Genomic DNA, 144,179 nt, shown 5'->3' with positions numbered 1-144,179 from the left:
AGACTACATCAGTCAGGGTTCTCCAGAGAAATATAATCAATAGGATATACATATAGGAAACACACACACAAAGAAAGAGAGAGAGATGTATTTATGGTAAGGAATTGCGGAGGCTGGCAGGTCCAAAATCTGCAGGGTAGGTCTGCAGGCCGGAGATCCAGGGAAGAGTTGATGCTGTGGTTTGAGTCCAAAGGCCATCTGCCACTGCCTGGAGAATTCTCTCTTCCTCAGAATAGGTCAGTATTTTTCTTAAAATACTCAGCTGATGAGATGAGACCCAGCTACACACGACAAGATCAGCCCTTGACATTTATGAGCTCCAAGCTATTAGAGTCATGAAGGACCCTTCAGCACACATCCAAATCCTGAGCACAGTTCAGGATGACGCCTCTAAAAGCTGGGTATGATCTTGCCTTGCTCAGCTCAGAAGACTCCAGAGGCTTCATGGCCAGACAACTTCAGCACTGGCATCTCTTACCCTCACATCACGGCCCTAACTTTCCTTTCTGGCTTTATCTACCACTCTGCCCCTGCCCATGTCCAGCACTCCAGCCAAACCTTCCTAGACTGGCTGCCTGAATCTTTTCAATGTTTGCCTGCCTCTGTGTTTCCCTTGTGATGCGTCCTCAGCCTTGGAATTCTTCGTCCCAGCCCTCAGTCTATCACAGAACTCTTCAAATGCAGTCTCAGGCTGCCTTCACCAAGAAGTCCTTTCTTTTTCATTCTAATTTGCAAGAAGAATGATTTTTTTTTTTTTTGTAAAAATATTTCTTCATGCCAGCAGAGTACAAAGTAAAAGATTTCTCTGTGCCATACCTCCCATCGCCACTACCAGGAACCTGTCTGGTGCCAGGTGTGAGAGTTGTGATGAGTTTGGTGAACACGTAAAGCTCTCCTACCCCCAATTAGATAAGTGGAGAAGATCTTGCCAGCCTCTAAAGTGCCCTGGCACCTGCTCTCCCTCTTCTGATACTTTATCTTGTTCTGCATTGTGTCATATGTGAACTTATCTTTATTGATCTCCACACTTGTCTTTCTTCACTTAAATGTAATTTAGGTGAGGGTCATCTATAGGTATATTAACCTATATTTCCCTACCACAGAGATTAAAACTATTGCTTCCCTATTTGGTTTAATTCATCAAATGTCTATGTGCACTTCTCCCGGGCCTTATTCAGCTAGGGACCGAGGAGGAAACAAACAAACAAACAAACAAAGAAAAGCCACACAAGCCAGCCTTTAAGAAACCTGCAGTTTAAGTGACTTCTCTCTCCCACCAAAAAAACAAATCAAAAAATGTTCGCTGAGAATTGTTACTGTCCACTCAGATACTAACTACACAGAAGCAATAGATCCCAGCTCTGTGGAGGTGATACTCATTTGATCTGAAATTGCTTACCTGAAAGTATTTAAGAGGACTTAACAAAGCAGTCATTAAATCTGAACAAATGGCAGTGACTTCAAAATAGGGAAGGGGGCAGGGAATGAGAAGACGAATCGGTGGGGAGGGGGTTAACATTGCAAAGCTCTCTAGAGGAGTGTGACTGGAGCTGGTAGTTGGAGCACCTGGGATGTTATTTATGATGCATTGAAGGCTGTCAACAGCATTCTTCTGGAGAATTCCGCCTGCAAGGGGGAAGTCATTAAAAGAGGAGGCCTTGCTGCCACACCGGAATGGATAGAGCCTTCCAGCTTCTAGTTTAATCCCTCTGACTCTGGAGATGAATTTCTTTTTCTGTTGATCTTCCCTGATCCGCAGTCATCGACCCTTATTTATATTTTCAGCCAGTGTAGCATATATAGTGAAGAGGCTCTGGTACCAGAAAGACCAGGGTTCAAAGGCCAACACTGACAGATCCTCATGGGGGGACAGCTAGAGCAACTGAGAACCCACATTTCTTCATCTGCAAAATGGGAATAACAGCATCTAACACATCGGGCTTTTGTGAGGGTGAAATTTAATTGCATTTGTGAAATGATCTAGTGCAAATGATTGGAGGCAAAACACATGCTCGATGAACAGGAGCTATTTTTGTTGTTTGGCCCATAACCTCTCACTAGAGCATGATCATTTTCAAGAGAGGGAGAGTCCATCTTCTGCTCCTCTGTGTTCTAGAGCTTAGCCAGGTACCCATACACTAAGAGCATTCATTAAATTCTGCCCAGTTTCCTACCCGGGCTTGAAGAACTGGGCTCCCGGAGGAGATGCAAATACACAAGCTTCCACACCAGCCGTGAAGCCAGCAAGGGGGGTGGTGGGCAAAAAGTATGCCATGCAGATCTACAAGATGGTTTAAAAGCCCAGATAAGGATGAAAATAGGGTATCAGTACAAGCCAGAGTGTGAATGCCCACAGGACGTTTCCCATTAGGCTATGCGGGAGCTTGAAATGCCTTGTCCAAGACTTAGCTTTTTTCAGGTTTTGTTTTGTTTTTGTTTTTGTTTTTTCAAGACAAGGTTAAATATGTAAAGAGAGAGTTTACATTTTGTTCTGCGGAAAGAAGATATTTTTGTGAAATATGACATCTTGTGCAAGAGGCCAAAGCTATAGCTCATGAGAAAACATGGCTTTGAGGCAATGATCTGAAATTTTGAGAGAACAAATCTCAAATCCATGTACTGATCCCAAGGAAAGCAAAATGCCCCCAAAGAAGAGATGAATATGGATGATTTGTTCCACTTTCCTTGGGCCTCATGAACACATATTTTCTTACCGAATCTCACTCTATGTACTGTACACAAGATCAAACTTGGAGTAGATGAGATCAATATTGAAGCTCTGTCTGAGATTTCATCTCTTTAATACCCTTCTCATTTCCTTTAGTGGTAGAAATAGAGCTAATCTCTGTCTTTCAAATAGTTGGTTTGTATTTTTTGATTGGGGAGAATTAAATTGAATTAGATGGGTATGGGTTGGTTTTTAGAACCATTAAGTCTGGCATAATGGACATACCTAGAGAAAACATTTACATAAGAAAAATCAAAGCTGGACTCATTTTTTTATCCAGTGCTCTGACCTCTATTGGAGCTCTGACAAGCGGAATTTAGCTGAATATTTCTTAAGATGGTACATATAACAGAAAATGCATCCATCCCCTAAGATACCTACATAAATCAACATTTCCTTTGCTAAAAGGAAAAAAACTACCGAGAAAAAGAGAGAGAGTGTGTGAAAGAGAGAGAGAGAGAGATCTTTTCAAATATTTATGGGCATATTTTCCATTTGGGTCCTTATTTGAATTTTACTCTCATTTAGAATACAATTCTGACAACTCCATCACTTATGCCAGCCCTGGCAATATTCCATGAAAAAACACCAATATAACACAAAATCTAGATGCGAAGAGGATTATGATGTCATATTAAAAGAAGGGAAAGGAGCATTAAAATCAGAGACCTATCTGAAATGATCAGAAATGAAATTCTCTTTAGGATAAAATGGTCTTCCAGCAATGCAGCCGTTTAAAATAAGATTAAAGTGATATTTTATAAGAACGAAAGCAGAATGCAAACTGTCTTTCCCTGAATGAACTTAAATTTGCATACAATGAAGGGTAAATGAAAAAGAGAGCATTTTTTAGACTATTAGACTCAAGCTTCTCCACTCTGTTCAGCGATTTCTCCACACAGGCTCCTGCATCACTGACATTCAGGGTCCCTGGTAGTGATGCAAACTCTAGGGCCCCATCACATCAGACTCAGAATGTGTAAGAGGGAGAGGGGTCGTCTACATTTTGAACAAGCCCCCAGGTAATTCTAAAACCCACTGGTGTTGGAGAACCTCTGGTTTGGCAAGTCTCCAGAAAGTACGGGTGGACCAGGACAGAATTCCGAACATGCTTTATATCCCAAAACTGTTCCTTCAACAGTCCTGAGTTTGAACCCTTCTCATCTCTATCCAATCGAGTGACATTAAACCAGTCCCTTAATCTCTTTAGGCCTCAGTCTCCTCATTGGTAAATAGGAAAATGTGTTTCAAAGGTTACCTTGAGCACTGGGGAGGTGAGAGTCTTCTATAAAAGCACTGCATCATAAAAGTCATTCCTTATTACCGTTATTACTACTATATGGCCAAGAGTCTGATCATAAAAGATCATTCTGCCTAACTAGCGGCATTGCCACTGCTAAGAGAAGGCATATAAAGACCATAAACTAAGGAGGCCAGAAAATAACTAGCTGGTAAAGCTCTGTGTGATCATCAAATGCTTGTCTAGAGTAAATATGAGTCAGTTGGCTGGCATATCCTGGGATGCAAAAATATTGATGGGAACGACAAAGGAGGATTGCGTCGGGACGCAGCCACGGTGATGTGCGCATGACCAGAGGATGGGGAGCATGTGGTTTTGCTTCTCAGAAGCGTCTGGACCATGGGGATTACAGACAGGTGACTGTCTTCGTGGAAGATCTGGGGACTGAAGTCAGAGAGGAAAAAGGCAGTTTCCAGAGACTCGTGTCCGAGATAAAGCGTGTCTGGATGGAGGAGGGTGAGGCAGAAATGGCATTTAGAAATCACAGCAAGGAAACAAGGAGGCAGCCTGAGATTAAAGTTGATTTCCAACTCTGCAGCAAATCATCAGAATGCCAAAACGGATGGAATTTTAAGATATTCCCCTGATTATGAAGGATGCCAGTTTAGCTACTGAAAACCAGAGGCCTGCCCTCCTGGTAGGTTTGCTGCACCTGTGGTTGGGGAAGGGAGGAGGGAGGGGAAGGGGGAAGGAGGGAGCTGTGCTTCTGGAATGGGAACTGGTACAGCAGGATCAAAAGCATCTGCATTCCAAAGAGGCAGAGCTCTGGCTTTTCTTTGTGTCAAACTCTTGGAGTTAGTTAAACTTCGGAGGGTCCCTTCTCTTGAAGCTCAGATAAATTGATGGTCTTCCTGGAAGTTCTAGGCTGTGCCCAGCTTTTACTCATTCTGTTCCCTTGTCTGGAAATGCCCTTCCTTGCCCCTGTCTCTGACCTTTGAAGGCGTAATTACTCCAAGTGTGGTAAAGACTGAGTCAAAGTATCAACTCATCCACCACCACCACCACCATCCCTTCATTATATCCATCCCTCCCTTCTCTCGGACCTGTGCCTATGGGCCCATGTTGAGGAGATTCCGTGAGGTCAAAGACTACATCTAATTCACTACGTGTCTCTCTAGATGCCTTCTTCCGTATGGTAAGGATGCTCAACACACATACATGAATAATACCACTTGATCCTCTACCTTTACTGGGCTTTGGGATGTTGTTCACCCTGAACTGATAAAACACCATCCAGCAGACCCAACAGAGCCATGGGATTCTCTGTTGATTACAGGGAGGATTTAAAAAAAGCTGCTTCCATGTCAGCAAGCCAGAGGATCACAGTAAAGGGCTGCCTTTAACCAAAACCCCGTGTAAGGAGAGATCATGTATTATTGAAGGCTAAGGCCCTGGGACCCCAGTCTGCCCTTTCTCTGCCATCAGACCTGCCCTTCCTCACACGGTTGCATATGGCCAGGGTGCCTCAGCTCAGCGCATGTTGTGAGATCTGACGTCTCCATAGAACTCTCTCTATTGGTTGCCTGGCTCCCTACTGATTAAAGCCATAGCACAGACCAAATCAAGGAGACTAAAGATGTCAAGTCTCTGAACGTGGCTTCTTTGGACTCCTGGAGGAAGCAGCCAGGTGGAACTCCAGTTCATATGCTGGAGTTTTTACCTCGGCCTTGGCTTTGAACATCCTAGTGAGCAAGTCCATATTAATAGGACATTCTCAAGCAGGGAAATGCAACTCCAGCTTCTGTTCTCAAAGGGCTCAGAGACTGTCTGCCCTGGAAAGGAATTTAAGATCACGCGATCCTACATCCTTATTTCAGGAAGAAACTGAAGTCAGACTGGAGAAGGGACTTCCCCGAAGGTACATGTTCCTGGCAAAAGTGGGGTCACAGGGGTATAGGTTTTCAACCTCTCCTGCAAGGCCTTCTACTCTAAGGAAAGCGACACTTCAGTTTCCCTTAATAAAGCATCCCAGATCTTCATAGTCCTCCCAGCCTGAGTACAACTTCCCACTTGGTTTACAAAAGGGTCAAGAAAATCCCCTCAGGGAGAATGCAGAGAAGGGACAGCTCACTTGAACGAGCTAAACTTGGCCTGCTGAGGTGCTGTACCTTCTCTGCTTCTTCTGCACACAGCATCCCCCGCTGCATGCCACCCTCCCCCATCACCCACCGCCCGCCTGTCTTCACACAGCACCTTCTCAGGCAGCACTTCTCTGGTCTCCGTCTCCAAATCGACACTGTCATCTGCTGTCATCTCTCTCGGGTTTTCAGTCTCCATGGTAATTATCATGACCTGAGATTATGGTGTTTATTTATTTATTTTGTTTATTGTTTGTCTTCTCATCCCAGAATGCAATCCTCAAAAGGTTAGAGACCTTCTTTGTCCTGTTCTCTTTGGCATCCTCAGCACCTAGAAGACTCCCTATTTTGTTTTTGTTTTTTGTTTTTGTTTTTGTTTTTTGTTTTTTAAGACTCCCTATTTTGTAAGTGACTAAATGAATGAACGGAAGAGCAGATGAACTCTGGCCGTCCCTGACCAGAAAACAGAAGTAGTGTGCACCCAGAGGGGAGGGAGGAAAGGATCTTTGATACCAGCTGGTGAAGTCTAGAATGTTCACACTTAATGGCCACATTCTCTTAGTTAACTACAAGTCAAGAGGAGAGAGAAGATAATGTTGAGCTGACTGTTTGGAGCAAATTGTCTGATTTATTCAAAGAGCTGGTGTGGCATTTTAATGCAGCGGTGATACACCATCATTGGCACTACACACATGCACGTAGGGAACGTGGGTGCCCACATATGCTCGCTCACACCCTCCTATTTCCTCCTATTAGATACCCCAAGAAAAACTCTCAAACTAAAAATGGCATAATGTTGACAAATTGCTCAAGGGAATCTACCTCTCCATGGAATCAAAGACAGAAGAGAGGCTGGTCTATTGGGAAAAATAAAACAAAGTCCAGAAATAATTATATTTGTCAGTTTTCGCTGGAAATACTTATTTAGCCCAGGAACTAGCAAAGGAGTCTTGAAAAAACAGACTTTTTGACAGCATTTATCTGTTTTTTCATACAGATATAGCCCCTCTGCATTAGAGGCACATCCAATACTAAGATGTGAATATCTTACAACTTAAAAAAAAAAAAGGAAAAATTTGTTTTTTAATAAAGAAATGCCCACAGTGCAATTTGTTTCTCATTAAGTGGTGTACTTGTCCAACCATAGCAGGGAATTTAGAAGGAAACAAATTCAAACTCCAGTTCAATTTACTTTTTCCTGTTTAGCTGCAAGCTCAGTAGGTGATCTTATAAGTTGACAGGGGTAACATTGCACCTATTAGCACTCGTCAACCAAAAGTAGATTGTTCGGGTTTCAATAAATGTTTTTTTGAATTGGTTTGGGTTGGTGAGAAAATAAATTAAGTCAGAAACTCTTTGAGGCAAATCACATATTGAAATGAGCAGTTTGATGCACAACTCCCCATCCCCCCTCCTCAAGAAAAAAAGGAAGAAAGCATAAGCCCTGCTTTTCTAAGCTGTGAGAATTTCTACTCGTGTTACATCTGTGAACACTTCATAAGGCAATGTCTACGGTTTGATTTTTATAGCCCGTGTTTGATTGGAGTTTGCATGACATCTGGGGCTGTATTTTTAGAGAAATTTTGAAGCTAGTGATTTCCAGTGTTTAATCACCAGAGTATTTATTTTCTACTATAGCGTAATTGTCCATGGCTCCACATTTATCTTTTACGGGAGGAGTGCAAAATGAAAATCAGAGTGAATTAGCAACTTGCTCTTGTATCTGTCAAGGCTCAATGGCTCTTACCTGCTCTAGAGGCTAAAAGCCAATGTGCTGACCTCACCATGTTGGAAAAATTGAACACATGGCTGTTGTCAAGGACAAGACACTGTCAGTCACAAGAACAAAGGGAGCAGAAAAGGCTAATGAGGGAAGAGGCTACACACCCCAGACAGGTACATGGCACCCCGCCCCCTCTGCTCAAAACCTGGGGTCAGGGTGGTGGCCCTGCACAAGAGAAGCCTGCGCAGAAACCGTGTGCACCCCCTTTCCACCTAGAAGGAAAGCACCACAAACCAGCAGCCTGCTCCTCCAGTGAGGGAGTGAATAAACACTTGCTTTTCCTTTCCAGTCTAACAGCCTGGTGTGCACACAAGTAAGAACCACAACGAAGGCCGCTCACCTGCGCACTCACCAGGGCTTCTCCTACCCAGCATTATGGTGTTTGGGGGGCCGATTTCTTTTGTTCGGTTGGTTGGGTGTTATTGTTGACCTCTTTTCTTCTGCTTTCGATTAAGCTACCGCAAGTCAAGAGATAGTGGCCCCCTAGACCAAAATCTAAGAAGTGATTTGCCCAGGATCATGCAGTAGGTTAGGGAAAGAGCCAATCTTTGCAAGATTCCTTCACATAAACCAAAACAGGTAAGGTGGGGTGAAGGAGAGAGAGGGCACGGAGAGGGCTGACATTTATAAGAGCTGCATGTAAAGGGAAGGTTTTAAGAGAGAATTGATGGATGGGGTTTCAGCAGCCCAGCCGTCCCCTCCCACTTCTGGCTTCTACTCCCCCACCCCGCCCTGAACCCCCCTGTACACTGAGTTCCGTCTGGGCAAGTCCTGAGCTTCTGGAATGTGTCTTCGCCTTCCTTATCTGGGAGCTAATCACTAAATAGCAGGTGGCGGAGATTCGGTTTTTCATCTCTCTTGTTCTCTCCTCTCTTTCGCTCATTTCCTCCGGGCTGTGAATTTCTGAATCCCAAGCAGGAAACCTCCCTGATGTGTTCCCACCTGGAACATCACTCTCCTTTTCTTTGTTTGGAGAGGACAGAAAGATGCAGGGAGAAGCAAGAGAAGAGGCTGCTTTAACTGAAGAGGGGAAGAAAGACGTCAGTATTTAAGTAATAACCCACACACTCTCTGACGACGGATGCACACACATTTTTTGGAAATCCAAGCGTTCCTTCTTTCAACTCCTAGATTTCCCTACTCATCTCCCCTCCAGCCTTGTCAGTCTTACAAGACAAAGGGTGTTTACTGGGTGTCACTTCAGTTATCAACACTCGGCGCAAATAGGTTGACAGAGGAAATAGGCAAAGTACCCTTGCAAGCCTGTTTGGGGTTGAAATAACAACTAGAGGATCTAGAGGCTCACAGAGATCAGCTTACCTTTTGCTCCTACAAATGTTAGAAACTGGCTCTTGAAAGAAGCCATCATCAATGTCCCTGTCTCAGCGGGTATTGGGAAGTTCCAGGCCTTCTAAGCTGCGCACTCTGTCCTCTTCATGGATCTATCATTTAGGGAGGGAGTTCGAGAGGTCAACTGGGGCTGGCTCCCACTTTTAGCTATCATGTGCCTCTAAACCCAGAGGCCAGTGTTTGTGGTCTACTGAACATTAGGCTCCCTGTGGGGGAAAATGGAACAAAATAGGGGATGTAAATCTAAATCCATGATGTCCAGTCTGTGGGCTCCCATTGATGGGGGCACCGTATTTGCATGAATCAGTACCTGCAGACGGACTAAAGAGGATGACTCACGTACATATACTCTGACACTTCTTTTTTTAAGAAAGATTTTATTTATTTATTTGAGAGAAAAAGCAAGAGAGCACAAGCAACAGGAGTAGCAGAGGGAGAGGGAGAAGCAGGTGCTGCGGAGCCCTACAGGACCCCGGGACCCCAGGATCAAGACCTGAGCTGAAGGCAGATGCTTAACCCACTGAGCCACCCAGGCATCCCTACTCTGACACTTCTAGTGTATTAATTTATTCATTCTACAAATAAGGCACAGAGGGTGCCTACTTTGTGCCAGGAACCAGACTGCATGCAGAGTATATAATAGATAGTAAACAAGTCAGACCAACTCTGTCCTCGTGGTGCTTCCAAGTCCAGTGGTGAAGACAGGCACAGAGAGTCACAGAAATGCAGGGTGACAGCAGGAAGTCAGCTTCAGGATCGCATATAGAAAAGACTGTGGACATTGCTGCTAGAAACATCGGGGTGCAAGTATCCCCGTGTTTCACTGCATCTGTATCTTTGGGGTAAATCCCCAACAGTGCAATTGCTGGGTCGTAGGGCAGATCTATTTTTAACTCTTCGAGGAACCTCCACACAGTTTTCCAGAGTGGCTGCACCAGCTCACATTCCCACCAACAGTGTAAGAGGGTTCCCCTTTCTCCACATCCTCTCTAATATTTGTGGTTTCCTGCCTTGTTAATTTGCCCCATTCTCACTGGTGTGAGGTGGTATCTCATTGTGGTTTTGATTTGTATTTCCCTGATGGCAAGTGATGCAGAGCATTTTCTCATGTGCATGTTGGCCATGTCTATGTCTTCCTCTGTGAGATTTCTCTTCATGCCTTTTGCCCATTTCATGATTGGATTGTTTGTTTCTTTGGTGTTGAGTTTAATAAGTTCTTTATAGATCTTGGAAACTAGCCCTTTATCTGATATGTCATTTGCAAATATCTTCTCCCATTCTGTAGGTTGTCTTTTAGTTTTGTTGATTGTATCCTTTGCTGTCCAAAAGCTTCTTATCTTGATGAAGTCCCAATAGTTCATTTTTGCTTTTGTTTCTTTTGCCTTCGTGGATGTATCTTGCAAGAAGTTACTGTGGCCGAGTTCAAAAAGGGTGTTGCCTGTGTTCTTCTCTAGGATTTTGATGGTTTATGTATACAATGGAATATTACTCAGCCATTAGAAATGACAAATACCCACCATTTGCTTCGACGTGGATGGAACTGGAGGGTATTATGCTGAGTGAAATAAGTCAGTCGGAGAAGGACAAACATTATATGGTCTCATTCATTTGGGGAATATAAATAATAGTGAAAGGGAATAGAGGGGAAAGGAGAAGAAATGGGTGGGAAATATCAGAAAGGGAGACGGAATATGGAAGACTCCTAACTCTGGGAAATGAACTTAGGGGTGGTGGAAGGGGAGGAGGACGGGGGATGGGGGTGAATGTGTGGCGGGCACTGAGGGGGGCACTTGACGGGATGAGCACTGGGTGTTGTTCTGTATGTTGGCAAATTGAACACCAATAAAAAAATAAATTTATTATTAAAAAAAAAAAAAACAAGAAAAGACTGTGATTACCAGCCTTCAAATTCCTTCAAAGGTGATAGCCTCTACTATTAAGCATTTGCTCCACCCATGCATTTCTCAAATGTAAGTATCTTTATCTGCAGGTCTATAAATTTTTTGAGATTAAAATGCGCTCCCCATCCTGAAAGCGGTTGGACACCGCTGACCTAAATCATCCCCAAGAGATGCCTTTTCTATCCCAGATGAATGAATTAATCGCAAGAAGGGATATTCCGCCAATATTCCGACAACTCCCAGCTGGACCATTCTTTCTTAGATTTGAGCTTATGTTGCTTCATGGAAAAGTGAATTTCAGAGCTCTCTGTACCCCGTCATCCAGGAATGCCACCTCTCTGGGGAACCCCGGAGAAATCAAGAAAGAACATACCCATTTGGTCATAGATTCCAGCTCCCCCGAGGACAGAGAGCAGCCCCACCTCCACGCTTGACTTGGGTGAGGTTGGAGGCAAGGGCTTTGTGGTTGATTCTGGTATGCTGTAGAAGAGCCGACCTGGAGCCACGGGACGTGACTTGTTGCTCTATTAGACACGCTAGATAATCTCCTGAAACAAAGAAATAAAGCAATGATTCGATGGGAGGATTTTCCTGTCAAGAATTATGATTGCAAAAATAACCCAGAAAATATAGCTTTATTTGAACAGGGCCAGGCAAGATAATAGACCGGAAGACCTGTTAAATGTGAGGTCCCATTTAAATCAAAATGATCCACCAAATCTCAGCTCCCAGTGGGGTCTCTGTTTGTGCATTCAAGAGTAGAAATACGATAGGAACAAACACTTTTAGCGTCAATTCTGTCTTAGACAATGTGATGGGCAAAGAGCAAGGAAATGTGGCCTTTCAAGTGGCTTCTCTTAGTAAAGAAAAGGTAAATAAACAGCAATGCTCATCTAAAAGATAATTAAAGAGTATTTGAGGCTTCGTGACATGGGCACAGCAGCAAGATTGCAGGGGTAGGGGGGTGCTGGGGGAGGGTGAGGGGGGACTGCGCAAGCCAACATGTGCAAGAAGCACTAAGCTTTGAGTTCTGTGTCTAATCTGAGTCTTAAAACCTTTGGCGAGTCACTCCCTTCTTAGCTTCAACTCAGTTTCCTGACCCATCAAATGCCAAAGTTTACTCCCAGCTCCTGGCGCTAGGATTCCAGGCCCCACACCAAAAGGAGCTTCATAGAAAGGTCACCCTAACCCATCAGCCACCGTGGTGCTTCCTGTGAACTTCTCACAGCAGGACAGGAACTCCGCCTATCTGCATGAGGCCTGCCTTGCAGGAGAAGGTATTCTCTGACTGAACCGAAAAGTCTGTATCCTCAGGTCCTCGCCCCATGAGAAAGGATATCAAAAAGCCACGTGGTGAGGATGATCTGGGGTCAGCCTGTGGAAATAGGATCTGTCCAAGCAGGGGCTGGAAATGTAAATGCATGTATCGTAGGTCTCCCTCCCTTACCTCCCCCCCCACTCCTACCGTGGCTATCCCCCCTAAAAAAAAAAAAAGAGAGAAAGAAAGAAAGAAAGAAAGAAAGAAAGAAAGAAAGAAAGAAAGAAAGAAAGAACACAGCAGATCTTTGGCACACTTAGACCTTGCCCATTTTCAGCCCTTGTCTTTCTTTCACTGAGGTAATATCTTTACCTGCTGCCAACTGGACCTGTCGGTGTATGCAACTGTTGCTTCATTCTGACTCATCACAGCTCGCTTTGTGGCACTGAACCCAGGAGCCACTGTTCCCTGGTGATCTTTGGCCTACTTCTAAGACGCTGCAGGGCAGTCAGGAAGCTTGGGGCGGTGCACTGACTTTCCCTCGGTGAAGTCAAAAGCCTTGGGCACAGCTACCTCCTGGTCCCCTTTAAGCCCTGCTGAGAAGCCACAATGGAGAAGTGCCAGGAACCCGTCCTACATCCTGTTAATGCCATAGGAAGGGACTTCCAAAAGTAAAAACTGGACATCCAAAGCCCCCAGAAGGCAACGCGCTTGCCATGACCTCCAGAATCAACTAGTTCGGGAAGTCAGGCACAGTGGAAGAGTGCTTGCATTTCGAGATCAGATAAACCCCAGTTGGACCAACTGGGGGTGCAACACAGTGCAACACAGAACTGGTCATGGTTCCACATGCTCTGCTGTTTTTTTTAATTCCATCCTTGATTGTCCTACCTCCTCTTTCTGGAATTCTCTACCCCATCCCATGGCCTCTCTTCACTGAAGTAACTCCTGCTTATCCTACTCAGTTCAAACATCACCTCCTTCAGGAAGCCCTCCCTGACCCACCCCAGCTGCATTAGATGCCCCTCTTGGTGCTTAGCCTAATGCTCAATGTATGGCTCTGTCATTGCATTTACCGTATTATTGGGTAATTGCTGTCTTCTTCTCCTGCCCCGAATTTCTTGTTGGCCAGAACCAACACATTTTAGTCATCCTTTTTTCTCCAGTGCTTAATGCATCACCTAGTATGTTCATTAAGTGAATAAATAATCTGTCTCATTCACTTATTAGCAGTGTGTTCTGGGCAATTGAGTTCACTTCTCTGAACCTCTGTTTTTTCATCTGTAGATTGGAAGTAAGAATCCACCTCTCGTTGAGATGTTGTTCAGATTAGAAGTAGCGTATAGAAAAGTCTACTGCATTGGGGATGCCCACGCATGGCAAATTCCTGTGCACGGAGCTGTGGATCTGCACGGGGTATGAAAAAGAAAGAAAAAGAAGCAAGCTCATTTATGTGCAATGAAGACTCCTGCTGTCAGCATGCAGTCCTTTCTCCCTGGAGATACCATCCCAGCCAATAGCTCTCTCACTGCAGGAAGCCTGGAAGTCTCTTTCTTTGTTTGTTGTTGTTGATTTTTGGTTTTCTTTTTCTGTAAATGAGAAACACATAGCAGATTGTTCCTAAAAGTTTTCTCGGGACTGCAGGTCTCTAGCTGGGTTGACTGATTAGCAGAGTTACTCTTGTCATTTCTCCCATTGACATAAGGCCCTACAAGTCTAGACACCCTTTCCCCCATTCGCACATCTATCCTAAATAGGTCCTTTCAAGTGAGGTCAGGCTTACCCAGAGAGCTTCTGGTGATTTATCCACACACTTCAGGAAGGAAAAGAAGAAGCAGCTTCTGGTGATTTATCCACACACTTTGGGAGGGAAAAGAAAAAGCAGCAGGGATCTGAGCCCCTAGAAACTTGACAAGTAGCCTGGCATTTGGAGGGTTTGCTCAACGTGACCAGAAAAGTTTCCAAGCAATGGAGATTATAAAGGGCAGATTTTCAGAAGCCAGGTAATCCTGTGGTGTCAAGTGCTGGCCGCAGCCTGTAATATCATGCCACAGGACCATCACTACCCATTCCCAGTCCCTCCAAGACATACGTGCACAGCGGCACCCCCCCCCCACTCACATGGGCGCGTGCACGCACGCGCGCGCGCACACACACATGCTATACTACCTCCCTTCTGGGAATATGCAAGGCCCTCCATTGCTCAAATCCCCACCCATCCTCTGGTGAGTCAGGCTGAATCAGATCCCTTGAGTTATCCACAGCATATGCAAATCAGGGTTCATTTATTCATCAATCTTTTATTAAGCAAGTTCCCAGTGCCGGCTCTGTGCTAGGTACTGCAGGCCAATGCCTTCTGGAACTGCAGGCCAAGCCACTCCATAGGGGAGAAACAATTGTGGTCAGAAAGTATGGTAAGGCAAGGGCTTGGCATGAAGGTATGGCCTGAGGAGAGATCTGTGCTGAGCCAGGCACAGATCATTGGTGTTGAATTCATTCTGCAAGGATATGCAAGAGGGTGCCAGACTACTCCTGGGGACCTGCGACACAGCCATCAAAGCAGGGGCTGGGTGCAGTGGTAAGATAGCAGGGCAGGGCCACGGATCGGAGGAAGAGTAAATCGGAGGGCTTCCCACAGAATTTCTACCACTTTTAAACTCAACTAAGGCCAAAGAACCAAGAAACACTTAAGCCACTTCCCCATGGTTGCCTCCAAAGCATCCTAGGATCCAAGAAGTAAAGAGAAAGGGGCTCCTTACAGAGAAAGTGACTGAGTGACACGAGGCCTAGCTTGGATCTGGCAACATAGGCTACTCTGGAGGGTTTTAAACATGTTAGCAAATGCACACAATCATCCCTGGGATACCCCTTCCCTTGAATCTGGGCAGGTTTCTGACTTGCTTGCAATCAGTTGAATGTGTCAGAAGTGATGTTCTGTGACTTCCAAAGCTACAGGGCAAAAGGCCTGGCAGTTCCTTTTTCCCTGGAGCACTTACAGTCAGAGCCCTGGACTCTGAGCCACACATCAGACAGGCCACCTCGCTGTAAGGCAGCTCAAGCCTGTGGAGTGGCCACGTGTGGGTGTCCTGGCTGCCAACCCACTGAGATCCCAGCCCACAACGAGTGCCACCTGCCAGACCTGTGAATGGATGAGATTCCTGATGACCCCAGCCCCATGCTTCCCCAACTGAGGGCCCAGACATTGTGAAGGAGAGATAAGCAGTCCCTGCCATCTCCTGTTTGAACCCCTGGCCCACAAAGTCTGTGAGCAGAACGAGACAGTTTTGTCTTACGCATCTGAGTTTGGGTGATGTGTAGTGAGTGGCAGGGCCTCAGTGATCCAATGATCCCAGAGGTGAGGCTGAATGGTGTTTGGAGAAGGAGAGGGGGACGCACAAATAGAGGATGACCCTGTGGGACAATGGGAGAAGGACAATGTTCTGAATGATGCTGTTTATACTCTGTTTCCTTTTGTGAAGTGAGAAAGGAACCGAGGGCAACCCCATTTCACATGGGATGACTGGTCTTGCCTCTGTTGGCCCAGCCTTGCAGTGAGTGCTGGGCACTCACGCCATGGTGGCATGGCCTGCCCCTACTGCCTCTCTGGTCTAGGACAGGGGCTTCCTGCCCCTCAGAGGGCCTCCTCTGGTGAGAAGCCAATCAATGGGACGTCAGTGCTATGATGGATATGATTTGAAAACCTGCAGTCAAGAATTCATCATCAGCCAGAGAGGGAGGTCACTTCCGATGACTTAGATCTAAGCAGGAGCTTCTGCTTTTTGTCCCTGACTGTCTCCCAGGGGTGCTTCAGGAGGTGATGAGGATTATGTCTCCCCAAAGGTGTCCCAGAAATCATCCAGTTATCTCTGAGATGGTTTGTAGTCATCTATTAGAAACCCCTCCAATAGCCTTGCTTTAGGAGGAAAGGGAGGAGGTCCTCAGTGGACCAGGTTAGGGGTCTGGGAGCTGGCCCAGCAAGAGGACGACAGATTGGGGAGCATCCAGGACCTATGGAGTCCATGAGGACCATCTGGCCCCTCCACATTCAGTGGGGAACCCAAATCTGCAGGGTCCACCTACTGACCTCTGTTTGGATTTTCTGAGCAGCTCCATCTTCCAAGGATCCACGTGTGTTGTCAGAAGGGCTTTTCAGTTTGCTCTTATCTCAATTTCCTCCTTTAACTTAATGGGTGACTGAGACCTGAAGCTGTAGACTCTGAACTAGAAGGGACCTTAGAAATCACCTCGGGCAATCCCCAGGAAGGGAAAGTGACTTGTCCATGGTCACACAGCAAAGATTCATAAGGGTCAGAACTGGAACTAAAACTAGGGTCCCTGGCTCCCAAACCAAGGCTCTTCACACAGTGCCATCAGACCACCCAGATGGCCTTCTCCCTAGAGAGCATGAATTCAGAGAATAGAGCTCAGCCAAACTCCTGCGTATCAAAGGTCCCATCTGCAAAACCCCACTCCTTCTCTCTCTCCTCCCTACGCTAATCCTAGCCCCCAAAACCTCTAGAATATTTTGGAGTAAGCAGAAAGACAATCTGCCAAGGCAGTGTTCTACTCCTTAGGCATCCTTAGAATCAAAGCTCCTGGTCATTCTAGGAATTAAGATTTTCCCACCTACCCTTTCTCCCCACCTGCCTCTGACCTCATGTCTGCTTTTTTCATTTCTTTGGCCACATGAAGCATGTCACATGGCCACACTTCTGTATAGATCATTTCCTATAAATGCAAACAACACTATATCTGAACATACGAATAAAACTTAATTTTGGCCATGTGCTTGTTTTGTTTGTTTTGTTATGTTTTTTTTTCAATAAACCACATCCCTTGAACACATTTTCAAACCAAGTAAATACCACGAAAAGAACATGATTATTTGCCGACAATGGAAAAATCACTTAGACATAAATGTTGTAATAGGAGGGCAGCCTGACTTATACTTGTTTGTGTGTCTATTTTTCCCACAGGAACTGGCTTCTAAAGAGTTCACATCAGGTCTTTTGCAATTCTGCATCCCTTACAACCTCACATATCTATGTTTGTTAAATTATCTCTCTATAACTCTCTATAACTCTATAACTCTATCAATGTTTGTTAAATTGAATTTTGTTTAATTTAGTGAGCGCTCGCTATGTGATAGGCAGAGTGCCAGATGTTTTCACAGCTTTTTAAAAAGTGACTCCCATGACTATCCTGTATCAGGTATTTACTGCCACTGTAAGATGTTTTACAAACCACCCTAAAAGTCTAGTAGTTTAAAGCAAGACTGTCTTATCTTGCGTGGGTCTCCACGTTGGTCAGCCAATGCTGCTGATCTAGCCTGGGCTCCACCCATCTCAGGGAAGCACATTCATGCACCTGTGGTTCCCTGGAGGGCAGCTGGGGGAAGCTGATCTAAGATGACATAAGCCTGGGTGACAAGAATGATTGGGGCCTCTCCCCACATGAATTTTCACTCTCCAGCGGGCTTCCCCAACCTTACGTTCGGGGTGGACATAGTAGGATTCCAAGAGGGCAGAAGCTTGCAAGTGCTTTAGAGCTCTAGGCTCAGCACGGACATGCACTCATTTGACCACACTTTGTTGGTTAAAGCGAGTCACAAGGCAGCCCAGACGCAAGGGCTGAAGAAATCAATTCTCCCTCTTGAGGGAAGAACCAACAAAGTCCCATTGCAACGCATTGAAGGATTACGCTCATTTTCACAGTCAATCCCCACCACGTAAGTCCAATTTTAAGATGAAGAAAGAAAATGGATGGAGTTTAAAGATTTATTTAAAATGTTATACAATTGCATTGTGGCGAGGGTTGCACAACTCTATAAATTTACTAAAAATCATTGAACTGTATACTTTCGATGGCTGGCTTTTATGGTATGTAAATTTTCCTCAGTAAAGCTGTTTTAAAAAAGCTGAAAAAAATTAAATCTGTTGAAGATCATTCAACTCATAATCCAAATCTGCATTTAAACTCAGGTATTCTAGTATGAAATTCAGCAGTCTTTCCAGTGAACTATATTTATCAGACCTAAAGTATCTGATTTTCAGAATCAGAGGGTCTAAGGGTGAAAGAGATCTTCTACAGATTATTTTGTTCGTCCCTCTTTCTTCAAGCAGTCGAATGTGTAAGCCTTCTGGTGCAGGTGCAGACTTCTCTTCTTAGGCTGAAAAATAGAAACAGCACTACGAGAAACCTGAGCCAGGTGAAAAAAAACAGGTCTCGTCTTCTCAAATGCTTTTAGGATCCAGGATGATCGGTACTGATAAAGAACTCGGACCCATTGTTTTTGGAACCAGAAGCTGCAGATGGTTCTTTCCATTTTAGCTCCTCTCATCTTACACTGACCATATCCTTTTGCCAGAGTACCTAGTGGGCTTAGATTCTGGTATCAAGAGCAAGAGCATTTATCTTCTTATTTTATTACCCAGTGTCCAAATCGAAGTGTCCTCCTTGGAGCTGAAAGTGGTTGCAGTCAAATTAAAGCTCACCTAAGGAACTTCTTTTGGGATTGAAAACCTCCAACAGGAAGACACTGGGAATAACGACAGTTTGTAAATGGTGGGTTTGTATAATCGGGGTCATTCTCTTGTGCGCATGAAGGGATCCATTAGAATAACAAACAAATGGGAAGTGCCATGGTTTCCTCTTCTAGGTTGGTCTTGTTTCTGGAGGGGAAAAAGTGAAATCCTGAGGAGATGCATCCCAGCTCACCATCAACAGCTTTGAAGAGCAAATTGAGTAGCTCTCATCAATCATGCACAGACAGCATCAAAAGCTGCCAGAGGAGAATCATTCACCCGATGTCAGGCCTAGTCAGGCAAATGTTATCAAACGCTCCTGCTCGATATCATAAAGCAGCATCACCCAGAGAAAAGTACATAAAGAAATCGGATCATGTGAAGAAGAGAGGCAAGTAAGGCAGAGAATAGGATGGAGTGGCAACGAGGGGAGGAGGGAAGAGAAAGAGAGGAAGCAAGAGGGAGAGGATGGGAAGCAGGAGGATAGATAAATAGACAGCAAGAGATAGCCAGCAAAAGCTGGAGCAGACAGCAAGCCCTGGGGAAACAGGAGAAAAACCAATCAATGGCTAAAGAGAGGCTAAACAGAAAGGAAAGCTTTATAGGGGCGAAGGCCATGCTGGCGGCCATCTGGCCTGAGGACTCACAGGCCACAGAGACTTCAATTGGAAGTGAGAACAGTTCCCTTTCTGCATCTGGAGGAGCACCATCGAATCTCCGTAAAAGGCACTGAATGGAAAGCAAAGCAAAAATACACACTCCCTCCTCCTTGTTCTCCAGCTCCCCAGATTATCCCTCACCTACCATGAAGGGCTATTTGATCATCCTGGCCGGCTTTACTCAGGCTCTGAAAATCAGAGGGAACAGTCATTAGGAAGCCAGCCCGATGTCCACCTAAGCCTCCCACTGGAGTGATTTCATCTTTTATTACAACAAAGCTAAGGCAGTCATGTATCAGCTCAGGCTGTAAATCTGCCTTCTTCATAGATCAAGTTCGATTTTCCAACTAATTGGAGGGAAACAAATCCACTTCTGGGTCGAACCAAGCAAATTTCCCCTTTCTTGCGAAGCACCTGGCTCTGTCTTAATCAAGAGGTAAGGAGCCGGGTGCCTGTGTGTTCTAATGTGAAGCTTTGGGGAGCCCAGTGTCAGTGAGGGGTCGGCAGGTCTGAGAGAGGGGAGTCCGTGCAACATGGGAACAATATGAGGAGTGGGGAGATGGAGGGGCTTTCTCCAAAGCAAACTTTGCTCTTTATACCTTTTCACCACATAAAGAGATACTGGAAATAGCGATGCATTGAGAAACAGGGCCCTGAGACAGCCTGGCTCCTGGCACCCTACACACATTTGCTAAACTAAAGCAAAGATACTGGGAACCGTTTGAGAGTGGTTCCCAACACTTAACTGCAGGGCTTACATAGGAGCTGAGAGACTAAGTGATAAAATGTACGAGCCAGCCACTGACATGCATCATTACATATAATCCTCACAACGACCCTACGAGAGAGACATCTGTCTTATTACTATTCCCGTTTTACGGATGAGGAAACAGATGCCAGAGAGGTCAAATGACGGGCCCCAAGTCATAGAGTGAGAGCTCGGAGCTAAGCCTCACCCAGGGCTGGTCTTCCACAGCCACCATGGGTTGAGCAGCGTGATGGAAGGGCAGCGTGTCTCCTGTCCACCTGGAGCACTGCACGGGATGGAGAGGAAGGGGACAGGTCAGAGCCTCAGTCCAGTTGGGCAGGGGCAGGGCTCTGAGTAAGATGCTAATGATTCGTGTCATAAAGAAGATGCCAAATTTACCATATGAAATTTTTCTGAGCTTGGGGAAAATGGTGCAGCCATAAGCCAAGACAGAAGGCGGCATTATTATGGGCAGCAACAAGTTTAGGGAGCTCTCTAAACTCTTCTATTTCCCTTTATGAAAGCAAAAGACCAGAAAATTATCCATAATTACAGAGCCATCAGCAGCGAATTGCGACATCTCTTGCATGGGCCAAGGTGGCAAAGGACTCCTCAGCATTCATCAGTGTCCTAAATTCCTCCTCCCGCCCCTGCTTGGCCTTGGCCGCCCCGGCTCTAGGCAGCCCACCCCCCACAGCAGTGGGGGCTGGAGCACAGGCTGTGGGGGCAGACAGACCTGTGTTCAGATCTTGTCTCTTGATCCCTTACTACCTGAGTGACTTCAGACACTTGGCTCGGTGCCCGGGAGCCACTTGCCTCATCCGTAAAATGGGACGCTACAAGTTGCCTTAGACCCAAGTGACGTTGGGATAAAACAAAAAGATGAATGATGAATGCATGAGGTCGAGAACAATATCTAGCATATAATAAGCACTCTTTCCCCAAAGCTATCATTATTGTATTTTTTTCCATCCCCTTCATCTTCCTTATTTGAAGCTAAAAGAGGAAGAGGCAAACCAAGTGCAATTGCTTACATAAAAGCCAGATAGAGCCTGGCTATTCCACCGGAGGCAATAATTACAAAGCTGCTTCGGAGCACAGAGAGTTCCAAGAACAGAATACACATTTGGAACAAGTTCATTAAAAAATTGCTTACTCATAAAAGCTGCTATCGTTAGAGCCTGACAAATGGAAGACACAGCGCCGATAAATAAGAGGCTGGTGGTAAACAAGCCGACTACACCAAGAGGTCGCTTGATTTCTCTCTTCCCATCCGTCAACCGTTTCCTAACCTTTTATGGGGTTATAATAACAAGTTCAGGTAGGTTTTATGTGCCTGTTTAGTCTGAGTTTTCCCCCAACTCCAAATAGAGGGAAGAAGTTTCCAGATGTCTCTGCCAGGACCCGGAATGGAAGGGGAATGAGGCGGCCCTGCTCCCAGGGCTCTGGCCCAGGGTGGGCTGCAGGCTCCTCCCACCCCTCGGCCCTTCTAGAGACCTGGAGCCCTGGGCACCCCCGCTCCAGCACCCCCTCAGCAGGCCACTCCAAGAAGAATTGTCTCCCCACCAGCCTGTACCCCACTGCCTTGCTCCAGCCCAAGCAGGTCACCCCCGTGGTGCTGGAGGGAGTCCCAGCTGGGAAGTCAGGAGATCGGGGTGGTAGCGCAGCGCAGCCACTTGGGAGCCAGACATTGTCACCGAACTGCTGCGAGCCTCGGGTTTTGTGCTCTGTAAAATGGGGTTGACACCGCCCCCCTCTCAGCATTTCTGGGAAGCTTAGAGAAGGTTACACCCGAGAACTTTTGCTTGGAGAGTCTGGCACGTGTGGCCACTGCTGCAGTCAGCCAATCACGGTGATTAAGCGCCCCCAATCCAGGCTGTGTCCTGTGAACTTGAGGGGAAAGGGCAGTGGGAAGTGAGGGGAGGACCCCCAACTATCTGCCCTCAGAGATTTGAGTCACAAAGAGGTAGAGACCACTGAGACTTCAAATTGCTTTTGAAGAGTTTCTAAGTGCAAATACGACCAAAGGAAATGGGACAAAGAAAGGTGGGTCCTGTCACCCCTCCCCTGCACCACCCCCCAGCCTACTCCATCCCTGCCTGGCTGGACTTGTGCCCTTGCCCAAGAAGACCAGCAACATCAGAAAGGAAGCAGCACAGTGCTTTTAACAGGGCCTCGGGCCAAATAAACTTGCCAGCATTTACCAGAAACCATGGCAAATCGTAAATTCTTATGTAATGAAAGCCAGTAATTTCCACGCGCTCCTTTCTCACCCAAACCCCACCTCCCTGACTACTGTTTTTCTGGAGGTTAAAACAAAAAGGACGTGTCACTTAGTTACACAAATCAACAGCCAGTTCAAGCTTTGAAACCTTTATTTATTTTGTAAAAAGGGGACTAAATACTAAGTGATACCTTTCGGGAGCCAAATAGCTTCCAAAACAAAGTTTCCAGAATCCCAGGCTGGCTTTCCGTGTGTGGGTGCTTGGAGACAGGAAATGGCTGGCTTGGGTTCCAGTATGCAAAAGCTAGGCTTTGAGGATCCGCTGTATTATTCTAGAAATCTTTATCAAATCCCCGTTATGTGCAAAGCGCTGTGCTAGGCCCTAGGGTATAAAGACACGTCCTACACGTGCTTATTTCTTGCTCAACAGAATCACCTGGGGTGGCAGGGATGGTATATAATGCAGAGGCCTGGGTCCCACCATTAGATAATCAAATTTAATTGAAATGGGATAAGGCCCAGATCTGTCATTTCTTTTTTTTTTTTTCCACAGGTGAATCTCATGCTCAGTCAGGGTGGACAATGAACGCACAACGAACAATGCAGGTGGGGTGGGTATAGGAGTCCGGGCTGGAAAGGAGCAGGGCCAGTCCTGGCAAGCTTGATTCATTCCCTCCACAAAGAGCTACAGACCAAGGACTGTGTTAGGTGCTGGGAATACGAACGAGCCTAAGACCTGGCTCCCGTTATCAAGAAGTGGGCAGAGTAATGAGACAAGTACAATTATTCCGTGTGTAGGTTCTGGGATGAACTTGAGCACACAGGCAGCTCCTGGCTCACTCTGACAAGCCAGAAAAGACTTCTCAGAAGAGAGGATGCCCAAACCACATCCTGACAGAAGAGAAAGAGCTAAGCAAACATAGGGACAGATAGAGCAAGCATTCTACCCTCCCAAAAGCCCAGAGGCTAGAGAGAGCTCCTTGAGTTCTGGGAAGTGCTGCAGGTGTACAGAGCCACCAAGCTGACAGTGGAGGGCCGGCTGCTCAGTGGGGCAGGATCAGAGCATGATGGGCTTCCTCCCATCCCAGGCCACTTGGCCACTTGGCCACTGCTCCTTTGTCTCAATCCTCAGCGGAAAGCTCGGGACCCGACACATGATCAACATGTAATAACTATTTTTTGGACAAATGAATAGAAGGCAGAAAACAGAGCTCTGGGGCAAAACACTTAAGAGCTGAAGAAGAGAACCTGCAAAGAGAAGGTGTAGTCAGAGGGACAGGAGAAAATGAGATTAGTGGAGATTAGTGGTCCAGAAACCCAGGGAGGACAGAACTTCCAGAAGCAGGGAGCCAGTGTCAAAGGCTGGAAAGAACCCAAGGGAACACAAACAAAAAGCCAGCTGTTGGGGAGCGACAAGGTGGTCATGCGCAGTTGACCTGAGGGCCACTGCACCCTGGTGCTAAACAAGAAGCACGGTGGTGGCAAACTCAGGGCAGAGGGGATGGCTAAGGGAAGGAAGGGACTGTCCAAGCAGACTCGTCTGTCACGAGGCTGACCCACGAAAGGGCACATGAGAGGTGAGAAGGTGGTGAGAGAGGTCAATGAGCCTAAAAGAGGGTTTGATTTTTTTTTTCTTCTCGAGATGAGTTTTTGTAACATGTTCAACTGGAAGTTCCTGTAAAAAAATGTCAGACACGTAGGACAATGTGCCAGAATGAAAAGAGCAGACCTGCCAGTACTGTATGACTCCAGGACCGTTCTGTAACCTCTCTGAGAGCCCCAGTTCTCAGCAATAAAACAAAGGACAATAACGCTCAAATTGAATGGATATTGTAATAAGTAACTCAAATATGCCTAGTGCATGATTGGCTCCTGTAGGTTTTTATGGTAGTTGTGGGTTTTTTTTTAAACTTTTGATTGAAAAAGGAGGCCCACTTGAAAGTTGGTGGGGGATGGGGTGCCTGGGTGGCTCAGTAGGTTAAGCATCTGCCTTCAGCTCAGGTCATGATCCCAGGGTCCTGGGACTGAGCCCCACATGGTGTGGGGTGGGGGAGGAGTGGGAGGGGAGGTCCCTGCTCAGTGGGGAGTCTATTTCTCATTCTGCCCCTCCCCCTGCTCGTTTTCTCTCTCTCAAATAAATAAAATATTTTTTAAAAGTTGGTGGGGGAGAGACTTGTGTTCTCTCTCTTCTCTTAGGAATTCAGTCCATAAACATCGTACCTACAGTTCATTTTCCTCAATCAAGTAAGGACCCTGTTCCCTGCCTCATAAAGCTGGGGCTTTTAGATTTACTAAGAACATAACAGTAGAAGACACTTGCAAAAGTTGGAAGTGTCGCTGATGTGATATGATTACTATCCAGGCGATACAAAACGGAGAACCTTGAGAGGAGTGACCAATATTTCCTTAGAGTCAGGTTGAATCATGGGTTCATCCTTAAAAGCTATGAGACCTTTGGGAAGCTGAACAGAGTTTCTGCATCTTGATTTCTAAAAGTACCAAAAAATTTTTTAAGTGTATGAGGTTCTCTGAATATAGTGAATGTCAATAAATGTTACTCTCTTCTCTGATCTGGACATTTTAAAAACAGTATTATCTTCCATCTGCATAGAGTAATAAGAGTGGGATTTGGCTTGGTTACAAAGGAAAGATAAGGTGCAGATTTAAGTATATGCAATGATCATTAGAAAGCTAAGGAAGAAAAGCAGGCTATTTTTAAACCAGGCTAGTCTGGGGAACCTTCGTGACAATTTTTTAGCTTTAATAACAGGCCACATATTTAACAGAAGTCTTGATTCAGTCAACTCTTGTGCCAAACTAGCACCTTGATCAGAAAATAAAGATCGGTCTCTCTTGGGGCACCTGAGTGGCTCATTTCCTTAAGCATCTGCCTTTAGCTCAGGTCATGATCCCCGGGGTCCTGGGATGGAGCCCTCAGTGTTGCACTGTACTCCCTGCTCAGCGGGGCCTCTACTTCCCCCTCTCCTCTTACCCCTTCCCTTCCCCCTGCTCATTCTCTTCCTCTCTCAAATAAATAAATAAAACCTTTAAAAATAAATAAATAATAATTTTTAAAAATAAAAACCAAAAAAAAAAAAAAAAAGTTCAGGCCCTCGGACTCGATTCTAAGCTCCTTGAGGGGACAAAAACAGGCCTTACTTACAATTTCCCTCCAGCTCTAGGTTCAGTGCCCGCTGAATCCTTAGGAGTTACTCTACAGTGGAGCTGGGGAGACCAGGGCTCCAATCACTGTAGCATTCTACGAAGGTGCCGTGGACAAAGCAATGCACCCTGCTTAAGCAAGTGTCCTCATCTGTAAAATGGGGATGCTTCAAGGCAAAAGTTGGAGGAAGGAACAGAGGGAGGGTCTGTAAGGAGCTGGGCTGGTGACCATCAGCACATCATGGGAGCTCTGCTTGTTGATAAGGCTAGAACCACCCAGCGTCCCATACAAGGGAGCCCAGTGAAATCAGGGTGCGGACAGAGGAAGTAGAAAATGAGCAGTCAGATCTTACAGCTAAAAAAAAGAGAGAGAGAAAAGAAAGTTCAAGTGGATTTTTTCTCCATTTCACTAAAATAATATGCTCCAAGCCTGAAACCTTTTTCCTCCTGTCTACTGCCCAAAACTCATTTCTCCAACAGAGATCTAAGCTACCATAAATCCCAGCAGGGGTCAAAATGGCTGACACAATTTTAACTACAAGAGAGCACAGCATAAATGGCATCATTATTATCCCCAAGGGCTGCTCTCTGCCTTTTCGAGGGGACAAAAGAAAAAGTCATATTTTTTAACAGGGAAATATACAGTATTTCAGAATTTTTGAGGGACAGATTCAAGAACTCAGAAGCTCAAAGGCTGTTAAAAGAAAATATGACCAGACTTAAAGGGAACAATCTTTCTGCTTTTTAAAAGACTCCTTACTGTTGTTCTACCCAAAAAACCTAGAGATACTGTTTTTAAATAAAGTCTAAATAATGTCCTATGATTGCATGGTCCTCTCTGTTCCTCTGTGCTTTATAACCAGATCTCTTCTAGTAGCAGGCACTCACTCCTTCACTGGGTCCACATGCTTTCTCCTGGGGAGCTTACCGTGCAGTGCGATTCGGACACTAACTACCCAGAGCTACCTCAGGCTTCATGAGTTAAGGGCACAGTCACCAGACAAAGGCCACAAGTTCAGGGGTCCTCGGGAAACTGCACTTGTGAGCAGCTGGCCAAAACGCAGGGGTTCCCATAGCTCCCTCAGGCTCACTAATTCAGAATGATTCACAGAACTCAGGAAAGTGCCGTACTTACATGAGAGTTTTGTCATAAAGGATATAAATCCCCAGGCTGGCCAAACAAACATACATGGGACAAAACCAGGGAGGGTCCTGAATGTGACACTTTTGTGTCCTCTCCCAGTGGAATCAGGATGCACCACCCTCCTGGCACATGGATGCATTCACCAACCCAGAAGCTCAAGCAAGCTTCAGTGTCAGAGTTCTCATTGGGGTTTCATTATTCAGGCATCATTAATTGAATCATTGGCTGCGTGGTTAAATTCTTTTCCCTCTATTCCTGTAGACTGGGCCACAGTCACATAGTTCAAAGCTCCAATACTCTAATCATATAATGAGTCTTTCCGGCATGGCCATCCCCCATGATGAAACTATCTAGGGGCTCATTATGAGTCATTTCATTATCATAAATTCAAATGAGGTCCCAAAGGCCCACCATGAATAACAAAGACATTCCCATCTTTTTGGAAATACCAACAGTTTAGAAGCTCTACCCCCAGGAACCCAGGACAAAGACAAGAAAAATACTTTATTGTACAACACAAGGGAAGGTTCTAAAAAACTTAGAAGTTAGAAGGTTCTAACTTCTAAAAAAGTCACTACTAATGCTCTAGATCCAATGATTGTTTACCTGTTGACACTTTTAACGATTAAAAAGTTCCTTGCTGGCATTTCAATCTCAACTTCTGGCACCATCATGCCTGGCCAACCTCATTTCCAATATTCCCTATCACAAAGTCTGCACCCAACCCCTCCTGCTGTGCCTCAATTTCTCCCAGAGAAGTCATGGAATGTTGAGATAACCTCAGCAGCATGGATGAATGAGACCAGAAGAGGACCTGAGACAGAACCCACTCTGATATTTAAGAATAGGCAGAGGAAGAGCAGCCTATAGAAGAGCCTGAAGAGGTAGTGGGGGGAATTTAGCTGCTGCATGTGGTCCCAGAGACCCAGGAAACAAGCTTCAACACGCAGAGAAGGACCAACTACGTAGTGTCAGCTACGATGGGGAGGTCAGAAGAATAATGGCTAAACATTTCCAATAGATTCAGCAGTAAAACAGTCATCGCTGACCTTGCTGAGAGCAATTTCAGTAGAGTAATAAGGGCAGAAGCCAGATTACAGTGGGTAGAATAGAGAAGGGAGAGGAAAGAAGTAGAGCAGCAGATATATATGTCTCTTTAAACAGAAAGCAGTCCCTGCAAGGTGCCATGGGACCTGACAGGAGCTGGATCTTCAGGATGGAAGATGTAAATGTGTTCAGGTGTCGATAGGGAGAGGCCAAAACGGAAATGGATGGGGTGGACTGTAGAGGGAAGAGAGAGGGAGCATCTATCAAGCCAGGCTACCAAGACCTGGGAAGAAGAGCTCCAGAGGACAAGTGGAGGGATCTGCCCAGATGGGGATGCTCCTCTTCCATGACAGTGGGAGTCAAGGAGGGAGGCACGGAGGTAACTGTCACACTAATTTATAGGTTTGGGGACAGTTAAGTGGCAGAAAGGGAGTGTTCCCATCATTGGCTTCTTCTACTTTCTCTGTGAAGTAGGAAGCAATGCCATATGTTTAACCTATGAAAGTCAAACATCTGAGCGAAGGAGGCACGAAAAAGCTAGCGGAGGGAACTAGACAGAGAACGGGCTAAGGTACCATGCAACCATCACAGGGCTCCAGTGTTGATCCAGGAGCATCCCAGACCTGCAAAGCTGCAGTGAAATTCATCCGTAGATATGGGTTTCTCTACAACAGGAAGCAAAACTGGTAACAAAGGCTGACAGTTCATCAGAGCCAGGGTTAGGGTTTCACCAACCGTGTAGAAAAGGAAGCCAATGGCACAACAAGATTGGCTGGACAGAGGCTGAAATAACATGAAGCTGGACAGGGGGTGAGGAAAGGGCTTATAGTTATGAAGAAGGCAACTAAAGGGAGACCCAGGGCCTGAGAGTCCCCAGTTTGAGAGATACAGATAGTGTAGACTATGGAGTGAAAGCAGAAAGATCAAAGAGATTAGGATACGACTTAGAAGATGGCCAGGTCCAGGGTGGAGCCATGCATGTGTGGGGCTCAACCAGAGAAGAAGTGAAGGTCACGGTCCATGAGAAGCCCCCAGAATGAGGAAGTCAGAGCGGTGCTGAGGCACCCTCATGACCCCTGAGCTAACCCAACATGAGGCAAGGGGTTCAGATGCAGGAAAAGACTGCGAGCCACGTGCCACTACATTTAGTGAAAGGGAGGAGGATGAAGAGATTGTTACATGATGATCAAGAAATACAGCAGAGACATCACAAATGAGAGGTGTAAGGGCCAAATCAGACCAAGAGCCAGGCTCTCTCTGGCTGGTTGGGGTTTTTTTTTGCCTATTTGTTTTATGATAAATGACTTCCCACCATTTAAATATCAGGAGAGTGCATCTAAAACTCTGTATTCTTTGGACGCCTGGTTGGCTCAGCAGTTAAGCATCTGCCTTTGGCTTAGGGCATGACCCCAAGGTCCCAGGATCAAGCCCTGCATGGAGCCCACTTCTCCCTCTGCCTCTCTGTGTGTGTGTGCCCCATGAATAAATAAATTAAACACACACACACACACACACACACACACACACACTGGATTCTTTGGAAGGCTGCTCCTAAGAACTATCAACATCTAGCAATGTGGGGCTCATTTCCCTCCACCATGATCTCCAGAGCAGAGGAGCAATTGTGACCTTTGAGACCTTTGAGACCAGTTGTGACCTTGCTGTCTCTGGTTCAATTGAGCCCCCTTCGGTGCTCACCCAGGGCCCTGGCAGGCCCTTGCAGGCATTTCATTAGTGATCTCTAGGAGAGGGCAGGAAATGCCATTGAGCATGAGCCTTAAGTGGGCAGAAGGGTTTCCATGAGTCATTCTGGGGAGTCAGAGTAGGGAGCAGAGCCAATGCCAGCTACTGACCCTGAGTAATGGGAGAGCACGCAGCTCCCCTTGAGAAGGGAGAGGCGGGTTCAAACAAGAAGATGGAGGGAGTGGTCAGTGAGAAGTCAGAGATAATGACTGAATCTCTTGCTCATGGAAACTCCAGAGGACAGACATAAATTTGTGGTAGGAGCAGGGCCAGGGAGAAGAAGCACAGGGCAATGGTAAAGGACAAGGGGAAGCAAGTGCCTGGAAGTCCCTTGGGCAAACGGATATTTGAGATGTGAGGCATCTCATGTTAAACCTCAAAATTTTCTGATTAATACTTCTTGGGAGCAACTTGGTAGTCGGGGGGTGACGTCACCGAGCTGGACCCTGGGTTCCCGAGGCAGAGGGACTGCCAGGACAGCTCAGGAACCCCTAAGAAACACTCTGAGCCTGAATCACAGAAAGCAAATTAGACTGAACTTCTCACCTTCTTTATCCTCCACTCGGGCCCACTGATCCCAGGATCTCGGTAGGAAGAGCCTCAGCCTGGCACCTGCCCGTTATCCAAGGTAAGAACCCTCCCGACGTCCTTCCCAACAACATCACCCTTAGTGACCGTGGGGGTGGCGCAGAGCCCCGACAACCAGGGCACGAAGGAGCGGTGAGAGCACAAGCCAAACACGCGCTGTGTCTACTTCAAGATTTCACCAGAACTTGGCTAAAGGTCCCGGAAAAAGGCATGCAACTCTTCTCTTTCCTCATCCCTCACCACATGAGCTCCCGTCTCCATCCCAGTAAACCTCCCAGAAATACATCTCAGCCAAAATCGTATGTCTTAAATGGACTTCACTGAGCAGGCCGAGAAACCTGCCCACCCTGTTAGAGGACCATGTCCGGGGAAATCATAGTCTGGTGTTTAGACACCCAACTCGTAAACCTCAGGCACACAGCTCGTCAGCACGGCGAAGAAGGCCTACGTATGAAACCAGATTAGAGAAAGCATACGTGTTTCAACCTGCTTTGCTCAAGGAGCCTGTCAATGGAAGAAAGCATGGTGGCTTACCCCTCTGACAATAGGCAGGGAGTCATCAAAAGCTCCCTTCTCTTTGCAAGCAGCAGAGCCTCTTCCCCTGCTGTTGGCTCATCTTACAAAAAGCTGCTCGCCCATCCCTTCCTGGACTCGGTCCAGCCTCCTCCTGACAGGGCCTGGCAGGTGTCAGGACCCCATGGACCCAGGGGCCCTGGGAGCTTCCTGCAAACTCTGGTGCGGCACCGCGGGGCATTGGGGGACATAGCATGAACTCAAGAACCAACGCGGAGACAAGGCTGGTCCTTTATGTCCCTCGCTCTCCAACAGCGTAGAGCATCCCAGCCCCTCTCTAAGGCCTTGCTATTAAATCTTAAACAAACTCCGATTGATCTTTGATCTTGGAATAGCTTTCCACTTGGATTTCTGGTGGTAGATTTCCTCCTCCTTTTGCCTTCCTGCTGTTCTCTCCTCATCAAGAAAAGAAAGAAAGAAAGAAAGAAAGAAAGAAAGAAAGAAAGAAAGAAAGAAAGAAAGAAAACAAGAAAGCAAGCAAGCAATAAAAGGAATTAGAGAAGAACTCACAGCTTCTCACCTTGTCTCGCTTCAGTCTAAACAAGAAAATGTCTTATTAAAAAAAAAAAGTGGGGGTGGGCTGGGCAGGAGAAAGGTGATATTTAATTTTATTGGGGAGAACGAATCATTGCTGGAGAATGCCTGTGGCTAAATGAGACCATCAAGCCGAGAGCAGAGCAGCGAACCGCGTGCACAAATATGAAGTAATATCTTTCTACTCGGAGGGAAACTGACACTCAATTTCAGAAGCTTCTGGCAGGCGGCTCTGAGTTTGGAGAAATCACAGCCACCTCCTTGGAACCATTTACCACTGCTTCTACTCTCTGCAGTGAAAGCTTAAAAATGCAAATGAAATGGGGCCATTTAAAGAAAAATATCCCTGCTAACTGTGCTCTGGGAAAAAAAAAAAAAAAGCCTATAGCTCAGAGGGCAATCTTAAAGTCAATGAAACTCGGCAGCGCTGGATGATGCTTCATTCTGATGGATAATATGTGCTGTGCTTCCCTCTCATGAGTTTAGAAGTATTTAAAGAAAAGGGTAAAATCACCCTGTTTAGGAGATTAATTTCTTTTCTGGGGGAAAAAAAATGTCTGTTTTTGCTGTCACTTCTGGTCTGGTGAAAAGTAAAAACCAGAGCTTATTCTAAATGTTTGCTGCCGAACATTACCAAGGGTAGGGAGCTGGGGGGAGAAAATCCCAACCCTGAAAAGGTCAAGTCCTGCTCCATCTCTCCGGGGCAAAATCACGCTTTATATTATACAGGAAGCCATCGTCAATGTAGTTCTGGAGGGAAACTGATAATTTGTGCCACATTTATGGGACACTACATGTCAGGGACAGAGCTTAGCACTTCCCATGACTTCTGACCTCTCCCCATGCTGGCACAGGCAGTAGGTCTTACCACTCTACCCATTTCACAGGTGAGGTAACCAAATTTAAGGAGATCAACTAAAAAAAAAAAAAAAAAAATGGAGATCAACTAACCTGCTCCAGGTTGCTGGAAAGTGGCTGAGCTCTGAGCTAGACCGAGTTTTAAGTTCAGGCTGTCAGCGCTGGAGCCAAAAGCTACAATGCTGTGTGGCCAACATCCTCTCAAAGCCACTTCATTTCATTTCAATTCTATTCAGGAAGCCTCACCACACCGTAACATTGACACCATTCAGTAAATTATATCTCGCTCTGAAATGTCTTTCTTTGAAGACTGCACTTTGAACACAAGGTCGTCAGGATTTGATGAGCAGGGGCTATCAACCTAGATCTGAGGGACCAGGTGGGAATGGGCCAGCCAACCAAAGGATATGTGGCACTTCCTGCCCTTCGTGTGCTTAGGATCATCTCTATTAAAGCCATTTTATTCAAAAGAAAAACCTAACATTGATTTGGAGCCGACATTCATCTTAAGGCAACTCGACTACATTTTCCCACTTTATGGCAAGATCTTAGAGCCAGGCTGCCAACATCACCACCTTCTCTAGTTCTCAGGTAAAAAGTGCAATCTGAATCTGACAAGTACTGCTGACCCTTGAACAACATGGGGGTTAGGGGCACTTGCCCCCCACCCCTCAACACAATCGAAAATCTGCATAGAACTTCTGATCCCCCCAAAGCATTGATAACAGCCTACTGTTGACCAGATACCTTACCAATAACAAAAAATAATTGGTTAACACAGATTTTGCATGTTACCGGTATTATATGCTGTCATGGTATCATAATAAAGTAGGCTAGAGAAAAGATAATGTTATTAAGAAAATCAAAGGAAAAGAAAAGACATTTAGAGTACTTTACTATAAAAAAAATATATTACTGGGGAAAAAAATAGCGACGGTGTAAATTAAGACTATCATTAAAAAAGCAGTTGGCATTATCTTGAACATTTAGCAATGTGTATCCTACAACACCAAATTTCTACCCCCAGGTACATTCGCTAGAGAAATTCTTGTACCTGAGGACCAGAGGTCATGCCCATGAATGTTCCTAGCTGCAGCGTCTGTAAAAACCAAAAGCTGGAAACCATCCAAACGTCCAACAGTAGAAACAATAAATAAATTGTGGCATATATACACGAGGGAACACTCTGATCTATTGAAAATGAATTAATTACACTTTCAATGCATGTATCAATGCCAATGAATCTTGTAAGCCTAATGAGCTAAAGAGAGAAGTAACAAATGAAAACATATTATATGATATACAGGCCTTTCAAAACAGGCAAAACCGAACTATGTTGTTTAGGGATGCATGATAGATCATAAGGCTATTTCTGAAAAGGCAAGGAAGCGGTCATCACGAAAATCCGGAGACGGGTCATTTCAGGGAGGAAGGAGGGGATCTTGATGGGAAAAGGTGCAAGGCAGGAGTGAGGAGCTTCTAATGTAATGGCCATGTTTCAATATTAGACCCAGATGGGGGCTAAATGGGTATGTATTTTTTTAATATTCATTAGACCATATATATCGCAACCCGTATTTGTCATGAAACATGGTCTTATGTTTGTATGATATATGGTATATGAATACACTCTTGCGTAGATGATACGCTATCAAGAAAGGATGCTGCCTGGCTCAGTCCGTAGCATGGAGGAAGCCTCCGTTTTCATGCAATTATAGAAGTTTTGAAGTCACTGACACAGTCTCCTCTAATCCTGAAATTCCCTCCAGGACGTGCCACCATAAGGCTGTCCAGCTCCTGCTTGGATACCTATAGTTATGGGAAACTCAGGACCTCTCATAGCAGCTCATTTCTTCTGTGGGTTTTTTTTTTTTTAAGTTTGATTCTGGAGGCAATGGAGTCCCGGATTTATTAATTTTTTTTAGCTGCAGTAGGACGTCAATGGTATAAAATATCGCCCTCTTCACGGTTTTTAAGTGGACCGTCCTGTGGCAACTAAGTACATTACAGTGTTCTGCAACCATCACCACCACCCATCTCCAGAACTTTTTCATCTTTCCAAACTGAAATTCTGTCCCCGCTAAATGACAACTCCTTATTTCTTGGCAACCACCATTGTACTGTCCGTCTCTATGAAATTTGACAGCTCTAGGAACCTCACATAGGTGGAATCCTACAGTACTGATCCGTTCATGACCGGCTTATTTCCCTAAGCCTGATGTCCTCAAGGTTCATCCATGTTATAGCATGTGTCAGAATCTCTTTCCTTTTTAAGGCTAATTTTCCAGTGTATGTATATATCCCATTTTGTTTGTCAATTCATCCATCTGTAGACGGACACTTGAGTCGCCTCTACCTACTAGCCATGTGACTATGATCACGAGTGTAAGCCCATTTCTTCTTGACTACTACTGAGTTTTTCCTTATACTCAACTAAAACCTGTCTCCTTGTAACTTCTGCCTGTTGTCTTCACTGTATTGCCTTAAGTTCTTGCAAGGCAAATCCTCCGCCTTTTCCTCACAAGGACACCTCAAGTATTAGAAGACGACCTTGACATTTTAGTTACCTCTACTTTAGTCCAGATATTACAAGGTCTTTTGTTATTTCAATCATTCCTCATATGATGTATTCTCCAGTCTTCCATTAACCCAACAGGCTTCTTTAGATACAGTTCAGATTTCATTAACTTTTATGAAAACCACATCCTGCTACATTTTCATCTTCTGCTTATCCTCCAATAGAAAGTTCTTCCCCTGGAAAGCCCTCTTTCTTTCAGTATTAACATCTGAAAAACCAGGTCTCCTGATTTCAATGCCTGTGTGATTGATTTTTTGAGTTTCAGTGCAACAGATTAACATTTTAGATGTGTTAAATCTCATCTTCTTGAATTTGGTCCAGACTTCCAGTCTACTGAGATCACTTTTAACGTTATTCCATATGACTCTTTGTCATACAAAGAAATTGAAAATCCTATTTGTTACTGTGTCCCTTCGGAGTATTGATGCAGTAGTGATAGAACACAACATGGTTAAGGTGAAGGTAAATTTCACTGACCTCTCCTTCCAGATTATCATTTATTAACATTCTTTAACTGCATTAATTCAACAACAGGAAGCCCACTGAACTACAACATCGCTTAATACACCTATTGGAGTTTTATCCACTAAGATATCACAAAAGACTTTGTCGAACATGTTGCAGAAATCAAGACATGCTAGGTTTGTGGACCTTCCCAGATTTGCCAATGTGGTTGATCCATAATAGGTCCATTTATGGCAGCAGTATCCATGCTGGCTGCCAGACATCACTTCAATCTTTTCTAAGCATGCCTAAAGCATGAGTCTCACATCCTGCTGAAGAGTTTTATCAGATCTGATGTCAAGTTTTCTTGGAGTTGGCTTCTAAAACTTCCTTTTTGCTCTCTCTGAAAATTAGAAGACTATTTTCCTATTTCCTGTATTCTGGAAAACTTTCCATTCTTCATGATTGCTGAAAATAAGAGTTTTGTGATTTTCATCTGCCAGTGTATTGAATACATGGGGATGTAAGCTCCTGAACTTGGACACCGTGAACTGATCAAAATGACTGCATATTAATATCTCTTACCCACTCCTAATGCACATATTCCAACTTTTCTCATTTGACTTCTCTCTTCCTGATGAAGAGTGAATTTAAACCCCCATTGATCTTCCATCTTCTCTAGTTTATCCATTACCTTCACAATTTCCTCAAAGCAACTGGCTTCTTCTGTTCTTGGTCATTTTAATTTTCACTGTTCTTCTTGCACTATTAAGCCCTTCCGTTGGTTGGGAAAACAAGACTTGCAGTCCCCACAAATAGACAAGGAGGAAAAAATAGATATCCAGGTACCAAGACGCACAGGCTTTGATTGGTTCTCTCACTGTATGGTGGAGAAGGTCTCTTCACACCAGCTGTGCAACTACTATTAAAATTGGCATAAGAGGACAACAGAAAAAAAAACTGGATTATTTCAAAGACATGTAAATCAGACCCACTCACTGCCAGCTTATTAACCTGGGGAATATCAGGCCTCGATGTTTTTATAATTCAAATGATGAGCTGGACTCCATCTCCTAAACATGGGCACAATTGCCCCTCTGGACGGGGAAATTCTCAGCTGTGTGAAACTACACCAAAACATGTGGTGCGGAAGCATGTAGAATGCTTAGCATCCATCATTTCAGAACAGTAAACTCAATTGCGTCCTCAGTCACTGTGACATTCTAGAACAGCCATATGCATTTCCAAGTGCCCCTGGTTGAGACCCACTGACAGAGGATCTTTAAAGTCCCTTTTAGCTTTGAATTTCTGGGTCTATAATTCTTTGCAGACAGAAGCTTTGAAGTTTTAAATCATTAATAACTCTATGTTAAGTTTTAGTCAATAACATATTACATTATTGAAAGTCATTTTCTGGATGAAATAGAAGTCTGCTTTTTTTCGGCAGGCACACAAAATTTTTCTCCATTTTTTTAAAATTAGCAGGAGTAACTAATTACAAATCTAGACATTCAGAAAAACTAGTACACAATTAATCACTTCAGCCAATCGGCTGAAAACACTAGATGAATAAAAAATGTTGACAAATTCTTATCACAGTTCACAATATAGGAAAGCACGTTGCTAAATCTATATGTCCTTTCCCTTTGTTTTAAAGGAGTGGAAGCTAAACGAGTCTCTTATTCTCAACTGTACCTGGAAATTCTCCTGCAGATCAAAGGAATTTCCCCAAATCCAGGAGAATTATCATCCTGCTCAGAACTGTATATTTGCCTTGTCTCTGAGCAAATAATTTGGTTCATTAACACTCCGCCTTCCAAAGAGGCTTATTCTTTATCCTTCCCCTTCCCAGTACCTTCCTGTCCCCACCTCCCTCACACACACACCCCAGTCCCTTCCCTCACCCCCATCACCACCACCACTGGCATGGCGTACACCACCACCCAAGGAGAGCAGAGCCATGGCCGACTGGCTTCCCCTCTGCAGAAATTGACACAACTACTCCTAGTGCAATGCAGGGGTGTCTGCAGCCAACAAGCGCAGAAAGTGTTTTCCCTCACAGCAGAAGGCTAACCTCCTACAAAGATACCTGGCCCCTTCCAAGTCTTCGGAGGTAGCCCAGACAGAGAGACAGGGTTGTGAAACTGAGGACGCCTCTTTTCTTTGCTTTTTTCCCCCCCTTTTCTTGGTAAGAGAGTAAAAATGGAGACCAAGTGATTTTAAAACAATGCATTCTCTCTGGCTTCCTTTCCCTTCCCATCAGCTCAAGGATCTAGCATCAGCAAAACATGTCATGTCATGTCCTGGTCTGGAGACAAAGAGAGGAGAGAATTCAAGCACTTTGCAATGGGTGAGGCTTTGAGGCTCTTCATTTTTCCCATTGCTCTTTTCTTCCTGGTTTGGGGGCAGGGAGAAAGAGTGCAAAAGCTTCAGGGGCTGCACAGATAAGAGATGGGACAAGGGAAGTATGTCCCTAGCTACTCAGAAGACATTGGAAGTTGGGCCCAAACCTCAAATTCATTTTTAGTTTTGTGCTGATTATTCAGCAGAGACAGCCAGCCAGGGGCAGCTCTTCTCCCAGCAGATGGATTCAGATCGCCAGCCTGGATGGGCACCAGACTTTGGACAAAGGCTGTGGAATCCCTATGGCTTCTGCCACATAAAGAAGAAATATGATTCGTTATACTTCCTTGATGACAAAGCCAGTGAAAACGGGCTTACACTGTAGCTGTTGGGATCTAGGTTAGATAAGGAAGTCACTGGCAAGAAGCCCTGAAGCAAAGGAATGTTATGAAGACTTCCAGCCAGAGCTCTTAACATCTGAAGAGCTTCTCATCTCTCTCCTAGGTCTGGTGTGGTCTCTCCAAGAGGTGGTCATTGGTAATAGCTTCGTTTGTCTTTCCTTCCTTTCTCCATTTCTCCCTTTAGCAGACTCACCTTCAACATCTATCATGTCCCTGTGCTTGGAACTCGCAAGAGGGAAAGCGAAACCTTCTCATTTTGCTCCTAATCCAGGCAGTTGAGATTTGTGGTCTGCACCCATCTAGTAGCTATGGGGATGGACCAAAAGTGGTGGGTTTCAAGACCTGTTAAGGGTCTTGAACCTGATGGGATTTGCAGACGAAGAGGTTGTGGAGAGTAAAGGATAGAAAAGAATCAAAGGTGACTCCTAAATTGCTGGCATGAGTAACTGGGTGAAAGTTGATACCATTTACAAAAACAAAACAAAACAAAACAAAACAGCGGGGGACTATTTAGGGAGGGGGACACAGGTTTGAGGGACAAGGTTGGGGGAAATCTGATTAATCCAATTTTAGACAGGTGGAGTTTGAATTGCATGAGAGATATCCAAGTGGGGATGTTCAACAGAAAGTTGGGCAAATGGGCCTTAGACTTAGAACAAAGACTGAATTTCAGAGGCACGCACTCAGGGAATTTGTTAAGTGGGAAGAAAGGAAGTGTTGGTGAAGATCCGTATATCTTTCCAGCCCCCAAAGAGATAAGAAGCGCCACATGAATATCCCCTGGTGCTTTGGGAATTGATCACCGGCCTAGATTTCAAAGAAAGATGCTTAATTAATGAACACTCCATGAAATCACAAAAGGCAGCCTTGGTTGGGCCCAGGGGATCAGCACCTTTCAGCAACAGGCAAACGAACGGCCTTGAGCAGAGGCAGCCGCACAAAGCCTCTCTTTCCATTTTACCAGGCAAAGCCAGTGATGGCGGGAACTTGCAAGCGTCATAAGAGCATATGGTAAAGAAGGCTTTACAAGCAACGTCCCCTGGGCTCCACTTAATGGCACCACCAAAACCAGCTTCCCCAGAATGATTTCACAAGGTAGGGAGTTAGCATCAGAGTCAATACTTTTTAAATTGATTTGTTGAAGGGAAGTTGACCTGGCTCCATCCCAAGAGCTTTGATATCTCCCCGTCTCTCTTGGCCTTGCCTCCACTCGCACAGCAGCACCACCAGAAGCAAAGAGGTTCTTCCCACGTCCAGCACGGAGTTCCCCACAGCATGTTTCCTACAGGTAGAGAACTTTGGTGGGTGCTGTTGGAAAAAACGCCATTAGTAAAGGAGGTGGAATGAAATGGCAGGGGCAGAGCTGAGCAAGAGGAAGAAAGAAGGGTGGGGTGTTCCCCACCCCCCCCCCCACCACATGGCAGTGTTAGGGTGTGGCTGAGGCTGCCCGCCAAGCTGTAAACCTACTTCAGTTCCAGCTGCTTAGATGTCACACCAAGTCCCCCCTCCCCTTGGGGGCTAAATGTGTTTATTCTTGGCTGAGAAAGATTTCAGTTTTTCAAAAAGGAGAGAGGAAATGAGAAATCAGAAGAAAATCCTTAAGATCTTGTTATTAAATGGCACTTAAATTTTTCTGTCAATATAAAAAGCACCAGAAACAGAGATGTTCCCGCAACATCCGACGGCAAAAATAGGCTTCTAGGTTACCAGGAAGTTTTTCTACAGAAGAGGCCATTAAAACGTTAACTAATAAAAGAGAAAAATAGCAAATCTCTTTGCAGGATTTCATTCAAGACCTATCTCTTCCCAACTTCTGGCCAAATTAAAGTACATGTATATAAAATCTTTAAAAAAAAAAAAATTACACCAGAAAGGAGCCCCCCTGGCCTGACTGGTGACAGGGGCATGGTAAGAGTCCCATCATTTTTCTTCTCTTTCTTTTCATTTTGCATTTTTAATAAAGTTTTTACTTTTCATTTAAAAATAAGGTTTGTTTGGGTTTTTTAAAGATTTTATTTATTTATTTATTTATTTATTTATTTATTTATTTATGAGAATCACAGAAAGAGAGAGAGAGAGAGAATGGCAGAGACAACAGGCAGAGGGAGAAGCAGGCTCCATGCAGGGAGCCCAATGTGGGACTCGATCCCAGGACCCCAGGATCACGACCTGAGCCAAAGGCAGACGCTCAACCACTGAGCCACCCAGGTGCCTTAAAAATAGTTTTAGATTGACTTTTCCTTTCTTTTCAATTTCCTACAATACTGTATCATCAAGTCCTGACTTTGAAAAACGCAGGAGTTGAGGGGGGAAAAGTTGAGGGCTGACATGAGAAACCAGCCGTCAGCCTCCCAAGGGTATCAGTGGCCTCCGCGACAGCATTGTTGGTAGGGCCAGAGGAAGCCAAACTCTGGATATTTGCACAAATCAGAAGTGCCATAAAAATATCCCTCATTTTTAGCACTCCACAATTGAGAGAAAGAGCTTCCACGTGCTTTAGTTCATTCTGCCAGCCATGTGACGGTGACCATGCTGTGTTACACACAGGCCCAGAGAGGCAGAGAGACCCAAGGGAATGACTCTCAAAAGGCTGGAGCTATGACTGAAATAGAGGTGTTCTAAATCCAAGCCCATTTGTCATACCCCCGGTACTGAAGAGGGATTAGGGGTCCTGCTCAACGGGGCAAGAGACAGATATTAAGAAGCAGAAATGCCTGTTACAGTCATGCTAAGCCAGCATCTGCAATGAGCACTTCCAAACTGGCCACATGAATCCTTCTTCAAAATGCTGTGCCTCCAGCATGACCCGACACACAGTGTGCAGGCCAAGTGGTAGCCCTCTCCTGCCTCCTCAGCTAAGCCTGAAAACAAGCCTTGCGGTTTCCCATGGCTGGTTCCCCATCCCGGGGATGACTAATGCACTGCGGCAAGAAAGAGCTATGGCCCACACCTCCAACCCCAGGCGACCAGGCCCATGTACTTCAGCAAAAGAGGTGATGTATCTCCCGTTGGGTCCTCGCATCACCTAGCTCTCCAGGCCACAGAACGCTGATACAGAGCAGTGCTTCTCAAGCTTCGACAAATCACCTGGGGATCTTGTTAATCTGGGGACACAGATTCTGCTTCAGTAGGTCTCAAGAGGGGGCCTGAAATGTTGCCTTTCTAACGAGCTCCCTGGTGCTCACTCACTGCTGGCCCCAGGACCTTTGAGTAGCAAGGAAGGGCTGGAGACTGTCAGAGCTAAAACAGTTAATAGAGATGATTCTCCGCAGTTCTTTTCACACTGGGTTCCTGGGAAGCTGGGATAAGGTATTTCACAGGATAATTTCAAAAGCCGAGAGGAAACCAAGAACCCCTCCGCACCCCTGCTTCAACCAGAATGGCCCTGCTCTTCCATTCCGGAAATTGAAATGCTTCATTATATCTCATTTGATAAAAGAGTTCCTTCGTTTTATAAAAGTTTGAAAGCGGGCAGCCCGGGTGGCTCGGGGGTTTAAGTGCCTGCCTTCGGCCCAGGGCGTGATCCTGGGGACCCGGGATCGAGTCCCACGTCGGGCTCCCTGCATGGAGCCTGCTTCTCCCTCTGCCTGTGTCTCTGCCTCTCTTTCTCTCTGTGTCTCTCGTGAATAAATAAATAAAATCTTTTTGAAAATAAAAGAATAAAAATTTGAAAGCTACTGCGTTAGTACAACTGCCTCAACTTACAGAAAAGGAAGCTGAGAGTGGGTGAGTCATACAAGATGACACAGCTAGTTGGTGGCCAAGCCAAATCGGAGCCTTGGCCTCTTCTTCTCCACCCTAATGTCGCTCTCTTTGGGCATTCAAAAATGCCATGATTCAGTGGTTTCTCTTTCTTTTGGGTTTACCAAAGTAAACCCACCAGAATCCCACAATGCCCAGGAAAGTGGATGTCCTGCCTCTCCCTACCAACGGTTGGCTGTTCAGAGTTGCCCTGCCATCTACACCTGACAAGTCAGGGCAGCCAGTGGAGGAGGGAAGAAGCTTACCTGAGCAAGGTAAAAGTCAGGAGCGTTCCCAGAGGCAAGAGGAGGGTTAGCCATGGAATCGTTCCACAGATGGGCAGGCATGTGCTTGCAAGACCTCAGAATTCCTTGTCTCCTAGGAGGGGCCCTGACTGACTCACCAGGGCACTTACAGACAGCTTACTTCAAGCTGATTTGCAGCAGGCATGCTAGGGCAGCTGCAGGGCCCCAGCCAAAGAAGAAGGCTTGTCACAGGCAGGAGCTGGGGGAGGTGTGTGGGGGCGGGGGGGGGACACCTGTCTCCAGTGAAGAGCATGTCTAGTACAAAGCCTGTGACCATGAAAGTTCAGACTCCCTGAGGCCAGTAAGGCTGGGGCCGGTGGGTGATACAAGAAGGCCAGAAGCCCTGGTCCCTGGCTCCAGGAACCCCACAATCTGGAGGGGTTGTGGGGCGGTAAATGGTATATGCGAAACAATTAGAGAACAATACAAAACAGCATGTAATTAAAAGCTAGACTGAAGGATTCAGAAGGTAACAGCCAAAGCAGGTCAGTGCAAGAGATCACCACCGCAGGCGGGAGCATCTGGGGGGGAGAAAAATGTGGTAAAGACCACACAGCAGCACAGAGGATGGGTAGAGCAAGACCAGGGGGGAGAACGAAGTCATCAGTGGTGATCCATGTGGTCAGAAGAATCAGTGGCTCCTATAAACAGCACGTGGAAGGGTGCAAGGTGCATTAAGATCTTCAGGGCAGCAAGGGAGGGCGTGGCTGACTTGAAACCAGACTCCTCTTAGCAGAACCACCACTGATCCAACCCAGGCCAGCCCGATTTCAATCTTGCCTCCACCTTTCCAACAGAACTTTTCTCATTTCTGAAGCTCTAGGGCAACTCCGAGAGCTCTGCCGGGATATAGGCAACGGAAGAAACTCTGCAATGCCACCTCAGGGTGGTCCTGAGCCGAAGTCAAGATCTCACATCCAGAAAAAAAAAATCAATATCTGTGCCTTATTTCTGGCTCCAGCTGAAGCCTCTCTATCCAAAGACTTGGATACACCCAGAGAATAAGATCAGGTCAACCCCAGGAAGGACACCTACCCCAGAGATTCGGAGAGACTAAATGCTTTGTTGGAAACCGCTCAGTTGGTTATGAAAGGGAAATCCATCACCATTTCTCTTCTGTACACTCCCATCTTTGGTCTGACCTGAACGGAAGAGCCAGTCTGCTTAAAATCTCAGCCCCGACGCACGCACAGTCTTCACACATCTACATTTCTAGGTAGGTACGTTTGGGTGAAACCCACTGCCCAAGGAGGCACTGTCCAGTCTATAAAGCTAAGTAAGAATGGAATTGCAAGGCCTTCTACTTCCCGTTTCACCATCCCCTGCCCCACCTCATGGTACCATCTCCTGACCCCGGCACTGTGTTCAGCCCAAACTCAGCGGCCTGGCATCCTTCCAGCTCATTGGGGTCCCCAAGGGTTGTAAAAGAACAAACCAGAGAATCTGTTTCCTTGTCCCCAGCCTCTCTCTGACCCATCGAGCCCAGTAACTTCCCTCCTGTCCCACAGCAACTTAACTAGGGTCCTTCTCAAACTCTCTCCGCAGCCTTCTGAAGGTTAATAGTCTTCTGTTAGTAGTCACCTAAGACTGATAGGGCCGGAAGGAGCCTCAGAGTCCATCCTCTCCAGGCCCATCTTTCAACAATTGAGAAAACAAAGATCCACAGATGTGAAGTGACCTGTCCAGGGTCACACACAGCCTTGGGAGTGGGTGTGGGCTGGAATTCTGGTCGTCTCTCTCCCAGACCGTGGGGAGTCTGAATCAGCTTATGAGAAGATGGCAAGGTTGCCCAAGACCTCCCTTGGCCCCCACCGAGCCCTTGAGCCATCTGCAAGTGAAGACACATGTCTGATGACTACATGGTACATAAAAGATCCTGGTGGTGGGAAGGAGATGAGGCTGGATCAGCTATTTGATATTATTTTATTTTGCTTTAAAGAGCCAGCCAGAGGTGATGATGGTGCCGACCTAGATGTCACACCTTTCCTGCACGGTCACCTCAGAAAGGATGGCAAGGCCTACCCGAAGGTGAGTCTGTGCAAACCGCCTCGTCAAAGAGCGACATGGTAAAGCAGAGCTTATTAACACCCTGGCGATATCTCGCAACAATTGTGTGATTAATTCAGGTCACTCCCTCGATGCTTCTTTGCAGACATTCAAACCACTCATTGTCTGCAACCGTTTTGTCAAGCCCCAAGCAACAGAAATCCCACGCTCGCTGCATCTTCAGTTCTCCTGGAAAGAATCTGTGTGGGGCTGGCAGGCTGTCCTGAGTGAAATGAGCACTGGGCTGAGAGCCCAGGACACCTGGGTTTATTTGTTATTCACTGAGTTACCTGGAGCAGATAGGTTTACCTCTCTGCAGTTCACCTGTGTGAGAGGGTTAAGGTGGAGGCAGAGAAGGAAACAAAAGAAACTCCCCAGCTACCTGTCGTTGACTGATACCAACATCCTCTCTCTGCGTCCCGTCAGGGCGGAATGAGAACATGGGAAACTAGTGGTTATTGAATCCCCACCTTGTGCCAACAAGGGTTGTGCTGTGAGGCTCACACCAGCCTGTGACATGGTGCCATGTGCGTCCCAGATGTGGAGAGCAGGATCAGAAACGTAGAGTTGGCATCCAGAGTAACACAGTTAGAGAACAAGGGAGCTAGGATTTATAGAAGTTTCTGGAATTCGGAAGGCCTTCCTTTTAACACTGTATCACACTGCCTTCAAAAAAAGATCAGCTCTTATTACAGAGAGACTGGGGGTGGTGTTGAGAGACAGAGGCTCAAAGATCCAAAAAAGACAAAGGCCAGTTAGTGAAGACGGGTAAGTGGGTGAGTGACGATGGCCAGAGGGTAAAATGGTTGCCTTCTTTAAAGGGCCTGAGATTCAGGCCCAAAAAAAGTGTTCTGATGCAGGACCTCAGGCCCTGGATTGACAGATTTTTTTTTTCTTCCTTTTGAGGGAAAGCTGAAATCCAGAATTTTATGTGAAACTGTCTGATTTCAATCTGTTCCCCTCAACTCAAAAACATCTAAACATCTTGCAAGCTGAATAACAAGAAGCCCAAGCCCAGATTTAACCCACAACCCGCGGTTTGCAAAGTCTGGGTATTTAGAATAATCTCCTAACCAAAAGAGTGAGAGGGACTGGAACACTTCATGTTGGGGCCCTAGGAAAGCCTCATCTCTGGATTTCCTTTTTATTTTATTTTTTTAAGATTTTATGTATTTATTCATGAGAGACACAGAGAGAGAGAAGCAGAGACACAGGCAGAGGGAGAAGTAGGCTCCCTGCTGGGAGCCCGATGCGGGACTCGATTCCAGGATCCTGGGATCACGCCCCGGGCCGAAGGCAGGCGCTCAACTGCTGAGCCACCCAGGCGTCCCTCTGGAGTTCCTTTTTTAGAGACAGTGAACTTTCTGGAATGTTCCAAGCTGGGATACAAGGGTACTGTGATTCAACCAACCCTTTTAAATGACCAGAACTCACAGCAGCAATTCCTTTCTCTCTTGTGGAGTCTGGGGCAGCCATATACGCATGCCCCTAAAGCCAGTAAGAGTACCCATTTTTTTCTAATAAGCAACAAATTATTTGAGGGGACTTGGTTGAAAACTCGTTCTAGCCCTATAGTTAAATTCAATTAGACAGTAATTATAGGGAGTCTGCACACATCAGAGCTTAGCTGGAAGAGAAGAGGAGCGCCACAGTTTCTTCAAAATGTTGGCCTAAGGTAAACCTATAATTTTACCTGCTGTCGTTCTGGCGGAACCTTCATGGGAAAGCAGACATTCTGAGCTTTGGATTTTCCATCAGAGGACAACCCAGTGAATGCCTCCTCGCCACTGTGTGGCGTTGGCTCTCTTGTGGTTCAGAAAAGACATGAGCAGGTCTCTTACCTCCCTTCAAACTGGCTGGAAAATAGGGTGGGCTCGTATTTCCAAGCCCAGATAGAATGAGGCATCAGGCCTGTGGAAAAAAGAGGAAATTCTCATTGCTGTATCCTTACCACTCCCTACAGTTTTTTTTTTTTTTTTTCTCAAGGTGTGGGAAAGAGGACACCCAGATGCATGCATACAGACACACATGAGAGACTACAAGGAAATCCTTCAGGAATGTCTCTCATTTTTGTTGTTGGTTTTGGGGGGGGGGGGGGCAGTGTGTTTTTTTTTTTATTTAAATTCCATTTGCCAACATATAGTATAACATCCAGTGCTCATCCCATCATGTGTCCCCCCTTAATGACAATCCTTAAAAAGAGCTTATTTCCTTGTAGACTTTGCATTTTCACATGGGCTCCTGGCTCTCCAATTTGAGGGAAACTGTGAATTGGTGTTGTTGCTGGCTACAAAGCCAACAAGAGGCAGGAGAGCTTTGCTAAAGCTTGGAAGGTTTGATGTGTGTGCCATTAGAACTGCAATTTGTTTGTTTATTTATTTATTTATTTATTTATTTATTTATTTTAGAACTGCAAATCTTGTTAAATAGTCTTCCTCGGCCAGAAGTCCACAGGCTTGTCCCTTTCAATAGCCTTTACACAAATTCAAGGCTTTGCTCTGAAGGGAACATCTAGGCGAGTGCCTAGTGAGGGGGATGTATTCTCAGGGCTTTCCAGGGGGCTGGGTTGATCTTGTGGAAGTAATATCATGCTATAGCTCCTCCCTGATCCCCATCTCATTTTCATTACAAAATCCATTATTGAAAGGAAAGGAAGTTCTAGTCAACTCATCAAGCAGGCATTTAACCCTGACACTGTGTGGGGCACTGTGCTAGGTTCTTGGTCCAGGAGAGAAAAATGACCCCAACTAGGGAAACATAAGGGAAGAGGCAGCAAGAGCCCAGGCCCAGGCCCACGGAGTCAGAAAAGCCTTTTCTCAAATCTAAATTTTCACACTTACTGGTTCTATTACGTCTTCTGAGTTACTTAACCTCAGTTCCCGTATCTGTGAAAAGTCTATGCCCTGAGGATGCCAGGAGCAAACCATGAGGACAAACCCTGGTATAATTATTGTAAGAGAGGCTATCGGGACATGTGGATGGCATCTGGCCCTGCCTCAGGAGGACGCCCCAGCCCTGCGGCGGTGGGGGGCCGGCACCCACTTGCCCACCGCAGTAGGAAGAGGTGCCACGGAGGGGTCCACATGGAGGGGTCTGGGAATTCTCGAGATCAGGGAACTTTAGACACTTTGGGAAGGAGATGCTGCTTCAAGATCAAGTACATTCAGAATTCAGAAGAACATTCTGGGCGGAGGGAGGAGGGTAACCGAAAGCACAAGAGTACAGAACCCTATAGATGACATCCAGAGACAGAAAGCAGCCGGGTGACACAGGAGTTTGGGTTGCAGGACCAGACCCAGGCCCCTCCAGGGTCCTCAGCATCCCTGCTCCAACGCGCGGAGTGTCCCGGGCAGCTGGCCCTAGGGAAGCAGCACGCAGCACCACGGAAGGCAGAAAAGTGGGGTCGGGCCTGTTCTGGTAAATGCCTAACCGCTGCCTCTCAAGAGGCCCCTGATTTCTGGCGCAGGGTTAAGTCCTCCCGCTGCGGCTGATTCCCCCAAAAAAACCAACGTGTTCAGCAACCAGATGGCAAACTATTTTCTGGAATTTTAATACTCGGCTCTCATAAGCCGGGGTGGCAGCCAGCTGCAAAACATCTCTGGGTTGGCTTGAGGAACACGGGGGACGTGCCCCGCATCAAACACTGAACCCAGACACTGGATGCACCTTGCAACCCCCAAGTCCATAAAACTCTGCGTTTTAACATTTTTGAATCTTAGCTGTGATAAGCCTTCATGATGACTGCAAACCTCTTCAGAGTTCTGGGGAGACCGTTCCCACGCGTTACCTAGGCATTACCCCTGTGCCCATTTTACAGACGAGGAAGCAGAGCGGCAGAGGCCAAGTGATCACGCTGCATAACTAGCCTTAACGGAGTCTGGGCTCAAACCTACCTCTGCTCCCTTCCCACCCCTACCCCCCATCCCCCCGCCCCATGGGGTGTGTCACCTGACCCCCAGTGTCTTTCAGTTCAGTGAGAACAGGAGTCCCTTCCCTTCCTCCCCCCATCCTGAGTTTCAAGCAGTGCCCAACCGACTTAGGCTATCATGTGTCCCAGCCTTCGGAATGAATCCCAGGGTTTAGGCTCAAGGCTGGGTCCTCTTCTTCCCCAGCTTCCCCTCATGCCATCCCCCACCCCAGTAACACAAACCCCAAACACCTTCGCACCGCTTCCCTCCTGATCTGCCGAGAGACGACAATCTCATCACCCAGGAGCAATTTGCTTCAGCCCTGCCGCATGTTCCTGCTTATTAAATTGTAGGATTATCCCATTCCCCTGCAGTGAAGGCTCCTGGCCTGTTTTATTGCTGTAGTGCTCAGAACTGCTGCACTCAGCAGCAGAGCTTGCTTCCCCAGGACTCGGGCAAGATGGATGAGCTGGCACCTGCTAGCACCTTCTGAGAGCCCAGCCTGTGCCCCGCGCCCCCCCAAATGAGCCCCCAGATGAAAGTCTGGTTTCTCATCGTTTCGTCCCATTTCTAATTGTTTTGTTTAAGTGTGTCAGGTCCGAGAAGAGACACCCAGACTGGGATCACTTCCCCATCCAACAGCTCGGTATGTGCAAACGCACCTTCAAGGAGAAGTTCTGCGACTACCTGCCTCCCCCCCTTCTTTTTCAGCCATTCTGCCCACCTGACCGCCCTTCTGCGACTCCTGGGAAGCCAGCCTGGAACAGGCTTGCATCGTCGTTAGCCGTCGCACCGCGTCCGCATGCACGCGCACACGTGCACACATGCAGGCGCACATGCACACCCTAGCCCTCCCGGGCCCTGAGCTAAGCAGCCCGGTGGCTTCGAGCCTGCTTGTCTCACTTTACCAGCTCACCAGTCGGTGTCTCCCCGACTGCCAACCGTCCCTCTTTATTTAGCAAATTCGAACTGGCATCTCATGAAACAGAGAAAACACGACGACAAGGCAGCCAGCAGAGATTGCCAACCGCGATTACCTGCGCAGGGCCATCCTGCAGAGATGCTCATGAAACAGTCTGGCTTACGTTTTTGTTTGTTTGTTTGTTTCCTCCCAGGCAGAGTGGGCTCCTTCAATCGCCTCCCCTGCGTCACTCTAGGCCCCCCAGGTGGTACATCTGCCTCTGTCCAATGACCCACCCGTTTTATCTTTTACTTAGGAAAAAGACAACCAGTCCATCCCTGCTTGGGGCCCTCTGGCCCCCAAGAATCCCCACAACAAATCCCCTCTTTTCTCCAGTTGGCCTATTTCCTCTTGAATTTCCGAGCTCAGCCGGTGGCACCTCCTCCATGAAGCCTCCCTGATCTACTGGGCAGGGATAGAGACTCCTCTCTGATTCCACAAGGCTAGTGCAGGGGCTCCCAGCCTTGCCCCTCCGTGTCACCAGGCTGTCTCCCTCACTGCACCCAAAGTCTTTGTGCTCAGGGACCGAGTCTTAGCCACCCACTTATTCCCAGCACCTGGTGGAGTGAGTGTCTGCACATAGTAAGTGCATGACATTGAGGGAAGCTATGACTTAACAATGACACCCATCTCTCCTCTGCACTGTCCACACCCTCGAATTCTCCTAAAGGCGGGAACCATGAGTTAAAGACAGAAGAGGCAAGTGCTCTGAAATCTCCTCCCTCTTACTGTTTAATAACTTGGACTGTTCCAACTTATCAAAGCCTCTTCAATTAAGAATGCTCCTCTCTTCCAAAAAAAAAAAAAAAAAACCCTAAACAAAACAAAAAAAAGAATCCTCCTCCCACTCCTCTGCTTCCTCTGCTTTTCTAAAGGAGTGTTCAGATGTTAATGTCGAAAACTAAAATTTCTGGCACCTGGGTGGCTCAGCAGTTGAACATCTGCCTTCGGCTCAGGTTGTGATCCCGGAGTCCCAAGATCGAGTCCCACATCAGTCCCAAGATCGAGTCCCACATCAGGCTCCCCGCAGGGACCCTGCTTCTCCCTCTGCCTGTGTCTCGGTCTCTCTCTCTGTGTCTCTTATGAATAAACAAATAAGATCTTAAAAAAAAGAAGAAAGAAAAAGAACATTTGCAACAACCATTCCCCAAGGAAATGGAAGTTCCCCAAACCCTGAAGGCCTCCAGGCAAGTTGCAGAGATTGTTTGGAGCAGATAATAGTGGGAAATGTCCAGAGTGGCTGAGCTAAAGACAAGAGGGCTTCCCTAAGATGTGTCTTGGGGTTTTATCCTCATTTGAGGGGATAAATTAGGCCTTGAGAGAGAGGGCCTGGAAGAAGAGACCATCCTTAGCCTCCAGAGAATACGCCCACCTCAGGAATGGGGCCTCTAGCCCAAGCCCAAGAACGGAAGAGCAGGTGATGAGCTCTCAGATCCCGTGGAGCAGGAAAAGCTCTGGTTGCAGCTGCTGGTTCTGATCAATCCTTGAGGAAACAGTGAAACGAAGGCGGGGGGTTAGACCCAGACCCCAAGTCTCCTCGGTAGCAAAGGGCCACACTCCGCCACGCAGGCCCCGCTTCATTTGCACCCACTCGACAAACACTGAGCACCTATCACGCGCCAGGAGCTCCTAAGCATAAAGCATATAGGACTTTCCTTTCTTTTAAGAATGTCACGGTCTCTTGAGAGAGAAAGACAAGAAATCAGTAAGTATAGGATGATGTGTGATGGAGGTGTGCACAGATCACAGGACGCCCCGTGCAGAGCGGGGTGCTGGGGAAGCGCCCCGTGTGCGGAGACCTGGCTAGGCAAGACCAAACCCGGTTAAACCGCCGGCTGCACAGCCCTGCACCAGGCTCTGGTCAATTAAAGAGAGAAGGATGAAATGGGAGGGAAGGTGGGGTCAAGATGGGAGGAAGAGACCTCGGCTTGATTTATGGACTCGGGTTGAGGCTTTGCTCCCACCTGTTCAGACAGGTGTTCTGTACCACCTGGTGGGAGTGTATCTGCTCCTTCCACTCACCCCTTGAGGAGAGACTTCGCCCTCTCCTGGGCCCTCGATTGCCTCCAGAACCATCAGATTTCTTTTGCTGCCTGCCCGCATCCTCCCTAGTCTGTTGCTAAAAAGGCACTTCCCTGGAGAAGTGGGAACAGGGAAAGAGATTGCCCCTAATTCTACCCTTTGGGGCCACTAAGAGCCAATATGAGCCTCCCCTACGTGGCAACCTTCATATCATTGAAAATGGCTCTCACATCTCCCCCCGCATCCCCCAGGCATCACTTCTTTAGAATAAAAACCCCATTTCTTGATCTTTCCCCAGAGTGACATATGATCAAAGCTACTCAAGCATTTTTTTTCTCACTTTGAGATTTGTCTTGGCCCTTCTTAAGGTGGGAAACCCGTAACTGAATGCAACGAACCAGGTGTGATCTGATCAGCCCAGAGTAGAAGAGGAATCTCACCTTCCTTATTTCCTGTCTCATATTTCTAATAACACAACCAAAGATGGAATTTGCTCTTTTGGGCAACTATCTCACGTTCGTGGGGTTTCTTAAAGTGTATCATAAGTTCAACCTAGGTTGGGTTTGTTTGGTTTTGTTGTTTTTGTTTGTTTGTTTCCTATTTCTGCTGCTGCTAAACCACATCGTACCCGTCCTACCTTTGTACAGTTACTTTTTGGACCAAAGTACTGAACCTAGACAGTGATGAAAGAATCAACATGCAAGCTGGCTGACTTGGGGCCCTAACTAGAAACCTCCTGGGGCGAGGTCCTCCTGGCTCTTCAAAACATGGTGCAAAGCTAGAAGCAAATGACCAGTGGGAAGCTGGTGATGAAGGCTCCACACACACTCCAGGCCATGGGCGCAGAGGTCCCCACCAGGTTTCTGGGGACAAGCCATCTCCTTGGGTCACACTAACTTTCCTGTCTCACGCCAAAGAGATCAGCACATTCCAAATGTTGTGCCATGTCGGGGCGTGGGGGGGTCTTGGAAGCCTCTCCTCAACCCCCTCTCCAGTTGAGAGAATGATGATGGATTCCACAGACCTTTACGAAGGACATCAGGCCTGGCGTGGAGGCAGAGCCGCCCAGTTAGAGGAGCTCACAACCAGAATTCAGTCCAGGGGGACTGATGGGTAACACTGAAGTTCAGCAGGTGTCGGAGCGCTCGGGGGACTTTGCAATACCTTCCTTATTTCCTCAAAAGCCAAAGATGGGGCAGGAAGCTATGGGGCTGGAAGTCAAAGCAGAGGGAATGGTGGTGGGTTTTCAAGACCCAAGGATGCATGTAAGGACCAAGGATCTTCCAGCGGAGAAACCATGGCTCCGGCCTGTTGGAGGGAGCGGAGGATGGAGGAATGAGGAGGAAGGGGTGAGACACCAGTCAATCTGAAACGTGAAGCCCTACTTTAGAGAAATGAGTATGCACCCTTCTAGTGGTGAGCTCCGGCCTGGAGATTGGAGGCAGCCTGTGCTCCTGGTCTAACCACCCCTCCCTCCCAGCTCCGTTCATCTCTGCCCACAGACACCCTCAGAAGAGCCTGGCAATGCCTCTTCAAGCCTCCGCCACTAGATGTGTGGAGGAAGGGAAAGCATCTAGGTCTTTTGCCTCTTGAGCTGACTTTGGAACAAAGAACCAGACTGAGTGGCGGGGGGACAGGTGTCTTCCAGCAAAGCCACCCAAATGTGCTTCCAAACCCTTCTAGACCCACCATACAAACCAGTGTCCAGATGGTTCACAGAGCAGCCTCCTGGACCTTGTTGAGTCAAGTGGAGAGGAATAACAACAATAATAGTAAATATTTATTATTATGATCTGATGATGATGATGATGATGATGATGATGATGATGATGATGATTTAGGACAGGGGAGCCCTTCCTGGCTGTGTCAACTGGGCTATAGTCTATTCCCATTTTTCAGAATGAATGGAAAGGTCAAAGATGACCCTTGGAGGGAAGAGTATAACCAGTGGGACTTGTGCTACTGTGCTCCCCTTCCCCCTCATTTCTTCTCCTTTTGGGGCGGTCGGATTCCTCAGGCTTCCATCGCCCCACCTCGAGTCCTACCCTGGACCACAGTGAGCTTCGGATCCACAGCGTGAGGGCTCCTTCTCAGCACTTCCACTCAAGCCGGGTCCTTCCCGGCTGCCTGTCCTCCCTCATCTTTGCAGAATCAGCTCAAACGTCGCCTTCTCTCTGGGACCTTTCCCTGCATCCCGGAGACAAAACTTGGCCTTTCCCTCTTAGGGGAGCACTCACGGCGTTTTTCTCAGTGGCCTGTTGCTGATGCCTGTTCCCGTATGCATCCACCCCAGTCGGGAGCTCCTAAAGGGTGTGATCTGCATCGCCTGGTCCTGACTTGATGCTTTTAGGGCGAGAGTAAATGAAGGAATGAGTGAGTGAGTGAATGAATGAAACACAGCAAGGGACAGACAAGGCCTCTAACCCGTAAGTGTGCATCTTGGCCAGGGCCTCTGCTTCCGTCTCTATGCTACTCCCTGCAGCGTGGAAGAGCTGCGGCTCCATGAGGGCACAGTGGGCCTGGCTGGCGGGACGTCTCGGGCCCTGACAGTGAGGGGGGTCTCCTATTAGGGAAGGGATCACCTGGAAAATCTCCCTCCCCCCCACCCCCAGTGGAGCTTTTTCTTTTTCCACAAAGAGTACAGGATATTCTGGACAAATGTGAGGCCCTCCGGAGGCAGGGGTGCATGGGCTGTTTGCTCCCAAGAGCCCTTCCGCGGGGGCAGATGCAGATAACATGAAATTCTTGCCCCCTCTCGGGCTGCGTGAACCCGAGACCGAGGGCGTCTCTAGCCCCGGGTGCCCCGGCGGTGCCCTGACAGGTTGGGATCTGCTGATTTCTAAAGAGATTTTGAGCAGAGAGCACGCAGTTTTAGGAAGGGCCGTGGGAGGGGGGCTGCCTCAAGATGCCCTAGATCCTGGCCTCCTGAGTCCCCTGCTTGACCAGGAGAAGGGAAGGGGTCATCCCGGCTGCGCCCCAGGAGATCTGCCAGGAGAACAGGTGGAAGTCAGGCTAAGATTCTCCGCAGAAGGCACCAGCCGTGACCCCAGGGCGCCAAGAGGGCGAAGTGCAGAGAGGGAAGCGCGGAAGGGGCAGGAGGAAGGTGGTGGAGGGCCACAGCTGAGCAGGGGAAGGTGGAATTAAAGTAATCAGAGCCCGAGAGCCCCCCCTCTCTCAGGGTCCCTGATGAGTTGGCTGGCTCTTTCTGCAACGCCCTGCATCTCCCCCCAACTCCCTCTCCTACAGGGTCGGGGTTTCCCACCCCCAGGAATAGCAGGGAAGCAGATCACAAAGCCTCCTGGATGATAAAAGCCACTTGCTTCTCACCCTGTGCTACCTTCCAGGAAAACCCACTTGGTTGGGCCCCTGCTCCCACCTGGGTCCCCTTTCCATGCGCCCGTCCCTTCGTGGGCTGTGGGCTCTCTGCTGCGTTCCTGAAGTGCGGGGCTAGGAAGCCAGGTCGCGGCTCAAGAGCCCAAGATGCCATCGATCGGCGCCCCCCGACGTACAGCTGAGTGGATTCTTGTGCCCACAGGGTCTCTCCCAGCCCAGATACCACCTGAGCCTTCCCCTTCCCTCCTTCCTCCTTCCCCAGGCCTTCGGGACACCCCAGCCTTCAGGGACAGTGCTCGGTGACCCGCAGTGGCCCTCCAACGACAGAGATCTAACCCCCCTCACTCTTGGTGGGTGTTTACAGAACAATAGGAAAGCAAGGTGAGTGTGCAGGAGGGCCTGGCCGTCCTGCCCCCCGGGGTGTGGGTTCTGAGGGGCGGAGCCAGGCGCCCGAGCCCTCGCTCCATTGGTCAGACCCGGCAGGTAACCCGAAGCCCTGCTGAGAGGTGCATAAATAAAGAGTGAAACTAGTACCACCTCCTTGAAAGGGGCTGAGTCCTTCTTCACCTTTGCCTTGGAAAAACCCGTTTCTCTCTCTTTCATTGTCTCTTACCTATTTCTCAACCTTCTATTTCCAAAAGCCCCACGGAGCCCTCCCACATGCTGCAAACCCTTTCTTCCAGCTACTTCTGCTCTCTCTAATCCAGTTCCACTCTTCCCTGCTTCCATGTTCTTTTTTTCTTAAAGGGAGGATGACTCTTCAGGACCGGCCCCCACCCCACCCCCCTCAGGAACAGGCCTGCTCGACTGGATCCGACACAGTAAGTGTTTCTCCTTTCTTAGCTCCAGCCGTCCAACCCCAGGAGTGAAAGAACATTCCGAGACTCGGAATTCCTTCTCTTCCTCTCATACACCTGAGTCTCCAGCCATCTCTTTGTTCTGAGTGATCTTATGGGAAAAAAAAAAAAAAAAAGCCTATTTATTATTTTGCATCAAGCTCCGAGAAGGTACGGACACGCATGCTTCCAGGTGAGTCTGAAATCTGTGATTTGGGGTGCTTCGGAAAACCCAAGCCGAGTGCCTGTACCAGGAGGATCTCTGGACAGTTAAAGAGAAGATTATGGGCTGTGGAAAGAAGCCACACTCACTGGAGGTTGATTATCCACTTCTTCCAAAGCTAAAATAGGAGGACCTACTTCATTTTACCCAAATCCCAGGCCAGTTCTACGTTTGGGGGTGCGGGGCAGTTTCCAACGGTCTCAGGCAATAATTGTCACCGATAATGGGAATTGGGGTGGTAAGGTGGGTGCCGAGCAGTTAAGTACCAAGATTACAGTTCTTTCTAGATTTCACAGCAGCGATGTGCCCAACTAGAGGAATGGGGTGGGGCGGGGGAGGGGTGCAGTCCTGGCCTCTCAGGGCAGGGCCGCAGGGTAGACCATAACAAGAAATTTCAGGACCTGACTCCATTCTTCGGTTCTTGTGTCCACGTTGGTCTTATTGGGAAGCCGTGTGGGGCACAGGTCCCGGGGCAGTTGGGGAGCAGGAGAGCAGTCATCGGGTGAACTTATTCTAAAACCAGCACAGGAACAATTTGCTTCTCTGACCCAACCCTACAACTGCAGGTGGCCAAGGAGAAAGCACTGGGCCATCGAGTTGACAAAGGCATGGTGGGTAGAGAATCTTGAACTCTGGGGATGGGGTCCAGGCTGGGTCTAGGCTCCTGATGCAGGTTCTAGGCTCATCTTTCCTTGTCTCTGCCTTGCTTTGCGGCAGGTCTGTAGGGCAAGGGTCAATGATACCTCCTGTTTGTATGGCCTTGCACAGCTAAAATGCTTTGACAGACACTGTCCTCTCTGGGGGATCCACCGTAGAGGCTAAAAACCCTACATGAGGGTGAGAGTCTGCACCCTCCAAGTGAGGCCTTGAAGAATCTGGTGGACCGTACATGTTGGGAGGGTAAGAATGGCGTCATGAGGGTCTGAAAGGAGACCAATGGGGCCCTTTGCTGTCCGAGTTGGACTGAAATCCAAGGAGAAAACAAAGGATCCTTCCATTCCCCAGACTATTTCCTCCCACCATCTTCTGCTATCACTTCTCAGAGCCAGCCGGGCCAGTCTGGTTTCCCTGGCTGTGAAATGGGCCACAGGCAGTTCAGGATTATAAGGTCCAAATAATGCACAGGCAGGGTGCGTGTCTCTCTCGTGATTGAGAATCGTGAGTATTTATGAAGAACGCTGAGTGGGGGAGGATGGGCCCTCCTTCTTCCCCTTGGTACCAAGCTCCCTGCCCCCAGCACCACCCGTGTTCACCCTGACCAAGGACAGCCAGGCTCTGCTTCAGCAAGAGCTGCGACAGCCTAGCCCTTGTTCCAGAGCCCTCTGCAGAGGCCCTATGCCCAGGGGGCTGGATCTTGAGGGAGGAGCTACATCATAAGCTAGGGCCTCCCTGTATCGGGTCAGGACAAGCCCCAGGAAGAAAGTATTCCAAACAACAGGGTGGATCTGCCCAAACCCACCCAGTCTGTACGTTGGTGCTGAGAACAGCCTTTTATGGGGCTTACACTGAGCCACAGGCGTGCCCGAACACAGCAAGGAAGAGGCCAGAGCAGCAACTAAGCAGCAACTGGAGCATGGGCATTGCTTTTAAGAGGACAGAAAGCCTCTGAAGCTTCCATCCTCCCTGTCTGGGTCAGCTTCCGCGAGCCAGGCCACCGCCTCCCGCCCCACATGCCCCAACGCCATGCCCAGAGAATATGGGATTGTTCCCATGATTTGGCCCAGGATGTGGAGTCACCGGAAAGTAGACGTCCTAGATAAGTCCAAAGGGGCGAGACCAAGGAGTCTCCCCCTGCTTTGCCCACCCCTGCCCTCAGGAATGGGCCTGGCTCCCCACCCCACCCCACCCCATCCCCCACCGCCACCCAGGCATCCTGGTCCCTCCACAGCTCCGCACCCACCTCCACTGGGTTTCCTACTGGCAGACGAGCCTACAGAGTACAGTTCATGCTCTTTGGATGCTGCATTCTGGAAAGAATACGTCCCATCCCCTTGGTAAGCAAGTTCCTTAGAGATGGATTTTTCTCGAGCAATTTCAGAGCACCTGCGCCCCCCAGCCAGGACCAACCAGATGGAGCTCAGGTCTGACACACACAGGGGACATAGACGAGGGAGACGATAACCAGCATCCCAACCTGGGAAATGCAGAGAAGGTTCTCCCGTGGACTGCCCTGCGGGTGAGAAAGAGCAAGAGTCCCCAGCCCCCAGCCCCAGCCCTGCCACTCAGCCTGGCCTGCCTGGGCAATGGGCATGGGGGTGTCTGGGTCCTGGGTGGGCCAGCTCCTGCAGCCTCCCTGGTGATCCGGGGAGGGCTGCACATTTGCACGTCCTCCGCATCTCCCCACACTGTCCCGGAGATCCTGCAGGCCCTTGTCTGGGCAGTACCCCGCCATGCAGAGGCCAGGGTGGCCATGTGGCCCGCCCCTGAGAAAGAGCCCCAGACAATCCATGTGTTTCTCTTGTCCTTCATTCCACCGGAGTCTGTCTCGTACCCAACCAGATTTCAGTGGAGTGAAGTTCAGGAGGCGTGGACCTGACACCGCAGCGGCCGCAGCAGCAGCAAGAGTAGCTCTGACTTAGAAAAGGAAAGTGCCAGGGAGGGATGTGGGTACGGAAAGGAGACATCTGGAGCGCATCTCCCCCTGCAGAGGGGCTGGGGGCTGGGCGGTGGGCAGATTGCAAAAGACACCCCAGATGGGAGCCGCGGATCCCTTCTTGTCTCAAAGTGATGCGATGGAAATGTGTGGTTTTTTTCTGTAACTTCTACAAATTAAAAGTTGTCTGTGTGCTGGAAAACCTGCCTCTGTGATTCATGCTGTGGGATGAGGACTCCCTGGCCTTCTAAGTCACCTCCCCTTTGGGCTAAAATGGACACAGGCCCCCCTCTCCTGGGGTTCTCCAGGCAGGTGGCTGGAGCCCTAGTCGCAAGCCATAGGGGACCCCTGTTGCCCTCAGGCTCTGGAGGCGCCCGCAGGACTTGCAGCACTGGGTAAAAAACCCGATTAAGATTTCTTTAAGCCCATTTATATTGTAATAAAATAAATGTAAATAAGATTTAAGTGAAGGCAGATTGCAGATCTTTCAGATGCTATACCAGCTATATCTCATATCGTACGGGTGTAAATTCTGCAAAGGTTAATGCACTTAAACATACTTGACACATAAAAATGTCAGATCCAACATTAATCATTTACCAATTGTAATTGCCTTTATATGGGTCTTTTCTCCCTAAGACATATGCTTAAAACACCAGGCTCAGTAGAAATCTGGGAGGAAAAAAACAAATAATACTTCTCAGCTGTCAGGGTCTATGATTTGCTTTGATAGATTTAGCACTGATTTCATTGGCTTCACAAGCCTGTGGATTTTCTTTTTAATCCCATATCTCTCCTTTAGGGAGGGAGAAGGTTGTGGGGAGGAGGGAGTGACCCTAAGTCCAAAGGAAGCCCCCCAAGTTATAGGGGAGATGCCCAGGCCTTTGTGTTAATTGTCAGTTCCTCAGGTAAACGAGGTCTCCTTCAGGGAGCCAGTCGGGCTAAAGAGACAAACTGAACAAAGCCTTGCTCTGACAAGTCTTCAGAAAAACCGGTTTTCACCTCCAGAATGCGCCCGGGGCAGCAAAACTCAATAGCTACCCCTCCCTGAGTGGTGCTTTTCTTAGGAGCCAGTGTAAAGAAGATTCCAGCTTTGCCCTTAGTTACCTGTCACTGGGGTCTCAGAGCCCCTCCCCCAGCCACTGACCTCCCAGGGCCTCTTCACCCTCCCTGGGACTCCGCCCCTGAGGGATACAGGCCCTGGGCGGGAGCCCAAAGGAGTAAGCATTTCCGCACCATATCTTCATGCTTTGAGTTCATATGGATCCAGACAGGCCCTTGCTCCTGCCACCCTTGCTTGTGCAACCTGAGGCCCATGGATAACAGCAGGGGGAGGAGGCCAAGCCATGGGCATGTTTTTAGTAACAGGTTTATCCATAAAAATTAAAAATTTTTTTAAAAAATTAACAATTGCCACAAATGGGGTAAAGATTGGGGAATGGGTCACTCGGGCTAATGAGCCAGCAAACACCTCCTATTGGAGGTTCTTTTTTCTTTTTTTAAAGATTCTATTTATTTATTCATGAGAGACACACAGAGAGAGGCAGAGACACCGGCCGAGGGAGAAGCAGGCTCCATGCAGGGAGCCCGATGTGGGGACTCGATCCTGGGACCCCGAGATCACACCCTGGGCCGACACTCCACTGCTGAACCACCTGTTGGAGGTTCTGAAGGAAAGAAAGGGGCACAAAAGCAGGAGGGAGTGGCATGTCCATTTACAGCTTGGTTTGAGCCCTCTGACCTGGATTCCTTTTCTAGGAAGAGGGTGTGTGTGTGTGACCGTGTGACTGTGTGTGAGCAACCTTCCTCCGGCCACGTGGGGCCTAGAACCAAAACCAGTGGCCCAAGGGCCTCCTGTCAAACACCAACCAGGGCGTGATGCCTGGATTGCAGAGGACACTACCGGATGCCTTGCTAGATACCCACCCCAGCCCCAAATCCCACCGCGATGCGACCTTCGCAGCACACACAGGCCTGGGCCCTGCATTTGCGACCCCAGGGTCTTCACTGCCCACCCCGTCCTGCCCGCACAGCAGACTGTCTGTTCCCCGTCATGCAGGGAGCAAACCCTGGGCCTGGCCCACAGCAGCTTTGCTGGGCAAGCCAGTGTGCGCCTGCAGCCCGAGCAAACTGCCCCATCCATCTTCCCGGTCCAGCCCCCGCTATTTTATGGCCCCTTATCTTCATTGCAAAGCGTGGCTCGCTAAAACCCAACACAGAGAAAACGATTGCATCAAAATTCCCTTGCAACCACCACCACCACCACAACAACAAAAAAAACAATATCGCCCTGCTTTCTTTATTCATGATCTGTTATTGAGGCGAAAGGCAAATATCATTGAGCCAAACCCGAATAGACAAATACATACAACCACTGGTAATTTAATATTTTGTGCTAATGGTATACACTATAGATACAACCCGAGAGGAGTAAATTACAATCCTATCAATAATACATCGCATCTGGGCCCCAGTTCCCCAGTTCGCTAGAAGATATGTATTGGCAAAAGGCTCTCCGAATATTAAAAGCCGTGCATATCATCAGGCGGTGGTTACAAAAGCTAGACGCTCCCGGAGGATTGTATTCCGGGCTCTGTTATCGAGGTCCTCTATGGGGGAAATATCCCACGTTGAGGTTCCTAAAGCCGGTGCTAAATGAAGATATCCTGTCCACATCCCCGGCCGCTCTCTGGGTGACGTTTCAATCACAGAATAACCCATAATCAGGCCCACCCCCCATTTGCCCGTCAGAGCACCGCATCTATCTGGATGCCTCTGCTCCCCTGGGAAATATGTGGGGTCTGTGGCGGTGATCTACAATCTACGATCTATGATGATGGCCTGCAGAGAGGCCTGGTGCGGACCGCAATGTTGGAGATAGCCACCACATGGCTTTGGAGCTCTCTCTCATCCAGGACCTGACCCCAGATTCCCCAGTTGTGTGGGGTCCTCCCAAAGAAAGCAAGAAAGGAGGGAAGCCTGATGATGACAGGCCGGGAGCCAACCACCTGCAAGGAGGGGTAAGAGATTTATTCTGGAATTTTAAATGCCTCCAGTTCTTAAAACTGAGTGGATCCGAATTCCCTTCCTCCTCCCACCAGGATTACAGGTCAGAGCAATGAAGACTCAGATGAGCCACCAGGGTCAGTACCTTCCTTATCTCTTTTCTAATCAAACCCTGGAAGTAGGAGGAGGATCCCAGGAGGGAGGGGAGCCGGTCAGGGGATTTCAGGCAAAAGGAAGGGGATGTAGACAGCAGCCCCAGCCCCAAGCTCAGGGAGGCCGGACACCAGTTTCGCGATGGAAATAAAAGCTTCCTACATTGTAACAAACTGACCAGGCTTTCTGCAGAGAGACACCTCCGCATCAAAGAAAAACAATGCAAAAAAAGTTCCCTTTGTGTATATTAAATCACCAAAAGCAAGAAGAAGCATCTGGAAGTCTTGTCACAGTCTCCCTCCCTCCCTCCTCTCTATACTCCCTCAACCACCTTCAATTCCTTTTTTTTTCCTCCTTGGAGGGGTGAACAAGGCGGGTTTTCCTTGCTGCCTGTCAGATAGCAGGGCTGGGTAGGACACCTGGTGGGCTGTAGGGGAATCACACCCACATTTGCTGCCCTTCGTCACTGCCCAGGTCTGAGGGAGGAGGCTCGCCCCTCTGCGATGGTGGGAAATAACAAAGCAAGCAGCCTTCACCCACCTCCCCACCCCACCCCCACCCCCCGGATGTGGTGTCCACATGGGCTTTAAATATAGTAGCGGGTGGGGAGATGCTGGCCTACATTTCTGTGACGTTCAACTGCGTTTGGGAAGAAGTGGTGGCCAGGAATCACTATCACCAAATAGAATCCATAGATACACAGATACACACTCTGGTTTGCGATGCAAGTCCCTCGTTATTTAAACTTTACTTAAGACTCACATTGAAAGTAGATAATGGGGCCACTGGGTAGCTCGGTGGGTTAAGCATCTGCCTTGGGCTCAGGGTCCTGGGATCAAGCCCTGCCTAGGTTCCATGCTCAGTGCGGAGCCTGCCTGACATTCTCTCCCTCTGCCCCTCCCCCTGCTCTCTCTCTCTCTCTCTCTCAAAAAAAATAAAATAAAATAATTATTTAAAAAAAGAAAGAAAGAAAGTAGGTACTGTCCAGCCCAAGCTGAACAGTTGGGAGAAGGGCCCTCCACCCACCAAAGATAACATATAGATCAGAAACTCTCACCAAAGGCAACCAAACACTGACTGCTCAGGGCTCATGGTGGTTCTTTGTTTGCACCCCAGGGCCTTGCCAGCAGCAGGCGGCAAGTTTCTGAGTCAGCGTGTGAAGTGTTTAAGGGGAAGTCAGATTAGATCTGGTGTCGATTTGATTTGATCTGATCTGGCTAGGGGGCTTTGGGTCAGCCACTTAACCTCTCTGAGACCCCATTTCCTTATCTGTCAGGTGGAAATAATGATAATTGTGGCAAGGACTCACAAGGGCCAGACATGGCGTGCTTTGTGTATATTAAATCACAAAATGCGTGATCAAGGTGTAAGGTATGGCTGATATTTCACTTTTATAGATAATAAACCTGAGACAGAGAGAATCTAAGGGACTTGCCTAAGGTCGCTTGGTTTGTGAGCAGTAGAGACGAGCTCCAAACTTGGTCTCCCTGGCTGTGGAGTTCACACATGGGACTGTCGCTCTTATCTTCTCTCTTAATGTTGGTGTGGGCATTACATCAAATAATGCATGCAAAGGGCTTAGCAGGTGCCTAGTAGAATCTAGGCTACTCAAAAATAGTATTTACTATTGCAAGCTCAGTATCCAGAAAAAGTTTCTTTGAGAAACTGGTGTAATGCCCGCCGACCAGGAATAAGTAGCTCCATGCACAACTTTGGCTGCCAGTAGCTTCATATTAAAGCTACTGTGTAGGGGACCTGGGGTGGCTCGGGAAGTTAAGTCTCTGCATTTGGCTCAGGTCATAATCCCAGGGTCCTGGGATCCCAGCCTCCCTTCAGGGTCCCCGCTGTGCAGGGAGCCTGCTTCTCTCTCTCCCTCCCCTCCACCACCGCCACCCCCCCCCCCCACTCATGCTCTCTCTCCTGTTCTGCTGTCTCTCACATAAATAAGTGAAATGCTAAAAATAAATAAAAATCCCTGTGTAACACAGTCCCAACTATGCTCCAATTTAGCTTCTAGAATAATGATGTCCTCCTATCACCTTGATTTTAGGTGATTTTCATTTTTCAGCTTCACATTCAGTCCATGTATCATACTGTGGGACTTTTTTTTTTAAATAGGTGTGGCATAAATCAGAAATACATAACCGTTTTTCCAGGATAAATGGCATTTCCATTTTTGATGACATCTTCCCGGAGGCAGGTGGAAAGTACTCGTGGAAAAGAAACTGGTAGAGCGCTAACAAAGAAAACAAGTTCTGAGCTCCCAAGAAAGTGGAGCAATCAAGAGAAATAAATCAAGAAAGAGCAAACAGTTGCTCGGTGAAGGGGCTGCCGTGGCTCTGAGCTCAGCACCCTGTGCTTTAAGGAGCAGTGTCATACGGGGGCCAAGCTCTGTGGGTCCCATTGAAGAGATTTCCAGAATCTGAGCCTGCCTGATACCAGGCATGCCATCCCCAGGCTGGAGCTCACCTGCAGGGGTTTCACAGGTGGGCATGGGGCAGGGTGGGCCACTCAGGCCCCCCAGGGTCGTGGCTGGAGACTGCTCACCTGGTGGGCGCCCACACCAAGGAAGGGCTCACCTGAAGCTGGACACAGAGCAGGCCAGAGGAGAAACTACAATGTTTATAGGATGAATTCCTTTGTCGGATCGCCCCACTCCTACCATCCGCCTCCTCTGAAGAAAGAGGCTGGAACAAAGCTAGTGTCCTTTTGTATAACATCACCGTATCAATTACGTTTCATGACTACCCCATTATGGCCCATTGTGCTATAATCCAACTGTTAATGGCCTCACCTCAAAAGCCCACATCACTCCCCTTTGCCCTCCTGAAAGCTTAGCTTTTAGCTAAGTTACTTTATCTACTGTAATGAGGTCCAGACTTCTTCTCAGTTAAGCCCCTGCCAGTAATGGCAGCAACTTCCCTGGGCCCCTCCAAGGAGGTTAATTTTTAAGCGTTTCTACAAATTAATAAACCCAGTAGCGCTGCTTTAATGTGCATACAAGTCACCTGGGAATCCCGTACAAATGATTCAGCAGATGTGGGATGGAGCCTGAGATTCTGAATTTTTAACAAGATCCCAGGTGATGCCACTGTGGTGCCAGGCCCACACTCGGAGTAGTGAAGAAGAGCATCCAAGATTCAAAGCCCAGTTGCCCCCACCCACCCCCCCTCCCCTCGTTTCATCAGAAGACCAGGATCCGCGTCTCAGCTTGACTTTGCTCTTCTTCCTCTGGTTTTCAAGTCATCGTGTCTTAGCTGGCCACTCTGGGGAGACAAGAGAGGCCCAGAGGGCTTGTTATGGCAGCCCAGGCTCTGAAATGGGAGGAAGAAGTCAGAGTCTTTTCTGGAAGTGAAAGTGGCCCAGGTGATTCCTGCTTATAAACACACAGCAGTTTAAAATAGTAATAGTACCCCCCAATGCCTAATACATGAGGTAGATTATTTAGAAATGAAATCTCTGTGATGTAGGAATAAGATGAGACAGCCTCAAGTATCGTGGCCAGTGACCGCTGATCTGGAACCAGTAACCATGAGCATACTTCAGCGGCCGGAAAACTCGTAGGTGAACCTAGTGAGCAATTTTCAAAATGAAGAAAGAGAAGAGTCAAGTCATTTACCAAATAGCAAGATTCTCAGCCAGCCCTCAAACTGACCTGTCTCCTGCCTCTTAATCTAGTGGTATTTTCAACAAATTATCCTATTGCTCTGTTAGGAAACTCCTGCTTTCTTGCTGACTTACCATCCATGTGACATGTCAATGCCCTAAAATTCAATGTCTCAATTCATTTTTTTTTTTTTTTTTTTTTTTTTGTAAAATGGGAACCATGGAGCTGAGAAAATTTCACAATTTGATATGAACATTTGATATTTCACATTCGATATGAACATACATTTATAGGGACACATGGGGGGCTCAGCAGTTGAGTGTCTGCCTTCAGCCCAGGGAGTGATCCTGGGGTCCTGGGGTCCTGGGATGGAGTCTCACATCAGGCTCCCCGCATGGAGCCTGCTTCTCCCTCTGCCTATGTCTCTGCCTCCCTCTCTCTCTCTCTCTCTCTTTCTCTCTCTCTGCCTCTGTATCTCTCATGAGTAAATGGATAAAATCTTAAAAAAAAAAAACCATACATTTATAGAAGTACAGTTATAAAGCTCAGCCACCTTTTCAGTGTTTACTAGAGAAATGAATACCACAGATAAACAGCTGTTCTGATCTGCAGCATATTGGCTCATGAAGTCCATGGCTGGAAAAAATGCAAACCAGAGAAGGGCAGATTTGAGTTCAAATCCAGTCTGAGGCCTTCCATAAAACAGTAAGCTTCTCTACACTTCAGTTTACAAAAAGTTACAAAGCAAATCATAGTGTCTGCCTCTCAAGGTCATTACAGGCACAAGAAGTGCTTGTGAGTAATAAATAGAAAAATGAGTATTTGTATGCATCTCCATGACACTAGGACACAGAGCAGATGAAAGATGGAAAGACCAGGAGAGTTGAAGCAAGTCTGAGGGTTCATAGACCTGAGATTATCAGACACAAAAGGACCAGAAGCCTCAACAAAGTAGAGGTCTAAAGCCCAATGGGCAGACGAGTGTCTGTGGATTCAGAACCAAAGGACAGAATAAGCCCATAATCCATGGGTCCAAATGGATGTTGGAGGTATAGGTAGACACACTGGACCTATAATCCAAATAAAGTAGCAGTTTGGCACATCACATGCACACAGTGTACCGACCGGGGGAGATGCACTTCCTGCAGTCAAGGTGAGCTGATGAGTCGGAAAGCCAGGCAGGTCGGTGGGCAAGAAAGGCGGCCTCTACAAGGAAAGCCAGTGACGAGAGGCGAGGAGCCGACCTTGCTGGAGGCAGGTGTCTGGTCCAGTCAAGAGCTCCCCAGCTCTTCGTATCAGGGCGCGGACAGCTCAGAGCCTGCAGGTACAGGCAGGGAAGTCACGGTGTCTGGCTGGATTGCACAAGGCATAACAGAGCAGCAGCTGACAGCAGATTCTGACAAAGCACCATTAACATATTCCTGACCCACATTCATTTTGTCAAAAGATGCTTTTCAAAATTGAGTCTTTATTGAGAAGACATGCACCTAACTCTGATTTGAACAGGTGACATCGCTGCATGCAAAATAAGAGCTCAGGGAGTACCTGTTTTATGCCATCACTTTGTATCTAGAAGCCAAGCACCCTGTTTTGTATTCATATTCTGTGTTCCAGATAAACTGTCAGGTCCTTCTGCCAGATTTTTATGGATAATTAGAAGGTTGCAAGAAGCAGATGTTATGAAACTACCTGTGACTAGGCCTTAATGGTGGATGACAAGAACCCAGCACCATTTCTTAATTACATGAGACACAGCAAGATATATATATATATATATATATATATATATATATATATATATATATATATATAATACAGGAAGACTTTGTGGAAGCCTGACAAGATATCAAACGGTTAATCACCCACATTGAACCCGAATGTTTCTTTGCTCTGCAATTTGGAAATATGGGTCCCACCCCCCCTTAAGCTAAATAATTTTATAACTTGTGCATCCTCTGATGTTGCTTCATTTCAGATTTTAATAACTAAAATATGAGCTCCTGCCTGAAGTAGGTTGTCTCTCTGGGTAAGACTGTCCCAACAAGAAAATTGCATTTTATTAAATACAGACACAGTTTTGCAACATCAGATCCTACTCAGTAGGATAATATAGGGAAACTAGCTTCTCATTCCATGAAGACGATGGCCACAATTAACATATAAGAGCTTACTCTGTGGCAGGCAAAGCATATTCTTACTTGCCATGCGTCCTATACTATCCTGGCAGCTCTGAGTAGGGGGGCATTTTATTAGCCCCTTTTTACAGTAAAAGGAAACCAGTAATAACAACAATGATGGCAACAAAAACACCACTACCTACTACAGCTGGAAGTTGTTGCGTACTTACTACATCCTCACATTCTACACGTATTTGCACACCTCATGTCATTTAATAGGGCAAAAGCCATACTTATTTTTATTGCAGAGGAGAAAGTCGAGGTTCCAAGAGATTTTAAGTGTAAAGTCAGAATTCTAACCCCAGTCTTTCTTTAAAAAAAAAAAAGTTATTCATTTATTTTAGAGAGAGAGCAAGAGAGAGAACACGCATGCGCACACGCACACATGAGCAAGTGGGGGGGAAGGGCAGAGGGAGAGAGAGAATCTCAAGCAGACTCCCCACTGAGTGCAGAGCCACCCAGGACCCTGAGATCATGACCCAAGCTGAAATCAAGAGCCAGCAGCCCAACCGACTGAGCCACCCCAGTGCCCCTAACCCCAGTCTCTCTGTCTCTGAATATAGTCTGTTTAACCCCTGGGCTATACTATCTTTATTTGGCTGGGTAATTGTTATGGACTAAACTGGGTTTCCCCAAAGTTTATCTCTGGAAGTTCTACCCCTCTGCACCTCAGAATGTGAATAGGGCCTCAGAATGGAAGTAGGGCTTTTGAAGAGGTAATTAATGTAAAATGAAGTCATATGGATGAGCTCTAATCCAATACCGAGTATAAGAAAGGAGATTAGGACACAGACTGGCACAGAGGGAAAATCACGTGGAGACAGGGAAACAGGCCATCTGCGAGCCAAGGAGAGAGGCCTTGAAGCAGCCAATCCTGCCAACACCTTGATCTTGGAATTCCAGCGTCCAGGACTGTGAGATAATATATTTCTGTCGTTTAGGGGCACCTGGTGGCTCAGTCTGTTAAGCATCTGCCTTCTGCTCAGGTCATGATCCCAGGATCCTGGGATGGAACTAGAGTGAGGCTCCTTGCTCATTGGGGAGCCCATTCTCCCTCTCCTGCTGTTCCCACTGCTTGTGCTTTCTCATGCTCTCTCTCTGTCAAATAAATAAATAAAATTTTTTTAAAAAAGCTCTGTTGTTTAAATTACCCAGTCTATAGGACTTTGTTATGGCAGCCCTAGAAAACTAATGGAGTGTCCTCATTTAAATCCCTGACTTCTGAATATCTCAGTTTCTTTAGCTAGAAGATGTTGAAAGCACTTACTGAGCACAGCACCCCATGTGCTCTCTTTAACATTCTTCACCTTCTGGAAAATTTTCGCAGGTGTTTGCTTCCCATGGTCCCACGGGCTAACAAAGTTCCTCACTCCTCAGTTTCTCCTCCTCTTCCTACTCTTCCTTTGGTCCTTCCCTGAGCTATAGGCAAAGTAAAAGTCCCAAATCAGAAACAGTAGGGAGTGGGCTTGGAACAGATGTGTAGGTAAGAACCAAAGATATAAGCTCAGTGGCAAACCAACAGGGGGGAACTGCTTCTTACAGGGGAGAAAATATTTTTTACTTCTTCCCTTATAGGTTTTTTGGCTGAACTAATAATTAAATTGACATAAGACAGATTAATAGGAGAAAAACAAATTTGATTATGCACATATAGGAGCCCCACAAAGACATGAGAGGCTCTCCACAGTCAGGCAATTGAGGTTTATATGCCATCCTGAAGCAGGTGGGGGTCTAGGACTTCTAAAGAGAGGAAGACAATCCATCCAAAAATGGGAAGATCAAAAATGGGTAAACAAATATTTGCCATGGCATGTGGATAAGATTTTTTTTCTGTTAAAAAAAAAAAAAAAGAAAGAAAAAAGTTTTCTTCGGTAATAACTCTCTTCCTGGTACAGGCTCCCTATCTAAATTCTTTTACTCAATTAAAGAGGAGGAGAAATTTCTTCTTAAGTGTGGTGGGCCTTGATTGTATTCATCTTGGAATATTGCTCCATTATTTCACTGAATTAATCTCTTAGCCTTGAAAATATGTCAGTTCAGTTAAACAGTTGTGTCTCATTTTAGAAGGTGGTGATGCAGCTGGGATCCCAAAGTTAGGCCTGCATGATGCAAAAAAAAACCAGATATTTAATAAGGCATTTCTATGGAAACAAACAAACAAAAAAAACAACAGCTAATTACTGGAGCAAATTATAAACCAACAGAGTTCTGCGGGTCACTGGTTGAATAGTTGAAAAGATTTCTAGATGTCAGACTGGAAGCATCTTCAGATGGAGTGAGAACAGACAATGGCAACTGGACAGATTTTCCTGGTTTGTAGTCTGAATGCCTCTGGTGATCTCAGAGTCGCCCACACAGCCACAGGCACAAAGACTGTTCATACATGAGTTTCTGTGGTGATTTCTCCGAAGTTTATGTCAAGTCGTCCAATGTTAGTTGGCATGGCCTCGGAAAAAGGGCAATTTTAGTTCTCAACGATCCTAAGTCAGCAGGGTAGAAGAAAAATTGGAAATGTTAGTTTAAAGAGTTGTAGCCCAAATATTGGAGGAAACTGAAAGAACCCAGAATCTGGTCCAGTTTACAGGTAGAAAATAAAACCTCAAAGACAACTGATAGAACTAGAATTTAATCATGAATTTTATCTCCATATATTATAATATCTACTGAAACACCATTTTGCCCTCTATAATCACCCCATTGCCATTAGAGATAACCAAAGTAAGATTAATTTGTTTGCAAAATAAGTCTAGTTTTAATAAATTTAATAAATCTAAAAATTGGCTTGATTGTTAATATAACAAGAATAGTGATTGACCACATAGAATTTTTTCATCTGCTTTGCTGGAACTTTTTTTTTTTTTTTAAGTTTTTAAGACTTTATTTATTCATGAGTGACAGAGAGAGACACACAGAGAGAGGCAGAGACCCAGGCAGAGGGAGAAGCAGGCTCCATGCAGGGAGCCCAACGTGGGACTCAATCCTGGGTCTCCAGGATCACACCCTGGGCTGAAGGCAGGCGCTCAACTGCTGAGTGCTGGAACTTCTTTTTTTTTTTTAAGGGTTTTATTTATTTATTCATGAAAGAAAAAGAGAGTCAGAGACACAGGCAGAGGAAGAAGCAGGCTTCCTGCAGGGAGCCCGAGGTGAGACTGGATCCCTGGTCTCCAGGATCCCGCCCTGGGCCCAAGGCAGTGCTAAACTGCTGAGCCACCTGGGTTGCCCTGAGTGCTGGAACTTTTTATAAGGAATCTCAGATTGCACTTTCAAGAATCTTATTTTATTATATTTTTAAAGATTTCATTTAGTTATTTGACAGAGAGAGAGTATAAGCAGAGGGAGCTTCAGGCAGAGGGAGAGGATGAAGCAGGCTGTGGAGCTCCATGTGGACTTCCATGAGGGGCTGGATACCAGGGTTCTGGGATCATGAACTGAGCCAAAGGCAGACACTTAACTGATGAGCCACCAGGCACCCCTCAGATTGAAATTTTAAAAGGTTCTCAAAGCTAGGAAGCCAAGCTAAGGACGCACTATCTGACTTTTCTGTAATACCTATAGATTTGGGTTACTTCCTCTCTTTTCAAGGTCCCTGAAATATACTGAATTTTTTTTTTAATTTTTATTTATTTATGATAGTCACAGAGAGAGAGAGAGAGGGAGAGAGGCAGAGACATAGGCAGAGGGAGAAGCAGGCTCCATGCACCGGGAGCCCGACGTGGGATTCGATCCCGGGTCTCCAGGATCGGGCCCTGGGCCAAAGGCAGGCGCCAAACCGCTGCGCCACCCAGGGATCCCTATACTGAATTTTCTATACTTGCCAGGAAGTACTTGCCTTTCTCACTCACCTGGTAAAGTTTCTGGAATTCCTGTAAGTAAGGTACCAGGACATTTTTCCCCAAGGGAATTACTGGTTCCAGTCAACCTTAGCTCCTTAGAGCTGTCTGGTCACATCTGAGTCTTTGTACATGTCTCGTAACTACGACATTCAGTCAAAGTCTTGGTAATGCAACCAATGTTTTCAAGTGTGTGTTGTTACAAGAAGGACAGATTCTTATTGAATTTAGGCAAATAATTATCACCAGGAAAATCAGAATACCCACTAAGAGTTTATGAATCCTAGAGGCATCAAGTAGGGAGAGAAGGATAAAAGTTCAATCTTTGTTCACAAAGCTATCTATTACCAAATTGTTCTAAGTCATAGGTAGCTTAAAGGAAAAGTGAATAAAGTTTTCTTAACTCTGGAAAAAAAAAATTTAATTGGCCATGTTTTAAATAACAAAAAATTATAAGCATACTCCCCAGTTCATTCAATATAATGCAATTGGTATTTGCTCTCCTTGAATCTAGTTATTCAATTAGCTTTGAAAAGTCTTACCCAGTTCGGTTTTCTTATCGCAAAGTTATCAGAAATCTGTATTCTAGAGTACTTTCCATAAGTCTTCTCGAAGATGAAGTACTTTTGCAGGAACAATTTTGCAAAAGCATCAGAGAAACCATAACCATCTGTAAATGACAAAAGACTTAAAAATAGCCATGATTAAAGATCTGATGAAAGTCTACTATAATGCACTTGACAAGGAAATCTATTTATTTTTGGGACACATAACATTTTAAGATAACTGGGATTATGACTGATGTTATACCAGGACATATTAGATTTCTAGAAATTTCATGCAATTTGTAGAACACTGGTAACACATACTAAACAAAACAACACGAAAAAGGCTTAGTATTACCTTTATTTCTTTTTCTTTTTAAGTAATCTCTACATCTAATGTGGGGCTTGAACTCATGACCTGGAGATCAAGAGTTATAGGTTCTCCCAACTGAGCCACAGCCAGATGCCCTGGTATTACTTTTTTGCTTGACAATGTTTCCCATGGTAATTTAACATAAGAAATAAGCCTAATTAGTTTAATCTCCCTTTTAATAAGGAGAGAGAACAAATATTCTGAGATGTTCCCGGGACTCTCTAAAAAATCCTCAGTTAGTTTGAGCTCAAAAAGACTATTTAGAATCTTTTTTTTTAAGATTTTATTTATTTATTCATGAGAGAGACAGACAGAGAGAGAGAGAGAGAGGCAGAGACAGAAGCAGGCTCCATGCAGGGAGCTCGACGTGGGACTCGATCCCGGGACTCCAAGATCACGCCCTGAGTAGAAGGCAAACCGCTGAGCCACCAAGGGATCCCCCCTAGAATTTGGTTTTTGAGAAGTTTGTCAAAAATCGCAAAGAGGTTTTTAAAAATTTGGTGAAACAGGATTACATGTCACTGTGAAAGAATACTTAGCTATCCATTAACTTTATTGTCAATTAAAGACTTCACAGGCAAACCTGGAAAGCTAAATAGTTGTTTTAAGAAATCTTAGTTCTTGGGTACCTGGGTGGCTCAGTCGGTTAAGCATCTGACTCTTGATTTCAGGCTCAGGTCATGATCTCAGGGTCATTAGATGAAGCCCCAATCCCATCTGAGCTCAGCAGGGAATCTGCTTGAAGATTCTCTTCCTTTGCCCCTTCCCCTGACCCTCAATCTCTCTCTCTCTCTCTTTCTTTCTCTCTCGTTAAATAAGTAAATAAATAAAATCTTAAAAAACTAAAAACCTTGGTTCTTGGTTGTTTTTCTTTTTTCTTTTTTCTTTTCTTTTTTTTTTTTTTTTTTTTTTTTTACCAGAGAATACTCAGCTTTCCTAAGTAATCAAAGACCTGATAAAAAAAAAAACAGGAAATTATTTGACAAGAGACAAAAATCTTTGCTTGCCAGGCAAATTACTTTAAGAGGTAAAGGAAAACTTTTTACAATCTTTTGTCAGGAGCATACCAATAGTTCAAGCAAACTTTCTTTTTCCTTTTAACAGAAAGTTACTTAAATTCTGATTTTATACCAGCTTACTATGGATATTAAAATTCATTTAACATAATTAAACTTACTTTAATCTTCACTAACTTGACTAAAACTCCTTTCCCAAGATTTCTTTTCTAAAAATCTATTACAAATTTCTTTTTTACATTCCAATTTTGTCCTTTAATTTTTCCTTCCCATTTTAAGATAATTAGCCTGTCTTCAGGACAACATTATTTTCCCTTAACAAAAAATGAATTTTCATTTCTCATATTTAATTTAAAAACACTCATCTTGCTTTCCTCACACTCAGAGGTGTTTCCCTTATTATTTCTAGCGGCATTTATTACATATGTTAGAGTTTTTAACTCTTAAAAACCTTCATTTTTGGTGAAAGTAAAGAAGAAAACTATTATAAACTGTTTTCTCTATTAGCATTCTGTGGGTTGGCAAGTTTATAAATACTTTTAGAATATCTAGAAACATTTTTTTCATAGCAGAATTTTCAGTATGACATAGACATGTTTCCTAATGGACCCCAACTACCTTTAGCATCTCTGCAAAAGAAAACCTATGTTTAGTAACTATTGTTCTAGTATTTTATCCTATTTGGAGCTAGCCTAGACATTTGACGACTTCCCACCATTTCATTTTAACTGAGACAAATTCGAAGGGTGAGGTTACCAAGGAGATTTGGTAAACTTTTTAAGTAGACATACCATAAAACAGCTATTACTGAAAAGTTCACCTGAAAATTCTTATCCCACTTATGTCTATTTACTTGTTCTTTAACAATCATACTTAAATTACTCATGAAAATTTCATAAGACATTAAAGCAGTTAGCCATCATCTTAGGTTATTTTTTTTGCAGCCAGACTTTATAAGAGAGATAACATGAGCTTATTTTACTTGCAGTAAACCATGGTAGATAAAAGTATTATACTTAATGCTGATAACTCTAAAGCTACGTCTGTATGAATGAAACCAGCACACCTCAACTTGTTTTTTATGTACCAAAAATTATCTCTGATCACCTGAGCTTGAAAAATGGTTGGATTTGTTTTTATTATATTTCTGAGATTTAGAAATACTTAGCTCAAATGCACTTGTTTTTAAGCCAATTAAATAGAGCGATTTTGGAAATTAAATTTGGCACCACCACCTAGAGGCAAAAGAAATCCGCCACTTCTATCATGTATACATATAGACGTACATAAAGAGACACACACAAACAGAGAACTGGTTGCTTTTGTCTTAAAACTTTAGCCATGAATTAGGTACAAAACAAAACCCACTAGTTTATAAATAATTGTGTTTCTGGCAGACAGAACAAGTTAAGATTACTCACTTAAAAGCTTTTTGCCAGTATTCATGGAGAAGACTATTAAGATTTGTATTTGTCCTTGACAAGAAATCCTAAGGATGCTGTGCTCCAGAGTCTGGGCAAGAGAGCCTTTTTAGCAGGTGGTATTTTAAATAGGTCTCCTCTTTCCCCACTCGCACACCCTTTTTTTTTTAATAGTTTCAGGCCATTGTTTTAGTTACCTCCCTGGGTGTTTACATTTCAAAGACACAGTAAGATTTATATATTTAAGAAATGGAAAAAGAATGCAGGTTTTCTCCTAGAAGTTCTCTATTATCAGAAGTCTAGGGTCATTACTATTTAAATTTTCCCTCTTTTTCTTAAATATGGAACCATTGTATTTCAGGGTCCTGATTTTTTTTTTTAAACAATATCTGGAGGCAAAAAGAAAGGCTCTAATGGGCTTCTAGTTGCTCTTGGAAACTATGCTTTTATTTATCTAAAAATTCGAGCTGTAAATCGAGAATTGTTCATTCTAGCTTTTTTTGGTCTGCATTCTTGCAAGTTAACTCCGAAAAATTTGGTAACCTTTTTTGTGAAAACATGTAGAGGTTGATTTGCCCACTCCATCAACCTATTTTAAATTTGTGAAAATGTTTATTAGAGAAAATTTTCAACTAAGATGGAAATTCAAAGATTTCTATATTTTGAATCTTACTGGTTTAGTGTAGTACTCCTTTGAAAAGTCCATGTAAAGCTTTCAAGAAAGGCCTTTGGATAACCATTTTCTTTCTGAGTGTATAATTTAACCTTAGACCAATTTATTTTAGGGGGAAAAGTCTCCAATATTGTTCCTATCAAATCTTGATAGGAAAATAACAATTGAGCTATTTTCTGGTCATTTATAGAAGGCCCCGGGAAAAATTCTGTCCGTCTGTTACCTCTAGGATGGGGCATTAATTTTTAAATGTTTTCTTTAAACTTGGTAGGATCGGGGATCCCTGGGTGGCGCCGTGGTTTAGCGCCTGCTTTTGGCCCAGGGCGCGATCCTGGAGACCCGGGATCGAGTCCCACGTCGGGCTCCCGGTGCATGGAGCCTGCTTCTCCCTCTGCCTATGTCTCTGCCTCTCTCTCTCTCTCTCTCTCTCTGTGTGTGACTATCATAAATAAATAAAAAAAAATTAAAAAAATAAAATAAACTTGGTAGGATCTTCTGAAAGTGGAGGTAAAAGAACTTTATCATTTAAAAAAAAGGTCACTTGTTGTCCAAGGGATGTGAATTTCTTGGGTGGGGTCTAGGATATACCTGCAAAAAGCATTATTGCATAGGAAGGTCTGAAGCTGGCAGGGTCTGATTCCAGAGCCCACCAAAACAAGTTTTATGTCTGAGCTTTATGTCCTTTCCAGATGCTTCTGTTAAATTAATTTCCTGGCTCTTAGTATTTACGTGAGTAACCTGTACATTCTGGGCTTACAGATGAGATGAGAGTGCTCTCTGAAAATCGTGTAGGGCAAGGGAGGCTAACATGGTGTTGAAGGGATTTCCTGGAGAAGGTGGAAGACTTTGGGGAGCTCGAGGAATTTGTTGAGGAGACAGGGCAAGATTTTAAGGAGATTTTATGTTGGATGGAGGCTTTAATTCGTGTTCTCTCTCTCTAATTCTCTAATTTCATCTTGTTACGGGAATCCCTAAGGCTAGCAGTTACATCTCTTCATATCTATCTTCTAATGAGGTCTTTCCATAGACACCCATAAGGCAACTGTTGAGGATGAGAGCTCTCTAAAAACTTTTTTTTTTTCCAAATATGGAAATCTTTCTGATTCAAACAATTTATCATCCTCTGGCCATTGATGAGTAGATCTTACCTTTATCTCAATAATGACTCAAACCAATAAGCCTCCTTATAGCTGCTGACCCAAGGACACAAGAGGCATCCCATAAGAGAATGCAAAAGATGTAGCGCTCACAAGATCCAGAATGTTCACTCCCAGCATTAGCCTAAGAGAGCAAGGGCCTTCTTGTCACCGGTCTTAAGAACTGTGTAGTGAAAATGGTGTCTCTCGTCTCTCACAGGAGTGTGGGAAGCCTCCAGTCATAGGCACACTACTCTGTGACCAGGCAGGTGCTGTTGGAATGGGACTTTCCAACACTAACAGAGCAATGGAGGTTGAGATGACAAAGGCCCCTGTGGACTGGGACCTCTTCTGATAAACTCCCCTAAGGGGGAACGCCTGGGTGGCTCAGCGGTTAGGCGTCTGCCTTCAGCTCAGGGCGTGATCCTGGGGTTCCGGGATCAGGTCCCACATTGGGCTACCTGCGTGGACCCTGTTTCTCCCTCTGCCTGTGTCTCTGCCTTTCTCTGTGTCTCTCATAAATAAATAAAATCTTTAAAAAATAATAAAAAAATAAACTCCCCTAAGAGCTGGCACAGCTAGACAGAGAGAGCTTTGACTTTGTGTCTCCTAGCTCTAGTCCATTCAATTGGCCACCAGAGGCCCGCCAATATTTGGACCTTCTGGCTAGTGGATACCAGAGAGAACACTCTCACTGGTCACAAAGCCAAGCTTTCAGGACATAGAACAAGATGAAAGGAAAAATCTCACCAGATCTATGGTTTTCCTCCTTCTGATAAACAACATAATGGGCAAAACCAAAAGAAAGCAAGGATTACCTCTGGAGGAAGGGAATTAATAGAAATCAGGAGTGTTCATAACAAATCTTTATCAAAATTGTTAACCCTAAGGAACTAGTTCACACAAAGTTTTCTTTTTCTTTTTTTTTTCCTGTAATTTAAACTTATGAAAAGCAAATGACAGTCATCAGTCTTACTTCTGATAGACCCTTCAGGCAGAGATCCAGGAGACTGATGTGGTAAGAATTCTCACCTTTGGGACACCTGGGTGGTTCAGTGGTTGAGCATCTTCCTTTGGCTCAGGGCGTGATCCTGGGGTCCTAGGATTGAGTCCCTCATCAGGCTCCTCACAGAGAGCCTGCTTCTCCCTTTGCCTGTGTCTTTGCCTCTCTCTGCGTGTGTCTCTCATGAATAAATAAATAAAATCTTTAAAAAAAAAAATTGTCACCTTCTGCCAGTGCGGGTCACAAGTCCCAGGACCTCTCAGCAGCAGCAGCCCTATAGTGAGTGGTGTCCAGCCAGCAAAGAGCCCCCTATGGGTGCCAAAACAGTAGGGAAAGAAAATGTTTCCTTTCTTATCTTCTAGGTTCTTTGCCTTGTCTAATAAATAAATTGATATAATTTAGATTAACAGGAGAAAAAAACAAATTTAATTATATATGGATGGGAGCCCCACAAAGACAGGAGACCTTCCGACAGTCAGGCAATTGAGGTTTATGCACCACCACCACTGAGCTAAGGAGGAGAAGGATGGATCTGGGACCCTTAAGGGGGAGAGGATGATCCACAGGAAGATGGGAAGAGCAACTATTTGGTAATCCAATGTTTTCAAAGCCCTGAGAAAAAGACTTTCTTATGAAAAAAAAAATTATCTTTGATAACAGCTCTCTTCCCAGTGTAGACTTTTGGCCTAAATCCTTTTAGGCAGTTGAAGTAAAAACATTCCTCTTAAGTCTTTTGGGCCTTGATTATCTTCAGTTCAAAATTATCCACCTGCCAGAGTGTCACATTCTGCCCTGAATCCCATCATCCTTTTACTCCTAAGACATTTTCTCAATTACAACAATTATTTAGAAATGTATACATGCTTATATAATTATTTTTAAATTTATATTCAACATTACTTCTAAATTGCAGCCTACCAGGTAGTATGCTGGCTGCAGAGATGTAGAGTCAAAAATAAAACCAGGGCCCTTGGTTGCATATACAGTTGTAAAGGGAAATAAATATCAATCAAATAATTATACTGCAAATTGAATATCCACTTTGTCAAATGACGAAACAGAAACAATAGTAATGAGTCTGATGTCCTTGACTCAAGGGAAAATAGTCCATGGATTGGGGGAGTGCAGAGCCTACAAGCAGCAGAGGCTCTTCCCAAGGGGTTTTGGGTAAGAGTGAGTTTTAGACAGCCCTGGAAGGACAATGCAAAACAGGGTGTGATTGGCTAGGAGGGCAGGGATTTCCTTTCAAGGCCAGCAGGTTCTGTTTTCTAGGAGAGGCGGGCTAGCTAAACCCAACTTGGAAGGTTGTGATTGGCATTAAGTGTCCTTGACAGTGAGGCTTCTCCATGAGAGCAGGCTAACGTGAGTTAGTCTCTGATAGGCAGTGGCACGGAGGTTGCCTCCATTTTGTGGGTCTCAACCTACAAGTTAATGCTATCAAATTTAAAGTAAAAATAGATACTTTGAAGAGGGAACAGAGTATGTTAGACTTGCTATAGAATGTTTTGTTCCCAAAACAGACCATTTTTTTTCCTCAAAGCAAAAAACGAGGCAAAAAAAATCACATTTTTTTTTTAAATGCATCTACTCCAGGAAGAGACAGCAAGGAAAGAGAGGTGATGTGGTGCAGACTTGGGAAAAAACATGGCAAAGAGATGCTGGAGAGCTGAAGACAAATGTTTGTTGCTTTGTAATTTAGCCCAGGGCCAAACCTGACTGTTCTATGCTGGGTGTCAGGGAGTCTGGTAGCATTTACCAAGCTGCTACTGAGAAAAGAAAAGAACCTGAGAACACCAGGCTCTAGAGAAAGATAGAAAAGTAACTTTTAGATTTAAAAAAAAAAAAAAAAAGTGTCCCTCCTCTGCGACGTCAGAAAGCTTTCTTTTAAATTGGATAAACAGCAGCGCACTCAAGAAGACAACCCTACTCAGACTACCTGTCCTTGTTGTCACTGCAGTAAAAACCAAATGCATTTCATTCTGCAACAAACACAGCATGTCTCGGGCAATTATTCCAGATGCATGGTCACTTAACCTCCTAAGGTCTAGTGTTCCCTCTGTCCTGGGGCCCAGTGCCCCTCCATGAGCTGTTTCTCCAAACGGGCATCATTTTCTGCTGCAGATGGCATGGCCTTGTCTGAGAACTGTCCAGGTGTCTATGTTGCAATTTTCCCACTGGAACATTCCAAAAGTGCCTGGTTTCCCATCACTGACACCCTAGTGCTACTGAGTTGGCTAGATTGTCTGGCTCAAGCATCGGTTGCCAAGACCTCCAACATGCTCATCCAGTCTGATTGACAGGATGTCATCCATATAGTGGACCAGTGTGATATTCTGTGGGATGTCTAGATGATGCAAGTTTTTTTACATAATATGATGACAGAGGACAGGGCAAAATCATAAATATATACCAACGTCCATTCCAAGTGAATATCAATTGTTTCTGATTCTCTTTTTTGATAGAGATGGAAAAGAATACATTTGCCAATCCATAACTGCAGGGTCCTGGGATCAAATCCCGCATCAGGCTCCCCGCAGGAAGCCTGCTTCTCCCACTGCCTGTGTCTCTGCCTCTCTCTCTGTGTCTCTCATGAATAAATAAATAAAATCTTTTTTTAAAAAAAATAGAGATTGGATCCCTGGGTGGCTCAGCGGTTTAACGCCTGCCTTTGGCCCAGGGTGCGATCCTGGAGTCCCGGGATCGAGTCCCATGTCGGGCTCCCTGCATGGAGCCTGCTTCTCCCTCTGCCTATGTCTCTGCCTCTCTGTATCTCTGTCTCTGTCTCTGTCTCTCTGTCTATCATGAATAAATAAATGAAATCTTTCAAAAAAATAAAATTTAAATTTAAAAAAAATTAAAAATAGAGATTACGAGAAAGACCACAACCCTTGCATCCCGTAGCTCTTTAAGACAAGAGCTAATTTCTGCCATTTGCACTAGGATGTGATATTGTGATATTGTTTGTGATTTAGTAGCTTGGCCAGCAGTGGGAGTAGTGGAAGATTCAAAGGCTCTCACTTAGCCTTTCTCAATATAATAACTCTTACCCCTCAGGCCAAGAATCTAACGGATGGTTTTGCCAAATACCAAGTACGCCTATCCCCATTATACATGGAGGAACCGGGGAAATGGCCTTTGGGTGGATGGGCAAGCCTATTGGACACACTATGCGCCAGATTTGGGCCAAACCTCCGATTATCAGCTTGCCTCTATGTGTTCCTACTATATCGGTGAGGACACGGTACTACTTGCGGTTTCCAGGTATTGATATCTACGCAGATCCTATGCCCAGAGTCCCTAAAATGCTTGAGAATCTCCTTTCACTAGTGGAGTAAATGGCTGTAATTCCTTCAGGTGGCTGTAATTCCTGCGGGGAATAACTGGTAGACCCAATACTATGTACACTAGCTATGGTATTTAGGGTCCTTCTTCCTGGGAACTCAAAAGTCTTCCCCACTGAATGAGTTCCAGCCCGGAAAATTGGCTCAAATCTGAAAACTGACCAAGGAATCATGACATTTCCTTGGAGTAACTTGCTCTCAGCCTCCTAATTATCTATTCTTGATTTCTTTCTTTCTTTTTTTTTTTTTTTAATCCAACAGATTAGGCGGTACCTTTGTTGGCTGCCCATATATTTTGCCACTAGGGGTGCTGTGTACCGTTAATACCTTCATAACTGCAGCTCCAGTGCCCTTTGATTGTAGCTTTGCTGTTATTTATGATAATTGTACCCACCAGGCTTCTGACGGCTAAGCACTGCCACTTAGCCACTGTTAGAGGGTTTATCATCCCCATTGTCACTAGGGAGCCTATTTCTGCAGCCGTATCTCCTATCCGCGCAGGCCTACAGAGAACCCTCATTTACCTTCCTATTGACGCGGGTGCTCCTCTCAGCACATTCTCTATTGTTTCTTCTGGGCACTTGCACAGGACATAATCATGCAGCCATAAATGTTAGGTTCAAGCTAACATGCCCGCTTCTCTGAGCCTTCTAATCCCTTTTTCAACCATCTCATGACAGTTCTGGTATTTCTACCTGACTTAGTGTGAGCCATCACTTTTGCCATGCTTCTGGGAGATGTCTTAGGAGCAACTTTGTACCCTCTCATGAGCTCCTTGCTAGGGAGTTTAAAAAAAAAATGCTTCCATATCAAATTTTATCTAAATTTGTGTTCTGCTTCCCTAACTCCTTGGTTCAGAACTATCAAAATATACTCCCATGCGTCCTTTCCTGGCTAGGTTCTGTAGTTCCTCCGAGAATACCATCTCATTCCTTCCCTGGCAGGCCAAGCATATCTTTGCTTGGAGATACTTCTGTATTGTCTTCATGAAAGCAGTGCGTCTAACCCTTAATAGGAAAGAATGGTCCTCTTATTCAGGCTCAGAGTGTTTAAAGAAATATGGGAATTTAAGATGGCAGGAGCATTAATCCAGATGTCTCCACCTCATGTGTTAGAGTCCCATTCTTTCCCACCAGAACTTTGACTTTGGCATAGTTTGGAATGAAACTTTCTTTGGCTGCTCTTCTGATTGAATCCTGGGCCAGGTCTCCAAAATTCTATGTCCTTCCCTCTATGGTTGAGTGTCTCTTTATATGCTCCTGTGAGGAGATGTAGGGGAGAGTGGATGTCCATGTTTTCATTGAAACCCAAATACAAATTTCAAGGGGATGATTCAATGAATAAAATAAATGAGGCTAGACATCAGAATCGCATGTGGAGGGGTAACTAGGTGGCTCAGTCGGTTGAGCATCCGACTCTTAGTTTCAGCTCAGGTCAGACATGATCTCAGGGTCGTGGGATTGAGCCCCATATCAGGTTCCACACTCATCATGCAATCTTCTCTCTCTCTCCCTCTCCCTCTGCCTGCCCTCCCTGCTAGATCACTTTCTCTCGCTCCAAAATAAGATAAATAAATAACATCTTTTTTAAAGAAAAACAACCAATGTGGAGCTTGTAAACATGAATTTTTGCCCTGCCTCTCCCACACTTCAACAATCTGAGTTTATGAATCTTGGAGTGGAGCTTGGGAACCTTTAATATTTAGTAGGCCCTCAGGTGAACTTCACAGGGCTCCACTTGAGTTATTTAACAAGGCAACCACTCAGTTTCCTGTCTGCCCCCAGCACAGCCGCTGTTTTTGATTGAAACCAAAAGAAACCCAAACGTCATGGTACCAAAGTTTGGAAGCAACTTCTCGTACTACCTGCTTTTATTTGTTCTGGGGCATGCCTCACTGCAAGCTAACATCCACAATACTGGGTCTCCACTGAAGGTGGACCAGGAGTGTGTGTCCTGGGAGGTGATCCATTCTGACGGGATGGCGGGGACCATATTAGCAGTAACGTCTCCAAACTTCTTCTCAAAGTGTGAGAAGTTAGAGGCAGAGTGATGGCAGGATGGGTGGGAAGTACCCAAGCCAGCATGTTCATCACAGTCCCGTGTGAAGTGAGCTCCCTGTGCATACATCTTTGAAATGGACCCTGTCGGATAATTAAAATACAAACATTTGGACTTGCTCTTTCCTGTTCCTGATCCAGAGCTCCTATCAACCTTAGAATCTCCTGAGGAATAACAGTATCTTTTGTAACCTAATGAGATAACTTTTGGTTAGGGAAGGGGCACCACATAGCTTCAAGATAGGACCTGGTGGCTGGAAAAACTAATCAAGTGATTAGAGGGCTAGAACTTGGAGCCTCATTGACCTCCCTCCAGGAAGAGGAGAGGGTCCGGAGATTGAGGTCAATCAGCATTGATTTGATCTCTCATGCCTACCTAATGAAACCTCCATTAAAAAAGAAAAGAAACAGGGATCCCTGGGTGGCGCAGCGGTTTAGTGCCTGCCTTTGGCCCAGGGCGCGATCCTGGAGACCCAGGATCGAATCCCACGTCGGGCTCCCGGTGCATGGAGCCTGCTTCTCCCTCTGCCTGTGTCTCTGCCTCTTTCTCTCTCTCTCTCTCTGTGTGACTATCATAAATAAACAAAAATTCTAAAAAAAAAAAATAAAAGAAAAGAAACAATAGGGTTTGGGGAGCTTCCAGGGTGATGAACACACCGATGTGCTGTGAGAATAGTGTGCCCACTAAGGACGTGCATGCCTTCCAACCTCTCGCCCCCGTACCTTGGCCTCTGTATTTCTTGCCTTTGACTGCTCCGGACCTCTATCCTTCACAATAAACTCGTAATTTTATTACCAGCAAATAAGGCATTTTCCTGACTCCTGTGAGTTGCTGTAGCCAATTATCAAACCCTAAGAAGGGGTCATGGGAAACTGAATATTTAATCAGCCAGGCAGAGGTGTTGGTGGTCTGGGTACCCTATTTGTGGCTGTTGTCTGAAGTGGGAGCAGGCTTGTGAGACTAAGTTCTCCTCCTGACTGGGGGGTCTGCACTAACTCCAGATCCTCAGGGTCTGAATTGAACTGGACTGCTGGACACCTAGCTGGTGTTGGAGGGTTGGTGGTTGGTATTGGAAAAACCCACACAGACCATCACACACCGTCCCCCTAAGGCTGTGCTGCTGTGCCAGAGGGCCCAGCCAGTCTGGCAGACGAGAGCGTCCACTGACTTCTCTGCCCACTCAGGGCCTGCTTGGTAATGATGGGGTTCAGGACACGCTACCCCACATTATGGCACGTGTCCTATATCATAAGCTGGAGGAATTTGAAAATAGCAGAACCAGGGAGGTCACCCTGATAACCCTCCTCCCCACTCACCATTCTTCCCTGAAACAGGTCATAAAACTCCCACATGAAGGCTCCCCTCTCTGTAGCAAGAAGGAAGATATTCTTATCAGCAGAGATGGGGAAAGAAAGAAAGAAAGAACCAAGAAATCTGCGCAAACAAATCTTGTTAAACCAGCCCTTATCTTCCTACTTGTCTCTCCACCACTTACTACGCCTTGCCCAAACCCCTTTGGCTTATCAATTCTCGACAAATTTATTCTTTTTTTTGTCTGAAAGGTATAACAGCTTCCTGCTCTGTTTCCTCCTTTGGTTTTCTCATGGACACATCCAGCCATACACATAAAAATTTTAATTAAATTTTTATGCTTTTTCTCCCACTAAACTGTGTTTGTCAGTTTAACTTTCAGGCCCAGCCAGGGACCCCGGTAGATTAGGAAACGTTTGCTCCCCCTGCAGTTATAGAAAGATCTAGATCCTCTGCCTCTTTTCACAACTGCGGGCCCCCTGCATGATGCTCACTAACCCTAGCATGAGCCCTTTGCCCCCTCCCTCTTCCTCCATCAGGGACAGGGCCCTGCAATTGGACTAGCCCTTCTTCACAGGTGGCCCCCGACAACAAACCTCCAGCCCTAACCTCATGAGGAACTTGGTCTCCAGTGACTCACCAGACTTAAAACACCTCCACGCAGAGGCCCTATCATCACCACAAACACAAACTCCAACCAAATGCACCCTCCTGCCGCAACGCAGCCCCCTCTCCCAAACTGTTTTATCATTTCTGTTTGCTCATTAAATGTTTACTGAGCCCTTAATATATGCCAGGCACGGCAGGAGATGTTGGAGACACAAAAAACGAATAAGACCAGGTCCCTACTATCCATGAGCTTATGGTCTGCTTGAAAACACATGTGCTGGGGCACCTGGGTGGCTCAGTTGGTTCAGCATCCCACTCTGGATTTTGGCTCAGGTCGTGATCTCAGGGTCTTGAGACTGAGGCCCATGTCGGGCTCACGCTGGGTGCAGAGCCTGCCTAAGATTCTTTCTCCCTCTCTCTGCCCCGGCCTCTCCCTCTCTCTAAAAAAAAGGTAAAATAGGGACGCCTGGGTGGCTCAGTAGTTGAGTGTCTGCCTTTGGCTCAGGGTGTGATCCTGAGTCCCGGGATCGAGTCCCACATCAGGCTCCCTGCATAGGGCCTGCTTCTCCCTCTGTCTATGTCTCTGCCTCTCTCTCTGTGTGTCTCTCATGAATAAATAAAATCTTAAAAGAAAAAATGAAAAGACTATTCTTTAAAAAAAAGTAAAATAAAATGATAATAATAAATTAAATAATGATTTTTTTAAAATAATGATTTAAAAAAAAAAGAAAATGTGGGATCCCTGGGTGGCGCAGCGGTTTAGCGCCTGCCTTTGGCCCAGGGCGCGATCCTGGAGACCCGGGATCGAATCCCACATCAGGCTCCCCGTGCATGGAGCCTGCTTCTCCCTCTGCCTATGTCTCTCTCTCTCTCTCTCTGTGTGTGTGTGACTATCGTAAATAAATTTTAAAAATTTAAAAAAAAGAAAAGAAAAAAGAAAAAAAAAGAAAATGTGTGTGCTTAACCTAGATGAAATAGCTGAAAATGATAGCAGGCCTCTCAGGGTCCTGTTTATGCTTCTGTATGTTTTACTGCACAGAGTACAGCGGAAATGCTTTTCACAATGAGTAAATGAGAAATCAGATGAAGGAATGCAAATCTAACCAAGCTCCTACGACAACAGCAGGGAGTCCATCAGGCACCTCTATCTATCCTTGTGGGTGCTGCTTTCTGTGCTTGGAGACACGGGGCTCGGGTTTCTTTGCAAATACTGTTCCTTTTTTGCTGGGTTACTCAAGGATAACAATTGACTTTTCCTTTTTAAGTTACCAACACTCTCTGCTAATAACCTCACTATCGAGCTTTTAGAGACAGAGCCGCTAAAAACTACTCCCAGCAAATGGCCACTGATGAGTCAGAAACCCTTAAAAGCTGTAATCATGGGCCAGCATGATGCATACAGTTCCAGGGCCAGGCAAGCAGGAGTCAGCTCCAGGAAGGATAACGATTATTCCCAACAGAGCCAACGCTGCGCACCAACCCCCCTGCAAGCACCTGGCTTCTCGTTAATTTACCTGTGACATGTTGCTACACTTAATTGCATTTGACAATTAGTAACATTTCAACACCTCTTTTAATGGAACAATTAAGAGAGTGCTTGTCTTGGTTGCAAGAAAATATATGAGCTGATTTTTCAGAGGCACAGAAAAAAGACAAACATAAACCCCCAGCGGTATTTCAGTTATAGACAGCTTTGAGGTAAGACCTTTCCCTTTTGCATTTTGCAAGAATTATGTGCCAGCACGCCTTTTCGTGTTTGTGTGTTGCCTGGTTTCTCTGAATGAGCATTTCTCCACCAGGCAGCTCTAGGCCCTTCGGGCAGCCACGTGATATTAATTACAAGGAAGAATGGATGCTAAGCGGTTGCTGCTACTCATTTCTCACTCGTGTTGTTGCATTGATTGCTTGGGAAAGCAGATGCCCCGAAGGCAGTTCTTCGCACAAGCAACGTGGGCCCCAGGGAAGCCTGAGAAGAGTCTTTGTCCTGGCTTCCAGTTCTCTCCAACCAACAGGCCAGTGGGGGAAGTGTGGCCCCTGGGGGTCCCCCCCACAAAAAATTTAAAATAACTGCTACTTGTACTACCCACTCCTGCCATGCACATTAGGAACAGAAAGGTTGCATTGCTCTGTCACTAAAAAAGAAATAAAAATAAAAAAATAAAACTATCTTACAATAGCTTACAAATCCTTGGACTCATGAGCATTATATCGTCACTGCAGACAGGCGTGTGCGGGGTGTGCGCTTCAAGACTCATCTGCTATGAGCTTTGAGGGGCCCAGATTAAATGTGCCATTTACAAAGGGTTGATGCATTGCATTTTCCAAAACAATCATTTAGCTGGGCAGATGAGCCATCATTGAAGAGGTTTCTATGGTAGACAAAAATCCCAAGAATGGGAGGCACCCGATGGGCTCAGTGGGTAGAGCATGCAACTCTTGATCTTGGGGTTGTGAGCTTGAGCCCCACGTTGGGTGCAGAGTTTACTTTAAGAAATAAAACCTTAGGGACGCCCAGTTGGCTCAGCGGTTAAGCATCTGCCTTGGGCTCAGGGTGTGATCCCGGGGTCCTGGGATCAAGTCCCGCATCGGGCTCCTTGCAGGATCCTGCTTCTTCCTCTGCCTGTGTCTCTGCCTCTCTCTCTGTGTCTCTCATGAATAAATAAATAAAATCTTTAAAAAATAAAATAATCAATTAATAAATAAAATCTTTAAAAAAAAAAAAAAAAGGAAGGAAAGAAGGAACGAAAAAGGCCCAAGGATGTGATGGACACTCAGGTGGAGGCTCCTGTCATTGCTCAGGACCCACCAAACTCAGAGCAGATGCTATCTTCCCAGGGATCGTGGTTCTGGATAAGGGGGATACCCGGTACCCACCCCCCAGTACCACCCCCAGTCTCCCGGCACCCCTCGGCCACATGCCCTTCCTCCCACCTGCATGCAATGCCCTCCTCTGCTTGTCTGAGACCCCACACTCCAGATCATACAGCTCACATCCTGAAGCCTGTCGCCTGCCACCCTCGGACGCTTCTCCTGTCGCTCCTTAGCTTTTGCTCTGACCTACAGGCACTTGGACCATCCGTTCCTGCCTGAGGATACTGTAAACTCCTTTGATGCCAGGAATCGCCCATTACTCTTTTTTTTTTAACTAATTCCCCATTCGAGGACGGTATATGCTATATTGATAGTACCAATAATAATTATAGCTGCCAGGTATCCTTCAGTAAGTATTGGCTGAATTAAATGGTATTGAATTTTTGGATATCGAGTCTGACTTTTTAAAAATTATATCGTTTTGATTGACAGCTACCTTTTCTTACTCCACTCCACCCCCCACCCCACCCTCTTCCAAAAAACATGCCTCTACAGGGGAAAGGCTGGGAAGGGCAAGGAAAGCCTTTCTGCTCCTCCAGCATCCTTAATGAGCTTGGGTCGGTGCATCACCCACTCCAAAGTGGCTGGGCGTTTGTAACCTGAGCACTGTCACAATCTTCCCCAAGGGAGAGATGCAATCAGAAGAGCAATAATGACTTTCTGTGAGCTGGGATGAGCAACCTCATCTCTCAGGTCACTAGGGCAACCAGCTTCTGAAATCCCCAACAGCCCTTTCTCTTCCTTCTCCACAGTGATACAGTTGCCCTTCCCTTGCCCCGCACATGGCAGCTGGTCCCCAGGGGCCCCACTTGGACTATCTGACCATCTAACCAGAACTTCCACAGGCCCCTTCACCCTCCTAGGGCTGCAGGGAAGGGGGCGCTGGTCCCAAAAGATGGGCTTACCTTTCCTTCTTGCAATGAACACCCTCCATCCTCACACTTCCTCAGCGACTCCCACCCCAATCCCCTCCCCGGCCCCCCATACACTCACTCTCACGCATGCACGTGCACACGCGCACGGCTAACTGTACACACAAATGCCACATCTTGCTAATTGCATTACCCTTGCTGGTTATTATTAAGGTCTCGCTTTCAGGACATAGAGAGAACCAACCACATAATGATCAAGGAGACAAATGGAGCATATCACTGCAGCGACCGTGCAATGATAATGAGTTACATAAATCAAAAAGTTCAGTGATTTACCTATCAGATTGAGCAGCGAAGAGGGATTTTCAGTTACTGCGATTGTTTTGTGATAGATTTTTTTAATAACTCTGGGACGTGAATGTTCTGGAAGCCAGAGATTTGTTTCCTAAAGGGAGGCAGCAGGACGCTGTGCAAAGAAGGTGGTGCAGGAGTCAAGACGCCCTGCAGCTCCGGGGAAGGAAGCCTGCTCCTGTCTCTCGGGGCCTCGGATGCTCCTATCACGTAGACACATCTGCAAAGTCCCCTTTCCCTCTGAGGTTCTATTACCCAGACTCCTCAGTACAACAGGCCTCCGCCTGCCTGCACCTGCAGAGAGCAGTAGCTTTAAGGACCCTCAGCCAGTCCTCCTCCAGCTAGAGAAACCGCCTTCCCTACCCTGTGTGCCCTGCTCCACCCCCTGCCACCCTTCCGCCAACCTGAGGGATGGATGACCCTCTGCCTCCTTTTACACATTGCCAGGTGGCTTGTCTACGCGTGTACCTAGGTGTCATCCGCAGCAATTTCCCTCGGGTTACAGCACAAACTGCATTTCTAACCCTTTTGATGTTTTGGTGATTTGTGGGTTGATCCTTAGGAAACATTGAGGGAGAGGTGACCCTTTGAACCCATAAGATTAATAACTCGTTTTATTTATTTATTTATTTATTTATTTGCCCCAAATTCGTTTTTTTAAAGTTTTATTTATGTATCACAAGAGACACACAGAGAGAGGCAGAGGGAGAAGCAGGCTCCCTGTGGGGATCCCAAAGTGGGACTCGATCCCAAGACCCCGGGATCAGGCCCTGAGCAGAAGGCAGATGCTCAACCACTGAGCCACCCCAGGCGTCCCCCATAATTCATTTTAGTCTGATTTCTCAGTGGAATAAGCCCTAGGAAGTGGGAGGGCCCTTGAGTCATGGTCAGACTCAGGGAGCAGAAGCCCTGCAAGACTGTTAGGTTCACGGGGGTTCCTTTGTGGGCGGTTGAATAGGAGTATATGTGTGTTTAGGAACATGTGCATATACATGTGTGCATGTGGATGTATGTATATGCACGTTTGTGCATGTATCTGTGTGCATTGCTGGGTGGGTATCTATGTGTACACGTGTATCTACACACGTATATGTGTGCGTGCAAGTACGGGTATGTGAGTATCTGTTCCTCTCTGTGTAGATAGATAGACATGTGTGTGCTTATGCATGTATATAAAATACAGCACTGATGTCTCCTGATTCAAGTCCTCGGACCAAGTGATGGTCACATTAGGATAAAGAGGCCAAAACCTCACCCCTTTTCCAAACCACTGGCCTCCCGGCCTCCCTTTCCAAACAAGGATCCCTTCACTTCAACCACAGAGAGAAAATAATCATCTTCTCCGCCCAGAAAGAGACTCAGCAAGCGTGAAGCAAGTTTGGCTCCGGCTCCTTTAGAACCGAACAGATAAACAAACAAATGGGAGCTTGGAAGGAAGAGATGGTTTATGAATAAAACAATGTTTTATTAAGTCGCTATTAAATTTCAATTGAACAGTGCTTGGGATACATAGGCACAGACATATTCCTGCAACTAATTGGTTTTCCACATCTGCCTTGCTTCCTAATTGGACTCATTACCACACTGTAGGATCATGTTCCTCGTACTACACAAAGCAAGGAACCTTGATTTACAGTGAGGGGAGCAGCAATTAGAGGGAATTAATTCATAAAGCAACATCTAAATAAATCATCGTATGAAGAGGCAGCAATGTAATTATTGTGACTGGCGGGTCCCTGGTGGGGGAGCTTCAGACTTCGGCCCCCAACCAAGCTGCGGGCTGCCCCCCGCTCCCCCCGCCCCCGGATCACGGTTGCCTCTCCGGTCCCACCAGGCGTGCATCATCACCTCTTCTTTAAGGCCTAGTTGCTATACGGCCCAACCCTTCTCCTCTCCAGCGGCCCAGGGAAAACCTCAAGTTCTCACCCCCTCATATTTGTCCTTTGTCAGAATTAAATACGAGCTCCGCGCGACATGGGTGATGCGCTGGCTACAGTTTCAAAACGGGAGCCTCTGCAAGCTTCAGTGTCCTTATGAATCATCTGGGTCGTGCGGTGGTATTGGGGGGGTGGGTTGGAGCTAAGAGAGGTTATTACTAAGAAAAGCATGTTAAACTCTGGTGTTTCAATAATTCATGTCTCCTGGTTATGTCATCACGGGCCAGGGCCTAACCCGTGGTAGCTGGGTCTGGAGTCCTGGCAAATCCTTACTGTAGCTCCTTCGCCTTCGACTGGTGGAGACGCTCTTCTTTTCCCTTTGCTTTTTTTCTTTCTTTCTTTTTCTTTTCTTTTCTTTTTGTTGTTGTTATTGTTTGCTTTCCTATTGTCGTTCGGAGGGAACCTGGGAAGAACTCGTGGACAGCCTCCAGAGTTAAGTCGTTGAGCCTCACTTTCCCCATCCACACAATCCACCTTCCATCCCCCAGGTACCAACCTGCAGGGTGCTGGAAATAGGGTTTCCCCACGTTTTCAATCAAGACGTATGTAGAAAAATGATGTTTTCAAATGACACTCAGGTAATCACGAGGATTTGTCTGTGATCGCATCTATTTGGATTTCTGGATCCAGGCTCTGACTATCCAGACATCTGCCCTGCTGCCTTACTGACTGGTGGAAATCAATATGGTGCCCCTATAATCCCCCGACTCCTGTTGGGGAACTCTTCCCCAAGGAAGCTATACTCTCTACTTTAAAGGAGCTTCCTACACTCTTAGTGGCCTGGATCAACCCAGTCCTGCAGCCCTCCCCTTCATCACACAGCAGGTTATTACTCTCAACAGGTAACCCTGAGCTCACTGTCCACTAGGAGGCCTACCATTGCTCATCTCTATCTGCTGGTAGAGAGGTGGGGACCATTCGAAGGAAAATATTGTAGGAAAATAACCTCTAATCTCAACACAAGGGCTCTGGAATTCTCTCAGAAGCAGGACTTATTTTATGTGTATTAAATTAAGAAGTTGAGTTTAGCAGGGGTCAGAGCAAGGCTTTAGAAGAACTTCATGGACTCCCAGGGCTAGAAGAGGGCATATTAAGAACAGTGCTTTTACAATCAAACACCCGGATTTAAATCTATTTCTAGGGGTACCTGGGTGACTCAGCAGTTGAGCCTCTGCCTTTAGCTCAGGGCGTGATCCCAGGATCCAGGATCGAGTCCTGCATCACGCTCCCTGTGGGGAGCCTACTTCTCCCTCTGTCTATGTCTCTGCCTCTCTCTCTCTTTCTCTCTGTGTGTGTCTTTCATGAATAAATAAATAAAAATCTTTTTTTAAAAAATATATTTCTGTGTGTATAATCCCAAATGTACCATTTAACCTCTGTAGCCCTGCTCTCATCCTCAGGTGGCTAGTACTACCTGCTTCATGAGGTTGTTATGAGGCTCAAGTAATACAGTGTGTGCCAACTACTTTGCACCTTCCTAGGCCCAGTCTAGGCCCAGTCTCAAAAAATAAACGCTACTATTAATATTAGTAGTACTGCTCTCATTTAATTTTTCTGGTCATTCTAATGTAATCTCACTAAATGATTGTCCATCTGAATTCCTCTGAAAAGGAGATTGCTTCCTTCATAGGCAGCCCATTCAATTCTCAAGCAATCCCATATCTCCTGCTTTCAATCACTGGATCTCTACTCTGCCGGTTTTTGTCATTTGAAAATGATTAATTTTGCCTAAATTGTTAGATACAGCAATGTCATTTCTAGAGAAGCAAGTGAGCTACTTCTTTTCCTTGGTTGGACTCAATCGTAGAGCTTTCCAGTTAGGGATTATCTACAAGAGGCTACTTTGGGGATGGTGATTCAAACATTTCTCCAAGCAGATTCCAAAGCAATAGCTAAGCTGATCTCATGAACATAATTCTACCTAGACTTATAAAAACAGTTGCCAATAAAGAATAACTTTGTTTAAAAAAACAAACAAACAAACAAACAAAAGCAGCCACTTTCTCTTTATCTCTAGGCAGTCCCTTAGGATGCAAATCTATAAAAAACAAATTTTGTTGTGGTGTGAAATAGTATCTTGTGCCACATTCCAAGACCCATTTGGATTCGGTAGGTCATTAGCTAATATACATTAGAGTTGAATAAATGTGAACATGTCTCTCTGAAATGTAATGGCCTCAACAATACAAGGAACAGAGGATTTGAAGTAGAAAATTTGGATTTGTCTTTGTGAAACACAAGCCTCCAACACCACCAGCGAGCCTCACCAGGTGAGGGAACCTTTGGCAGGACACATCTGGCCTCTACATTTCATAGAGTAGTGACCAGAGTGCAGCTGGATGCACCACGGGGCTGGACCCCAGCCAAAGCACAGCATCACGTCCATTTGCTCATTGCTTTTGCGAGGTGAGTGCAGGAGCAGCTTTGTACGGGGTAAGGATCTACATTTGGGGTTCAAGTGTCCGGCGGTCTAAGGTTAGGTGTAGGTTCTTAGAGGGATAGCAAGAAGAACAGTTATCCAATGCCTGGGGACCCTGGGACCCTCAGGACTTGTAGGAAGCTAAGTTTTAGGAAAGGTCCTACCTCTGTGGAAGGGGGAACCCAGATTCCCAGTTAGCTCAGTATCAGGCAAAACCCAAGCTTCCAGATTCATTACCTGGACGGCCCTCTTTGTTTCTCTAGACTTCCAGCATTGCATCCTAACAGCCATGTGATTTTAGGAAAGTAGCAGTTTCTGAATCGTCACCGCTCGTTGGTAAAATGTGAACGACCATCACACTCATCCCACAAGATTGTGGTGCGAGGAGTAACGAGACGCCATGTGTAAAAGCACTTAGTCAACAGCAGTGATGCCTTGGGCTCTCAGGTTGTTTGGGACAACCCATTTGAAAGCATCTTCCCTTCTAGGAACAGGCGTCTGGACAGTAAGTGCCCCCTCCACCGTGTATTTTCCTTTGATGTTCTATAGTCACATCACATTAAGCTGTGTCAAATCACCTTCAGATGATGGAGAGGAATTAACATAATATGATGTTGGAGGGCATGTTTGCTGCTTGATACACCATAAATTCCTCCATTCAAAAGCAAAGCTTCACAGCCAATTACCTGCTCTTAACAAAATTTTCATCCAATATGAGACAGGAAGATGAGGGATCATTTCAGGCAAGCAGATGGGGAATCCATCCCAATTTGTGATGCTTATGTCATGGCGAGGAGACCTTGTAATCTGTTCCCAGCTACGGTGAAGAGTGGTGGAGAGATAATGTCACTCCAGGAAGATGCAATCCAGGTGGGGCTGAGATGTGTTTGACAATGTCCTTCCCCCCCACCCCCACCGGAAAGTTATTGTCATCTTCCTGCTGGTGTTTCTCTTGGAGACCATTTCTTATTCACACCTCGTAGACACACCTATTTGCACAATTGAGCCTCATTCAGTGCCATAAAATCCAAGGAAACTCCCACCAGGCAATCATAAGGACTTTGTAGATTCACCATCTGTAAGTCTAACCATCAACAGCTTTCTTGTCTGTGCTACAGGGATGTGACTAGTGAAGGGGGTGAGGAGGAAGCAGAAGAAGAAGCAGTTAAGGAACTAAGAAACAGCAGAGATGAGAAAAATTCAATAAAAGGCAATTTTCTGAAGGGCGATAATCAAATTTGCCCTTCAAAATTTCCCAAACTCTACAGCAGATTTAGTTCTCATGTTCCATAAATTATACGCAAAAGAATATAAGTATTTTGCAAATAAGCCAGTGGCCTCTACAGGTATTTCAGTTTCATGACTGTAGATATTGCAAGAGTTTGTGATTATTCAAAACTTGCGGAAACTATGAGGTCACATCCCTATGGTATAAAGAACACCAGTGGACTTAGAGAGCTCATTCAAACAACCAGCTGTTTGAATAAAAGAGTTTTGTTTTGTTTTGTTTTAATGACAAGCCAGGTCGACTCAGCAGCCACGTGCCAATAATGCCTTGACATAAGCCAAAATAAAAATGCTTAAGCTTCTGAAAAATTTGGACTTGGAACTGCCAGGCCCAATTTTGGCTCCACCCATCCCCTGGGGAATCTATTCAATAAGGGGGAAATCCTAGGTGAATTGATGAGGATAGAGAAGTTAGAACAAAGAAACTTTATTGAGTTTCTCTTAGTGTCAGGCAGTGTACTGGGCTGGAAATGGAAAGAGGGAGGGATAAGATGAAGAGAAATAAACTCAGAAAGCTTACTGTTTAATGAAAGGACGCAATGATTGACACAACTGACCATCTATCTGCGGGCACTTAACTAAGAGCTATAGTTATGATGTTTCTGCTTTTTAAACTGACAGTGGAATCAGATATTTGAAATCAGGTGTGATCCAGGGTTGCTCTAATTATCTAGAGTGCTCTGAGTTTAGGACAGATTTCACTTAGGATGGATAGAACGCCCTATCACTACAGCGGAAAAAAGGAGCATTCCAAGGAGAGGGTACGTGCGCTCAAAAGGAAGCCATGAGAATTCCCAGTAGAGTTGAGACACTCTGGCTCACCAAGGTGGGCATGTGGGATATGAACAGGGAGGGAAATGGTAAGGTAAGAGGACGCCAGGCCACAGGTTGCCTTAGGTGCTATGTCAAGGCATTGGGAATTAGTCTTTACACTGATTATTATTAGAAAGCTCATGAGCCTCTATGGCAGACTATATTTCCCAAAATTGGCCTCAGCAGTATTTTTCATTTCCACATGTTCTTCTAGAACCTTGCCACTCTCCATCAAGAGCCAGAGTCGATTTCTCTTCTTCAGTCTGAGCAGGCTGTCCCTCATCTAACCAATAGAGAACAGCCAAAGTGATGCTCGAGGGCATCTGAGGCTAGATCATAAGAACTATGCAGCTCTATCTTTCTTTCTATTTATCTATCTACCTATCAATTATCTATCTTCTGTCTATCTCTCTCCACTCACTAGAGGAATCCAGCAACCATGATTTGAGGAGGCCCAGGCACATGGAGAGGCCTCATGGGAATGTTCAGGCTCTCAACCCAGTGAAGACCTTATCTGATAGCCAGCATCAACAACTGCACATGGGAGGAGGCAAGTCTTCGGATGATTCTAGCTCCCAGACTTCAAGTCTTCCAGCTGAGACCCCAGATATTGTGGAGTAGAGAAAATGCCCTGTCAAAATACCTGACCAATGGAACCTAAGAGTGTAACAAATGGTTCTTTTATATCACTAAGTTGTAGGGTAATTTATCATGTATCTATAGTAACTGGGATATCATCTTAATAATAATAGACTTAATAATAACATGGCTTTATAGCTTTTGATATCCACTACTCACTTAATCCTGAATGGGGAACATATTATTACTCTCCAAATTTTATGGAAAGGCAAAGTTCCTTGATTAAGAAAGAGACAGAGATAGCAGACGGTAGAGTTAGCACTGAAACTCAAACCTTCTGCCTCCAAATCTTGTTTTCCTTCCACTGTATCACCTCCACTTTGGTAAATAGGAAATAGGCTCAATTAGTGCTATGACTTAGAAGGTGATTGTAGGGGCAGTGGAGCATATTATGTGCTGTGGTTCTGAAATCAAATTGCCTACGTTCAATCTCTGGCTCTGCTTCCTATGAGCTGTATGGCTTGGGAAAATTAAGAGACGTGCCTGAAAAAACAAAACAAAATGAAATAAAAAATTTAAAAAGAGATGTGCCTGAGTTTCTTCATCAATAAAGAATTTAGAACTCTGCCTGGCACATCAGATGTGCCCAATAAATGTTGACTATGATTATGGATTACAGAATTGCTCTTTGACTCCAGAAAAGGGGCCTGCTTTAGGCCTCCCACTTAAGGAGAACCCACTTTGATCCATATCCAGTCGTGCCCCTATCCAGAGGGTAAAAGTACATGGAACCAAAAGGCCATAAGTATCCAAGCCTATGTCTTTCTCAGTAGAGTATGCTCTGGGTGTCCAGGATCTTGGAAGTCCTTCTACATGTGACTACAAGACCAATTCCATGGCACAAATGATTACCTTCCCTGGTCCTTCATCCTATGGGTAGACAGTGCTTTTGTTATACTGATCACAGGCTAAGGGGTGGCCAAATCTCAGCTGCTTGCATGGCGTATAGATGAATCTTACACATGTAAGCTCAAAATTCTCACTTGTGTGCAAGGCTTCTTCTGTTATGGATAGAGTCAGGGATGAGAAGAGAATGGGGTGTAGATGATGAGCCAGGGTTCGGGATCCAGATCTCCCCACGCTACTGTGTTCTATCATACAACTCTGAGGAGTTCAAAAATTTGAAATTTGATCTGGGTTTCCATGTAATTATGAATGTATATTTGCTAAGACAGAAAGCTAGGCTATAATCTGTTTAGCATGTTTTTTTTTTAAATCTTGATTTATAAGTTTTAAATATTTAGACATTTAGCATTTGGGTCTCCATTCATATCCTTACCCCAGGCCCTGCAAATGTTAGGATTGATGGATTGATCAGGAATGAGACAAAAGGCAAGCAGAACAGCTGCAGAGCTCCTGCAGGCATCCAGATGACAAATGGAAAGCCAGATTACTGGTTAGGAGCTTTAAACAGAGAGAGCAGAAGTGAGAGACATTTCAGCAGTAGAAGTGATCAGCCCCGGCCATCAGTGGGATGAGGGGTTTGAGAATGTCCTCAGTGATGTTTTAGACTTGTTTAGATAGTCTTTTCTTTCTTTCTTTCTTTCTTTCTTTCTTTCTTTCTTTCTTTCTTTCTTTCAAGATTTTATTTATTTATTTCACAGAGAGAGAGAGAGCACAAGCAGGGGGAAGGCCAGAGAGTTGGGGAGAAGCAGACTCCCTACTGAGCAGGGAGCCTGACCTGGGGTTCGATCCCAGGACCCCAGGACCACAACCTGAGCCCAAGGCAGATACTTCACCAATCGAGCCACCCAGGTGCCCCTAGATAGTCTCGTGGATATAAAAAGCAATGATAGGAGAAGCAGCAGAGTTTAGTGAGCTCGGTTCTGTGCATGCTGAGGGTGAGGTGCCCGCAGCCTATCCTCATCGTGAGGACCACAGCTTGAGATAAACAGATCTGGCAAATATTTAGGCATGGAGTTGGTGCAATCACTGGAGAGGGAGAAAAGGGCCAGCCAGTACCTCAGACGAAGAAGAGCCAACGAATACACTGTATCAGTCAGGATTGGCTGAAGTGACAATGACTCTGACAAATGAGGAGCTTACGGCATCAAAGGTTTATTTCTCACCCATGCATGTGCACTGGGGGCCAACTGTGGTTCTGCCCCATGTTCTCCAACCAAAACCCAGAAGGAAAAGAGAGTGTGGTTATTCACATGCTGGCTCTTAAAACTCCTTCTTGGAAAAGACACATGGCCCTGCTGCTCACATTTCAGTGGGCAATGCAAGTCATGTGGTCAAGCTTGCTATCAACGGGGTAGGGAAGTGCATACTCTCCCAGAGAGGGGCAATGGTTACGTTTGAACAATAATATAGTCCATGGCATGGCTTTCTAGAAAAACAAGTCTCCTGACTCTTCCTTTCCCAGTTCCATAACTGGAGCTGTCTAGCTGGGAGTGGGGTGCAGGGCTGCATGTCAAATAATCAGTGGTAGTTAACCAAGTCACTTGGGGGTTGGAGGAGGGAGGGATTAAGATGCTAATGTTCCAAATGTGGGCAAAAGCATATACAAATGTATAGAGGTGAAACAGAGCATCAGTTCCCTGGGTAAGCACCTATTTGTCATCTACTACCCCACCTACTGGACAAAGATCTCTGTACAAACCTGGAAAATGGCCCAAAACAACTAATGATTTATGGCCATAAAGGAAACCAAACATTTTTTATCAAGCAGTTTCTAATTGCTTGATATCCATTAACCACCCCTCCCATTCCACTCAGTAAAGTGGTAGTTATTATTGTCATTCTACAGATGAGGAGTGTGAGGTTCAGGGGTTTAATAGCCTTCCCAGTTTACACAGTTGGCAAGGGTCAGAGCCTGGATTCCAACTCACTCCTAGTTCTAAGCTCCCATTGAGCTATCGGCTAGCATTCAGCCCTTGGCCCAAAGAACTCAGGCAGAGTGAATAGAACATGGGCCAGAAAAAAGGCAGGGGGCTAGGATACACCCATTCCCTTTAGATGGTATAGGGGGCAGGGGCAGGCCACCCCAACATGGGCCACTTTGACAAGAACATTATTTTGAGTGAAAAGCAATCCAAACCCAGCAGATTCAGAAAAAGCTCTGAACCTCCTCCTCAACTGCCTGCCTGGACCAGGAAGAGAGCTAAGAGGAGGTCCCTCTTTACCTAAGACACTTATCTGCATAATAGGGCAATATTTGCTTTCCAAACATCTTTCACCTTCCTGCTAATGGTCTTTCTCCCCTTCTATCCTCAGACCTCCCCACCCCTCTTCTTAGCTCACATAAGCCTCTTGTTCCCTCCCAGTCTTTGGAATTTCCATGTCTGTGTAGATTCCCCACAAGCACATTATTCAATTTGATTTTCTCTTGCCAATCTGTCTCATGTCGACTTGATTCTTTGTCTAGCCAGAAGGACCCTGAAAGGGCAGAGGAAATTCTTCTTCCCCGAAAATGGCAAAGTTACTTCCCAGTGGAATCCTGCAGGGAGCAATGCTTTAACACTAGGGTGGACTGTCAAATGCACAAGACTAAGGGTTGAGCACAGCAGCTGACCTGAGATTGCGAGGTGAGTATGGGGCATTGGGGACTGTGGAGAACTGTCCTGGTGGAGAAATCCTATCAACCTTCGGAGTCCACCTGAGTAACCACCTTCTCTCCACAACTTTCCTAATCTCCCAAGCGTTTTCAGACTCTAGGTCATGAGTTGCTTTTCACCCTTTTAAAACACCATATTGAGCCTTCTGCTACCTACGTTGCAGCCTTCTCTCCCTTCAGAGATTGTAAACCTTCTGTGGGCTGTGATAATATCTTATTCATCTTTGTTTCCCAACGCTGGGCGCTTGCTAGCATCTCAAAGGGTCTGCCCAGTTGAGAACTGTTCCTCAAATAAGTCTCCCTGTGGGCAAGGAGAGCCGCCCTTGATTGGAGAAACTCTAATGGCTATATTTTGAAGAGGGGTGAAAGGGGCTCCTCCTGGGATGGGTGTAATTGGAGAGAAGGAAAGATTATTTCCAGAACATTAGGGGTTGCAATTTTTTTGAAGAATCAAAGACAGTCTGTTCCGTCAACTCTCGGATGCTTCTTTGCATTTAAAAGCAATGCCATTTACTTACAAATTATAGTGGTTTTGATGCAAATGAACCACTTCAGGACAGTTTCCTCTCCCTAAGATTAGCCCAGAAACATGGGGGAAATTGACCAAGGATGCAGAAGGCCGAGCCTGACCTGAGGCCTATTAAAATAAAGCTCAGTTTAATTATTCCTATTTCTGAAGTAAGAGGCAATTAGAACCCAGCGAAGTGGCAGACGGGGGCTGGCCCAGGATTTTGCTCTTATTTATGTGTATTCTGGGTCTGGATGTGGCCAGCAGAGCTTACTTGACCAGACCCCGTGGGGAAATTGCTGAGTGCAGAGGCATGTCCCAGGCCGGACCTGACCCAGATCTGCAGAATTGTGGTAAATGACTGCACCCCTTTAGCCCTCAGTTTCTCTGTTAAATAGAGAGACCCAGCCCTGCCCTCTTTGTGGGAAGACTGTGAGATAATATTAAGCTTGTGCCTGGTATTCGACAATTTACAATTTATAAAGTGTTTTTGCATCCATTATCTTATTTGATCCCCACAAGACCCTGCGAGGTGGGAATTATCATTTGCATTTCCAACAGGAAAACTGGGGTTGGTAGAGGTTAAATTGCCAAAGTCACACAATCAATTAGTGATGGAGGCATGCTGCTTCTAACTCCGACTCCTTTTTGGTCCTTCTTCCTCCTTCATAGATAGAACAATAATGAGGAGTGTCAAGGAGATTTTTTTTCCCCTTTGCCCATTGCAGGGCAGCACATTCTGCAATCCCAAACTCTGTCTCTTTGCCATGAGGATTACTTTGAGCTAAAGGTAATCAAAACCCAGCAGATTCAGGAACAGTTCTTTACCTCCCTCTCAACTGCCTGAATTTACATTGGAAAGAGAACCGGTACCAGGGAGAAAGCTATTAGCAGGGACATCTTTTTATTTAAGAAAATCATCTGCATAATAGGGCAACCTCTGTTTCCCAACCATCTCTTCTGCCTTCCTATTAATGGTTTTCCTTCCCTTTGGATCCCTAGACTCCTACCCCTCTCCTTAGTTCAGGATGTTATATAAGCCTCATTTACTTGGCTGCCCTTTGTTTTTTTCTTTTTGTTTTTTAAAAGATTTTATTTATCTATTCACGAGAGACACACAGAGAGGGGCAGAGACATAGGAGGAGGGAGAAGCAGGCTCCATGCTGAGAGGCCGATGTGGGACCAGATCCCAGATCCTGGGATCACACCCTGAGTCGAAAGCAGAAGTTCAACTGCTGAGCCACCCAGGTGTCCCTTGGCTGCCCTTTGGAGCCTCATATTTTTGTGGGGGCTCCTGTACATACAAAATTATTTTTTACTCCTATTAATCTGTTTTATATCAATCTACTTATTACACCAGCTAAAGAAATTAAAAAGGAGGTAGGGAAATTTTTTCCACCCCATCACCTTCTTAGGTTCTTCAGCAGGGGCCCTGTAGATTAACAAAAGAAAAAAAGAAAGAAAGAAAAGAAATTTATTTACATGTGCCCTACTGGAGGATACATGGAAGTATCCAGTAATCAACTCAAAGGGGTTATTTGCATTTGGATTTATATACCATCTTAGGCTAAACAAAGGAAAAAGGGTTTGGGACTTCTGGGTGAAGGGGGTTAGTTCGTGGAAGCAAGTTATGGGCAGCTGATCAGGAAAAGCATGGTAAACAGGTATTGTTTAGGAAGGTTCATTACAAAAAAAAAAAAAAAGGAAGGTTCATTACACAGATTTAAATGGCGCTTTCTCCATTAAATGAGTAGTTAAGAGTCCTCTTCCTGGTATGGGCAAGAGAGACATCTCTATGAATTAAAATTTGCTTTATAAAAGGAAAATTTTTGCCCTCTTTTTAGAGCTTTTCCTGCATCTGCTGGTTCTCAATGGCTTTGTAGCTCAAAATAATCCAGATGCCAAAGAGGCACATTTTGGAGAGGCATATTCTGGTCTCCTTTGTCACCTGCTAAATTCTAAGATCTGACCTTTACTGTCTACCTGCTTGTACTCACTGATCTTTGTCCCAAGTTTCTCCTTAAGCTCTTCTTTCCAGCTTATCTCGTAACTCAGTCAAGAGACCCGATGGGCATAGCATCCCGTGATGAAAATCAGAACTACCCCTCAAGCAATAACAACTGCCCTGACGAAGACCTCTGGTTGGCCAGACCACCCAGACCAGATTGAATTCAACCCCCGACTTAAGCTTGCATAGATGGACCATGGAGTCACTGACAATTACCTTCATCTCATTATAATCCTAAAGTCTCCCCCAAGGAGGAGCACAAGCCTTGTCTACATAACGTACAATGAATGGAAGTATAGACATGTTTCCTTAAGGCACGTGTGTGACCTTATTCTCACCTCTGCATATGATGACAAGGCTCCCCTTTCTCAATATTCATCCTAACCCTAAATAAACTCACTCTTGCTTGGGGAGTCATGGCTTTAGAAGTTATGCCCCACAGTCTCCTTATTTGCCACAAATAAAGTTTACTTTGTGTGACAGTTCCACCTGGTGTAGTTTTGATCTATGACTCACCCAGGAGAAAACTCATGTTAGTTTGGTTATACCTTCAGAAGCTAAGACATACTTAATACAAACACATTACTTCCTAAATGCCAAGCAGGGCTCAAAGAGCTTGACATATGTGAATTCATTTAATCTTCCCAACAGCCCAATAAAGTAGGTATTATTATTATTATTCTCACCTTACATATGAGGAAACGAGACACAGAAAGCCCAAGATTACAGAGATAATAGTAGAGCTGAGATTCAAATTTAAGAAGACTGGTTCTAGAATACGTGTTCTTAAACTTTGCACAATTCCTTTAGCCATTTCTGGTGGCAGTGCAGAAGGAAGAGACGGGGCCAGTATTGTCTATCATCCATGAACGATAAAGGTCATATATCCCTCTTCTTCCCTCCCTCACACCCAGGAATCTTTCCTGCTAACCACCACGTTGCCAGAAATTCTATCATTACAGATCATTTCTCTGGACACAGTTATTAGTTCTCTTTGTTTAAAGGCTCTCACCCTACCCGCCTCTTGATTCACTGCCAACCCCCTGGCACACACACAGAAGGCAGTCTAAACCTCTAGTGGCCAGTTCTTCATGATCTTGGTGCCCTCTTGCCTCACTCCTGCCTCTCCCTGCTTCACACCCTGCCTCCCCAACCCACCAAACCCCTGGGAGCCCCCTAAAGGGTACACAATCTCTTGCACATCCACACATCTTCACATTTGGCTCCCTGCTCTTCATTACCTGTTGATCATCTATTTTTTAAAGTTCTTTGCTGCTGTCCCAATTTACTTTTTTTTTTCTTTCCCCAGTTTACTTTCTCTGCACCTCCTTCGTGCTCCCATACCAACCGGGCATCTTGTTTTCTTAGGGCATAATTGTTTGAGCAAGGTAACTGGGTGCTACTTGAAGGAAAAAGTAAGTTTTGTTTATCTCTGTATTACCTAGTTCAGTGCCTGGTACTTAATAGATATTTGATAAAGTTTCTCTAGCCTAATGCTGTTCACCAACACTCTATTATAAATTAGTTTATTGATATTTTTCCTCCACAATAGATATAGCTATATTGGTTTTTTTTTTCTCCCCAGATCATTAAAGTAAGGGATTCTCATTGTAAACATTTACCGTTATCATAAGAAAACATAAAGAAAAAAATTAGAATCACTGATAATATCTCCACCAGAGATATCTTCTCTTTTAGCTCGTTTTCTGTAATAGCAGGCAGCTGAGAAAGGAGGGTACCTAAGACATGTTTAGTCAACGTGAACAAGGCCAAGAGGAAAGGGGAGACCTAAACTGCCCTGGTGAGGCATCTGTGAGTTAAACATTTTACTGGAAATGTTCCAGATCAGCAGGGACAAGCATGAGGTCACAGGCCACTGAAAAAAGAACACCAGGGGAAAGCAGGATAGTAAAAGCTACAGTAAGATAATGAAGGAGCAGGCTTCAGAGAGCAGAACCAGGACACATGTAGAAAATTTGCAAGAAACCAGATTTTGACTCAATTTAAACAACTTCCTCATAATCATCATGATCTACACAAACAGTACGTTACCTTCTGAGATAGTGAGCACCCTGCCCCCACGTGACTCCAAGTGGCTACTGATGTTAAAAATTATTCATGACACTTGTCAAAGATGGAGAGACTTTATTCAAAGGGAGCTACTATAAGGAAATCTTGTGGCTCCAGAGAGAGGTCCCCCCAGTTTAGGCTTAGCTTCAAATATAAGGAAAAGTGAGAATTTAAAGCCAAGGAGCAAGGAGAGTCAGTGGATAAAAAAATTAGTAAGCAGTAACATCAGGGGTCAGAGGGGATTCTGGCTAAATCCATCTAATAGGATTCCAGCTAAAGGCACACCAGGATTATCAGAAATGCCATGGAGAAGGGTGGGGAATGAGGAATTTGATCAGATGTCGAGGGTGATAAGATATAGAGGGTGGGGGATTCTGTTTAAACTGATTTAGCAGAATTCTGGGAGGCCCGGGTGGCTCAGCCGTTGGGCACCTGCCTTTGGCCCAGGGCACGATCCTGGATTCCCAAGATCGAGTCCTGCATCGAGCTCCCCACGTGGAGCCTGCTTCTCCCTCTACCTGTGTCTCTGCCTCTCTCTGTGTCTCTCTCTGTGTCACTCATGAATAAATAAAGTCTTAAAAATTTAAAAAAAAAACTGATTTAGCAGAATTCTTACTAAAATCAGACAATGAAAAGATGAACACAGAAACCCAAAGTCAGGGCTCTGTGGAGAAGAAAGCCCAGAGGAGCCCGAATAGAGTTTTGGTTAAGGAGACCGTCTTTGTCACTGAGAGACATGCATTCAGATACTCAGCACTCAGTCAACACTCACTGAGCACCTGGTCAAATGATACTCCAGGTGCTAGGAAACCAAAACCAGACGAACCAGCGAAAATCTAATTGTCCTTGTCCTTGAGTGGCCACCCATCATCAGCAGGATTTTGCTACAACAGGTGGGAGGGTAGACCAGATGACTTCTGAGATCCTTTCTAACTACAGAATCCAGTGAGTCTTGCTTCTGGGAAGTTTGGTCTCAGAAAATCCCATAATGCATTCCAGCTTAAATGTGGGTAGAGGAGAGAAGATGGGGGTGGGGGGGAGTGGCTCTTTGCGACACATATCTATCCTTTTAGTCTAAAACGACCTATTGCTTCATATCTAAGGGACTCAATAAAGTGCCTGCATTTTGAGTTAGGTTTAGAAAAATCCACTTTCCAAAAGGTTTGCATTTTCACAGTGTTTTATTGAAGTTGAATCACGGGGGCAAACTTGGCTCATGACCACAGGGTCTTTCGTTTTAGAAAATAATCTGCGGTTGGATTTTTCAAAATTGCAAGCTCCACTCATGCCTTTACAATTAAATCTTTTCTCACCAAAAAACAATCTAGCAGCTTTGAGGAGGTTGCCTATTTGAGATATCAGGGCACGCATGTTTAACTCCCTAGACCTTCACTTGCACAGCTTAACCCCTTCACACGGTATATCATCTCCTCCCCATCTCCTTGCTGCCTACTTAGGATCTGTCTCCAACACTGCAATTAACCTGGGACCCCTGCAGAGAGACAGCCCCATGGAGCATCTAGGTGGTGGGAAGGGGAAGACTGGTAGCCTGTGGAAGTCACTGAAGTTTGAGATGACAAGGACTTTAGGGGCAGGCAAGGTGGCCCCCTCATGTGAATTAAATAGCAGGTACTTTGTCCCATGGCAAAGATCCTGATGTAGCTTACCTTCTAGAAACTCCCATACTCCCATACTGGTCATCTCTGCCCAATTGCCTGGCATCCCCAGGTCAGCTGTTCCGCTCTGACCACACTCCTTGTGCCACATTCCCCAGATTGTCCCTTCCTGCCCTGTCTCCTCTCAATCGCAGCATACACTTGCATTGCCTTTCTCCTGAAAGTTTCATTTTACTCTTCTCTTTTATGGGACCTCTGAGCGCAATTTTAATGTCGTCCTAAATAATTAGCACACACGCACATATACAGGTAAGCACACACATACACACTCACACGATAGAGGTTTTGCTTTTGCGTTAAGGCAGGGAAGTTTAGTCTTCAGAAGCACAGTTGCCAGTAGGAAAAATGTTTCTATTTTATTCAAGAGAAGGTCACCTTCCTGTCTATAAGAGAAATTGACTTCTTCTAATGCAGCAAAGAAAAAGCCAAAAAATAAGTTGAGTTGTTGACATTTAAAAAAAAAAAAAAAAAAAAAAGCAAGTTGGACATAAATATTCTGTTACATGTCCATAGAGGATCTAGCCAAAGCGGCTTAATGACTACTGGCTCAGAGAGGGGCTGGGAGTGTGCCAAGCTTGGTTGGGAAGACAGCAGAAGACACCAGAAGAGGTGGTACCTGGGGGTGGACTCCATTTGACTCTTAGAGCCCCAGCCCCTCGCTCCAGCCTCTGTTGTTTGTTTCTGTTTTCCTGCCTGGATTGAAGGACCCGGTAGGATTCTACTGAAAAGTCCCAGACAGGCAGCTTGGGTAAGCTGTCTGGGTATTTCCAGAAGAGACTCCCTTGAAGGGGCTGCTGAAAAGAGCAGAGGGAAGAGGAGAAGGTAAATGGCAAGGCTTTGTGATGAAGCCTCCCTCTGAAGCTGAGAATCTGTGAATTCCCATCCGCAGGACAACTGTGTAGGGTTGTCCCCTTTATTGTCTGCAAAAGAATACCCAGTCAAAAGGGCAAGTTGGGGCCAAAATCCAGAGCTGGCACAGGGCTGCATTCACCCAAGGTGAGCATCTCTTTTAAGTTTCATCAAGGCACTGAAAGGTTTAGCAGTCCCTGCCAAAGTGGGATGGAAGGTGGCTTTAAAGGGAGGAAGCGTGGAGACGAAGCAGTCCAAAGACTTTGCCTCTTGTTCGGCTGCAGCCACCCCAACCGTGGAGCTCTGAGCACACCACCCAATCTCCTCGTTCCTACAATGGTATCAGTCATAATCCCAGCTACCCCGAAGTTTCTTGTGACAAGGAAATGACACGGATTCCCTGCCTCTCAGGCTAGTCCCTAGCATTCTTAGGCCAGAGGGCTTCCTTGGAGGGAGCCTTGAGGGGGCCATCAGATCACCCTCCAGCCTGGTCCCCGCCTCTGCCACCCAACTTCGAGCAAGTGAGGACACCAGCCTTCACACTGTACCCTGACCCTGCTCCTCCAAACTCTGGAGGGGGTTTTGTCAAAGTAAATGTCCCTAGGGGCTGATAGGGGTGGTCTTCACAGGCCCTCACAGGCCCTGGGCCACTCCCCATCCCTCTGCAACATTCACCGAGGAGCAGGAGGGCGGGGAGGTACTCACCAAGCCTGTTCAAGTAACTCCAGACGGCTGAACCATGATGACGATGCCACTTGCCACGTCCTCTCCATCCCTTCATCTGCTGGCCTCGGCTCAGGCCATCCCCTGAGATGACTGCACAAGGGCTCTTAGCCAATGCTCAGAGGCGGAATCAGATGTCATTGCCACCACGCAAATATGGTAGGTCCCTCTACCCTTCAACCGGCTCCCTTTGCAGAGCAAAAGCCCTGGTGAGATCATTATTTGCTCCAACCTTGGGCTGCCAACTGGGTGCTTCCAGAACTCTCTGTCTAGAAGCCCTCAGGGCTGGAGATTTAGTAGCCGATCAGGCACCAGGGCTTCCAATTTATGGTTCAGAGAAAAGAAACCCTATTAATCTGGCACCTTTTATTCCACTGTAAATCCCAGCTGTATTTAACTCAGCCACCATCAAGGTTCCCCCCGCCCCCACATCTGCCAACTGCAGACCTGTAATATAAAGCTCGCCAATTCAAGGAGAAATTAAGATGCTGCTTAGTATTCAAAGGGTGGTCCTCTTCACTGGCTTTCGTTCTGCACTTCCCCCACTGTGCCCATTTAGCCAGAGGAGGAGCATCTCTGTAGTAGCTTAGGGAAGCCCATTTGGCCATGTGGCTGGGGGAGAAAAAAGAATCTAGCTTCTTTCCACCAAATAAAAAATAACTGACTTGGACTGTCAGTACTGATGACCTGCTAACAGTCCGTCCCTTCCCCTCATCAAACCCAGAGAACAAAAATGATCCACCAAGGTCTCAGGACTCAAAATTGGCAGAGCCAGGCTTAAAGAAAGGAGGAGAAAGAAGGGAAATATTATATGATTGATGGATGGATGGATGGATTTTTGTGGGCATCTCCTCCAATCAAGGCACTTTTATATATTATTTCCTATCAAATACTTATAACCCTGCAAAGTCAGTATCGCTATCACCATTTAACTAAGGAAGAAAGTGAGGCTCTGAACATCTAGATGATACGGTACAGGCCCAGGATTCAAGTCTCCACCTGTAGGGGCACCTCACTGGATCAGTCGGAGGAGCATGTGACTCTTGATCTCAGCCTGAGTTCGAGCCCCATGTTGGGTGTAGAGATTACTAAAAAAATAAACTTAAAAAAATGTCTTCTGCTGTATAAAGGCAAGTCCTTCAGAGCCATTAGATATTTCCTGAGGGCCTTTGACATGCTAGACACTGTGCTGCAGTAAACATGAGCTCTGTCTTCTGTTCTAGTGGAAAGAGACAGAAATAAAGAACTCAACAAGAAGAATATCAGAGCGGTAAGTGCTCTGCAGAGGATGGTGACAAGGTGACAGAAAGAGGCCATCGCAGGTCAAGCAGTCAGGGAGGGCTTCTCAGAGAAGGTGGCATTCAAGAAGGGCTCTGAGGGCCAGAAAGGGCAGCTCATGAAAAGGCATAGGAAAGTAGAATCAAAGAAGAAGCGGGGTCACTGCATGGGGCCCAAGACAAGAATGATCATGCTGGTTTGTGCCTGAGGGGCAGAAAGAAGGCCGGCGTGGGAGAGCGTGAAACCACAGGGTGAGCCCAGGGCTGCAGGCAAAGACCCGGGTAAGGAGTTTAGATTTAATTTCAAGTACAATGAGAAACCGTTGCAAGTTTTAAGTGGGAGACTGACATCATCGTTATAATTTAAAAAGAACCTTGGCCCCCTACAGCCTGGGTGGGAATAATGAGTTATAATTGTTTTCCTGGTTAAGAGTTTTCTCAAAAAGCCAAGCAGTCCGGTTCCTCTACAGTGTGATCTGCAGGGACAGCCCCTGCCTTGGTTTCTGGAATTCTTTCCAGCAAAGAATTATTTCCAGGCAAAGAAAATAACAAACCTCTTAACAACAAAAACATAAAGGGGTTGGAACCCGCTAACCATGGTGCATCACAGAACCATTGGACTGGATCAGTCATTCTCAGCTCACGAACCTGAGGCGACAAGACCCAGAGTGGTGGTGGCTGACAGTGGGAGGAGGAGTATGTGGAGAGGCCCAGATAACGCCTGGGCCAGGGGGGCCTCAAAATCCAATAGCCTGAACAGCCAGCCTGCCCAACTCCCATGAACCTCATGGAAGCGTGTCTGAAAACTCTCAGGAAGTTGAGTAAGTGACTCCTTATCTCTCCATACACACCAGCAGCTATAAAGTCAAATCTATAGCTCAGTCCCTGGACGGTGATGGAAGACAGGATTGGCCTTCCACCTCATGAGGCAGCCAGCCCTCTTTGTTGTGCCCAAGATTGTGAATCCGAGAAACCACCAAGGAGCCGACACCGATGCAAGCGCACGAGGGTTTATTAGCAAGCTCCAGCTTGGGTCCCAGTATACCCGACACAGTGAAGCAGGGACTTGGACCCCGAAGTGGGTTACAGCTGGGTTTTTCATAGGCTGGTCTAAGGGATTTTCAGAAGGGGTGGAAGAATTTCTCAAGTTCTGTTTACATTCTGATATGGGGCTTTCAAGGGCATTGAGCTCTGTTCTCATTCTAATATGGGACTTTCTACCACGGGCGTGGGCTCTGTTGTCTTTCTGATACGGGATTCCCTGCCAAGGACATTGAGGACATTCTGCAGTTTTTCCCATAAAGTTCAGCTCTTATTCACAGGGGCCTAAGATGGCTGTACTTGTGCTAATGCTAAACTTGAGGTGGGATGGCCTTAATTTTTCTCGGCCTCCACACTCTTCACCTCCTCATTGGGTTGTTCGGATATGATACGCAGGCCACCAGTCCACCCGCCCTAGAACAACAGGGAGCACCACTGACTCTCTGGCAGCACCAGGAAATGTGCATCTGTAAAGATGGCAGCATTCGGATGCTCACCCATGTGCGTGGGCTGCCCGGGGGCCAGCGGGTCGCTGTCTGGCAGCTAAAGGTGGAAGACCTCATGGATCTTGCTTCAGGATATTGCCCATGACGACGCCTGCTCCTACCAGCTCACACAGCTCTACCCTTTTCACAACAAGAATCATCTCATCTGTCCTCAAAAACCCTAGGAGAAGGCAGGGAGGAATAGAATCATTTACTTTTTTAGAGCTGAGGAAATAGAGTCAGAGGTTTAGTGACTCACCCAAGGTCATGAAGTGCGAAAGGAGGGGAGCTCGGACTTTAATCAGATTCTCTGAGCTCAAACTCTGTGTTGTTTCAAGTTCTAAAATGGGCTGTCCCAGAACTGAGTAGCAATGCCCCATCTTTGCCACACAGGGAGGAGGGGACAGAGACCCCAGAGGCAGAGTAGCTGTTTGGAAAGCAGAAGGAGAAACGCTATGCTCTGCAGGGAACTTAATTGATCTGATTTATCTCAACGCAGATAAGGAGCTACGAGGTCCTCTGAGTACAGGGAGTCCTGGTTTATTGTCCTCTCCCCGAGGCAGGTTTTAACAAGTTATAAAAGACTGGATTTTTATCTCTTGATGCCTACCTACCCCAGTAGATTAATCAGTTTGCTGATCCCACTGGCTCTCCCCTCCACCAGCACACAGAAGGGAGGGACTGAAGCTACATCTCGATATAGGGAGGACATGAGAGGGGAGAGGATGGGTATGGGGCGGGGGGTGGGGGGGGTGGATTTCTGTTTGTTCCTGAGCCAAGTATGCTTGTTTCACTCCAGGCCCCTCAGGGAGAGGAGTGGAGTTAGTTCTGAGGGGCTTAAAGAGAAGTCACATGGATTGATTGGTAAGTATGAAGCTTGTCCAAGTGGGAGTGAGTCATGGGGGTGGAAGCAGGAGGTGACAGAGGCTTTTTAACTCCTTCTGGGGGAAATGTGTCTGACCAGCCCAAGTCAAAGGTCTTCAAACCTTAAATTTAGATGAAATTCAAGGGGGATTTCATTGAAAATGCGTATTCCTAGGCCCATCTCCAAATATGATTCAGGAGGTCCTGGATGGGGCCAGGGCCTTTAAGGACTTCTAGATTATTCCAATAAGGTGGTCCACAAGGTCATACCTTGAGAAAAACTTGACTACATGGACCAGATCCAGGGCTAGAATTCCCACAGATTCTTTCTTTCTTTTTCTTTCTCTCTCTCTTTCTATCTTTCTTTAAAAAATATTTTTATCTATTTATTTGGGGGAGAGAGAGAGAGATGAGAGAGAGAGCCAGCATGAGCTGGTTGGGGAGGAGGAAAGAGCAGAGGGAGAGGGAAAAGCAGACTCCTCACAAAGACTCACCAATGAGTCAGTCCCAGGACCCTGGGATCATGATCCAAGCTGAAGGCAGATGCTTAACTGACTGAGCCACCCAGGTGCCCCCCCACAGATTCCTTTTCTAGTAACACTTCACCTGGACAGTCAGGTTGGAGCCTGACGATTCCCTTAACTCACTTCTCTATTCTCACATCACAACTGCTTCTCAGCAACATGATGAGAAAAAGGATACCTCTCAGGAAATCCTCTGACTTTCCTTTCCAGATTCTTTACTGCTCTGTGACACTATCCAGCCTCACTCTGCTGGTGCTCTTGTGAAATAGCTGCCCATTATCACTTCTCGGCCTTTTGACTAAGATCAAGTGAAATAGCTGTCCATGGATTCCATACTAGAGAGGAAGTGAAGTGGGGCCAGAAAGAGCAGTGGCCTAGATAGGTGGAGAAGTGCTCCACGAGGTTGATGATGAAGAGGGAGAAGGTAAAAGCCAAACAGCTCCTAGTGAGAGTAGGTTCCAAAGGGGCTGAGGTGAACTTGTGCGTGGAAAGCAGACTCTAAGGTTATGGAGTGGAACATATCACCATAGATGTTGAATTGCCCAGACAATGATAGGAAATGGCTTGTAGAGGAAGACGAGAAGCCAGATGCTGAAAACTTCGATCAAGAGGTGGCCGTGGCCACTCGGTCAGTAGATGACATCAACCAAGCTGTGGGTGCCAAAGGGGGAGGGGCTGGTGAAGGAACAAAGTTGAACAATAATGGTGGAAAGCAGGAGTAACTGCGTGGCGGATGTCAACCTAGTCTCTAGGCTGGAGCTGGAGGAGGCATAGTGGTAGTGATAGAAGGGAAATGAGCAGCTTCCAAAGAAAGAATTGCAAAGAAGGTGGTCCTATCAGAAGGAAGCCAAGTGTCAGCTTGTCACCTAACAGTATCATGTAAAGGTTGAGAAATCAGACAGCCCTGGGTGCTAGCCTGGCTCCGCCAATTTCTAGTCCTACAACTTGGGGCAAGTCACTCATTACCCTTGGTCACATTTTCCTTATCTGTGAAATGGAGATACAAGCAGTGCCTTCCTGTACGTTGCTTGTAAGGATTTCATAAATAATGTATGCTGGGCAATTAACACAGTCCCTGGCGTATACTAAGTGCTCAATAAATGTCAGCTATCCATATTGATCATCGTTTTTCTTTTTTTTTTTCTTCAAAGATTTGATTTATTTATTCATGAGAGACACAGAGACAGGCAGAGATGTAGGCAGAGAGAGAAGCAGGCTCCATGCGGGAGCCCATTGTGGGACTTGATCTCAAAACCCCGGGATCACATCCTGAGCTGAAGGCAGATGCTCAACCACTGAGCCACCCGCCCAAGCATCCCGATAATCATTTTTCAAATCAGTGCTTGGATTGAATAATCTGGAAAAAAATTGGAGGCGAGGAAAAACTGCTTGGTGATTTTGACAGAGACTGACCCGATGGTCATCCATCTCATGTCTCCTTCTTAGACACAGAAAGACTATCTTTCCCAGCCTCTTTTGCAGTTTGCTTGGATCTCATGTGAATTAAGACCTTTCTTAAAAGGATTTTCAAATGTTTTCTGAGGAATATATATCCAGGGTAAAAAAAACAATCAAAGAAAGTATAAGGACTGAACAAAGGCAAATAGAGGGTCCAGACTTGCCTCTGAATTGGTACTAAGCCTGCCTTCCCTCCTCAGTCCTTCCTTGGGCAAGGCTCCGTGTTCTCAGATCACTACACACTTCAGAGATAGGAATTCTTCAGCAGGTAGTGGAGAGTGGAGATGACCGGGGGCATCACTGGTAAGGGGTGATATGCCAACATACTTATGGCCTGAGATATCACCTTCATCAAAGATGCCTTTGCCCTTCCCAGCACATATTCTGAGTTGTTTTTTTGGACGATCATATTCTCACCAAGTTCCCGAATCACTAATAGGTCCCATTTTCACAAAGGCTGTTGAGTATGTTAAAAAGCATGGGCGGGGAACAGGGCAAAGCTGTGTCACTCTTCCAGGGAAACCAAACCCACAATCTTGACTTCATTAGTGCTATATTGTAATCAGCTGAACTCGTAATTTTGATGGATTGCATAAGTTCAGACTCTCCAGTAGTGAGAATCTAGTCACTTACTTAACCCATATCCATGGAGTACCTTCCAGTGCAAGCACCATGCTAGATGCTAATGGTTTGATAACAAACAATTCAGTCAAGGTCCCAATTTGCCTGCAAGAGGATTATTAAAGCAAGCTCTAGCAGTGAAATTCTAAGGATGTGAGGCTATTTTAGGATAGGACGTTAGTTCTAGGAAGGATATAATGGAAATCTAATCTCAGTACCCCTTTCATCAATGCCTTGTGGCTTAAATTGCCCTGGCAAGTCTTTTGTAGGTGTGCGTCTTAGTTTTGTCATCTACACAATGGAATATCACACCTCTCCCTTAAGAATCTATTAAGATAGTAGTATATTGTAGTATTTTGTAAGACGTGTATTCTTGCCCAAATGTGAGAAAGCATTACTGAGAGATTCCCAATCTTCCCTTTCAAAGGTCCCCATCTGGCAGGATGGTGAGAGAACTTCTTGATGGCTTTGAATTTTGCCAAAGTCAACAATGCTGAAGTCCATTTCTGGCTGAGCCCCAGACAGATAGGAATTGCTAATCAGAGACAGTTCTCTAAGGTTCCTCCTGTGTGCAGTCCTTTGGGATGCTCTCTGAACTCCTTGGTAGTCCCTGATTAACCTACTTTCCTGTTTTTTTTTGGGGGGGGAGGGGTTAACAAAGCAGTCTGCGATCTTCCCTCCTTTATGACTCAAAAGTACGGCCTGCATACCAGCAAAATTAGTAACCACTGGCTATTTGGTGAATGCAGAATCATGGGCCCTAAACTCTACCTCCTGAATCAGAACCTAAATTTTAGCACAATTCCCAGATGATTCAATGTGTGTTAAATTTGGGGGCATGCTGCCTTAGAGCCTAAGTTAATTTCTACCCGGCTGCATAATTCTTTCATTCTAAAGATAAGATCAATGCACCCACTACGTGCTGGCACTTACTAGGTGCTGGAATCACACTGTTGAACTCACACAAATGAATCCTCATTTTGGAATGAAGTAGGTTACAGGCTAATGAGAAGCAGCAGTGACTGACCCACAGGCAAGTCGGTGAGTAGAACTTGAGAACTGCCCTAATAGGGATGGCAGAGGGCTGTGGGAATATGGGAAGAGCTCAGTTGGCAAGGCCGGCTGAGGAAGACTCCACAAAGGAAGCGATACCTAGGCTTAATGCTGAAGGATGAGTAAGAGCTGGATGGGTGGAGTGGTAAGAGGATAAAATTCCCAGCCAAGGGACAGGGATGATGGACGTCAGGGCAAGAGGAGGCCTGTCCTGCTCTTGGCTGGAGGCCCGAGCTCCGCTGTCACCATGGGAAAGCTCTCCTGCACTTGATGCTCTGCCAACACTCACCGCAGGGCCTTGGGCAAACCACTGCTCCGATCTGGGCCCCACCTTCATCTAAAACTTGTGGGTTGGATTACAACTTTGCAATTTTCAAAATGTAAAGAGTTCCTTCAAGCTCTGGCCATGGCCAAAGGGAAAAGAAAAGGACCAGGAGGCTGGACTGGCCATTAGAACATCTGCCAAGCTTATTGGCTTTCCACAATGGGCTGCCACTTGGCTTTTACAAAGGAGGGCATTTAACAAGCATGAAAAACACCAAAGGGGTAACCTTTAAGGTCTTAAGCTACTGTTAACTGAATGCTTATCCAGTTCTTCAGCAACAGCTCTCCAACTGCCGGCCTGCAGCAGACTCTGAGGGTAAGCCCAGGATTTTCTGGCCATACAGTGACAGGCTCAGGAAGTAGATATGGACACAGATGCTCATTACCTTGGGCCCTTCCCTGATAATCCTACTTCTTCCACTCTCACCTAATAACTGTGGTTCTCCAAGAAAAAAGAAACTGAGCTAAGGGAAAAGACCAACTGCTGGGCTCCAGACCGAAGCTCAATAAAAGACAACAGGATGGTATAAGTTGGCTAAAAGAACACTTGGCCCGAACACCCATGACATTAGTCATATCTCGTAAAGAAGGTTCTTGATGATGAGGCGTTGGACCTGGGGTCTGATCACTACTACCGTGTGCCTTCGTGCAGGTGGTCTGGCCTCTCTGAGCCTCCATAATCTCATCTCTAAGTTCAGCTAATAGTCCTCACGCCCCAGGTCCATCAGGTAGGTGTGTGAAACACATCTAGAACTCCTCTAAAGAGACGCCCTAGAGAAATTCAAAGCAGAGAATCTTCTCTGCCTAAAAATGACTCCCAGAGCACCAAGGACAGTTATGTTAGAAAACCTACTGATGGATTAAAGTTTATGAACCTGAAAGCTAATGTACCTTCCTCTATAAAGAGCAAGGCACTGTTGGATTGGGGGATGTGTGGAAACGCAAACATCCATCTGAGCAGCCTATTAGTAAATAAGGCTTATCTTTTGCAATGCAGAAGCAGTTCTACTTCTAGACCAGCACTGTTCAAAATTCTTTTGTTCTGAAATTTTCAGATAGAGAGGCCTAATGTTTCACTGACCTCCTGTGGGCATAAGAAAGAAGTACATTCATTCTACAGATTCAGGACTCCTGGTGTGGGCTAAGGGAAGAAATATAATCTACCTCTCTGATGGAAAATTCATGTTCCAGCCCTTGGGATAAGCTTCCCCTGATACCAGGTACCTAAGTCCATCTTAGAGATTCATCCAATGATAGAGCAGGCAATGTACGACAGGCATCATCGAGGACTGATTGAACCGTAGATTCCTGAGCTCCACTCAGGTAGCGATTTTTCAGGACTGTGGTGGACCTAGGAATCTGCATTAGATGTCTAAGCCCTTGGGTGATGCCGACACAAATAGTTCTTTGGATCACACATTATAAAACACTGACATGGGGCGCCTGGGTGACTCAGGCCATTAAGTGTCCAACTCTTGATTTCAGCTCAGGTCATGATCTCAGGGTCCTGAGATGGAGCTCTGGGTTAGGTTCTAGGATAGGCGTGGAGCCTGCTTAAGATTCTCTCTCTCCCTCTCTCTCTCTCCCTCCTCCCCTGTGCACAGGGTGTCTCTCTTAAAAATAAAATTAGGGCAGCCCAGGTGGCTCAGCGCTTTAGCTCCATCTTCAGCCCAGGGCCTGATCCTGGAGACCCGGGATCGAGTCCCACGTTGGGGTCCCTGCATGGAGCCTGCTTCTCCTTCTGCCTGTGTCTCTGCACCCGTCCCCTCCCCCCGTGTGTGTGTGTGTCTTTCATGAATAAATAAATAAAAATCTTTTTTAAAAAATAAAAATAAATTAAAACTTAGAAACATCTTTTTTTTAAAAACACGGACTTGCCCAACCCCCCTCATTTTATAAATGAGGAAATGAAAGTACCAAGAAGTGAACCTTTTGTTCACATTCACAGTTAGAGGCAAATCTAGAACCTGACACCAGCTTCTAACTCAGTCTTACTCTGTCATTTGCAATCAACATAAAGTCACCATTATTCATTGGGCACTGTGCTAAATAAGTTGCCTTATATAATTATTCCATCAACTCTATGAAGATGATGAATCGTATCATTACCCCATTTTGTAGGTGAGAGACACTGAGGCTCAGAGCTGCCGCATGACACACAGCTAGTGGCAGTCAGAACAGGACTCAAACCTAGCCTGTGCGGCTTTAAACCTGAGCTCCTGACCACTGCCCCATTCTGCCTCAGAAGCACAGCCCAGACCTGAATCTCCCCTGGCCTCTTAAGGGCAGCCACTTCCCCTAAGTCTGAACTGAAGTGATGCCCCCATGTGGCACACATTTAACAAAGCTGCTTTCTCCTTCAAGAGAGGATTTTCAAGATGAGGCACTCTTATAAATCTTTTTTTTTTCACTCTTATAGATCTTAACTTAGAGGAGGAACCTCCCTCCCCACACCTCGAAGAAATCTGTGCCCAGAATCAGCCAGAGCTTTTTGACCTATTCGAAGATTCAAGCTGTGAATATAGTCAGAGCCCCTCTAACAAGCACCAGACCATTGAAACATGGGAATCGAGAGAGCCATTCAATGAAGGAATAGTTGGGACAAAAAAATAAAGACACTGCAAAGGGACGTGTCCAAGATCCAAGATTCCCTCAGAAGAAGCCACGAGGAGCATTGTTTAAATGGATCAAAAGAAGAAGCAGGATTATTCTAAGGCACCTGTTCCTCTCATTAAACCCTGTATTGGTTAGCTATTTCTGCATAACAAATTATCCCCCAAACGTAGCAGTTTAAAACCAACATTAATTATCTCACATTGTTTCTGAGATCAGGATTTCGGGAATAACTTAGTGGAGTGGTTCTAGCCCAGCATCTTTCATGAGGTTGCAATCAAGGTTAGGCCAAGGCTGGGATTTTCTTTTTACCTTTTTTTTTTAAAGATTTTTTTTATTTATTTATTTATTTATTTATTTATTTATTTATTTATTCATGAGAGACACACAAAGAGAGGCAGAGACACAGGCAGAGGGAGAAGCAGGCTCCATGCACAGAGCCCGACGTGGGACTCGATCCCGGGTCTCCAGGATCACACCATGGGCCAAAGGCAGACACTGAATCACTGAGCCGCTCAGGGGTCCCAAGGCTGGGATTTTCTTACGGCTGGAGCCTCTACTTCCAAGCTCAGTCATGTGATTGTTGGGAGGCCTCAGTCTCTCCCTGACTCTTGGCCAGAAACCTCAGTTCCTTGACACCTGGGCTTTTCCACGGGGCTACCCAGTGTCCTCAAGACACGGAGATGGTTTGCCCCAAGGCAAATAATAGAGGGGGAAAGAATCCATGGAGGAAGTTGTACTTTTTTATAACCCAATCTCAGAAGTGACATGCATATTCTGTTGGTCACACAGGACTTCCTAGTGCAATATGTTAGGGGACGAATCAAAGATGTGAATCCCAGAAGGTGGAGAGCAGTGAGAGGCTATACTGGAGGCTGGTACCTCAGACTCCTCCTAGCTCTGTCCACCCTTCCTTGTCCATACAACTCCTCCATGTGCCAGGCTTTGGGCTAAGCACCAGTGAGATAGCCATGAACACAATAGCTCGTTTCTTCTGCTTTGAATTTCATATTTAATGTAAAAAATAGATACTAGATAATGTAATCACACAAATAAAAGTACAATTAAAAATCTGTGGGGGCATTTGCTTCGATGTGGATGGAATTGGAGGGTAGTATGCTGAGTGAAATAAGTCAATCAGAGAAGGACAAATATTATGTGGTCTCATTCATTTGGGGCATATAAAAATTAGTGAAAGGCAATAAAAGGGAAAGGAGAGAAAATGAGTGAAAATATCAGTGAAGGTGACAAAAGATGAGAGACACCTAAATTTGGGAAACGAACAAAGGGTAATGGAAAGGGAGGTGGGTGGGGGGTTGGGGTGACCGGGTGATGGGCACTGAGCGGGGCACTTGGTGGGATGAGCACTGGGTATTATGCTGTATGTTGGCAAATTGACTCCAATAAATTAAAAAAAAAAATCTATGGGGAAACTGAGAAAGAAAAGTACAGCGCATGCCTAGAGAAGAACTCTGCAGACAAGGGTGGAAGGAGACATAGTGGTTTGGTTGAGGGAGTCAAGGAAAGCTTGCCTAAGGAAGCAGACTTTTCATTTAAGGATTTTTTTTTTTTAAGATTTTATTTATTTATTTATTTGAGACAGAGAGAGTGCACGCCTGAGTGGGGGAGGAGAGGGGAAGAAACAGACCGGCAGGCAGCTTGGTGCAGGGCTCCATCCCAGGACCCTGAGATCATGACCTGAGCCGAAGGCAGACCCTTACCGACTGAGCCACCCAGGTGCCCTTAAGTTTTGATGTGAGCTAAGGGAAGATTGGGAAAAAGAGTATTCCAGGTAGAAAGAGCCTAAGCCGGTCTCCTGAGGGAAGATGTTGGCATATCCAAGGATGTAGAATGCTAGCAGAGCTAGTGCTTAGTAGGCCAAAGAGAGGGTGTCCTGAGATCTGCCCTTCTAGAATAGCCTCCATTCCATTCTCTCCTCCAAAGTATGCCCTTAGGTCTCATGGAAGCTTTGCCTCCTCTCTCAGTTCTTACCCATCCCAACCCCAATCTCTCTCCCCAAGTTCAGTCCTACACCACCCAATCCCAATGCCTTGCAATTTCAAAGTGGTTATGTATCGCACGGAACCATTTCATGACTTTACTTTTTTTTTTTCTCTATCATATAAACTCTCTAAGAAAAGAAGCCATAACTAGCTATATCCTTATGTTTCTGTTATAATACATGACAGAAAGTAGCCACTCAGTATGGCTGAATAAGTCACCATGAAACCTATGGGGAAAAAAGGAGCACTGTAGATCCTTCTGCACACTTATACATTCACGATTGTGCTCTCTCTTCCACATGCACACATGCATGTATATATATATACCTATCTATAGAGTAGGCTCTGAAAATGAGGGCACCACTGAAACGTAAATTGGACCATCCCAGGTGATTTTAATCCATTTGAAGGGAGGAAGTAAAAACTCGTAAATAATGATGACAGACTTGGACACCTGGGTGGCCAAGTGGTTGCACGTCTGTTGTTGGCTCAGGTTGTGATCCTGAGATTCTGGGATTGAGTCCTTAATCAGGCTCCCCACACGGAGGGAGCTTTTCCCTCTGCCTGTGTCTCTGCCTCTCTCTCTCTCTGTCTCTCATGAATAAATAAATAAAGCCTTTTAAGAGAAAAATGATGATGACAGATTAAACACATGGTTACATTGGTTCCCTCTCCAAACCTCACTAATGTGACTGCAAAAAGCTTTGAAGTGTGAGCCTTGAAAAACAAAAAAAGACACAGGCAACATTTTAGAAGCTGGAAAACACCTAAAAATAGTAACTTGGTGATTTAGCAACCTTTGAAAAAGTTAAACCCTCAGCTAGTAGTAGAGAAATCCAACACGTGAGGCAATTTACACTGAGGAAACTCTGAAAGCTCAGGGATTGGCAGCACAAGGCAATTCTGCAAGTGGGAATGAAGTTGGAACTGCAAAGAGAAGGATTGACCTAACGTCTGCTTAGAAGCAGTTATTCTAAGAAACATATCTTGAGTGAAAAAAAAGCAAATTATAGAACAACATATAATATACTATCATTCTTATAAGGCTCAAAACAGACAAAACCAAAACCAACCTTGCTTATGGCTATATACATATATGGTATATACACTCAACTACTTTTTATTTTATTTTATTTTTGAAAAGATTTTATTTATTTATTTTGAGAGAGAGCACAAGCAGGAGGAGGGGAGCGAGAGACTTTCAAGCAGACTCCATGCTAAATGCAGAGCCCGACGACAGGCTTGATTCCACAACCATGAGATCAAGAGTTGGACACTTAACCAACTAAGCCACCCAGGCATCCATAAATTATTTTTTATTTTATTATTATTTTTTTATTGGAGTTCAATTTGCCAACATATAGCATATCATCCAGTGCTCATCTTGTCAAGTGCCCCCTCAGTGCCTGTCACCCAGTCACCCCAACCCCCTGCCCATCTGCCTTTCCACTGCCCCTTGTTCGTTTCCCAGATTTAGGTGTCTCTCATGTGCTGTCACCCTCACTGATATTTCCCATTCATTTTCACTCCTTTCCCCTTTATTCCCTTTCACTATTTTTTATATTCCCCAAATGAATGAGACCATATAATGTTTGTCCTTCTCCGATTGACTTACTTCTCTCAGCATAATCCCCTCCAGTTCTATCCACATTGAAGCAAATGGTGGGTATTTGTCGTTTCTAATGGCTGAGGAATATTCCATTGTATACATAGACCACAGCTTCTCTATCCATTCATCTTTCAATGGATATCGAGGCTCCTTCCACAGTTTGGCTACTGTAGACATTGCTGCTGTAAACATCGGGGTGCAGGTGTCCTGGCATTTCATTGCATCTGTATCTTTGGGGTAAATCCCCAGCAGTGCAATTGCTACGTCGTAGGGTAGCTCTATTTTTAACTCTTCGAGGAACCTCCACACAGTTTTCCAGAGTGGCTGCACCAGTTCACATTCCCACCAAGATTGCAAGAGGCTTCCCCTTTCTCCACATCCTCTCCAACATTTGTGGTTTCCTGCCTTGTTAATTTTCCCCATTCTCACTGGTGTGAGGTGGGATCTCATTGTGGTTTTGATTTGTATTTCCCTGATGGCAAGTGATGCAGAGCATTTTCTCATGTGCTTGTTGGCCATGTCTATGTCTTCTTTGGTGAGATTTCTCTTCATGTCTTTTGCCCATTTCATGATTAGATTGTTTCTTTGCTGTTGAGTTTAATAAGTTCTTTAAAGATCTTGGATAATAGCCCTTTAACTGATACGTCATTTGCAAATATCTTTTCCCATTCTGTTAGTTTTGTTGACTGTTTCTTTTGCTGTGCAGAAGCCTTTTATCTTGATGAAGTCCCAATAGATCATTTTTGCTTTTGTTTTCCTTGCCTTCATAGATGTATCTTGCAAGAAGTTGCTGTGGCCAAGTTCAGAAAGGGTGTTGCCTGTGGTCTCCTCTAGGATTTTGATGGATTCTTATCTCACATTTAGATCTTTCATCCATTTTGAGTTTATCTTTGTGTATGTGTAAGAGAATGGTCTAGTTTCATTCTTCTGCCTGTGGCTGTCCCTAAATTATTTTTTAAAAGCAAAGAAATGATAAATACAAAATTTATTATTGTAATTACCTCTAGGTCAGGATGGTGAAGAAGGCTGCAAGATGGGGACGCCTAGGTGCCTCAGCAATTGAGCGTCTGTCTTTGGTTCAGGGTGTGATCCCAGAGTACCAGGATCTAGTCCCATATCCCCATACTGGCCTACTTGCATGGAACCTGCTTCTCCTGCTTCTCCTGTCTCCGCCTCTCTGCCTCTGTGTCTCTCATGAATAAGTAAATAAAAGTCTTAAAAAAAAAAAGATGAGTACAGATGTAGGTGCAAAAATATTTAGAATGTTCTAGTTCTTAATTGACGTTAACCTTATTAATGAGGATCATAATTTACATATGTATCACTTGCATGCTTTTGTATATAATATTTGCATATTGTCTTTTATGTAAATATGACATCATTTATTTTTAAAAATAACAGACACCCAGATCTCTTCCTCCCTTCCAAGTACATGGATGACTTGCCTCTTGCAAGCCCAGGAGAACCGGAGATTTAATCTCTGCAGAGAGTCTTTGGAATGGTAGATATCAACGAGAGTTGAAGACAGGGATCATACTCTAATGAACAAAATGAACATTTATGCTCAATACTTTGTGGCCTTTAGCCTTCTCCCTCCAGTTTTCCAGAATGCTTGTAGCTAGACCTGTAACATAGATATTTGAAAGACATTTCTTCCAGAAACATCTCTAAGATAGCCCGAAAGGAAAGAGTTAAAGACTTTCACAGTGGAGATTTCCCAACAAACGGCCTACACTGACCATCTTATAGCAAAGCTCAACAGTCAGCAAACCCTACGTATGTGTGCAGAGATTTCAGTTTGCTTTTTAGTGCTTGTTCATAAACACAAGCAAATGAGCAAGGATACCTGAACACCAGAGAGAATCCTCTCATGGGAAAGACAGACACAAAAATCAAAGGGGAAATAATAGGTTGTAGGAAACAGAGACAATCCAAGGAAAATAAAACATTTAAAGTTTTGTAAAAAAAAGGAAAAAAAAGTTTTGTATCATCTGTGTTCTCAGAAAGGTAACAGAAGAGGTATTGTAACTATGAAACAGAAACCACAGACTGTGGTAAAGGACAATTAAGAGAATAAGAAAAAGTGCCCCTGAAAATTAAATAGACAATTGCAACAATTAAGTATTCAGTAGAGTTCAAAAGTTAAATTAAGGACATTACCTAGGAAGTAAACCAAAAAGGAGAAATAAACAAAAAGAGAGAACAGAAGGAAAGTGAGAAGAGAGAAAATATGAAAACTAGGAGACCAACCTAAGAATAAGAAAACTAGAAGGTCCAATATTCAAATAAAATGAGTTCTAGAAAGAGACCCTGGAGGATATGAAAACAAACATAAAACGCTTTTAAAAATTATTTATTTATTCATGAGAGACATAGAGAGAGGCAGAGACACAGGCAGAGGGAGAAACAGGCTCCCCATTGAGCATTGAGTCCTGATGCGGGACTCGATCCCAGGACTCTGGGATTATGACCTGAGCCGAAAGCAGATGTTCAACCACTGAGCCACCCAGGCGTCCCCAGACATGAAACACTTAAAGAGAATTTGCCAGAACCAAAAGAGGTGGGTTTTCAGATTGAAAGTCTCTACTGGGGATCCATCAGCATTGAAATGAATAAGAACAAATGGATACTATTAAATAAATATGATATTTTAGGGCACTCAAGAAAAAGAAGACATCATACAATCTCTTTTTTGATACGAAACTATCAATTAAGTAGGAGAGTATAATAATGTTAATTTAAGACAGGCAAGTTCTTAAGAAGTTTACTTCCTGTGCATGTATCTTTTCTCAGGAAGCTTTTAGAAAATACGAGACTGCTTGCCCTCCTCACAGCAATTTATGCAGAATTTTTGACTCTAAAGTTCTGGGGTCTCTGAGACAATTAAACCTAAAGCTCTGAGGCAGTGGTTCTTAAAATGGTTTTGGGGGCACCCCATATACTCTTTAAAAAATAGGGGACCTGGGTGGCTCAGTGGGTTAAGCACCTGACTCTTGATTTAGGCTCAGAGTTTGAGATGGAGGCTCACACTCAGCATGGAGTCTGCTTGTCCCTCTCCCTCTGCTCCACCCCAGCTGGCTTTCTTTCTATCTCTCTTTCTATCTCAGATACATAAATAAATAAAATTAAAGAAAAAATCATTCAGGACTCCGAAGAGCTTTGGTTTACATGGACTATATATATTGATTTTTAGCATATTAAAAATTAAGAAATTTTTAAATATTTATTTTAAAATAACAATAATAAACCTATGACATGTTAATAAAATAGTGTATTTGTGGGCAGCCCGGGTGGCTCAGCGGCTTAGTGCCGCCTTTGTCCCAGGGCCTGATCCTGGAGACCCGGGATCGAGTCCCATATCGGGCTCTCTGCATGGAGCCTGCCTCTCCCTCTGCCAATGTCTCTGCCTCTCTCTCTCTCTCTCTGTGTGTGTCTCTCATGAATAAATAAATAAAATCTTTTTTAAAAATAGTGTACTTGTATACAAAATTTTTAAAAATAATAAGAATAAGGAGTTTCATTTTTTGCAAATCTATTTTTCAACTTTTTTTTTTTTTAGATTTTATTTATTTATTCATGAGAGACACAGAGAGAGAGGTAGAGAAATAAGCAGGCTCCCTGCCTGAAGCCCGATGTGGGACTTGATCCCAGGACCCCATGATCACACCCTGAGCCAAAGGCAGATGCTCAACCACTGAGCCACCCAGGTGCCCCTGCAAATCTTTTCAAATGTTTGACTTAGTAGAAAACATTTGGATTTGCATATCTGCTTGTCTATTTAATCTTTTGTGACAAATTCTTGTGGCAAAGTAAATAAAGAAAATCCAGCCACACAAAGAGAGGATAACTGTATGGCCCTCTCCAATAATTGGAGATCTTCTTTGGTTCTACGCCAAAATGCAACAAACGATAGTTCCTTAAAGGTTAGTTGTAACGTGAAATCTGAAATCATATCCGTGAACTTTACGCACCCTGTTACACTAAAATCTACTGGCCTATCTTACACTTTGAACGGTTCTGTTATCCATGCATGACTTTATAACACTATGCTTCGGTCATTTGGAAAACATTTATTTACTGACTTATGTGCATCTTCCAAATGTTGACATATTTCATTATATAATATAAAAAGATCCTACAATCATTAGTATCACCATCGATCTCATCAGAAAAATCTTTAACAACGGAGGAGCTGTGGTGCTCACAGTGATACATACAGATTTTCCAAAATTTAATTTTCATTTGAAAGCTCAATTTTATCTTGGGCAAGAATACCATCAATTGCTTTCCTTAAGATGACTGGCCTACGTTATGCATTTTTTTAGAAAATATCTATAAGTACCCGAATATGAGTAACAATAGTTTGTCTATCAGTATTGTTTCAAGTAAAAATGTTGTTCTTTGGAAAAAGCTGCTGGTTCACCCATAGCTCAAATAATCAATCACACAAGTGTTTTTCCTCAAGATTTTCATGGTACTTTGGTATGCAGCAGAAGTACCTTATAAATACTTCTTGCCTCCTCGCACAAAAACTTTTTTTTAAGGATCTAATGAAAGAATTCTGAGGAGAAACCTAATTTTTTTCTTCAGCAAACGTGTGGTGATGAAAAATACGATTCCTAGTGTAGTTTGGTGCCACGGCTTGATTCATGCTATGGTGCCAACAGTTTTACACACCACTACTTTTCCACAATCACTGCAAATGTCAACCCAGCGAAAAAGGAAAATAATGTCTTAGTATTAGTATGAAAAGTTATTTGACCTCATGCATCTCCAGAGACAGCCTTAGGGACAAGCAGGGAGTCCAGCGCCACAGTTTGAGAACCACTGCCCCCAGGCATCCATTGCACGTGACAAATTAATTTCTTTCCCATGCACCTAGGATGGTACCAGTTATATAGCATCCTTGGGAGGAATGGAGAAAATTGTCACTCACATCACAGTCTTGGTTTTGTAGTTCCAACGAGGAATCCCTTTTGAAAAAGACTGTGCACGTGTGTATCTCTGAGACAAACTCAAAATCAATTAAGGAGGTAAAGCAGATTCATCAGACTGCACGTGCGGGTTCCTGCACTCGGAGGCTCATCTCCACCTGCTGGTTTTCCAGGCCCTCCCCTCTACTTGCTCACCATGATCAGCACTGACACACGAGGCTACAAAGTTCAGGAGCAAGAACTGGAGATACAGGCTGGGTCATCATATAGCCTAGAAGCCTGGATTGCAAGTCCGGGGGGCTGGTGCTTACGCTGGTTGCTGTGATGTAGAAATTGCACAGAATTTGCCAAGCTGGGCTCAAATCCCCACTCTGCCACTTGCTTAGCTTTGGGCTCCCACCAATGCATTTCTTTTTTTTTTTTTTTTTTTAAGGTTTTATTTATTTATTCATGAGACACAGAGAGAGAGAGAGAGAAGCAGAGACCCAGGCAGAGGGAGAAGCAGGCTCCACGCAGGGAGCCCGACACGGGACTCGATCCCGGGTCTCCAGGATCACACCCTGGGCCAAAGGCAGGAGCTCAACCGCTGAGCCACCCGGGCTGCCCTGACCAATGCATTTCAACCTTTCCCCTTCCCCATTTGTAAAATTGAAGTCCTGATAGCTGTCGTCACAGAGTTTTGAAACTATTAAATGAAATAACTCTCCAAAAAACTATCTCTGACTTGCAACAGAGATGGCCTGTGAACACGATATGCAGAAAGCATATGTATGTGTCCCCGACCTCGCAGAAGTTATGATTTATTTGGGGAGTCGCACCATTCACACAAAATAAGAGATGGTGACCCCAATAGCCAGGGACTAATTCCAAGGTCCTGCCTGAAGGAACCTTGGAAATGAGAAGCCACTCCTCTCCTCAGCCACACCACAACCACTTGAGATTCTTACCGTTTCCCCATGATCCCTGTGACGACTCTCCGCAGAGCCGGAGGGAAAGCTAACCTGACAGGAGCAGCAGGACCCAGGCAGCGGCCTACAGCGCAAATGCTGCTCTAGGGCCCCAGGGCCTGCTGCCCCAGGGCTCTCTCTGCCACCACCACACTACAGGTTGAGGTGTGGTATCCGGAAAGTTCTTGTTTAAAAGGGGGGAAAAATAAAATCTTAAAAAAAAAAAAAAAAAAAAGTGGGCAGCCCAGGTGGCTCCGTGGTTTAGCGTGGCCTTCAGGCCAGGGCGTGATCCTGGAGACCAGGGATCGAGTCCCTGCATGGAGCCTGCTTCTCCCTCTGCCTGTGTCTCTGCCTCTCTCTCTCTCTGTGTGTCTCTCCTGAATAAATAAATAAAATCTTTAAAAATAAATAAATAAATAAATAAGGGAAAAATTAGCTTGAATGAGTGACCATTAACCAGAGTAAGTGGTTTTTACTGGTAGGATCATCCGAGAGGGCGGATTTCCAGTGTCTTCCGAGGACTGGTTGCTGACCTGAACCTGTTCGTGGCCGGGGGGTCAGGAAAGGCCATGATCTCACCGAGACCCTGCAGGGCTGTGAGGCCCTTAGGTCCCTGGAACACCCAAGGCTCTGGAAGCTCTAGGACAACAGACCAGAGAGCTGACACCAGGAGACTTCACCTCCTTTTTACCGTGTGTCAAGGTTGGTTCCTGGCCTTGACAAGGAGAGGCAAGGTAGGCCCTGGATTCCCTGCTCCACAACCCACAGCCTGCCCTGGGCGGGGAGAAGTGTGACTGTGACGGGCTTTCCCACACTCCCCGAAGCCGCAGGGCAGGGTAGCTTCGGGCCACAGGATGGCTGACAGGGAACTGGGTTAGCAGGGCCACCATGTAGACGATGTGACTGGCTCACAGAGGTCGCCAGGGGACAGCCACTCCTGAAAGGGAGAAGCTGCTGGGAAAGCAGCCGTGTTCCCCATATGCCGCTGAGCAAGAGTCATTACAATGGAGGGGAAGCCTGTTGACAAGTTAGGAAGGGCCCTGAGGTCTCCAGGGGGCAAGTGGGGAACCAGCCCGTCGTTCACACGGAGCAGCAAGGCGGCCCTCGGCCCTCAGGAGGCCCAACGTCCAGCAGTGAAGGAGCAGCTGAGCAGAACAGCGGGAGCTGACGTTTCCCTCACGTCAGCCTGCAGGCCGGAGTCCGCTCCTGTCTGCCTTTCCCCCATCTTCCCACCGTGAGGAGACGGGCTCTGGGAGGGTCTGGAGGGTCACCCCTGGTCGCCAACCGCAGGGACCCTGCCCAGGCCTTGGTGTGTCTGCAACGTGGACGCTCTGGACGTGAGTTCTCTAAGCGCAGGTGGCATGGCCTGGCCCAGGATGTTTCCTCCTTCTGCCTTTGGAGGTGAATCCAGATGCTCAGGGGGTGCTCCAGGCCAGACAGGGCCATGCAGGGAGGCGTGGGGAGCAGAGACCAGCGCGGCTGGGCACCCCGAGGAGCAGGGCAGGAAAGCACGAGTGTCAGGGTTGTCACCTGGGAAGTTAGCTCCCTGAGCGAGGTGCCATGAAAGCAGCCGGGTCTCTGTGTCTCACCCCAAAACAGGCCCTTGTACTTCTGCAGTGGCTCCTCAGGGCCAATTTCTGCAAGACAAACTCCTTCATAACTTCTATGACCTTTGACCAAGTTGTCCCATTTTTCGGGCCTCACTTGGCTTCCCCTCACCCCCACCTGCCCCTTCCTCCAGCCACACAGAACTCGTCCTCCTCCCTGAACATTCCAGCCTTTGCAAATTCTATTCTCTCTGGCCCGGTGGATCTTTTACTTTCCTTCTGGAGCAGTGTCAAGAACCAACTCTAGGAACTCATCTCTTTATGGCCCCTCTCCTTTTGTTCCCTCTAGTATATTCACATTGCACTGAAAGTATCTGTTTAATAATAATCCCAATAATGACAATATAATGATGTAATGATGATATAATAATGACATTACAATATAACGAAAATATAATAATGATAGCAATAACGATAATATAATAATGATAGCATCATTAACTGAATGCTGTGTTCAAGGCACTGGACTGGACCTTTATATTTCTATAATGTTGACACCTCACAAAAGCCCGTACGCTTATGCCGCTAGCCAAGGAAGGATTCAAACCCAGGATAACCTGTGCCAAAAGACAGTCCTTGTCAAGAGCAGGGACTATGTTTTATTCACCCCTGAACCTCACAGTTTTATCAGGTCCTCAAACAACTATATGTAAAAGGAAGGAAACAAGGATGCATAGGGCAGCTTGACCTATGTAAATTGCTAACATTGGCTGAATTTTCTCATTGGCCAGCCATGATGCTCAGCACTTGACTTGTCTTCACTCCATTTCTGCCAAAACACTTGTGAGGTAGACGCTATTATTATCAGCATCTATAGCATAGTACCTGACATGTAATAGATGCTCGATTAATACGCTTAGAATGAATTCATCTCCGTGTAATAGATGTGGTCACTGAGGCTTAGAAAGAGTTAAGTATTTGGAAAACACAAGATAGAAAGTAGCACAGCCGAGACTGAAAAACAAGTGTAACCTCTCAAGCTCATGGTAGACACGCTGGCCAATGATGGTCCCTTTAACACTAGTGGGGATGAAGTGCAGCACCGGAGATTTTCAGGTGGAGTATAGGGGGGTTTCTGATGTGGGCTTTGGATTATGCTTCAAAACTGGCGTATGGTGGAAATCAGCCCTGGAATATTTAGGAAGCTTGAATTCTGGTCTTAGCCCTTTTGCTGGACAACAGAAGAGCCTCGTGAGCACCCCCTGCCCCCAACCCCACAACCTCTTTGAATCCAGCCCCTGCATCAGCAAAACAGGTTGGTTTATATGCTCAAATACCAATACAGTGTGGTATAAATAACATGTTAGGTCACCTGTGATTAGGGTAACTCCACTGGTGATTACAGTAACTAGCACAACCAAGGCCTGATAAGGGGCTCCTGTGTGCTTTCTGACTGTCGGGCAAGAGAGACAACGCAGGGAGTCAGCAGGTACCTCAAAACTCCCTCCAGCAGGCAGCGTCTTGAAAGTGCAATCAGCAGCCCTGCACCCTGCCTAATCCCAGGCAACTCTGGGTCCCTGGGGAAGCTGCCACCATCTCTATTCCTCTGATTTTATTAGGACCATAATTGTACATTTCTCCACTTACCTGCGGTAATGAAAGAGCATCATTGTTTCCATAATGCAAGACTCAGGGAGTGAGGCTGGGGCTGTGCGCACCACTTCTCATTGCAATGATGCGGCACCAAAAAGCCATCCTTCATCATGTAAAAGGCACTCTCGGTACTGCAGTGTCTCTATTTGCAACAGCCTCTGAGATATTCATGTGATAGATCATATATTTGCCTGAATCAATATTTCCCTGACACTGGGAAGCCCGCCATCCATCCGTCCCATTTCATTTGATAAAGCCCTTCTGTGTCGCCTTTACTTAGGCTGACAGGATCGCAGGTCCTCCTCTCCCACCTGATGGATGATGGCCAGATGACTGATTGCTTCATATATTACCATCTTTGGGAGCCCTAGAACTCAGGCAAGCCTGCCCAGCGGTTGAGGAGACAGCAAGGAGACGTGGTGTCTTCGACGGGCAAAGGCCCGTAGAACCCAAGCTGGGAAAGCTCTTAGTTCACCGTTCCACCTGAACAGATGAGAATTAGAGCAGTTAAGTAACTTGCCAAGTTCTCATGGTTAGTTGTACGTGGACGTTGGATTCCCACCACACCTGCTATCCCCAGAGACCTTGACCCTGTTGGATTTTTGTCCGAGAAAGATGGACAGCGGTGGTTCCACTTTGACTCCCAGAAATAATTCAGTTCAAATACTGCCTTCTTAGCACCTAGCAGAACCCCCACCCCCACACTCCCTGAAGTGAGCACTCAGGCACAGATAAAACAGTTTTTGCTCTGGAAAGTTCCACCCTTAGTCTTGTGGTGTGGGGAAATCAGGAGACCAACGAAGTACCCAAAGGCTAAAATGAGGCATCCCATGTGTACCTTCATTCCTATACCTACCTCTCCTTTTATCTCAAAGCCTGAACAAGACCTGCCTTGCTGAGGAAACATTCCTGGTCAGTCTGTCTTTCCCACTGCCCCATATCCCACGTTCCTCATGTGCATCGGGACAGCCAGCACGTCCAGGCATGTGTCCCGGACCAGAACCCTCACACATCTTGCACTGCCTCTATCTACAGACCTGCCCCATTCTACGTGCTTTGCCTTCCCAACATCTCTGCTCCCCAGCGGTGTGCTGCTGAAAGTTTGACAACCGGCAGCCCCCTGATATATTGATTTATCAACTTCAGTGCTATGGATACTCTATCGTGGCCAACATCAAGGTACCATCATGGTGTCACTAAAGTTGGGAAGAGATGTTCAGCAGCACCATTCACAGAGTATTTCCACCATACAGCGAAAATGGATGAAAATAGCCTCAAGAGCACAGATAACAGTAAAATGGAGTGAGATAATTAGGAAACCATGACTTTGGAGTGTATATTACCTCTGTTTTTAATGTAAAAGGTTAAATTGTATGTTGATGTAATTTAATTCGCAATAAAGGCGGCATTTAACAATTGGCTGAAAATTTAATAACTGGCTTCTAGGGAGCCAGTGTAAGTGGGCTCCAGCACACCACTGCATGCATGTCTGTCATCTTGCCTGGATTCCCTGTGACTCTTTGGTCCTTGTCCTCTATGCTTCAGCTGGGCTTATTTATTTATTTATTTATTTATTTAGGTATATTTTTTTATTGGAGTTCAATTTGCCAACCTAACAGCATAACACCCAGTGCTCATCCTGTCAAGTGCTGCTGGGCTATTTTAAGAACTTCCTGGGATCCCTGGGTGGCGCAGCGGTTTAGCGCCTGCCTTTGGCCCAGGGCGCGATCCTGGAGACCCGGGATCGAATCCCACATCGGGCTCCCGGTGCATGGAGCCTGCTTCTCCCTCTGCCTGTGTCTCTGCCTGTCTCTCTTTCTCTCTCTCTCTCTCTCTCTCTCTCTCTCTGTGACTATCATAAATAAATAAATAAAATTAAAAAAAAAAAAAAAAAAAAAGAACTTCCTAACCTGCCTCCCAGCTTCTGGCCTTCCCCATTCCCAACCTTGCTGTTCTAGGTTTTCAAAATGTAGTTCCTCATCACCCTAGCTAAGAAATGGCAGCTATCCAATGTCTGCAAATTAAGCATAAACTCTTTTTTAAAAAAAGTTTTATTTATTTATTCACGAGAGACACACACAGAGAGAGGCAGAGGCATAGGTAGAGGGAGAATCAAGCTCCTTAAGGGGAGCGTGAAACGGAACTCGATCCCAGGACTCTGGGATCACAACCTGCTCGAAGGCAGATGCTCAACCACTGAGCCATCCAGGCGTCCCAAGCAAAAACTCTTTTCCTGAATAGTCAAGGTACCACAAGATCCCAAGCCTTCCTTTCTAATTTTATCTCCCAAGTAGCACACTGCCACTCTCTTGTACTTCTGAGGCTGACAGACCTGGTTTTGAAGTTTACCTTTGACATTTATTAGTTAAATAATAATACCTGGGTCAATTTAACTTGACCTGGGACAAGTTAAAGTTTTCTGATCATTAGTTCCCTCATCTAAAAAATGGGATAAATCATGCAATGGAGGATTAAAGCAGATCACGCTTTGATAATGTTTCTAAATATAATATTTCTAAATCAGTGACCAGCCCATTTAAGATGATGGTATTACTTTCTATTTATGAGTTTATCCTGTGTATAAACACCGGTTCTTTGTCATATTTTGTCTCATTGTTGTCCCCACTTCATAATTAAATACAGATGTTTGACAGCCATTTCTGCTAAGTGCAGATTCACATTTCCTATGCCGTGCCAATCTGTTTTATTTGCTATTCTTTGCTGGCATTCACTCTTCTCCATATCTAAGCTTTTACTCCTGCCCTCTGCTTTTCTAAAACTCATCCATTCACTCAATAATAAAAAGACATAGAACCCAATTAAAAAGAGGGCAAAGGATTTGAATAGACATTTCTCAACTCCCCCCCTATACACACATACACACACACAAACACAAATGGTCAAAAACACATGAAGAGATGCTCAACATCATTAGTAATTAGAGAAATGCAAATCAAAACCAAATGAGATACCACTTCACACTCACCAGGATATCTATCATCAAAAAGATAGACAATAACAAGGTTATAGAGAAATTGGAGCCCTCATTCATTGCTGGTGGGAATGTAATAAGGTGCAGACACTTTGGGAAACTGGCAGTTTCTCAAAAAGTCAAACATAGAGATAAACATGACCAGTAATTCCAGTTCTAGGTATACACCCAAGAATGAAAGCATCTGTTCCCACAAAAACCTATACATGAGTACCCATTGCACCATTACTCATAGTAGCCAAAAGTGGAAGTGACCCAAATGTGCATGAACTAACTGATGAATGGATAAACAAAATGTGGTCTCTCTACACAATGGATTTATTCTGCTGTAAAAAGAAATGAAATATCGATACATGCTACAACACGGATGAACCTTGAAATCATGCTCAGTTAAAGAAGGCAGTCACAAAAGACTACATATTGTATGATTTCATTAATGCGAAATGTCTGGAGTAGAGAAATCTACAGACACAGAACATAGTTTAATGGTTGCCTGAGGCTGGAGAGTGGTGGGTGGGTGGGTGGGGCGGGTTAGGAGTGACTCCTCACTAGTGACAGATTTCTTTTTGGGGTGACAAAACTGTTCTAAACTTAGACTTAGTGATAGGATTTGGTGAGAGTTGCACACTTCTGTGAACATACTGAAAAATCATTGCATGATATGCTTTAAATGGGTGAATTTTATAGTATTTGAAGTATATCTCAGGAAAGATTTAAAAAATACCTTGAAGGAAACAATCTCATTTACAATTGCAGCAAAAAGAATAAAATGCCTCAGGATAAATTTAACCAAGGAGGGGGACAATCTACACACTGAGAAAGACAAGATATTGATGAAAGAAATTGAAAAAGACCCAAGTAGGGCAGCCCCAGTGGCGCAGCCGTTTAGCGCCGCCTGCAGCCCAGGGCGTGATCCTGGAGACCCTGGATTGAGTCCCATGTCGGGCTCCCTGCATGGAGCCTGCTTCTCCCTCTGCCTGTGTCTCTGCCTGTCTGTGTGCATGTGTGTCTCTATGAATAAATAAATAAAATCTTAAAAAAAAAAAAAAAAAGAAAAAGACCCAAGTAAATGGGGATACTCTGTACTCGTGGATTGGAAGAATTAACATTGTTACAGTGTCCATACTACCCAAAGCAATCTACAGATTCAGTGCAATCTCTATCAAAATGTTGCATTTCCTAGAAATAGAGCAATCCTAAAATTTCTATAGAATAACAAAAGATTCCAAATACGCAAAACAATCTTGAAGAAGAACAAAGCCAGAAGCATCACACTTCCTGATTTCAAACTATATCATAAAGATATAGTAACCAATACAGTATGGTGTTGGCATCAAAACAGCCTCACAGGGATCCCTGGGTGGCTCAGTGGTTTGGCGCCTGCCTTTGGCCCAGGGCGTGATCCTGGAGTCCTGGGTTCGAGTCCCGCGGCGGGCTCCAGGCATGGAGCCTGCTTCTCCCTCCACCTGTGTCTCTGCCTCTCTCTCGCTCTCTCTCTGTCTATCATTAATTAATTAATTAATTAATTAATAATTTAAAAAATATCTTAAAAAAAAAACACCTAGCGGATAAATGGAACAAAATAGAGGGCTTAGAAATAAGCCCATGGATATATGGTCAATTAATTTATGACAAAGGAGCCAAGCATATACAATGGGAGAAAGAACAGTCTCTTCAACAAATGGTAGTGGGAAAACTAGACTCTCTTACATCATCACACACAAAAATCAACACAAATAAAGACTTAACTGTAGGGTCTGAAACCATTAATGTCTAGAAGAAAACACAGGTGGTAATAAGCTCCTTGACTTCAGTGTTGGTAATGATTTTTTTTGGATTTGACACCAAAAGCAAAAATAAACAAGCAGAGCTACATTAAACCAAGGAGCTTCTGCACAGCAAAGGAAACAATTAAGAAAATGAAAAGGCAGCCTATGAAATGGGAGAAGGTATTTATAAGCCATAAATTCAATGAGGGGTTAATACCCAAACTATGTAAAGAACTTATATACCTCTATATCAAAGAGAAGAAGAAGAACGAGAAGAACAAGAACAAGAAGAAAGAAAGAAAGAAAGAAAGAAAGAAAGAAAGAAAGAAAGAAAGAAAAGAAAGAGAGGAAAGAAAGAAAGAAAGAAAGAAAGAAAGAAAGAAAGAAAGAAAGAAAGAAAGAAAGAAAGAAAGAAAGAAAGAAAGAAAGAAAGAAAGAAAGAAAGAAAGAGAAAAATGGGCAGAGGAACTGAATAGACATACAGATGACCGATTGGTACATGAAAACATGCTCAACATCACTCATCATCAGGGAAATGCAAATCAAAACTGCAATGAGATATCCCCTCACATCTGTTAGAACGCTATCATCAAAAACATAAGAGTTAAGTGTTGCGAGGATGTGGAGAAAAGAAAATAATTTTGCACTGTTGATGGGAATGTAAATTGGTGCAACTACTATAAAAACCATTATAGAGGTTCTTCCAAAAATTAAAAATAGAACTAGCATATGAACCAGCACTGGGTGTATAGCCAGAGGAAAGGAAATCACTACCTCGGTATCTACACCCCATTGCTCATTGCAGCCTCGTTTGCCATGGTCAAGACCCAGCAACAAGTCAAGTGTTTGGCAATGGATGGATGGATCGAGAAAATGTGATATATATATATAATGGAATATTATTTAGCCATAAAAAGAAGGAAATTCTGTCATTTGTGACAACATGGATGGATCTTGAGGGCATATGCTGAGGGAGATAAGCCAGACAGAGAGACAAACACTGCACGGTATCACTTGTGTACGGAATCTAAAAAATAAAAAATAGTAAGTCAAACTCACACTCATGGAAACAGAGAATAGAAAAGTGGTTGCAGGGAAAATAGGGAAAGGTTGGTAAAAGAATATAAACTTTCCCCCTAAGAAGAATCAGGTCTGAGGATCTAACATAAAACGGGGTGACTAGGGCGCCGGGGTGGCTCAGTGGGAGAAGCATTTGCCTTCCGCTCCGGAGCATGATCCCGGGGCTCCTGCTCAGCAGGGTGTCTGCTTCTCCCTCTCCCTCTACTCTCCCCTGCTCATGCTCTCTCTCTCACACTCTCCACCTCCCTCCCTCTTTCTTTAGTATAAATAAATAAAATCTGGGCAGCCCCAGTGGCGCAGTGGTTTAGTGCCGCCTGCAGCCGGGGTGTGATCCTGAAGACCCAGGTTTGAGTCCCACATCGGGCTTCCTGCAAGGAGCCTGCTTCTCCCTCTGCCTGTGTCTCTGCCTCTCTCTCTCTCTCTCTAGTATAAATAAATAAAATCTTTTTTTTTATTTATTTATGACAGTCACACACACACACACACACACACACACAGAGAGAGAGAGAGAGAGAGAGAGAGAGAGGCAGAGACATAGGCAGAGGGAGAAGCAGGCTCCATGCACCGGGAGCCCGACGTGGGATTCAATCCCGGGTCTCCAGGATCGCGCCCTGGGCCAAAGGCAGGCGCTAAACCGCTGCGCCACCCAGGGATCCCTAAATAAATAAAATCTTAAAAACAAACAAACCATGGTGACTGTAGTTGACAGCCTGCATTATATAATTTCAGTTTGTTAACAGTAGAACTTAAATGTTCTCACCAAAATAAAAAAAAATATTAAAATTAAAATAATAACTAGGGGCGCCTGTGTGGCTCAGTCAGTTAAGGGGCTGCCCTCAGGTCATGATCCCAGTGTCCTGGGATGATCCGGCTTCCTTGCTCAGCGGGGTGTCCGCTTCTCCCTCTCCCTCTGGCCCTTCCCCCCCACCCTATCCCCACCCCACTCGTGCTCTCACTCTGTCTCTCTTCCTGTCCCTCAAATGAATAAATAAAAAAAAATCTTTTAGAAAATGATAAATATGTGAGGTGACGGAAATATTAATTAGCTGGATGGTGGGGATCTTTACACAATGCATGCCTATCTCAAATCACCACTTTAAATATCAATTGTGCAATTTTATTTGTACAATTTTATTTGTCAATTATACCTCAATAAAGCTGAAAAAGAAAATCTTAAAAAAGACTTTATCCATCCATCAAAAATAATAGTGCCTACCTAGGGCCTGCCTTCCTGTTCCCAGCTGGCTGCAATTTCTCCCCCTCCTAAGCCCAGAATTCACTAGATGTTGTTTCTTCCCTCACTTCCTATGCTAGTTATTTATGTACCATTTTCATCTATTACACTAAACAGCCTCAATTTTGTGAATGTGCAAATGGAGCAGATTCAGTAGTATTCCTGCAAGATCACTCACACTCCTATTACGTTTTCTCCACACAGAGAAGGAAAGATGCGTGTTTGAGCCCACACAGGAGGTAGCCGAGCCTGACCTGCCCGTGGGAGCATGTTGGGCACATGCGCACCATCCAGCACAGCGTGCGTGTTTGTGGGATCGGGGTAGCTAGCAAATCTCTAACTGGGTAAAATCTACTGCAAAGCAATGACTGAGTTTTACCAACTGGGTCTCTCCTGCGGCCCCTTAGCCTAGTGTCTTGGGTAAGGTAGAAACTCAAGGCACACATGTGAAAATCTTCCTTGACACTCAGTTTGAGACTCTAACCAACAGAAGGAAGATTGAGCAAAATTGCCAACAGGATGACCACCAAGGCAACAAGGAATTTATTCTTCTGCAAATGTTAAGTGTTTCTTTCACCCTGTGGTGTCTTTCTTTGGAACAACTCATCATCTTTTTGATTCGACTTATTAACAAGAATGTGTACCCTCCTCGCCACCCCCAAGTGCACCCTGGATAAATGGAGAAAGGCTGGTTTTGTTCCCGTTGGGCACCTGGGTGCTCCACAGGGGGTAGGAAGCTGGTGTAAATCCTATCCTTAGGCATGAAACTGGTGAACCCAGTGGCCAACACCCCAAGAGAGCAGAGCAGGATGAGGAGAAGCCTTCACCAGCCACAGAACCGCAGTGCAGAGGCAAAGAAGTGGAGGTGGAAAGGAGTCCAGTCTGTCCAGGGCAAAGGAACCAGGTGGCCTTTTGCAAACTGGAAGAAAAAGCATCTCCTAGGGAAACCTGTTTGTTCTGAACAGAGCTGCCCAAGAGCACTCCCTGAAATTTAATTTAATTCTTCTCCCCAGAGAAGATCAAGCAGAGAAGACAGAGGCAATCCATTTTCACAGAGTGTGGTCCCATGTGGTCAGTGGCTGCCAGTGTCCCTGCTGCCTCATTTGCTGGTCACTGATATTGAAGTAAAAACACACATCAAAGGGCACATGTGCACATGAGTGCACGCGCCCCAAACACGCACAGGCATCCCTGCCCTCACGTGCAGCGGGCACTCGTGGGTGCTCCAGCTGCTCTGGAGATGCTCAGGGCAGGGATGGAGTTGGCTGCTTGTGTAAGACTGAGCTAGGAGACAAATCCATAGCGATTCTTCTACCACCGGGGGGAAATAAAAAAAACATTCGTGCATCGCCACCTCATGGTACTTATACCTCATTACAGCCTTGGGTCCGAAGGGTAAGAGCCTGAAAGATGGAACCTTGGACCTCATCTTTTTCTTTCTTTCTTTCTTTCTTTCTTTTTTCTTTTCTTTTCTTTTCTTTTCTTTTCTTTTCTTTCCTTTCCTTTTTTCATTTTAAGATTTTATTTATTTATTTATGAGAGACACAGAGAGAGAGGCAGAGACACAGGCAGAGGGAGAAGCAGGTTCCATGCAGGGAGCCCAATGTAGGACTCGATCCCGGGACTCCGGAATCATACCCTGAGCCAAAAGCAGATGCTTTGAGAACCCAGGGAGATTGGAAGGGAACCTTGGAACCAATAAGGAAGGGAGGGCTTTTGTGGGAGACTAGACCAGGCAGTGTTTGTGTCTGTGACACCAGGCTGGACTGGGCCTGCACCAGCCCTCTTCTCCCTGTGCTGAAGAGTTTCTTCCTTAGGTCCTTCCAGCAAAAAGAGAGTGGGTCATTGTACTGCCCTCAAAGCCTGAAAGAGCCAAATCCGTAGAAGTTAAGCCACTTGTCCATGATATACCGTGCAGTCTAGAAAAGAAAAAGCTAGGACCTAGTCTCCCAACTTCTGGCCTCGACACCTCCTACTGCGGTCAGGCTAGCCTGGGCTTCAGACATTCCTGCTGAACTTCCCTCTCTGTGAAATGACATTGACATTGCAAAATGCACGTTGGTTGGTTGGAAGTCAAAGAGCTATCTGAAGTGACAGGTCCCTAAATCTCCTGTACCTTCCAGTAGAGTCCTATATGGGAAGCTGGAAGAGGAAATGTATGAGCTCCTCACATGCTTTCCCTTTAAGCTGCAATAGTGAACATACTAATTAATGCACTTGATGGGGTCAGAAAGCCTGGTTGTAACAACCCATTCTCTCTCTTCCTCTCTCTCTTGTGCCTCTCTTGCCCCCCTTTCTTTCTCTGCTCAGCTTACTTCTTCTCTTCCTTCTCCATCCCTCTCCTAAAACCTTCCATCAACAATTCTCTGCAAAGCTTGATCAGGCTTCTTTTTTTTTTTTTTTTCAGGCTTCTTTTGTTTTTTAAAGAATATCCAGAATTTTTTTTTAGCTCAAATGGAAATATTTCTCCCAATTTTGTAACTATGCCACCACCTAGACCTTTAAGGATCAGTTAAAGTCAGTCTGTCCAAAGTTGACCTCCTCATCTTTCCTCTATATTGGGACGGACTAGGGGAGGAATCCATAAAGCCTTAATTCCATCAAATGAATATGACGGTCACTATCTGATGAAAGTGGTCCCATCTATATTTTTCTGCTTGCACTCAGCATACTCCATTCAAAAGTGGAAACAAAATGTTACCCAGATGTAGCTGAATGGCCAGAGAATGTTAGATGAGCTGAAGATGCCCCTATATGTGCTAGGCACAGGACAGAGCAGCCACCTATTAAGGGACTAACTGGGACTCTTTCCAGAAGAATCTCAACAAAAATTGCTAGCAACAAATAAATTGTCTTTTGATGATGAATCCAGCTATCCACCTAGAGGGAGGAAACTAGTATCTTAATAGAATAACCAGGTCTTTTTGCCTTGGACTTGCCCAGTTTTGAACTGGAAGTCTTCTGTGGGCAGATCAAGATGGTTGGTCACTCTAGACCCAAAAACTATGTGTCTGCGAAGGTAATAACCTCATCTTCTTCACCTTTTCTTATGCGTTTGCAACAAACGTCTGTAGTTGTCAGTAATCTAGATGCATGTCTTCTGTGAAATCCATGAAGCACCTGACCTGCAGGATGACATTCTCCTTCCCTCAACTCTGTTCCACCTCCCCAAACCTGGCTCAACTTCTCTTTTTCAATCAATACTCCCTTGGCATATTTTATCTGTATTCTGTATTGAGACATTTGTCATCTGTGCTTTGACGCTTTCCTTCATTACCTACGTGCAGTTAATCACCAAGTTCCATTGATTTATACTTTGAAATGTCTGTGGAATACACCTCTTCCCATCTTTATTTCCATCATAATAACAATTATAATAAAACCAACCCCAACTCTCAGGACCATTTGAAGTTGATTCAAGAAAGAATGGAAGGAGAGGAATAAGAATCAACAGTCTATAGAATTCAGAATTTCCCCCAAATTATCTGATGATGAAACTCATTTTTTCACAGAGCAGCTAATGGAACCATTGTTCCATGAAGTACAATTCAGTAAAGCCTCATCTAGCCCACAGATTCACTGTTTTGCAGAATTAGAAAGAATGTTTAAGAACAACAGGTCAAACTATAAAATTTTATGTATGAAAACTCTGAGACCATAAGGGCTACAGAACCAAAGCCACACAGCTCACCTCCAGGAGACCCAGGCTTTGAATCAGATCTCCTGACTCAGTTCAGGGTTCTCCATACTGTACCATCCACTCCTTCCTACTGGAGGATCTGCATTTTGCAACCTTTCACTGAAATGACTATTTCTCTCTCCCCAGCAAAATTCCACCCACAATTCAAGGTGAAGCTCAACTTTCAACGAACTCTTCTACCTCATTTGCTAACCACACAAGCCCACACAGGTGCCAACTTTTGCTAAGTTAGTAGAACAGTTATTTTTATCATCTGGTTTTCTACCTAATATCAAGCCTTATAAGCACCTAGTACCTGCATCGCTTCTTGCCAAGCTTATGACCATGGCACTCATTTCTAATCTGCTACATCCTTTCAAAGATTTCATTTATATATATTATTATTATTATATTTTTTTTTTCTAGAGAGAGAAAAGAGCAATAGAGTGCATGAGTGAGAGGGGAGGAACAGAAGGAGAGGGAGAGAATCTCAAGGAGACTCCACACAGAGCGCAGAGCCCCTGGCAGGGCTCGAAGTCATGACCCTGAGATCATGGGTCTCATGATCATGATCATGCATCGTGATGCAACCTGAGCCAAAAGCAAGAGTTGGATGCTTAACCAACTGAGCCACCCAGGCGCCCTCTAATCTGCTAAATCCTTTTAAACTGAGCCTACAGGGAGCTTCAGAATCCATGATACTTTGAGCATGATACTCCAGGTGGCCATGGCCAACTGGCCACGGTCAGCAGGTGACATGAAACTTCTTTGAGGCCCTGATATTGTTAAACTGCTTCACACGTGCGGCTATCGGACTCTCTTGCACAGCAGAGCCAACACATCTTCAAATTCTTTCACATAACCATTCGCTCCAAGTATTGTCCTCTGCCCTAATAACTGTGCAATAATGGTTTGAATGTCTGAATATCAATGTGGAAGTGACAACAACATTTACATAATGCTTAGTTCCAAAGCGCTTTCGCACATGGTACCACAATTAATTAATTCTCACAAGCCTGGCAAGTAGGTGTGATTCAGCTGGCCATCTCCTACCGGACAGTGGGCTCCTGAGGGACGAGAAGCTCCTGTTTCTCACTGGCCTCTCTGGGGCTCAGGTCAGAGCACATGGTCGATTTTGTGGAGCTGACATGTGAATTCTGATGATGATACACAAGGGCTGAGAGAGTTAGTAACCTGCACCAGGTCACCCCCAGCCCTTGTCACGGTGCCACATAGCCCGGCTCAGTCTCAGAAGTGCCTTCGGACGCTTGAGCACTGAATCCTCGCATCTTGCATGTTTGGTTTCTACTGTCATGGGCTTTTCCTTCTTCCTGGTAATGAAGCAAAACCTGGTGGGTTAATTAATCCTTCTCGATGCTGGGCAGCTGTAATAGGATCGAGAAGAAAGCTTTTCTCCTCCTGTGCTCCCAAGGGTGCCTGGAGGGAGCCCTGGAGGAGATGGAACACAGTCTTCCGTCTGTTAATTGTTCAAGAGCAAATCATCTGTCAGAAGGAAACAGAAAAAAAGACACCGCTGAATTCACAGTAAGAACAATAAATAACATTCAGTGCTACACCCTTGAGGGAAATAAAGCTGCCGACGTTCTGCTTCTGAGGGAAACAGAAATGCTCGGTGTGTCTGCAGACCTGTGGAGTAACGTGGGCAACCCATCCAGACTGGCTGTCTCTACCCACGCGGGGCCCACCAGCCCCAACTCCACACTCAGCGCCCCTGTCCTGGGGAGACAGAGGATCAAACGAACAAGGAAGAAATGATCAAGCAAACAGGGGAAGTAATTTCCTAATGGGAAGTCCCTTTGGGGGAAGGGGACAGAGGAGCATATTGCAATTGCCTCCTACTAATCTCCCCACCTCCACCCTAGACTCCCAAATCCACCCCAGAGGCCTCAGAATAAAATGCAACCCCATGATCTGACCCCTCTCTGACTCTGCAGCCACACACCTCTGGTGTCAGCAGCACCATGATGCTCATGGTGCCACCTTGGAGATACGGCTCCATGCTGAGCCCCTGCCTCTTCTTTCCTCTCCGTCAGGAGTGCCTCATCCCCCAGCTGGCAGACTCTTTCTCAGTCTTCTCTTCTGTCACCACTTTTCCACCTCTACCACCAGAGCCTCTGTGACACTCATCTGTGAGAACCTGGGCTTGAGTCTAATCTCTGCTGCCTATTGCTTGTGTGAGCTTTAAAAAAAAAAAAAAAAAAAAAGAGGTTTTTTTTTTTTTTGTTTTTTTTTTTTCCTTTTTAAGAATCTTTACATCCAATGTGGGGCTTGAACTCACAACCCCAAGATCAAGAGTCGCATGCTCCACAGACTGAGCCAGCCAGGTGCCCCTTGCTTACGTGATCTTGAGTTGAGTTCCTGATCGCTGGATGCCTCCATTGCTCACTTCAAAAGTGAGATGGGGATAATAACAGTTTCTACTTCACAGAGTTGTATGAGAATTCAATTGTTTAATACATGTAAATTACTTAGGTCAGGGCTCGTTGTGAGATATTATAGCCATCAATCATATTTTTACTATAATGATTGTCAGGTCCACCTTCCTCTCTAAGCTGTGAGTTCTTTGAGAACACAGTCCCTATCTCATGCACGTCTTTATGCACAGCACTTAGAGTACAGTTTCCCGGTACCCACTTCCCTCTTCTTTAAAAGAGAACTAACAACCCCTCTCTACCGCTCATGGCCTGCAGAGCTTTCCTAAGGGAAAGAGCAGTTTCCTGGCCCATTGACATCATGCACGATCGTGACTCATTTACCAATAAGAAGTGAGTGGAAGTGACAGCCACTTCCAAAAAGAAGCTTCAAGAGGCATTACATGATTTCACCTGCTCCCTTTCCTTCTCTGCCGTGAGAACAGCACATCCCAGACAGAGGTCACTCCTTCATCCTGGATCCCAAGAGCCAGAGCATGTCTTAGAACAGGACCCCAGGCACAGCTGGCCTTCAATCAGCATATAATACGGAGAAGAAATAAGCGTTTGGTTTTAGGTCACTGAAGTTTGGGTTTGTTTCTGGCCACATCATAACCTGTAAAAGCTAATTAATATAACAGTTTATTGAATAAATAGATACAGTGATAAAAGAATGAATAAGTGAGGCCCCTGGGTGGCTCAGTTGGTTAAGTGTCTGCCTTCAGCTCAGGTCAGCCAGGGTCCCAGGATTGAGTCCCACATCGGGCTCTCTGCTTCTCCCTCTCCCTCTGCCTGCCACTCCCCCTGCTTGTGCTCTCTTTCTCTCTCTCTCAAATAAATAAAATCTTAAAAAAAAAAAAAAAGAATGAATAAATGAGTGAATTATGCTGCATGCAGTTTCTAGCTCGGTCGATGGGTGCACACGTACATCATCAAGTCAATTAATTTAAGTACATGCTTTTCTAATGACGAATGTGTTTTCTGATATTTATTTTAAATATAATACTTTGTAAATAAAAAAATCAGACAGGGGAGCCTGGGTGGCTCAGTCGGTTAAGCATCTGACTCTTGATTTCAGCTTGGGTCATGATGTCAGAGTCATGAGATGTGCCCCACGTCGGGCTCCACGCTCAGCGGAGAGTCTGCTTGAGGATTCTCTCTCTTTCCCTGTCCCTCTGCCCCTTCTCCCAGCCCCTCATGTTCTCTCTTTCTCTCTCTAAAAAAAAAAAAAAAAAATTGCATCCAGATGCATTCAGTATATCT

The 144,179-nt window shown here is 45.5% G+C and overlaps 5 long non-coding RNA genes across 9 annotated transcripts; 2 read left to right on the top strand and 3 right to left on the bottom strand.

The window, feature by feature from the left end:
* Window positions 1-9,653: 9,653 nt before the first annotated feature.
* Window positions 9,654-14,606, bottom strand: LOC144315264 (uncharacterized). The gene is made up of 3 exons (XR_013381007.1): window positions 14,182-14,606; window positions 13,475-13,987; window positions 9,654-11,688 (listed from the first exon to the last, which is right to left on the bottom strand). It is a non-coding gene; the product is annotated as an uncharacterized LOC144315264 (long non-coding RNA).
* A 3,555-nt stretch (window positions 14,607-18,161) lies between these two features.
* LOC144315263 (uncharacterized) lies at window positions 18,162-42,198 on the bottom strand. Its single transcript, XR_013381006.1, has 4 exons — window positions 41,976-42,198; window positions 39,091-39,276; window positions 19,727-19,769; window positions 18,162-19,069 (listed from the first exon to the last, which is right to left on the bottom strand). It is a non-coding gene; the product is annotated as an uncharacterized LOC144315263 (long non-coding RNA).
* A 12,641-nt stretch (window positions 42,199-54,839) lies between these two features.
* LOC144315262 (uncharacterized) lies at window positions 54,840-58,138 on the top strand. The gene is made up of 3 exons (XR_013381005.1): window positions 54,840-55,105; window positions 57,373-57,519; window positions 57,843-58,138. It is a non-coding gene; the product is annotated as an uncharacterized LOC144315262 (long non-coding RNA).
* Window positions 58,139-63,011: 4,873 nt separating this feature from the next.
* Window positions 63,012-107,103, bottom strand: LOC144316397 (uncharacterized). Of its 4 annotated transcripts, none has more exons than XR_013382327.1 (5): window positions 106,760-107,103; window positions 71,252-71,379; window positions 68,147-69,359; window positions 65,824-66,020; window positions 63,012-64,361 (listed from the first exon to the last, which is right to left on the bottom strand). It is a non-coding gene; the product is annotated as an uncharacterized LOC144316397 (long non-coding RNA). The 4 variants fall into 4 exon arrangements; XR_013382328.1 differs by having other exon boundaries at window positions 65,824-68,978; window positions 69,082-69,359; XR_013382326.1 differs by having other exon boundaries at window positions 65,824-69,359.
* Window positions 107,104-108,513: 1,410 nt separating this feature from the next.
* On the top strand, window positions 108,514-117,178 carry LOC144316396 (uncharacterized). 2 transcript variants are annotated; one of them, XR_013382324.1, is made up of 3 exons: window positions 108,514-108,875; window positions 110,380-110,444; window positions 116,844-117,178. It is a non-coding gene; the product is annotated as an uncharacterized LOC144316396 (long non-coding RNA). The 2 variants fall into 2 exon arrangements; XR_013382323.1 differs by lacking the exon at window positions 108,514-108,875 and having other exon boundaries at window positions 110,327-110,444.
* Window positions 117,179-144,179: the final 27,001 nt, after the last annotated feature.

This window comes from Canis aureus, chromosome 6 (genome assembly GCF_053574225.1).
Source record: "Canis aureus isolate CA01 chromosome 6, VMU_Caureus_v.1.0, whole genome shotgun sequence".
Lineage (NCBI taxonomy): Eukaryota > Metazoa > Chordata > Mammalia > Carnivora > Canidae > Canis > Canis aureus.
The sequence above is the reverse complement of the archived record's forward strand: the minus strand, read 5'-3'. Positions and strand labels throughout refer to the sequence as shown.